The sequence below is a fragment of the Blennius ocellaris genome (assembly GCF_963422515.1).
Source record: "Blennius ocellaris genome assembly, chromosome: 15".
Taxonomy (NCBI): Eukaryota; Metazoa; Chordata; class Actinopteri; order Blenniiformes; family Blenniidae; genus Blennius; species Blennius ocellaris.
In genome coordinates, this window is record NC_137664.1 from 19530459 (window position 1) to 19674144 (window position 143686).

A 143686-nucleotide genomic window follows, 5' to 3' on the forward strand; every position below is an offset into this window, starting at 1 on the left:
AATGTTTTGACATAATGACCTCAACAATCCTGCAAAGTGGAGAACCTATGATGAAAAGAGTTTGTGTTGATCTCAGTAGTTCTATTCAATCTTTGTGCACCCTTGTGGTACATCTGTATTCTGTTGTATTTGTGCAGCACAGTAGTTTGCCGTATTTGAAGAGATGGATGAGGTCATGTGATCACAGACGGCCTGGAGTTTTGTTTGTTCTCTTAACATTGCGTCTCTGTCGTCATCAAATCTACTGCAGTCCAGCTTATTTAAGACCTGCAGTGTAAATGTGACTTTAGTAACAAACACAACTATCCTTAGCAGGCACCTAATAGCATGATGTAGTAACGTGTCAATAATGTGATAGAATAGTAAAAGGAAATATCCCTATACTTGGCATGTTTACTCAGTGAATGAATATGGAGACTATTTCATCCACTCAACATGTTTTTTGATGAGAAAACTGAACAAATACTCCCCTTAAAATATTTTATCTCCAGGAAACGCCATTTTTATATATATTGTTTCAAATTAACAAAAAAATACTTTGTAATATTTGATTATAATATTTATACAGTCAAGTCTTTCCACAGCTTAAACATTTGTGAATCATGTATCTTCAGTAATAATACAAAATGTATAATTGCACAGTGACAGGATTTCCCCAACAGTTATTATACTTTCAAATACATCTCAATGCTACTTGTATAATGTATTAAATTATTGAGAAATTATATTAGAATACTGATTGAAATATTCCTCCACATTATTGGCAAATCATTTCATCAGTGCTTCATCATTGTAGAGATTCTTTTTGTTCACAAACTATGTATTTCCTTTTTTTTAAACGTATTGAGGAGCAGAGTTCAGGACTGACATTTACTGTAGTGAATGTCGCCCATTTAGAACTGAATGAACAACGATGCCACAGTCGAATGACCGATACTGTACAGTATGGCTCCTGTTCTCTCAACTTCTACTTTTAAAATCGAATCCTCTCAACTCGCACATCACCGATGATGCTTTTTGTTTTTATTGAATCCCAACAACATAAATAGTCACCAGCCCTGCTCTAACAGACAGGGAGATCGCTATCACACATCCAGGTATGAATAATTTATCTGAAATATTGGATGTGTTGACCAGGCATGGATTACACAGCAAATAGCTCCGTGCATATAATGCATTACATTGGGATGACCTTCTTTTGTATTACAGGCATGTTTCCTATTTGTTATATCGGGAGTGTGTTTAGGTATTTACTTGCATAAACACTGACGCGAGAGGCCAAACATTTTCTAACATGTAATTGCATATTTAGTGCAAATAATCCAATTTATGTTTCAACAATGTTGTGTAGAAATCATTTTACACTACTGCAATGAGAAAAGGATGTAATTTGCAGAATCAAATAAGTCAGTTTAACACTAAAAAGTGATGAAATATCAGATCGGTATTCACATGTGGACAGTATGTAGAAAAAGCTTAAAGCTCTGTCATTGAATAAAAGAGGGAAGCAGGTGGACTTACTGTACAGAGCCGTCCTGTCCCGTCCTGGCCTCCACGCAGACTGACACTGTCTGACTGCAGCCTCCATCTGCATCCGGAACAGGAGGAGGAAGTGGTGGGCTGAGGCCGTGTATAAATCAGGCTTTATGAGTTGACATAGTGGTGTTTGTGCATTAGGCCTGCGCTGGCTCTACAACAATTCAAAGAATGGTCTGTTGGTCTGCGCCTTGTTGGCACAAAGCAGCTCTTTCAGTCCGGGTCTGAGCGTAGGAAGACTTGTTCGGGGCCCCATTTTTCTCAATTCAAGCCATTTTCACACAAAAAATAAAAACCCTGATGTTTTCAGACAAAAAGTGGAATGAATGTAAGTGATTATGAATACAAGACCTTACTGGGTGTTTTATAGTTGTTGTTTTTTTTATCTACTCCACTCACCTCGCTCAGACAAGATTGTTACATCATCATCATCATCATCATCATCATCATCATCATCATCATCATCATCGTCATCATCATCATCATTGTCATCATCATCATCATCATACCAATATTTAAACCTGCAGTGTGTAATTTTTGGACAATCCTTCAGTTCGTCTATCAACCTGAACTCCAAAGTGAGACTGTAGTCATTGTTTGGTTTTGTCAAAATATAGTTATTTTCTATCATATATACGCTGCACCACAACAAATAAAATCATTAAAGTTTAAGGTTATTATAGTGCTGTGTTAACGGTCTGATGAAATAGGGTTGTAGTAAGGAGATATTTGTAGCTGCAGCTCCTCAATCGGCCACTAGATGGCTCTGTTGCACTGTTGTCCGTGTGCGTACAGCACAGGCCTGTTTGATGGAAGAGAGGGGGTCAGTAAAGGTCACCAAAGTTGAATATTTCAACAGCTGGAGCTGGTTTAAATGAAGGACTTAACATTTTCATTAAGAGGAATCAGTGCAAGCAGTTTGTTGGAGTGAGAGAAAGAAATTAAGCGTACAGATGAAATTCAATGGAGAATGAGGGTTTGTGTTTGGACAACCCCCCCCCTCCCCCCACCCCCCAAGGAGACACCAGGGACATCCTCCTCTCAACCCAGCAGCTGCTGGATCCGCAGACTCCAAGTCCCTCCGACCGAAGGCTTCAGAGTTGATCCCGGACCATGAGTGTGATCCGACTGCTGCAGCTGAGCGCCCTGCTGGCGGGACTGTGCCGGGCCCACCGGGCGCCTCCGTCCACGTCGCAGGAGTCGGGCGAGGTCCCCGCGTCCCACCTGAGGGTCCTGTCGCTGGGGCTGGGCCGCCTGCTGCAGGGGGTGCGGGACAACGTGGCCCTGCTGGAGAAGGAAGGGGAGATGGTGTCTGCTCAGGTCAGCCAGCGGGCAAAGACCGTGGAGAGGCTGCAGAAGCAGAGTTTGCAGAGCGGGCGGGCCCACAGGCAGGTGAGGAGCAGCCAGAACGTCACACATTTACCGTTTATGTCGTCTTTCTTCACTTTTCTACTGTCATCAAGGTGTCTTTGAAGACTTTTGAGCGCCGCCTGATGCATCTAAGAGCTTGATCCAGAGCATCAACTTCAAATTTGCTCAGTCTTTTTTAACTAAAAAAAAACATGCTTGAACAAGTAAGATCGTTTTGTTGGTTTTATTACTGATCGCAGGATCATTTCCTCTGTCTTCACCGGAAATGATCGCAGTGGCATGTTGTTCATTTTATAATCAAAGCTGAGTGCAGGTCTGTTTTCAAGACAAAGAGTTTTAGTGTATGAAAATAAATCTGATGTTAAAAAATAGGCTACTTAACTACTTAACACTGTTTAATTGGAACACAAATTGTTTTGTTTCACTCATAAGGAGGTGACCTTCATTGGTAAATCAAGTCATGAGAAAATTTATTTTATCTGAAGAGTGGCGACTTGAGGGCCAGAAAACAAAACAACCCTCACACGACCTGAAACCAGAGCTTGTTGAGCAGAATGGTTGAGATCAGGGGTCTGAGACCTGCGGCTCTGCAGCCACATGAGGCTCTCCGGCCCTTTTGTAGCGGCTCCCTGAAGCTTTCATTCAATCATACTGAGATCAATATTTTATCTTATTGTTATTTACACAACAGGGTCATTTTTTTTAAAAAAAGGCGAAAATGACACAAATTTCTAAAAGAGAAAAAAATGAGAATAAAACCAAAGCTTAGAAAATATATAAAATTGTTAAAATGGCTAAAATGTCCTTGGCCGTGACTCTATAACTTCGCTTTTTAAATAGTGGTTTCTGGTGTTTTAGTTAATGTCATTCTTTCTGTGCTCATATTAGCCACCATTAATCCTTGTACATATTAATATTTAGAATGACTTAATCCTCTCTTATTTGATATTCAACTTTCTATTAATCCTGTGTGGAGCAACGCTTCAATACATTTGTGCCTGGGGTTAATAAAGTATTTCTATTCCTACTTTATCTTCAGTGGGCAGGATCAATAAAATAATGTGATAATAACCTTCAAATATAAACATCAAAGTTTTTCTTTGTTTAAGTGATGGAATTGTGTATATTTTCACAAAACCAAACAATTACTACTGAAAATGGCTACAATCCCAACATAAAGCCAATATTAATGACACGTTCTGTTGCTAAATACAGTGAAACGCTTGAATCCCACAGCTGACATGTGCCCAACCCTTGAGCATGACCCTTGACCCCCGTCGGTTCCCTGCACCGCCGCACCCTAGAAGAAAAAGTGCGGAGAAATGCAGAACAAAAAAAAGGGAATTTCACTTGTGTTTTCAGTCGCCCCATGTACACCGACGCCCAAACTGTAACAAAGGTTTTGCTTTTTTTTTTTTATGAAAACGTCGTCTTGTTTAACGGGGCTTTGTTGTCGAATGCTGCGTCGTTCCAGGTGAGGAAGGAGCTGCAGGTCATGGCCGCCAGGCGGGACGGGCTGTGGCGAGCTGTCCGAGACCTGCGGGAGGAGATGGAGGCGCTCGGGGCCGAGCAGCGGGCCATGCAGCAGCGGATGGTCCGCATCCTGCGCAGCGGAAAGAGCCTGGCCAAGCCGAGGTCGGGGGGCCGGGCCGAGATGGACGCCGGCGCCATGAAGGTGAGAAGAAAGAAGTTAGAATAGAGGTGAGGAGTCTGTCGCCTCTCAGCTTCCACGTTCTTTGACGTCTCGTAGGTCCTGGTGGATAAACAGGCCCGGCGGCTCGCCGGCCTGACCGCCGAGGTTTCGGCCCGAGACAGAGTCATCAACAGGCGTCTGCAGAGCATCGAGCGTCTGGAGAAACAGCTTGCTTCAAGTCAGGACCTTCGTTTCTATCAGTGCATTACACCCGTCGGTGATAAATCCAGATGGCAGCTCTGCTTTCTTGCCGAGATGTTTAGTCCAGAACGAGGATGAACGTTAAATACTGAATCTTTGTCATGAGGCCGTGTGTTTTCACCCTGTACGCTCACAGACTTTTCTTCTTCCCCGGTTGTGTTTATTTCAGGTGTTTGAGAGCCTCCCAGCAGCGCAGAGGGCAAAACTCTCACCCTGAATCGCAGCTGCATCAACACATCCGCTCAAAGGCTGCAGCAGGAATCAGATTACAAAGCAGCAACCTGAACCTTTTACATAGTTTGTTGGGTTTTTTTAATGTACTTCATTCATAGTTTCACAGTAGATTGTTTGAAATCGAAGCAGTCCCCTGTTCCTTGTGAGATTTAAGAGACTTTCTACCAGGTTTTTTTTTTTTTTCTATTATTGACCGGAGCAGAGACAAAAAAAAATGTAATGCTGTCTGCATCCTTCAGATAAATTATATGACAGAGGGGTGATCTTTTGTGGTGAATGAGAAAGTTTTGAGACAATGATGCCCCGAGTCCAGATGTAGATGATGCAGTAGTGAAATCCAGCCACCTTATTGCTAGAAAAATAGCATTATAATGAAGTGTGTGACAATATGCATGAAATTTGCAGGGGAAAAAACAACAACAATTCGGTAGGTTGAACTTCAGTTCATCACAGCATTTCATGTTACAATAAAGAAAATAATAAAGAAAATGAAAGTGTACTTAATGTGCAATCGATTTTCAGGATTTTTTTATTTTTAATTTTTTTGTCCAAAATTTACAAAACTCCCAAGTGGGTGTTGGTTCATGTCAAATGTTGCTGTAAAACTTCTGGTCTGCCCAGTTAAGATCAACTTGTGATGAACTCAAATGAGCTCCATGTCTGATCTTCCCAACCAGATATCTGTATTGTGACTCTTTGTAGATCTACGATCAACTAGACTGCATTACTGCAGTGATCAACTGCCATTAATACTCAACAACCAGAGGGAACAGAGGCCTCCACTAATGCTCGCTACACACTGTGATTTAATAAATCTTCTGAGTCCACAGCGAGCCACATTGTACGACACGAATCTATCAGGCTTTGGGGACGACGTGAAGTTTGCAGTGTGAAGATTGAACTATGAAAACTGAACCTGAATCGCAACCTTACGCTGTACGTGAGTCGACACGGCATCATTAGTGTCTGCCATCGAGTAGTGGAAAAGAAACGAGCGAAATGAACGGAGACCTCGGGCTTTGGGAATTTTTGTTTTTGGAGATAAATCCCAAAGAAGCATTTGTTTAAATCACACGTACATTGCTGACGCCTTCTGTGATTGTAGCTGCAATGCATCTATTTGGGTTCAACGCCAGTCTCCCTTTGGTCAATACGTCATTCCATTCTACATTCCTATTGGTTACTTAGCTGCTGCAGGTCGTAGCACCAGCCAACATGACACCACATATCTGATACTGTCAGAATTTATCACATGTTGTCTTTGGGCACAATTGGAGCAACGCACTTTTTAAAAAATGTAAACAAGCCAGGAAGACAGATGACTTTTTTTTTTTTTTACTTCTGGGGCGTCGTTCCAGGCATGGGGACACGTATCACTGTTGGAAAACCATTTCATAGTATGACCCCTTAATTAAAGCCCTGGGAGTACAGAGACTGGGGTTGATTCTCCAGCAGGTTTCTCAAACTACAACCCAAATAAAATGTGACGCTCACTCCTTTTTATTCAGGTGGAGTCAGTGGAGGCTTTTCTGTGGGTGAGCTCATCGCAAACACTCACAGCGACAACAACCACCTCGCTACATTCGCTGATGATACGACTGTGTTTGGTTTGACCAGAAACCGCAATGGGTGCACATACAGGATGGAGGCGGAGCCAATCTGACCTCAGCCTCAGCCCAGACGAGACAAAAGAGATGGTGAGTGGTGTGGGTGAGCTGTGGAGACGGTTCAGTGGAGGGAGGTCTCCCCGAGTTCACCTGAAAAACTACACACCAGCAAAACTGTGGCTCCACTTCACAAGATCTTTGGATATTTCTTCCAATACCGCAGCAACAACGTCCTGTGAGGTGAAATATGTGAGAATACTGTTTCAGAGCTGATAAACACTCGATTAAATGTTTAAAAAATAATAAATTTCCTGTTCTCGAGGTGTTTCTGCTGTGATTTACACGATGTTGTGGTGAAACACCTTGTGAAAACATACACACACACACACACACACGCGCACACACATGCACACACACACACACAAACCCTCAGCAGCTCCATCTCCTGACATAAAACAACAAAGGTGCAAACTAAATGACAGTTTATCAGGCTCTATTTGCGTTAATGATTCGTACAAGTTGATGAAATGCAACATATTTGAGTTCAATTACAGTAAAATCCAGGATTATATATGGTTTTTAACGCTTAGTGTTAACATTGAAGTGTACGTACTGTGACATAACATAACGTGGCATTAACGTTGTGTAATCTTGACATTTCTGGACCTGTTTTTCTTAATTTATCCTCGTGGTTCAGGAGGTCTAAACCTCCGGCTCAGAGCTTCTCGTTGGATAATGTCAAACACTGCAGGAAAGAAAGCTGTTTCTAAAGGTAACTCATTCAAACATTGACCTTTGACAGTGTGTTTTCTAACAGAATGTGGAGTCAAGTGATGGTTTTCTTCATTTATGTAACACGTCTCAGACAGAAGATGCAGCTCAAGGTGCTTCAAAACTGATAAAAGAAGTAAAAAAAAATTCATACAATTTTAAAAACATTAGTTCAATATTAAGAGATGGGAAGCTTTGAAAGTAGACCAAAGAAAGGAATATATAAAATGGGAAAATAAATGAGAAAAAAACAACTAAACAAACGATATCTGAGGAGTTTTCACCACTGGAGTATTCATATGATATATGATAAAGAAATAAGTGCTGAAAGCTGTAATCTGATGTTTTCACAAAGCGAAGCTGCTCATCTGAGAAGGACACTTTGCATGATTTTCATGAAGTTCAGAATTTTTAATTTTTAATCACTGAATGGAAAAAAAAATCTACTTTTTAGTTGTAATAATGCCCAGATTTTACAAAAATATTTTAGTTCAGAGGTCACGTACATCCCAATTTCATCTGGAGTGTGCTGGATGGTAAAATGGAGTCGTAACAACCTTTAGATTTAAGCTTTTAAGGTTTTCTTTGCTGTGGCTGTGATGAAATATATATATATATATATATGTATATATATATATATATATATATATATATGCAAACATACATACAAACGTTTCTCCCTCGTCTGGATTCTGATCAGTGCTGTGTAACTTCCCGAATCTGTGAGTATTTACAGCATTTGGTTGCTTCTTTAACTTTATAACTTACTGCTAATAAAAACTGAATAGTCAGTTTCGATCCGGCTTAATAATGTGTACACAGCTGTAGTATTGTAATAATATGAGCACATTAATGGCATGAAGTTCAGCAGAATTTCCTCCAGTTAGTGGGAGGACTCCCATTACATGAGTTCAAACGAACAAACTAATGTAAAATCTGACCTACAAAAAAGGACAAACTGAGGATCATGTCTGACAGATGAGCGAAATAACACTATCGATTCAGCACTGACCTTCATGAATAGAAATATCAGACACGTAAAACCACATCATGCAAAGCACTGCATGGAGTTCATGCTAATAGAATCATTTACTACACACACAGGATTGACCACATTTGAAAACATTTGCATTGTATATAATTGCCGCTGTCATTCTGGTGAAAGAGTGTCGTCATCTGGCTCTCCACCACTTTTATCTGTGGACTGAGGTACATCTCTTGTTCTACCTCTTCTTGGAGCAGTGCTGTTTCCAGCTGTTGTTGTAATGGAACCAGGGCCTAATGCATGGAAAACTCTCATTTGAACATAAAATCACTCAGTATAATGTATTATTCTTGGTTGAGCAGCTGAGAAGCACATGCAGATCAAAAGATAATCTGCTTGTGTGAGAATAGATAAAGTCCCTGCGAATAATGTTCAGACAATCTTAGTTGTCACACCAGGAAATGCAATCATGGTGAAGTCCCATAATTTAGAAAATGTCTATGATATATTGAAGATCTTTCATTCTGGGGCTGTCAAACAGAGAGGGGCCACATTCATACCAGTAATATAGAGACAGAATCACCTTTAAATTTAAACTTGACATTTTTTTTCTTTGTTTTGGTGGAAATTATACATGAAAATGTCAATATTTTCACAAAAAACAAAAAAGTACTGACCAAAAATGACTGTAATGTCAACATAAAGCCAAAAAAAACCCAACCTTCTCCTACAGCGGTTGCATTATGAGTGTTTTTACCAAGTCACCCTGACTGCATGGCTTTGAGGCTCGTGCTCGTTTGCTATCCTTCATGGCAGCGTCACAGATGTCTCAGCTTGTGTCTCAGTGGTGTGTTGTGTCCACTACCCTTAAGTAATCTGTCAAACAAACAACCAAACAAACTATGTTTTCTTAGAGTTTCTTTCAATTATCTCGGTGGTTTGGTGGCCGGATTTGAGTCTCCTGTGGGCCGGTTTATGTTTTGACACCCATTATCAACAAATGCAGGACAAAAAAATTCATGTTTAGTGCTTTTGATGTTGATTTGCACTCTAGTAACTCATTGTATTTCATATTGAGGTTAATTCTCTCATAGGAATCCACCAGTTCATCCACCTTCTTCACTAACTTGTTTACACTTGCTATTTTTAACCACCGCCTCCCTGAAAACATGCTTCTTTCTGATTGGCTGACTTCCAGGAAATCGTTCTCACTGCAACACGCTGCTTTGAGAGTTTGTAATTTGACGTCAGCCTCATACTAATCCAAGCATCTATTGTGAATAAATAGATCACCACAGAAGGAAATCTCTTACTATCTTTGAAACAAGTGTTGTCAAAAGTGAAATATACGCAGTTTGATTGTAGTTGTACGTATGTCCTTTTTTTGATGTACAAGGAGATTATTTGTTGTGTTGATCAACTGACTCAGATATGAATTTTGGTACCACTCGCTCCATCATTGACTTTTGATTCATGTCATCTCTCCTCATTGGCCGTCTGATGCTCGAGTCAGTGCTGCTGAAACAAAACGTTATATAAGGTCAGGCCTTCTGTTTTCCCCCACGCGGCTGCAATGCAATACTCACGACTCCAGCTCAGAGTGAGTCATGTAGGTGCTGGGGAATCATACAACAGGTAGGCGGAGAGAGAGAGAGAGAGAGAGAGAGAGAGAGAGAGAGAGAGAGAGAGAGAGAGAGAGAGAGAGAGAGGGAGAGCGAGAGCGAGAGAGAGAGAGAGAGAGAGGAAGTGGTGAGGATGCTCAACAGTCATTGCAGCTCTTTGCTCATCATTTCATAACAGTCATCGTGTTAAGATTACCTCCACGTGTCCCTGAGCAGCACCATCTCCACACCACCATGCTTGTCGAGGTAAGAATCATCTTCTCCCGCTGTCCGGCTTCTCCAAACTGTCTGATATGGTGTCTTCATGTGGCCCCCCTGAGCTGGCTGTCGGTGTTACATCTCCTGCTGAGACAGAACAGAGCGATGAGCAGATATCTGGAGAGGAAATCGGCGCCACTTCCCTTCAGTCAGAGAGAGAGAGAGAGAGACAGAGAGAGACAGAGAGAGAAAGTTGAAAAAAAAAAAAGGTCTGCAGCTCCAAGCTGCAGGGTGCTTCAGGTCGTTTACATGCATGCAAAAGAGGTGCAGCTGCTGTGAGAGCCGGTGAAGGGAGCACAGGTTTGAATATCCACCCGCCTGAGGAGTACAGGTACAGACTGTGTCTATTGAGGGGATTTACTGGAGGGATGCTTAGCTTTTCTGCAGTTCTGTGAGAGCGCTGTTAAATGTGTCTTTAATTTGTCTTGTCACATCTCATCCAGACTGATTCACTGACAGATTGGTTGGATTGGAATAGTATTTCACAATGAATAACACTAAGTAAAAATGATATTAAGGTAGTGACACTTTTAACACTAAGTAAAAATGATATTAAGGAAGTGACCTTAATATCATTTTTACTTAGTGTTATTCATTGTGAAATACTATTCTAATCCAACCAATCTGTCAGTGACTCAGTCAAATGTATAGATAACCACTCATGCATGAAAACATTGTAGCAGAGAGTGTTTTAGATCAGATCTCAGTGTTTCATACAGTGACATTGTTTATCGATGTCGAAAAGACCTTTTTTAAGTGCTGAGTACAAAGAACATGGTGTGTTTAGTAAATAGGAAGAAAAAGAGACCTCAAAGGATGGAAAAGAAATGAACCATAATCAATATTTGAATTGTAACTTTAGAGTTTTTCTTTGTTGTGGCACAAAGTACAACTGTACTGAGGTAGATCTCTTTAATGATGATATCTCAGCTCAGGTCTCAAGAAATGTGGTTTAAAGATTATTTCTGAGAAATTGCTTTATCTTTGTATTAATATTTGCTTAAATGTAATTGATAAAGCTCCATTTGTTTCTAAGCATTCCACCCATCTTTATCTGTGTCCCTCCACAATCGGTCAGACTGTCCTCTCCTTATCCTCTCACCCCAACCGGAATATCACAAAGCCGCCACCTCTGAGTTTGGTTCTACAAAGGTTTCTTCCTGTTCGAGGGCGTTTTTGCTTTCCACCGCTGCGTATACTTGCTCATGTGGATTTGATTTGATATGTTGGGGTTCTCTCTGTTTAAAAGCACCAAGAAATGACTGTGTTGTATTTGGCGCTCTATTAATAAAGTTGTTGGTGTTTATTGTTCTCTGTGGGCACATGTGGATTCGTTACGAAAACAACCAACGGCGCCAACTCCTGGATGCTAACGACATTGTTGTCAGCGTTTCTGCCGTCTTCCATTTCAAAACGTTGTGGTGTAAAAGCAAAACTTATCTGAAATGAAAACGTTAAAAACGAGGCGTTTTCACTTGGTGGTGCAGTCGGGGTTTAAAGTCGTGTGGTGTTATAATCTCTCTTTGAGCACACGAGAGTCCAGGTTTTACTTAATATTGCATCTTAACATCAGGTAGAGGATGAATCGCGTGAATTTGAAAACTTTCTTGTCGTAACACAACGAGAACGATATTAGTGGTCGGAGTGAATTGTCTCAGCTTTAACGCTGTCATGAAATCTAACCAAAGATTTCATAAGATCAATTGTACTTATTTGTCAATCGTGTGTGTCCTATTTTTCTGTTGTAAACTGCATTTCATCAGCGTCCATGTGAGACTTCTTAAGCTAACAACTGGTTCCGTATCTTGTTTGGCCAAGAAATGTACTTATCCTTAAATGTGCCATGACGTGGCTGCCACTTTTGAACAAATTATGGATCCACCAATATCACTTTACTAAAGGATGAGTGCAAGTATGAGTACTGACTTTTAGCTACAGAGTAAAGATACAACTACTTATTAAATGTCATGAAGCCTAATTTATACTCTTTATGACAAACAATGTTTGAAGGCTACCTCTGCTGGTCCAAATGTTTCTGGTGAATAAATTGCCTTTGTGGTACAAACTGTCTTTGGCTTCCTCTTGATATTTTGGGAGAACATCATTTGTAGTCTGTCTTACCTTTGTCATTCACATTAATAATAGAGAATCTCCAACTGTTTACATTTTTTTTGCCAAAAAATTAGGTCAGAGCTCTGGAACCTTTCCCTCAATCGAATAAAAAGTGTTTTCACTTTCAATATTTCAGTGCAGCTATGCTCTTATAGCAAAACTGTTTTATAGATCAAATCAAATAACTACAATGAGCCACATGTGGCTTCAAAGTAATTTGCAGACCACTGGCCTAAGCCAAAAGATGCTAATCACTCCCTGTGTTCTCTAAAACGTGCGGTTTATAGACCTCAGTGGGATTTAAGTATGTAACACAGAAAACCTGAAATGGCCCGCCAAAGACTTTTTGTACATACTGTACGTTAAATCGCATTTCTGGCTCTAATCCTGACGTCACAGCACCTTCCTTCATCTCCTCGGACTCACGTATGCACAACAACCCTGAGAACAGCTGAGCAAGAGCCTCGAAAAACAGCCGGCTCTCAGCATGACCCCTCATGAAACAGTCCCACCACAACACCACATCCCCGAGCAGCATTTACAGCAAACGGCGGCTCATCCGTGCAGATAAGAGTCTGCAAACTTCTGAGTGTCGAAAGATATGTCAATGTTCACACTCATGGAGGAAGTAGACGAACATACAAAATGTTTCAGGGAACTCAGCTGAGCATCAGTACGAATGGCTGGATGGATTGTTTTTTTTTCTTTTATAGCATCAAACATCAATGTCATGAATTAGTGCAAATTTTCTCATCTTCCCAAACTTCATTATTCTGATGAACCTTTGTGTGTGTGGGGGGGGGTTGTTCACCATTTCATTCAAAGGTCCCAAGTTATACAGTTGTTTTTTTTTGGTTTGTTTTTTTAACAATTTCACATACATTTCCACAGACATTGTATTCAAAGTGTATTTCCCCTAATCCAGTCTTGGTCCTGAATTTCAGCCAGTCTAAAAGTTCCTCTTGTGAGAACAGGCTGATTCTGTGTCTGTGCAATGAGCTTATTACAAAATAGTTAACGCTCGCTCCTCACTGTGATGGTAACTGTTGTGGGTTTTCATATGATAGTGAAATTATTCAGTATTTCAATAACGTTTCTTCTACCTGAGGGAGAGTCAGAGTATCCACTACCAGAGGGAGTGGTTATTTCACCCATTCGATGTCATGAAAGGAAAGATCTCAAAATCACCCATATCAAAATACATTCATAAAATATTAGTGAGTGAGGAAGATGAGAGGCATTTTCTTCACTTCTCGTGTCTTGTAAAAAGCTATGGGGACATATATTACTATTGGAAAACTATTATTTTGCATAATATGGAACCTTTGTATATTGTATTGTTCGTATAATATGAAGAGGGTTACATGATGCATATCTTGTCATCTCATTTTAAAATGTTTCCTGTATACAAATAGATTTCTGTGGAAGTAGATCTTAAAATATGATAGAAAACCACCTTCAAACTTCCATAAAAGTTTCTCAGTATCATTTAAGCACCTTCAACAGAGAGACCCTTGTAAGTGTTTGCAGTTGACTCATCATGCTTTCTGCTTTGATAATAGTTCAGCCCTGTTTGGAAAGTTGAGGGTCACAAATGAGTGCCAAAGCCCAGCTCACTGTTATAAAACGGGGGGATTTTGGTATGTAGTGGTTTTCAAATCCTTCTTAATTGGGATCAAGGGTCATTTGAGAAAGGAAAGGAATCTGGAGTTAAAGACTCACAGAAACACCAAATCAGAACGAAGCAGTGCCTCACACGGAGAGGTGCGTCGAGCCTCGAGCTGCTACGTACCGCAGTCGCTCTTGCTTTGCATTGGCATTCATGCAAATTCACCCAGTTGAGTAACTCTACTTCTCTCTGCTGAACCTACAGGAGCGCCATACCTGGGAAATGCAGTTTTGTGAAGCCCGTTGAAGTTCAGCCGCTCCATTCACAGTTGAGGGGAAAAAAGGAAGTCATTGGCCTCCGATTGGGAAGAAGGTCAGCCGAGCTTCCCGCTAATCGAGTTCTCTCTGCCCAAAAGATGTCAACAAACACCGCCGGCAGTATGGGAAGAGGAACCAAAACCTCCAGAGTGTCAAAGGATCATAAAAAGGTAAGCAAGTGTCGTTATTCACCACCACATTGTTCTCACACCAGGAAAGACCTGAAACATCCTCTGATTGGAAACTAGATACAGCAGCTTTTACAGAACTGGTCATCAGTTGTCAAAACAGACCATGTGGTAGTTTATCAAATTCAAGTTCAACAATCTCAATACTGTGTGCTTACCAACTTATTTCCGCAACTCAACAACCTTATATTGTACTTTAGGATAAAAATAGACTACAGTTGTTTTTACTTCCCGGTAAGCTGTATGATGTAAAAGAGATTGTTCAACTGATAAAAAAAAAATGTGATTAGACAGATCATGTTAATCCATCCAGTAAGTGTTGAATAGTTGTTAATTGTAATTGACCAGGAGAGAAAAGCATGAATGAAGACATGAATGGTTGTGTTTGGCAGCCCACAGCGGCCGCCCTGAAAGGAGCCATCCAGCTGGGAATCGGTTACGCTGTGGGAAACCTCAGCTCCAAACCTGACAGAGATGTTCTCATGCAGGACTTCTCTGTGGTGGAGAGCGTCTTCCTGCCCAGGTACATCCTCTCCCACACACCTTTACCTTCCACTGAGTTTTTATGCTGATATTGAGCCGATGCACATGTACAGTGAATTCTTGCTACCAATTTAAGAATCTTATGCTTAAAACATCAAACACTGATCTCGGTATTGATGCATACTATTTGCGTCTTTATTTACTTTATGATGGACCGGCAGCTCTCGGAGTCAAATCGGTTTCAATGGCTTTCAATAAATTACATGTGAATAAAAACATGCATCCAATTTTTTATTTTATTTTATTGAGATATCTGTCTCTTATAAAAAAGGTAACCTAATATATATAAAATAGCTTACCTAAGCATCCAAACGTGTGTTAAATAAAAGAATGAATGGTCACGGTTGCAGAATCTCGATGTAGGAGAGTGTCGGAAAACTAAAAACCGATAAGATAGGATGGAATTTTTATAATCTGCACCAACCAGTTTCTCACTGTGATCTTTCATGTTTTCTATACGTGGTGAAGAAAGTGAAAACATCTGCTTTTTGTCAAAAGCTAACAGTCATTTTGTGTGTTCTAGTGAGGGAAGCAACCTCACTCCAGCTCATCACTACCCAGACTTCCGGTTGAAAACATACGCTCCGCTGGCGTTCCGATACTTCCGTGAGCTCTTTGGCATCAAACCAGATGACTACCTGGTGAGCGTGAAGACTCAGAAAAAGTTTAACTTCTTTGAACGATATACTTCAGGTTTTCACTGACACTTCTGCATTATTGCTGGTTTCAGTACTCCATGTGTAACGAGCCACTGATAGAGCTGACCAACCCCGGCGCCAGCAGCTCCTGGTTCTACCTCACCAGCGATGACGAGTTCATCATCAAGACGGTGCAGCATAAAGAAGCCGAGTTCCTCCAGAAGCTGCTTCCTGGTTATTACATGGTGAGTTGCACTGTCGAACAAAGAAAACCTCATAAGGTGAAACCCAAAGACAAACCCATCTTGATACTTGCTGGTTTTAAGAGACAATGCGTAACATCAAAACAAGTTCAAATGTACCATTGGTAACTTTTCTTCTCTGAAATCCTACACATATACATATACTTAATAGGGCCCTTTCACATTTGGATAGTCCGGGACTCAGTTCACTTGTGTCCCACAAACACTGACCAGAAAGGAAGTAAAGAAGAAACGTGGCTCATTGATTGGTTCAGACCGAAAACAGATGTCGCTGCTTTAGCCCGTGGTGGCAAGGCTAGTTAGCTCATGGCTAATTCGTAGCCACAAACGATCGCAATATGTAGTTTTCAGACCAGATATCAATGACCTCAGTACTCCTCATCTGCCCACGAGATATTTTCTAACTTTTTCTTTCTCTGTCTGCTTCTTCTGATTCGCGTGGTTAGGTTTGTTTGTTTACTACCCAGAATGCGTTGCACACAACAGCTCATCCTCTCAACCTCCTCCCCTCGCAAAAAATTGTTTGCATGAAATCCGAGACCTAGCATTTCAAGGGGACCAGACATCGCTTGTTAGATCCGATTCAGATCTCAGGAGGGAATTCAAGTCGCCCAAACAAAACGATTTTTCCCCAAAGAGAACTCTGGTCCGGATCAAACTTGGGAATGTGAATGCGCCCATAGACTATATATCAAAGAGTTCTGGATGGACATGGAAAATGTCACCCTCTCAATTGAACCTTCTCCAAATGCCAGAAGTTCTTGCATCTTTGGGCCAACTTGCAAGTCAGATTAAGCATCTGCTGTACTTTTAGCTCATAAGTCTTGGCTTATTCATCCAACTTTTGTTTGCAACACGTGTCCATCCCTTATCATAAATGTGTGCATCATGTAGACATAAAAGAACTTGTCTTTGTCACTGTAGAATCTCAATCAGAACCCCAGGACACTGCTGCCCAAGTTTTACGGCCTGTACTGCATCAACTGTGGCGGCATCACTGTCCGAGTGGTGGTGATGAACAACGTGCTGCCACGAGCCATGAAGATGCACTACAAGTACGACCTGAAGGGGTCCTCCTATAAGCGCAGAGCCTCACGTAAGGAGCGCGGGAAGTCCTCCCCAACGTTCAAAGACCTGGACTTTCAGGAGATGCATGAAGGTCTGCACTTCGACCCAGACACCTACAACGCTCTGATGAAGACCCTGCAGAGAGACTGTCGGGTATGTTTTGTTTTTAATGAGCAAAATCCACATCTCCTCAAAGATTTCTCACTTGTCCAGGGAGTACATTTGTTCTGGTTGCCCACAGAACTTTGACAGAGGTTTTATGTTCTTCTGAGTTTTAAAACATCAACAGAGCTAATCCTCCTGCTGTTGAGTCAGAGCTGACGCTGATTCAAAAGAGGTGGTTTATACTCTCAGGACCATCAGTCAATCAGATGGTTGTTTTACAATAACTGTAAACTCTTGCTTACATAATTGTTGGTTCATGGAAGCAATATCCAGATGTTCTTTGGAACACACTAGATTTTGTCAAGGTCCAATTGGAAGAAACCACCAGGCCTCGATTATCAAAAAGGTTGTATTGACAAAGTACACTTGAATAAGGACTAGATTCAGGCCCTGTTTACAAGACAACTTCTCAAGTGGAAATGGAACATTCAGGGGTCAGTTTACATGACAAGGGTACTCTCAGCCTCTGGAATTGCGACTTCTTGAAAACAGCTCCCAATGTGGAACTTTGCGAAAACGATCCGACTCCGTCCCCGTGGAAACTGCAGAAAACACAAGTTCTTTGAAATGCTGCCACTGTGTCTGCGCACTAAGGCCTTAGTAAATAGTTCTTCTGCACATGCTTAAGTAGATGGACAATAACAACAATGTGTGACATGACTCTAAGTCCATATCATCCTGGGACTTGGTAGTTTATAGTTGAGGGTCACTGGAATAACAGTCCATGTTATTCCAGTGACATGGACTGGAATAGCATGGACGTCGTCTGGTCGTCTGTCCATATACATGTCTTGTTCTCCCATTGTTAATGTTTATGGTGTGTTGTTCTCTGCGTGCAGGACAAACAACAGCCCCTGCTATTTATGATGTGAAAGGGCTGAATGCGAGAAACTTGTTCGTCGAATAATTCACTGAAATCCAAATATTGGCCAAGCCCCTCACGATATACGCAGTTAGTTGAATTTAACAAACCACCACTGCTCACTTCACCTACTTTGTCAACATTACGCAACCACGGCATGCCAGTGAGCTTTGCCCGATCTCAAAGCTGTTACGATAACCCCATCAGTGCCTGCTTGTTATTTCATTAGTGAGGAACAACAGAGGGTTCCTGATGGAGGATTAACGCCCAGCACATCGAAGCACCTGACTCATGATCAGGCTGAGCAGCTGGACTCTGGGGCACAAAATGGTCCGTCTGGGTGTAATACGCCCTCATCGGGCTGCGGTTGGTGCATTATGTAACACTAGGAACATTAAGGGCCTCTTTGTTTACACAAGTGCCCACATGACATCAGCGTTTTTTTTGTCAGAGGCTTAGGTAGGGTACTTTTCGTTTGCATATCCAGGTTTAACCTCTTTAACCGGGACTTGCTTAGAAGTTTAAAAGATCAATTTCCAGATTTTCAAAAGAACATTTAACTATTGTCAAAGATATTGCAACTTCTCTTTCTAATCTTTCCATGGTGGAATTCTTTAAAACTGACACCTTGGTGAGCGATGGTCGTCCCAAAGGTGCAAATATAATTTTCTATGTGCCATAAGTTAGATTCCACAAAAAAAAAAGTGGTTTAGACAAGGATCAAATAATTCCAAATTGTCTTAGAAATTATTACATTAGAAAATGTAATGTGTTAATGTGGCCTTATCGACGGCTGCATCAGCGAAGTGCTCTAAAAAAGCACAAACAATGATGTTTAGCTCATATGTGACAATCAAATGGTGTTCTAAAAATAGAACACACCCCAGGGATTAAAGCTTTTGAAAGGATTTTTAAATTCTGAACATTCCCTTCTCAAGATTTCACAGTTACAAAGCTGTTTACCAATAACTGGTGGTTAGGCACAAATATGTAAATGTGTGCTAATCATCACATTACACAACGCAACGTTGTTTTGAAAACGATGCAGTTTTCAAAGAAATTGCATTTTCAGTGACGTCGGGTGGTTCAGAGTGGAGTTTGAGGACCTTGTTTGACCGTTCGTTTCAATGGGTGAATGTGACAAACAGTGTGAAGAGTTTCCAGACTGGCGAAGCAGTGAATTGTCAGTTGTCTGAGTGAAATCCATGAAGCACGTGGTCCCTGTGTCCTCAGGTCCTGGAGAGTTTTAAGATCATGGACTACAGCCTCCTGCTGGGGATTCATGTTTTGGACCGGAAGCCTCTGAGCAGAGGGAGCAGATGCGACAGCAGGAAAGGACAGAAAGTCCTCTACTCCACCGCCCTGGAGTCCATCCAGGGGACAGTGAAGGACCCGGAGCCGGTGGCTGACGATGACACGTGAGGACACCTTCCTTAAACATTGTCCTTCTATTTGGACGACTTCCCACGGCAGATATTCTGGAAAGAAAAAGAAAAAAAACCAAAACAAAAGTTCACACTTTTTCTTCGCTTTGAAATCACTTCTGCGGGTTTTTCTCGGAGCATCTTATGCAACAATACTGCCACTTTAATCGAATCCAAATGATAAGAGCTGATAGATGTGATGGCGCTGCTATGACAACCACTTCACACTTTGAAAATGCATAATAATCAGGACGGGTGAAGCAAATTGAATTAACTGTGCATGTTTTAGATTGGGTGGAATTCCTGCCAGACATAAGGATGAGAGCCTGCTCATCTTTCTAGGAATCATCGACATCCTTCAGTCTTACAGGTGAGCTCAGCATTTACTGCTTATATAGCTGTTTTATTGTGGCTGTATTTTGAACTTTGATTATTCATTGTCATTTGTGGAAGAATATTCATCTTTGACACACTTTAGGGGGATTTGTGAATAAATACTTTCAAATGAATACTGATAAAATACATATATATGTATAGTAATTAAAATGTTGAAACATGTCCCTCCTGTTATAATCAATTATTCTGATTCTGAAAAGTATTTTGTGATATCATTTGCAATTTGCTGTTGTATTTAATTGAGTGTAACCTAATGCAATTCAATTCAATTTAATTTAACATGTCGGTATGGTGTGTGCCCTTTTATTTAAAATTTTCATTGTTCACATTTGTTATATTGCATTTCTTACATTTAATATGTAAAATTCTTATTTTAAATATTTTTGTGTGATTATGTGTTTATTTAAATATGTAAATCTTTTAATATTTCTTTGTTTGTTTAGTAAGTGTGTCATTTGCCTAATTCATATATTCTATATTTAACCCTGAAAAAAAATCTAAAGCCACTTGCACAGCCTACTTTGACTTCCAAATTGATTAAAAAAAAAAAGTTCCATGTGATTCATATCATCAAACAGGCTCAGAAAGCTTTGGCTATTCTGTGTTTTCAGGTTTATCAAGAAGGTGGAGCACTCCTGGAAGGCTCTCGTCCATGATGGGGTGTGTAATGTAATGTATCTATATACAAAACATGTGAGTGAATTCCTCTCTGACAGGGTTTTATGTGTTTCAGGACACAGTGTCAGTCCACCGGCCCAGTTTCTACGCAGACAGATTCCTGAAATTTATGGGCTCGACTGTATTTAAGAAGCTCCATCGTAAGTCTGACTGCCTCGCCTTGTCTCCACTACCAACAGTCAGCTTTTAGCTTTTAAAGTCTGCTCTCTTTGTGTGCTCCAGCTTTAAGAGGAGCGTCTTCCAAGAGGAAGAGGAATTCCCTCTATGCCACAAAGTCAGCCTCGCAGGAGTTTCTGTCCCCTCAGAAGGAGAAGAAGGACGAGAAGAAGGCCCAGAGCATGGACAACCTGGATGGAAACTGTAAGTTTAACAAGACATCCCCTCACACAGACCTCTGGAGAGACTTTTGACTCACTGACTGATTCACGGCCTTGTTTGTTGTCACAGTTTACGGCTCGTCCGAACAGCCAGACGTGCTCCCGAGAACCGCCATTTCCTTTGAGTCCACCAATGTAGATGAAGACGACCTGGACAACAGGTACAGCAGAGGCACATCAGGGTATTAGGCAACAATCACTCAACAAAAACAACATAATCGGTCACTGAAATAAAGAAAAAGAACCAAGGATGCCACAGACCCAGGCCTCGATTGTATGTGGTACCAAATGTGATTTGTATCTGATGTCTTTCAATGCGAGGGACAAAGCAGTACGGCCAAAAACCATCACCTCTGTCCTGTTGTCAGTAAAGCTTAATGTTTAAGGCTTAATGTCATCAAGACAATCACGTTCGGTATTTCAAGAGTCAGACTTTTTTAGAGACATAGAAATCTGACTGTCATCTGCATAGCAGTGTACTGAAACATTGTGTTTCCTCAGTGTGAAGCCATGGGGCAACAATAAGTAATGGAGATTCCTTAAAATGATAAAATAGCGTTACAGTTTCAGCATGGTTTTTTTTGTTTTTTTTTTACTGATGAATCCAGCAAACATTCACAGTGATTTTATTTCTATTTTTCCAGTGAAGACAGACGAGACTCGAGTTCAACGCTGGCTCTGGACGATCCTCTGCCGTCCCTCAGCAGAAGCCAATCCGACTCCGAGCTGGACGTCTACTTGGTATGATTGATTTCTTCATACATTTTAATCTTTTGTGCACGCATTTTATTAAATTCCCGATGACCTCGGACGACTGAGGCGACTGGATCTCACCAAAGAACGAGGAAGTTCACACACAAAGTCGTCTGGTTCAGAGGGAAAAGTTGATTCTTTGGTCGAAGCACACACGGGCTTGAAAGCAGTCAGATTTACTTGACATTGCTCGACGTATTTTGCATTGACTTGCCAGGTGTGGGGGAGCAAAATATTGGATTAGGCGAAGCGCAAAGCATACCAAAATATAATCCTCTCAGATCCACATTCTGACATGTAAGCTGACGGTACTGTCACCTGCTCCAAACACCTTAGGACTTTCCTGAACTGTCACGCCGCTGTTTTCCAATTGATCCCATTCAGATTGCCCTCATTCCTTCTGTTCTTTTGTATTTGAGAAGATGTTTGAACTCAGGGGTCACTGGGTGTCTCTACATTTTCAGCATCACACAGTCCCACCCAGACCACCCAGCTGGACTTGATCACGCATCTATGAAGTGTAAGCTGCAGATAAATGCATCTCCTATTGATTTCTATTCATCTGCTTCTTGGTTTGCATGCTTCTTGCTGACAAGTGCCGTCATGTTGGGCCTTCCTGCTTGTTGTGGCATTGCCCCTGAAGGCCCCTTGCCGCGGTCCTGTTTACTTCCCCCTCAGTCCTCACATCTGTCGCAGCCTGAGAAACCTCCACGAATTCCCCGTTTTCCTCCAACACTTCTCTTACATAAGCAACAAATCCTTGCCCGGGCTTAAACGAAGCCGTTCTTCAGCCCACATTAAGCGGTCCTGCTCAGGCTCTGTGGGAAGCCTGCAGACGTCCCACTTAATCTGCTCCCAAAGCCTCTGACAGAACACAGCAGGGCTCGAAAAAACCATCACGTAGCTGGAAAGACAATCCAGGTCCCTCTAGCTTCTTCTTCTGGAGCAAGACGAGGCAGAATGACTGTGTTTGGATCAGACAGACGAGCTCCGTCTTCCCAGCCGCTTGAGCCTTTCTCTCAAAAGTAGCATCAATATAGGATGGTGAGGAGGTGAATTTATCGATCGCTCCATTTTATCCTGTAACTCGCCCGTTTTTGTTTGTGGGTTGTCATTTCGTCGTTTCACTGGGACAGAGGTCTGCCATCTTTACAAAGAAAGGAGTCATTTTTGGCCACTTTCTATCAAACTTATTGACATTTCAAAATGAAGATTACAGTTTCTGAATATCAACGATGAACAGTGATAATCTCGCAGATGGAGAAGTGGATTTGTGATCAGATAGTTGCTGGTATTTATATTATATATTGTAGTGCATATATTAGGCTGCATTTAAGTCATTTTAAAATGACAATTGGGGACTTTTTTTTTGTAGTTTCTGGTGTTTACGCCATTTTTAACAGTTTTTATTTTTGCCATTCTCGTCATTTTAGCCATTTTTGCTGTCTTGATTGCTTAATTGTTTTTAGCAGCTTTAGCTTTAGCCTTTTTAGTCGTTTTGGTCATTAAACTGACTTAAAGATTTAAACAGCAGATTTAAACAGTTGTTATTTTTAGTAAAAAAAAACAACAACAGCTATCTAAGCTAATTGCAGATAGTTTTAAAAACAAAAAAACAATGGCTGTTTTTAATCCTTTTATCTGCTTCAGCAGCTTTTATTACGACGTTAAACATTTTTAGCAATCTAAACCATTTTAAGTTTTTTTTTTTTAGCTGTTCAATTTATTTGCATTGCTTTATTTCATTAACCATTTTAATCATTTTAGTAGGTATAGATATTTTTTGCTGTTTCAGCTGTTTTCGGAGGATTTGAGTCAGTACATTGAGACAGTACATCGCAGGGTTCAGTACTTTGAAAATCAGGTATTTGCTTATTTTTCATTTAAAAAAAAAGACAACAACTCAAAAGATAAACAGGTATTAGTAGTACATGTAACTGAGTCTGCCCTCATTGAACAAAACACTAGTTTGCTTCAAGACTTTTCTTTATTTGTATTCATTCTGTTATCTTTCTCACATTTGGGGTGAGAGGTAATGTTCATGTGATATGGTTTATATTTACAAGTCAGTCCCCTTGAAAGATTTGCAACCCAAATCTTTTTTTAATATTCAAGTTAAAAATGTATATGCACAGGTAAATTCGTGAAATTCCTTACAAAGGAATTGAAGAGCAATATATTTTGCAGCCTTGCATTAAATAATCACCATCCGACCTAGTTGAGGAAGATATTTTTGTGTTGTCTACACTCAGTATCTGCTCATTAATTCTGCAAAACATTCACTTTGATGGACAGCTTAGTCACTTCTGGAAATATTCTCTGTCTGACGGGCAGAATGAAATTCATCCAACAAGAAGAAAAAAAAAAAAAACACTTCAGGGTGTTTCATAAGCTGAAATCTGCATTTGTGAAATAAACAAGCTGATAAAAAAGCCTAGATAGCATAGATGCTTATGTTCAATTATTAGTCAAACATTTTCATTGTATACATTGTATATTTAAAAATAGTTTAATGTTTTTGATAGATTTTATGCTTAAAATGTTTGCGTTATAAGTCTCCAAAGATTGTACAGACTAAGAAATGTTCTATTCTATTCTATTCTGTTCTGTTCTATTCTATTCTATTCTATTCTATTCTATTCTATTCTATTCTATTCTGTTCTGTTCTGTTCTGTTCTGTTCTGTTCTGTTCTGTTCTGCTCTGCTCTGCTCTGCTCTGCTCTGCTCTGTTCTATTCTATTCTATTCTGTTCTGTTCTGTTCTGTTCTGTTCTGTTCTATCATGTCAATTATACTATATTGTATTATTATTACGGAAAATATAAGGAAATTTGAATGGTTCAAGCATAACATTGCTATTTTTTTGCTTTGTTACTCAGTTCACTTTTCTTTTTTCTTTCTTTTTTTTTAAATAGCAATCCCCAGAAACATGAAATGGAGTTCAGTTGAGTTCAGTTAAATGAGCTATTTAGGACATTTTGATGTGATTCTCAGTCTGAAAGATTGCACAAACTTGTCAAAATCATGAATTTAGAGATGCCAAACATGCAGCCCTCGGGCCAAAACACGTCTCCCAGATGGTCCATTCCACCCCACAAGATGACGCAGCAATGTGTAAAAAGAAAAGTGTTATATGTGAGGAACTTAGGTTTGAATCCCATACAGAAACATAATCATCATATGAAATGAACTTCTTGGAGACATTCGGAATTGTCAATAACTTTAACTATTATGCTCAGTTCTTACTGGTCTTGTTCAATTCGGATCAAATGGGGCTGAACCAAAATATGTTTTGTATTCCTACATGAATTGAAAACAGTGGTCCCAGTTCTTCCCCCTGAAGACCCCAAGAAGCCTGCATACAAAAGCAAGAACCTTCAAAAAGTGTCTCAATATTGATTTTCATCAACATATACAAATCCTATTTTTTATAACTTCGGGACAAGAGGGTCTTGGACTTCAGTGTAAAATCCACTGATATGAAAAAACTGACTGAGGCTGCATGTTTTATCACAACCTGACAGATCTAGTTCATGACTATGTGAACTAATCTTGGTGCTAAAAACACATTTCTAGCTTTTTGATGCTGTTGGTAAACAACATTCTTATACTCAACTACTGTTAATGTTTTATCACTATAAAAAAACCCATCATTATTGTCATTATTGTTTCCATTTTATTTATTTCATTGTATTATTTCTATCTGGGCTCATTATTGTCATGTACAAGTCAGTACATTCTGCTTTAGCCTGTATTAAGGCATAGCCTCAATACACCATCTTGTGGTACAGAGTGGTATTACCTAACAGGTAAACATTTTTGTTGTTTCTTGACATTCTGTGTGATTAGAATCTTTGTGTTTTCCAGTGAGGACGGACGAGTGACGTTCCCAGTTCTTCTGACCTTTGACCTCCGGCAGCACGGAGACATCAGGACCTCGGCTGAGCCTCGACGGAACGCCGGCCAGAAGCAGCTTCTGTCCGGCTTTCACTCCACAGTCACACCCGACGTGTTTCTATGCGTTCAAATCACTGCGCCACGGCGTCGATCGAGGGTAAAACACTATGAAGCTGCCTCATCTGCTGCGATTGTACACTTTAGCTATATTTGATTTCTGATTGGTGGTGAGATGCTGAAACGTCCCAGTGGCTGGCTCCCTGAGGAAGTACCAAGAAATTACCTGTCACTTTAAAATCGTGTGTTTGTAGAAAGTTATGTTGAAGATTATGGTTGTATTAAAAGCTGACAGGTGAGCCGTTCGCTTATGTTTGGATGAAAATATTGTATAATTACTTTTGTTTTTTGATGTATGAAATGTTTAAAGCTCAAGTTATCATTTAGTTGATCGCACCACTGTGCCTACAGTCCAAACATGAAGAATCTTTTTTTTTTCCCCTCATCGCAATATTTCTTTCTTGTTAATACTACACTTCATATATTCCACTTACTCAGTACTTTAACTTGTACATATCTCATAATGACAAATTGTTATCATGAAAAACAACGAGGATAATAAGTCCCAAGCAAAGCAAAGGACGGGCTCTCTTGGCGCAGTTGGATGTTTTGGACGCTTGGACTGAAGTCTGCTTCACACTCAGGATGAGACGTGGTGAAACGGTGGTATTGGCAGCAAAATACCAGCTGGTCATCAGGACAGCCAGTCTATTTTTCAAATGTGCTTTGGATACAGATTTCATTTTACCTCGGTTCTATTAAGATAATGGCTGTCTTCAAACGTCTTTCAGGAGACAAATAAACTTTAATTTCATCTTCTTCTTGTCCACATGCCTTACATTGTTAGGCTTATATGTGATTTATAGGTATTCATTTGGGATATAGCAATATTTCATAGTAATATTTGGGTAATAAATGGCTATTTAATGTGCTGGTGTTCCTTTTTTGTGTGTGTGTAAATGTTGTACTGTGTCATTCCAGTGAAAACAGAAAAACACAACTTTTTGAAAATGCTCCAACTTCGTCTCCATGGAAATGGGGTACCACACACTTTTTATGACACTACGCATGCACACTACAGCCGGAGTGTCATGACTCCCAGTCCATGTTCTGCTGGGACTTGGTGGTTTTATAGTTGACAGTCACAGGAATAACAATCCAGCTTCATCGTCTGACCATGCAAACGTCTGTCGTCATTATTTCTCTCTATGCGTGTGTGTGGTTTCATTACAAAATCAAACAACAGCACCCACTAGTGGCCCAACACACTAACTACATCATGTTCAGCATTTCTGTGTAAATGACCATCGTTTTCAATACGTTGCCATGAACCTTTCAGGAAGGACAATGCAAAAATGACACATTTTCACATGAATGGACATTAAAGGTATACAGGAGGATTTTCAGGAATTTTAGGAAAGAACCGCCCTCTCCACCGTTTGAAAAAAATGCGCATGCGCAACGCTGTACCTGCTCCCGAGACGGAACGCCTACTAAAACGCGTGCGAGAGACATGCACGAGCCCAGTTCTCCTCGTGCACGCTCTGTTTACAAGTCACAAGTGGGCATCGCTCACATAAGCTCACTTTACAAGAAGATTTGCACCAGAGGGGGTGAAACTGTGTAAAAATGTCCGAGAATAATGCGTCGGGTCGGCCACCGGCATGATGAGGACCGTGTGGAGTGAGCTGCACGCAGGGACGAGCACGTACGACGGGCTTACGTCATATATCACCACAATGATTGACAATTGGGAGGACCAGTTATTTTGATGATCCACCCGGAAGAAGAAAATCCTCTACTATACCTTTAATGTCTTTTTTATGTTTCACTGAATATACCTTGTACAGTATATACATACTATGTATGTGTGTGTGTGTGTGTGTGTGTGTGTGTGTGTGTGTGCGTGCGTGTGTGCGTGCGTGCGTGTGTGTGTGTCCATGCAGATTTAAATAATTAAATACTTTTAAGTGGGTTTTTTTACACTGGTATCTATGCCTGTACTAAAGTAGAGAAACGGAGTACTTGTACCACCTCTGGCAAATCACTGCATGGGCTCAGGAACGCTTCTGTCAACCGTCGTCCACCAACGCAGTTTATAACTGCAACAATATGAGACAAACCTCAGAAGAAATCCTGAAATCCATTAAAAGCACTGCCGTTCAAAAAGTGGAGGTGGAGCAGGAAAATACAGTGGCACAGAGGGAAGAACGCACAAAGAGAAACCACAGGAAAAACTCCAAATGGGCATTTATATTGTGGCTTTCACTGAAATCATAACCTTGGGAGATTTCCGATGCCGCATTGTTCAGAACGTACAGCATTTAGAGACACATGTACACAGCCTGGGTTATTTTCAGCGAGATGAAACCACAACATCCTCTTCATGTGTCTCAGCAGCGCGACTCCGTCGTAGCGGCGTTTGGGTCTCAAATTGGGCTCCCCGCAGAGCAGACCCGCCACATGCTGAACACATTCAATCCATCATGGAAGAAAAATGACAACCAAAGTCAGCAGACTGCTGAAAACCTGCATAATACAAGGATGGGGGGGAAAGATCTGACTTTGCCAAAACTAACTCTGTCAGACCTCGAACGCCCCCGGAGTGGAGCTAAAACAGGAGCTGGTGCAGCACAGTGGTGAACGCGGAGCTGTCCTCACAGACTGAAGCTCGGCCAAACTCCAACTCTCCTGGAGCCCAGCCAACTGCAAAGCATCCACCGTCTGATCCAAAGATGAAACTATAAGATGAGTTTCCCTGAAATATTTGATTCAGAAAGACAATAATCCATGATTGGACATGAACTAATAGTAATAAAGTGTGCATTCATAGACGCGTAATAAATGATTATTCCGTTATTACAGTTCATCATAGCTGAGATTTGAGTCTAAAGTCACAAAACACTTCAGGTATATAAACTGTGGGCCAATGTCGTGTTGAAGTCTGTTTCTCACTCATAAGCAAGGTGTAGTTTGAGGTCGTCGAAGGCCCACCTTCCAATGAGAAACGCATTTCAAGGGAAGAACTGGCTGACTAAAGATTCGAATAAAAATTAAAAATCAACACTTTCTTCAATATTTGTTTATAAATGTTAATGAAAGATAGGAATCATTTGTCGTCATTTCAAAAACAAACAAATTTAATATTGAAATGATTAATGAACTAAATTTTAACGTACCTCTCACGGCCCTCCATCAGTAACTTAAGATTTGAATGCATTTTCTTGAACATTTCTATATACTGTATATGTATGTATATATGTAAAGATTTACCAGATATTTGATTGCATAAAGCATGTATTTAGAAGAACCTACGATTTGTATTGCCTCTTGATCTAAACATTTGCTAACAACAACAGCAACAAAATACTACGACTACTACTACTACTACTACTACCACTACTACTACTACTACTAATAATAATAATAATAATAATAATAATAGCAATAATAATACAAATACCTGAGAGGACTCATCTGTGCACAGCAAGGAAAAGTTTTAGTATTTGGTGTAAAATTATGGAGTAAAACTTTGAAAACTCAGATAAAGGAATACTCAAATACGAAGCAATGTGAGCCAAAGGTTCTATGATATTTTGTAATCAATGTGGATAAAAAGGGGTTAAAAATAATTTGTTGTTTGGAGCATTGAAGTTGCATAAATGGATCTATTTTCCTTCTGACTTCTGCACTTTTTGCTGCATACTAATCTAAAAACGTCTCACATAGGACATACCGTATGCCAGTCAAAGGTTTTAGAACGTCCCAGTTATTTATTGCAATTGAAGTTGTATACCTGGTATAAAGGTAAGTAATGAGCTGTCAGGGGTAAAAAAATAAATAAATAAGAAAGAAAGAAAAATAAAGTAAGGTTACTCAAAACTGAAAAGAGAATGTACATTTCCAAAAATACAAAAGGGCCATTATCAGGGAACAAGACAAGAAATGGGTGAACAACTTAAAGTTGTTCTGCAGCAATGGAGGTTGATCAAGATTAGAAAGTTGCAGTTAGTAATTCTGACAGGTGTTCGAGCTTCTCTGGATTAAAGCAAGCAAAGACATATTTTATTTCATATTTCAAATAAATGAAGCTCATTCATTTATCCCTTCATATTTCAACAATGTGATTTAACTATGATTTAATGATTTTAACGACTTGCACGTATTGTTGTATCCTGTTTTTGAACAATTTGGAGCCGTAAACAAATCTCCACTACTCCTGTTTCTTAACCATCGCCAACCCCAAACAAGCGGGAAAAGATGAGATCCCTTAATTAAACAACATGATTTGTTCTCTCTCCGCAGGGAGGTCGGTTTCAGTTTGAGAAACTAATTACAGGGTGCTATCAGCTCTTTTTACAATGGTTTTACTGTTTACTCAAAGACTGGCATGTCTGTTCATTCGACACGCTGGAGAGTCTTGACCTGAACCGGCCCAACCAGTCGCACTGGTCACTTTTACACACACACACACACACACACACACACACACACACACACACACACACACACACACACACACACACACACACACACACACACACACACACACACACACACACACACACACACACACACACAGGTGATTAAAGTGACTTTGAATGAAGCGTTTCTTTGAATCCGGACGGCAGCAGCAGCACCCATATACACTCATCTGGAATTCACAGAGAATTGAAAAGCAAAGATTCTAAAAGGATTCGAAATCAAATTAAATTCAATTATATAAAGTTTTTAAACATGATTTTTATGAGCTGAAGATGCTGTCACGCTTTTCCCCGGTCTTGTATAGAAATCATGGCCCAACCAGTCGCACTGGTCACTTTTCAAGGAAGAAAAAGAAAAGAATCAGTCCAAAAGTACACATGTTACCATAAAAAAAACCCAAAAAACAGTCATGTTAAAAAAAACAGTCTTATTTCCATCAGTTTCTTTGAGCTAACAATTGCCATCTCTGCTAACCAAGGTGCTGGACACAACAACAAAAATGCAAAAATGTGACCATTCCAGATGCAATAAAGCCAATAATAGTAGTCAAATGTCCTTTGTTTGAGGATTTTCCAGTGACATTTCTTGAGTTTGTTCCACAGGAAGGGAGTTGTTAAACTTAAAATACTCTTTTCTCACCATGCTCGATCATCACACGTACACTAAAGGTATAACACACACCACAGTGTGAATTTATAGTTTTCAAATCAGATTACAAGGGATTATAACAGATTTATTTTCAGGAGTGTGATTAGACACTGAGTTGATTTCTTTTTATCAAAGCAAAGGCTGAAAATAAGCCAAATCTGCCAGTTGAGTTATATTCCTTTTAAACCTGATATCATCCCACCCCTTCCACATCCCCTCTTGTGCTTTCGTCCTAAATTACACACCGGAGGACCACGAAACTCTTCGGTTAAGTAATTTACTGACGTGTCCTTTAATGGCAGTCTGAGTCATCCTCGCTGACATGTGTCCTTCACCTCTTTGTTCTGTGAGTCAGGGGGATCAACGTCTCCCGACTTTCGACCGCGGCGCGCCCGGAGCGAAATCTCCCGCGAAGCCCCGCGTCGACGGAAGCCGCGCGACACACCTGCAGCGCGTAAGCCCCGCCCACATACCTGCGAGAACCCGGAAGCTTGCCTGTCTTTCGAGGCTTCAAGAGAAAACACCCTGCGATCGTCTCTCCCGTCCTAAACCTGCTCTTTTTACCCGCCTTCCAGCTTGCCCGGGCCCGCTGCGGAGGTTCGAGCCGGCCGAGGGGACTCACGGAGGCGGTTTCACCCGGTAAGACCGCGGTATCGGTCGACATGTTTTCTCACCTTTTCACTGCCATATTAGGACATTGTGGCGCTGCAGCCGTTTCCTCTCGCCTGTTCCCAGTCCGACCGGCGCTAATAAGCGCTTATTTCACCACGATTTGTTGTTTAGTTCTTGTTCACGTAACCTAATCTGAGCTGTGTCGGTGTTCAAGTGAGTGTAAGTAAACAAAAGTTGTTTTTTTTGGTCTTCTGTATATTCCACCTGTCAACAAAAGGCACATTTCAGGCGTATACATGTCACTTTGTAGACTAAAAGTAGCTCAAAACGTATTTGGAAAAGTCAAAATAACTCTTCAACTGATAATAAAGTAAAGTATCTTGAGACTGGTGTTGTATTAAACTTCCATGTCTACATCTTGATAAGACAACGTGGTGGAGTGATGCTAAAAAAACACTATAATCTAGTTTAAAATCCAGCTTAAACAACCTCCTGCTTTCTAAAGGTTGACTTATATATGTTGATATGTTTCAAAACGTGAAGTTTGGGGTGTGTTTCCTCTCCACTATGAGTATGTAGGGTGTGAGACCCTCAGAAGTTATATAATAATGGAAGGTTTGTTTACTGTGTGGTGTGGGGCTGTTCAATAATCACAATATATTGTTATTGCTATATAAAAGTGTATGATACCTGTATTGGAAAGGACTCACTGAACATCGGTCGATCATATCCACCAGCCCAACACTTCTCTTTCGATCATTGAAACTACAACTAGTCAAATATTGTCCCGTTAGTCACTAATTTTTAGTTAATAGTTGTGAGCTGTGTGAACTGTGTTTACAGTGTGAATACAGCAAGAGACATATGTAGTTTATGTCTTTTCTGCAAGGACGGATGTCAACAAAAGAGGTTGGAACTACTTCATTAGAATTCTAACTCCTGAGTAAATTAAGAAAGTACCTTAGTAACACTGCAGGCACTTGGAATGATGCCATGAAAGATTGTTACATGTTATTTTGCTTTGACACTCTTGCTAATTTTGTGTTGGTGATGTTGATCAATTTAAAAGTGCATGTTGTGGTGCATTATGAGTATATAGATGTGTAGATCCTCACTATTGGAAATGACAATGCAAACTTTGTACAGAGGGTCATTTGATATATATACAGATTGTAATATTAATATTTTTAATTTACATTTAGGTGTTTATTTATCACAATTCCTATTAATATTGCAATACTCAAATACATAGTATTGCATGTTTATACATTGTAAAGTCCAATTGCAATATGTTGTACATTCACTGCAACGTCAAACTGAAGTATGAAAGAAGAGTGGGATTAATCTCGATTAATTCAGAACAATTTCCAATCAATAATAAAAAAAAAAAAAAATTGACAGCATTCTTTTTTTTTTCTTTCTTACCAGTTGGCTACAGGACAGAAGATGGGGACAATAATGAAGGAAAATTGGCATTGTTATTTGGATAAACAAATCCAATAAATACAAATATAAACACATTACATTTGGTCTCATGGTTGTCGTTCAGCGCAGCATCACAGATTATACTACCTCATATTTGGCTTCTTTTATTCCCTTCTTCTGAAACTTTCTTGAAATTCTGCAGACATGACGTTTATCGAGCAGCTGGACTTTAGTTAGATTATTTTAAAGGACCGTGTCAGAGAGACGGGCGCGGCAAATAGGATTGTGATTTAGTTTATTATATTATCTCTCTTAACCCCGAAGGCTTATTTCAGGTGTCTCTCTGGACTGGAGCAACTTCTCTGTGGTTTGAGGAACTGATGCATACGTGACCAATTTAGCGTTTGCAATAGTGATCAACTGGGGAAACGTTTATATCTTGCAACATTGGAAATGTGGTCAAATGTTTAAAAAAAATTTAATAAATAAGTCATTTGATTGGAGACAGTAAATTAACCAACCTCTCTGGAAAATACACTTCTTTTACATTATTGACTTCTTTTGTGTGAGAATGCAAAAATGTACCCAAATGTTTCTTGAAACAATGTTGTGTAAACGGCCTAAATCGATTAAAAACTAAACTTTTTTTTTCTTCATTAATATTCTTGTTGCGATAGTTGCAGCTGCTCTTTTCGACAAATGGCAATTGAGGGAAACTTCGATTAGCTAATTGCTTTAACCACAAAATGACCAATTTAATCAATTCTGATTATAATATCTATACACTGAATATTACAAAGACAGCTGCAAATCGGTGCAGTTCACTTTCATTTAACTGGCGTAGCCGTGAAACATCTATTTTTGTAAATTATAACTGTCACTTAGTTAACTTGCATTAGGTCTATTTTGCATCATGTAATGCAAATGAATTAAAGTGTCAAATATATTCTCCAGTGTACATTATCTATTTGATCCATCTATTCACTTTTTTCTCAAGTATATCAAACATTTTATTAATTCTAATAATAGTTTATTAGATATACAAATTGCGTTTCGTGGAGCTGTTCTGATTAGCAGTTAATAAATGTGCTCCTGACCAACATAAGGGCACAGCTATTGTGCTGTTAAGAGTAAATAGGAACTGCCAATTGTGTTGATTTTTTTTTTCCACGAGGAAGAAAGCATGCATTTATGATTTAGTGATTGTTTAGGTTTGTAGTTGACCCTGGAGGTCGCCTCACGCTGGCTGATGATCCAGACCACACCTGTGGAGGGCATGTGCACACTGATCCTCCCTCCCTCTCTCTTCCTCTACCTTTCTTTCTCTCTCTCTGCTCCACCGCTGCAGATTTGTGAGTGGCATGTGTCCCTCCATCTGGCCCGCGCATGCATTGCATATGGACATTGCGTAATGGCCCGGGGCCATGGCAACGCGGCGCCGCAGCGCGACTCCCGACACGTGGGTAAAGTGACAAGGGGCAGAGAAGCAAAGTGCTTATGTAAACGCATTAAGAAGACCAAACCGCTGCGGCCACGTTCGGTCACCCTGTGGAATAAGAAGGGAGAAAGGAAAAAGAAATAGAGAGAGAGAGAGAGATCTTTCTCAGAGTTCATTAAAAAGTGAGAACAAGCGACGGCGCAGGAAGTCGCCGGAAGTACTGAGCCGCACCTCCTTCTCTTTCGTCATTTATTAATCAAGCTTGTCTGAAACGGTAGCAGACATGCATGCTGGCTGCTGTTTTTACACGACCACTGGCTCTTAATATTTGACGCCAACGGTCCCCCCCCCAAAAAACGCGTGGCCAGTTTGAATGTGAACTCCAGATGTTGCTGGCTGCAGCCGCAGAGCCGTGCCGGTCGTTTACTGAAGCCGCGTGGGGAACACCGAGCAGGTTGTTTGGGTTTGCGTTCAGCCTGAGCTCCTCCGGTCTTTATCCCCCGGAGCCAGCCTCCAGTTCCAGATGAGCCGACCGGCGTCTTGTCGTATTTGTGCCTGAGCGCGACCTCTGCTGCCCTTTAAACGGATGAGCGGGTTCGTGTATTAGGTCTGAAAATGCATCACAGGCAGAATAAGCCAGGGATGTTAACATGACGTCTTTTTTTTTTTTTTTTTCTTTCATGAACCAGATGGGACATCAGTGTTTTGATCTGTTTGGTTTAAAACAAGTAATTCGGTGTTAGCACTTTGAAAAAATTTTTTTTACACAAATAGCTGGTTGGTAGGTTGCAGATTCGATGCCCTACATGCCAAAGTGCCCTTGGGCAAGACACTGAACCCCAAACTGCTCCCATTGGACTGACGGCGCCTTGCTTGGCTGCAGCAATGGTGATGAGCCATGTAAAGCACTTTGGGAGCTGCTCACACAGCGGAAAGACACGAGATAAGTGAAGTCCATTTACCATTTACAAGACGGCGCTCAACCGTCAGTATGGACAGATGCAACGAGGTGGTAAAACGTCGGCCCCCTCACTAACCGGGACCCCAAATATTTTGTCACTTTCAAAAAACCATTGATTTTTAAACACATTTCTTGAGAGTAGTGGACACAGCACAGCACTGAGACTCGAAGCTGAAATACCGTGCTGCTGCCATGAAAGCCAGTGACCCCCGTTGCTAATAACGTAGCCGCAAATTGTTAACCGATGCCTTCAAAGGGTTTTTATTACGCACGCTATGCTGACAGGAACAATGTTTGTTTCTCCGACAGGTTGGTTTCTGATATCGCCACTGACGAAACATTCCTGTCACCACTACGAATTATCTAAGCGCTGATGTTCTCTGGAGACGAGATGCGACGGCTCCATCTCCCATATTTGCGCTTCAAGTAGAGAACCGATGCTAGCAGTTGGCTAATAAAGACGATCTCGGTGTGGCTGCACCCAAACATAACACCCTCGCCTATCCAAGCCTTTAAACAACGGCAAGTGAGGCAGCTTGTGTATAATTGCTACTGAAATAGAAACATAATCGGGTTGCCAAGCAACTGGCGAGGATTGTGGGAAATGGAGAACAAAAAGTGGCACGTATCCCGCATTCATCAGGTGTGCACAGGTGTCTGTGTGTGGCGTGCACGCGTGTGCACGTGTCGATCAGTGCGGCTGGAGTGTTTGTGGGATGATTGTTGTTTGTGAGATTACAGTGGAGGTGTTGGATTACGATCACTCTCACTGCGGATGTGGCGTTGCTGCGTGGGGTTTATATACGTGTGTGTATATATATATTTGACAGGCGAGACCACGCTTTAATCTGGGCTTGTTTGGCAGGACAAATCCCTCCCAAAAAAACCAAAGCAATCAAACAAAAACACAGCCTCTCGTCCCTTTCAGTTACCCTTTTGTTTTTCCAAAGAGAGACTTGTTATTTTTGTGTCTCCCGCTGGCTGTGCTCCTGGTGTTCTGGTCCCCCTACTCCTCCCCCCCCCCGCCCCCCACCGTGCCGAGGGATTTCTCCTGTTCAGTGAAATCTGCAGCAGCTCTCATGGCACGGCCATCCAGAGCCGTAATCCAGACGTCCAAGCTGCTCCATTATAAATCCCGTCCAGAGTTCGCGTTGGCTGGCGACTCATCAAGAGCCCGCCAAGATTATTTATTTATTTTGAGCCTCTCAGGACATTGGCAGCCTGCTGTCATCTGGTGACTCGGGAATGACGAGATACAGACATTTAATCTGTGCAGCGGCGTGGTGTGCACACTGGGGGGGTCTGCACGAGATCTGAGAGTTCAGGAATGCACTCGGTCTCAGATGAGTGTTGCAGGAGTTTCTGCTGAACAATTGCAACAACAACAAAAATAACAGTATGTGGATAAGTAATGGAGACGTCACATTGGAGAGGCTCTTTATGAACCTGCACGTCAGGGTGTTGTCTTACCAAAACTCTCGGCTGAAATTCAAACGAAACCTTCCTGTGGCGCAGCCACTCTCCTGTGAGAACACATCGACGAGGCGAGCTAACCGCAGAACCCAAAAAAACGATTTCAGAGCGTTTCAACTGAGCCAGGATTTTAGGATCTGTGTTGCATCTGCATGCAGACGGAATGTGAAGCCAGTCCAACATCATCTTGTCACCGTCCTCCAAACTGTGTTTCTCAACAAAACGGTTGTTTTCAAAAAATACAGTAAAAGAAAAGTCAAATAGAGTAGTGATTTAAAAAAAAAAAAAAACAAACCCCAAAAAACCATGTTAAGAGTGAAAGATGCAAGACATCACTGAGACCCAAACTAAGAACGCGGTTTCGAGCAAACGCAATGTTTTTAGTCAATCATCCACGCGGCGTAACGCTTTAGGAGCATGAAAAATTTTGTTTTGTATTTTTTTTTGCGGAAAACGATGATGCCGTTGCCGATGCTGATGCTGGTCAGTTTAATAAACCAATATGTTATAATATATTGGATTTCTCACTTACAAGGAGGAGCAGGAGTACTCTCTGTATCGCCGACTCCTTTTCTGAGTTCTCCATGCGTTCTGTGTTTTTGGTGTAATTAGTGAGTCACAGCACCACCTAAAGGCCTGGCATAGATAGGATAGAATATTTTTTAAGAATACCGGGAAGAAAAGATATCATTTTGGGTCGTGTGGACTCTTGCCTCAGGTGTTGGTGATGCAAACTAGCAAAAAAAAACATGCTGTCAGGTGAGTTTGTAAAAAAACGTGTATTATGCAGTAGCAACAGAAGTTTTTTAGACATTGGGGACAAAATGCACTGAAATGTCTGAAATAAGATTTCAATAGATTCGGCTTCATGTTGGGATTGTAGTTATTTGCCATATTAATAGTTAGGTTTTGTGAAAATATAAACATTTGCATCAAGTATACTCTGCACCCCAACAAAGAAGAACAATTGAAGTTTCATTTTAAGGTTTATTACAAAACTTTTGATTGTTTGCAGCCCCTGAACCGACACCCTGGTTTGAACCATCATTAGTTCTATGGAAGCGGATCCTGTGAGGTCATCGTCATGGGGAGCTCTGTTATCTTCTCACCCCAGGAGATATACGAACTGAACAAGTGACTGTTTGGAGTCACAAGAAAATCAAGGTATTCACAGAGAGAACATCCAGACTTCACAAAGACGGTCGGCTCAAACCTGAATGTGAGCAGTCGCTGTCTGAGGAAAGTGATAAACCAGTGTGTCTGATGTGTAGTGCAACAGATTGGAGAGCGCTCCCCAACATACTGTGCGCTCAAGTGGTTAAATGAAATGTTTAAAGTGATGTGAAATGTTTTCCACAGAGCGTTTCCAGATATCCAGAATCTTTTAAAAATGTCACTATTTTTACCTGCGTGAGAGAAAAAGCTTTTGTTGTCCAAATATTCAGGTGAAGCTACAGTTTGACATTTACTTACATTCTATGTTTAAAAAAAAAAAAGTAGTTTGACTAACTTCGTTTAGAGTCGAACTCATATCTGTTGGGCTTAGTTTCCTGGGGCGGCCGGTGATCCTGGACCACTTGAGAATAATTGTCTTCACAATAATGAGGTAAAAATATTGAAGAGGATTTGAATGAATTGCCAGGCTCAACTGAAACCATATGCTCCTTTTGAACAGGCCTTCTGGAGGGAGCTCTTGGACGGCGGTGTGATAGCGCCACACAATTCTCCGGCAGAGAACAAAAGAGCCTCAATTTCAAAGGTTTCAGAAATGAATGAGCGGTCGCCCAGTCCTAATTAGTTTGCACAGAATGATCCGTGAAATTAAAACGGTTTAACATGCCGCTCCTCTGCTTTTAAATATATTGAGATAATTGGGGCTGTACCGGGGATATCCGAATATTCTGTCGTTATTGGTGGTGTCCAGATAATACTTTTGAAATCCGAATTTTCAATATCAAATGTCTGTCGTTCTAATACATTGGCCATCTATTGTGTAGGTTGTCCATTTGAATTTTTTTTCCAACGTTTTGAAAATGATGTCTCTGAGAGTTTTCTAGTGGCTCCGAGCACCAAAGTCCAACAAAAGTTTTCCATTTTGGATTGGAAATGTCATGTAAACTGGGTCTCGAACTTCTTCAGTTCAATAGAGTTGCTCATTTTCCTGATTCTTACTCGACTCCGAGGACCAAATGTTCACCTGCCGTCTGACCTTTTGCACCCATGAGAATCACTCATTTCCCTCCTTGAGGTCATAATGTTATGGTCAATTGGTGTATGGCCCCCCCCAAAAAACACGTTTTCCCTTCTGAGCTGGTTGTTTTGAAATATTTTGCTGAGCCCGTGCACTCCAAACATCAAGTGCAGGGATGCACGGCTTAAAGTTGTTTTTTCCATTAATAATCTTCCTTTTTGGGGTTAGCCCCGGTGGAAGGGTGTGTGAGGGTGAAGCGCGAGGGTCCATCCGGGTGTAAATGGCGAGAAGACTAAGCCTGGAGGGGTGGGGGATTATGAGAGAAGGGGGCGGAGAGCATGCATGATCTGTCAGGGCTTAGTACCACAATTATCTGAGCGGCTGCAGCAGCGACAGCAGCAGCAGCAGCAGCCGCGGTCGCGGCAGGATCTGCGTTTTCATTAGTGTAATGTCCAGAGAAGCCGCGGAATTATGTAAGAGTGACGTGCTGTCATCCCCTCTCGGCCAGCCCACCGCCTGGCAGGAACGTGGCCGTTTGTTTTCCTTTTATCCTCTCGCGCTCAAGAGAAGCCAAAAGGACATCTGTCGAGAGGCGGCGGTCGTGGTGCGACGGCGGCACCGGGAGAGATGCTGCCGCTCCCGACGCGCAACAACACAAGTTTGGGAGTCTTGCCGGGGGAAACGAGCGCACGCTCCGAGATCCGGAGTTGGCATCTGGTACTCTTGTTAGAGGAGGGGCGACGGCCGCGGTCACAGTGATGAGCTGCGAGAGGAGAGCTGGAAGATGAAGTTTAAGAAGTTCATCACTATTATGCAGGCAGCCATGGGCATCGTGCCCCTCAACAAACGAGAGCTTTTGCCGCCCGGCAGGAAGCTGTGGAGACCCCCGGGGTGAGTCGCAGTGAGATTTACATGCACTTTGTTCACTTGATGCATGTAAAGGGATTTAAAAAAAAAAAAGCTTCCAGATCGAGGAAGGAAGATCTGTTTACAGGTGGCATGTGTGCACCTGTAATGTTCTCATTTCAATGCTCACATCTGATGGAGTCTGACCGTCAAGGATCCACAAATATTTCCCCGTGGTGACGTCAACATGGGAAACGTGCATCATGTCAAAAGACTGAAATGATGCTTCCCATGCACTGTGCATTCATGCTCTGCAAACTCAAAACAAAGGGCTTTTAACTCTGAAAGGAAAGTGTGATTCATATTATGAATAGATTAAAAAAAAAAAATGCCATTGATCTCCAGCCTGAGCTTGTTCATACCTGGTGGTGGTCACAACATAAAAGCACAAAAATAACTGAGGAATTGCCAGAAACTGTCCTTTTTATGAGACGCTTCTGTTGGAAACGACAGAAAAAGCAACGAAACTCAAAGCAGACAGACACAACACTCGACAAGATTACTGCACGTTCACTTACTATGGGGCAGCCCGGCTGCAGCCCGGCTGCCCCATAGTACATGTTTCTGCAGCAAATTGTCTTTGTTCCAGATTTTGTGGGTAATCCACAGAGGAGTAGAAAGTAGAGAGCTCTCACAGATGTGTCGCAAAACAAGTAAAACCCAAAACTGTCTGAAGAGACCACAGGGAGTGGATCCTTCACCAGCTTTTATTTATTAGCAATTGTGATTTTCAGCCCTTTATAAATGCAAACAAGTGTTTGGATTTTTTCGTAGTAGTTGATCTGCCAGACTGGATATTATCTGTTGATGCTCACTGTGGATCATGTCTACGGCCGTGACTGACAGTCACACATCGTGTGTTTTGTGTAGCTTGTGAAATGGTTCCTTTTTTAAAATTATTATCAAGTTCATGAATTAAATAAAAACGATCTCCTACAGTTTACTAAAGTGTTCATAGCATTAACAGGTTTTGCTGTAGACCACATAAAGTCTTTGATTTGATCCTCAAAGTACCATTTCACTCCTCAATTTTTGCTTTTTGTTTTTGTCGTTCCGTAATGGGAACTTTTTCTCTGTCACATTAGTTTAAACACTTAGCAGTGCTGGGAAACTGCTCACTTTTAATTTAAGGTGTATCGTCCAGTAATTGGCTTGGCTGTATTGTTTAGGCTAATTGGAAAAAGGGTTCACGGCCTTGTGACGAAATCTGGATAAAAATATGACAAATGTGTGATATTAGATTTTTACCTACAAAGATTGCTGTTGAAAAATAATTTTTTAGTGTACTTTATTTTTCATTTCATATTCCTCCTAAGGAGTGCCAACATTGGAGTTGTACAATATATTATAAAGTATCACAACCTGTGCAATATACATGTCACAAAACATGTTTTCCATGGGAAAACTGACATTTTCCATTGTGTTATGAGTGTCTGTTTACATGACAATGCTGTTCTGAGCCAACTTTGTGAAAACTGCTCCCAAAGTGGAACTTTTCCAAAAAAATCTGCCTCCATGGAAACTTTTCTAAACGCTTTTCTAAACGCTTCTACTGCACTTTCACACCTCGGCCGTAGTAAATAGTTCTTCTGTGTATATGTGAGTAGACTGGCAGTAACCACAATGTTCAGAGTGTCCTGACTCCAAGTCCATGTTCTCCTGGGACTTTATAGTTTGCAGTGGCAACAGCAGTTAACATGTGGTTTTTGTGCTGAAGTTGCACTTTAGCCAAGGTTTTAGTCAAACATGCTGTTCTTGTTCTGGTAAGGGGCCGTATAATTGATTCTGTCAATGAACACCACCCAACAAAGGGATTTCAGTGGTGCGAGACGGAAAGAAAAGAGTAAGTCATTGAAAAGAAGTCATGTTTTGAGGCGAGCGAACTGGAAGGAGCCACTTCCTGAAGGGCTTCATTGAGTTGAGTGGATGAATCCAGTGAATGAAAGAGCAGCTCAGTACAATGTGTGATGGAACCTGCTTGGTGGCCGAAGAGGAGCTTCACTGTTTCATCAGCTGAACCCTTTTCAGACTCGTCATTTATTTCAAAGCTTGAGGTTTCCGGAGACATTCAACCAATACAGTCCTGCACATTTCGGAAAGCCACTTTTTTTTTAAATGTTTCCAACTGCTTGAGCATGAACCGGTACTCGTAGATGCAGAATGTCTGCCGTCTACACAGCGATGGAGTTGTAGCGTTTTCAGTTTTCAGTGGCTCCCAGCGCCTTTCTTTTGTTAAGGAGCACCCAAAACGCAACGGCACCTAATCAAACCCGGATTAAGAAACTGCAGGGTGAGAAATTCCCTCAAGTTTTCTTCTGAGTCAAACAAACCCTCCTGTTTGCCGGTTGCCAAGCTGATGCAGTTTGATGTAGGCAAATATGAAGCCACACCAAGGGGTCTTGGTCCGCTTTCAAACACACTTTGAGGAAGTTGGACTGAATACAAACTAGAGACGACAAACACAGGATGTGATCTGTGCCAGAGCCTCGCTGTGTTTGTAGCAGATCCTTATCGGCGCGTAACAAAGGACTTTCTGCTGGATTTGTGCCTCGTTGAGTTCTGGGATGGTGAAAGTGTTCACAGACCACATTGTTGCAGAAGTCGGTCAAGTTTCCACTGTGAAATGTGAATCTTTGTTTCCTGACCGTTCCAGGCCATTAAAATGAAAACGCAAGCTTAATCTAACATCACCTATGAGTGAGTGGCCTTTAAAATCACACGGAGGGAATTCAGTGGTGAGTCAGGAGAAGTGTAGCAGCAGTTTTTTTTTTTTCCCCCACAGAAAGTTCAAGTTCACCAAGCAGCATGTTTAGTCATGCTTTCGCCACTGTCATGTACCGTGATATCTGTCTTTATCCAGTCACACCGTTTCAGTGCTTTTCTGACTCATTGAAAACATGTACGCTACATGTTTGGACACGTTGTTCGCAATCAGGTTTTAGATACTGCTCTTGAAATGAAAATGAAGATCACACTTTGGTTGTTGTACTATTGTGCAAAAATTAGGTTTTACCTGATGCAGTTGAAGCTGATCTTCCTTCACGTACGTTGAGTGATTATCTGCCATCAAGCACCGTTTGTGAAATATAGAAGACTCGTATGAAAAATGCAGGCTGAAAGTACGCAGCGATTACACAACTTCAGCAAGTTGAAACAGCCTGCTAATTAATTTTCATACAGTTTAAAAATAGGCCGTCCCTGCCGTGTGACTGCTTCACACTCCACAGTCTCTGTGAAAAAAAAAACCGTCTCTTTGATGGCATTATGTCTGAGACGAGCCTTTTGAATTGTTGTCGAGCTCTTGGAGAGAATGGGTTTTAAAGGTTCCCATCAAAGGGCTGCTGTGTCCTATATAGAAATCACAGAGTTGCTCATAATAGCAGCGCTTTCTTATCAGGTCTGCTGATATGAGTGTGCGTTCATCTGTGTGTGTGTGTGTGTGTGTTTCTGTTCAGGGACCAGCCAGGCTCTGAGCAGACCAGCACAGACCTTCTCAAGTCCGGCCGCAAGTTCTGCTGGTCGAGAGAAGCCCACTACCTGTACCTTCGCCGCCTCTCTTCACGCAGCTACTCGGCCATCATGATGGTAAGTTCGCTCGTCTTGAATTTGAATGCGTCTTCAGCTGCGTGGTGTCAGTATTGTTTAACTTTGTGTGACTCAAACCAAAGGGAACCAAAGCTGTTTTTTATTTAGAATTCAGGCCTGAAAAGACCTGCAGTGTTCTCATCTCTTCTCCGACACTCGTTTCAGTGAAGAAGTCCAGCTCATTGTCTCCATAGTTAGCACGGCAAGCTTTGATTTACACAATATCTTTGTTTTCAACATCTTGAAATCAAAATCAAAGCTGAGTGGTGTGTAGTAGTGTGAAAAAATGATTGTATAGGTTGATGGTTTTGAGGACAAGAATTCCCACAGGTAAATGGTTAAGTATTCAGCTTACTGGAAACAACTTTCACAGGTTGTTAACACCTGGTTGCTTTAATGATAACTTTAGCCGCTTAATACAAACGTGCCATCGTTGTTGTTCACAACATATCGTGAAACAAAAATGTGGAACAGTGCGTTTTCACTTGAAACATTGTCGCGTAAACGCGACCTTCGTTGTTTTTGTGTGGAGCTCATGATCCAGTTTGTCTCATATTTTCCTCTGGTGGTCTTCCAGACAGTGAACCGAGCTGCAGCTGATAGACGGAGAGGCTTGTGTTAAATTACAGCCAGTCGGTGCACCATGTGAGCTCTTCTGAAAGAAGGAAGTCGACTCTGAATTAGACGCGGCAGTGAATTCTTGCAGATACATAATGAGCTGAAGTTCTACTTGAGCATATCAGTTTTCCCAGCATCAGTTTGCTGATCCTCAGTGTGACGCTGTGATTTTTGAGGTACTGCAGAAGCAACTGAATAATTGCTCTTTGTAGCTAAGGTATTGCGGCAGTTCATCTTCCTATCCAAGAGGTGTTCATTTATTCCACATCTCCATTTTCCTCTTTGTGCAAAGTGTTCTCAAACATTCAGGTTCATCTGAGTAGAACATACATGGCAGCTCTCTCGACATCAGTGCGAGTGTGAGAGTGGGACCTTGTTTGACCTTGTGATCATGTTTCGTATTCATTTTCTTTTATAACATGTAATTGGTTATTTTATGAAGTATCTCAATTATGTATATGTGTGTTTTCATTATTGGGAAACATTTTGACATTCAAGTTTGATATATAATTTACCTGATTTACTATCAGGAAAGTTTTCTTTTGGAAAGTTTCAAATCCATCAACTCTGCATCAGTTACACTTGCATCCATTCAAATCAATCACAAATGTAATATCCACATTTACAGTGTGTCCAGAAGGTATTCAGATCCCCCTATAACTTATTCACTCTTATATTGCAGCCAGTTGCTAAATTCATTTGTCAATTTTCTTCCTCAATGAACATCCCATTTGACAGAATAGATTTATTAAAAACGAAACGCAGAAATATGGCATGGCCATAAGTATTCCGAAGCTTTGCTGTGACACTCTTGCGTTCAACACGAGTGGTGTCTATTTCTTCCGATCATCCTTGACGTGGTTCTAGGTCTTGGCCCATGGGTTTGCCAAAACAAACACAGGAAGGACTCCCAGACTATGACAAATAAGATTCTCTGGTCCAAGATCGAACTTTTTGTCCTCGATTTCAACAGGTATGTGTGGAGAAAGACCAGCCACAGCCCTTCACCTACCTAATACAATCCCAAGAGTGAAGCATGGGGGCGGCAGCATCATGCTGTGGTGGGTGTTTTTCAGCCAGAAGGACAGGACTGATAGATGGAGATATCCTGGATGAAAACCTTTTCCGTAGTGCTCTGAACCTCAGACCGAGTTGAAGGTTCACCTTCCAACAAGATGAACCCGGAGCACACGGCTAAAATAACAAACGACTGGCTTCGGATCAACTCTGTGACTGGTTTTGAGCCGGGGATCTTGCTGGGTCATTCAGGAACAATCTCTGGTGAGATTTGAAAACGAGTGTCCACCAATGTTCACCATCCAACCTGACAGAACTTTAAAGTATCGACAAGGAGGAATGGCAGAGCGGGAAAAAAATGAGCTTCAATAATTTCAGGAAATGGCTCCAATATACTGAAACACTTAAGGACATCTGAATACTTTCTGTTCCCACTGCATCTACATCTATTTTTTTAACTGTCACCATGAATTGTGTTTACTCCGGTGCCCTCTGAAGAGCACATGAATTTATAAATTGACCTCACGTTGAACTTTACAGTGGCTGACTTAACTTTCACGGCAACATAATGCGAAACCTCCTATGAATCATGCTGGAAATGATCTCTTTCAGTCAAAACTGGCCAGGCAGGAATTGCACTTCAACATAAAAAAAATAGAACAAATGTGGAAAATGTTTTTTAGACCACGTACAGATTAGATTTGGTAGAAGTCTAAAAATTGATTCAGTGATGTCACACATTACTAAAGTAGCAAACTAAGGCCCTGTTCACATAACAACATTGAAAACAAGATACATTTGTAGCATTTTGGGTGTTTGTTTACATCACAATGGGGCTCAGTGCCACTGAAAATGTAACTTTTATAATAAACAGCTCTCAAGGTGGAACGTTTTGAAAATGCTCCGACTCCATGAAACGGGTGAAAACCAAACTTTTCTGAAACGTTGCTGCAGCGCATCTAAAATGAATAGTTACCCTGCACATGTGTGATTAGGTGGACAATAACGGACACGAGTGACGTGACTCCGTGTCCATATTCTCCTGGGTCTTGGTAGGTTTATTGTTGACGGTCACCCGTCATAGCAATCCAACTTAGTGGTTTGTCCGTACGTAGTCGCGATATTTGTTTTCTATTTTTCTAATGACATATAGTCATATAGTCAACCTACAAAAGACTTGAGTTTTTCCTTTTTTAATATATTTGTATCCAATGTACATTCGGTGGCAATTTTAACAATACCGAAAAATGTGATTAATGGAGGAAGCTTGGCTGATTTAAAACTCAGAATTGGGCTCCGAGTTGCTCCTGACTGTTGAATGGAGCGTGGTTACCATGGTGACATCCAAAGAGCTGCCTGAGGTCATCAGACAGGAGATTGTAGCGATTTTTATGAGTCCGCTAAATTATTTCAAAAGATCTCAAATTAATTAGAACTCATCCATTCCACTGTCCAGAAAATAGGGGGGGGCATTCAAACCACTGCTAACTTGGCCAAGTCTGGCTCTTCGAGGAAGTTCACCCAGAACGCAAAATGCTAAAACTCTCCACATCCCTAAAATATCCTCGCAAGACTTGGTTACCTCCTCCATGAAGTGTTGGTCAGCAGCAGAAGCTCCTGCAGCGACGGCTTCATTCCACCAAAGTGCACAACAAAGCGTCGCAGGAGATCCTTCATTCCTGTGGCAATAAGACTCTGGAACTCCTCCTTGTAAATAGTGTGTGTCGTGTTGCTTGTTGATCTCATTCTGCTCTGCTACTCCATCACTGCTGAGCTTAACTTTGTGTAACGTATGTTAAGTTGATATTTCTTAATTAACTTTTAGTTGAATTAATATTTCTGTTTTAACTTTACTAAACACATTGAATTCTGTGACTAATCAATTCACTCTGTGTGGTGCTATTTATCCCACAGGGATAAAAAAAGTGATCTGATTCTGATTTCTTCAGCCATGGAGGGAAACTCTCGCTATTAGTGGGTCGGGTGTCCGAACTTTTACTCAGTTAGAATCCACATTTAAAAAAAAAAAAAAAAAAGGTCAATTTTCATTCTTTATCAGCTTTTAAATCAATTTCTTTTCCAGAGGTGACTAAAACAAGATTAGAAATCAATACGAGAACATTTCTTGATAAAGAACTCGGCCACAGTTTGTTGAATTGTTACAAGATGCAGCTTGGTTTGATTCCTTGAACGCAACTGGGTTGGTTCTGTGTTTCTCCGTTGATAAAAATTTGATGAATGTGTCTGTTATGAAACTCCTCCCTAATCCCATCAGTGGATGCTGAGAATGAGTGCAGTGGGTTTTTTTTGTTTCTTTGTTTTTGTTTTATCCAAAAATAGTTAGTGTGCTGCTGACGGGGCAGCTTCTCCTCCGACGTGCTGATGATTCCAAGATGCAAAGTTCTGACTCACTGTGTGCGTCAGGGCCACACTTCCTTCGTCTTTCTCACCTTTCTTGTTTGTCTCTTTATTTTTTTTCCCCCCCTCGTACAACTGCGCCGTAGAGACTTCCCTCCCCCATTCTCCTGCATCCAGGATGATGATTAACCACAGAGAAATGTCGCATCCTGAAAGCTTCATTGTTTTAATGACTTGCTCTCACAAATTATCCAGGCCATTGAAGCCGTTTTGCATTAGAATGTCCTATTTTAAGGCCTTTTCACCATATTTCAGTGCACTTTTTTTTTTTTTTTGACTGGACTGTCCTTAATGTTAGCTGGAATTCCATTATGTCATTCATTAAGCACAGTTACTGAGGAATTTTTTTTTTTTTTTTGCTCGTCTGTTGTGTTGTGTGGGAACTGTGTATCATTTGTTAAAATTGAGAATATCAAAGGGAGTAGAAGATCATGTGCTGTGAGGGATTTGGACATTTTCAGGGTCAGCTGGTGCTCTTATCTGTGATTTGATAAAATACCAGAGGAGGGCCGGCCTGATTGGACAGTGAATCGCACACAAAGAGATTTGCATGTTCATTTTGACCTTTTCGCTCAGCTGCTCATATGTAGGATCTCTATGACTTTTTTTGTGTGTGTGTATTTTGTTTTGTCCGTTGTATTAAATCATACACTCCTCTTCCAGCTCCATGGCAGCAGCGTAAACCCTTTTGTATATTAAAAAGCATAAAGCCCTGGTCATTATCAATTGTTTTTTCTAGTCTGGTGTGGAGATTCTTGTCAGCTCCACAAAAGAAAAATCCCCTGTCTGAAGTCTACAACACTTTTGCGATGAGTTGAAACATAAACAAGCCAGGTTTTATCAGCTCTGATCAGTGTGTAACCTCATTAAGGCTCCAGTGTGTGTGTGTGTGTGTGTGTGTGTGTGTGTGTGTGTGTGTGTGTGTGTGTGTGTGTGTGTGTGTGTGTGTGTGTGTGTGTGTGTGTGTGTGTGTGTGTGTGTGTGTGTGTGTGTGTGTGTGTGTGTGTGTGTGTGTGTGTGTGTGTGTCACGTTCAGGTCTTTGTATTGATTCCTCTTCAAAACTAAACACAAAGTGTTGTTGACTGATTTTCATTGTAATGTGATTTTATTACAAATAATATCACCCGGGCAATTTAGGGTCGCCAATTCACACCCATTTGCATGTTTTTGGACTGTGGGAGGAACCCAATGTGCACACAGCGGGTGTTTGAACCCATGACCTTCTCACTGTGAAGTGAGTGGATTAACCACAGCTCCACCACGCGCACCGTTTTAATGTACGCCATACGTTGTCTTTATTTTGAACATGTACAGTTCTGTATCTGATATTTCAGAAGTTCAAAAGTATTCTCTCTCTCTATGTGTGTGTGTGTGTATAGAAATATTTATTGAAGGCTTCAGATGACGTTTGCTGTATAAACAGTCTATCTTTTCTGATCATGAATATTTGAGCCCATATTTGTGTTTGTATTGGCCTTTTTTGTGGTCGGTCTGTCTGTCCAATTTAGTCAGTTACAATGCAATCGGAACTTCAGATAAAACTCGCATGCTTCTTTAATGTTGCCTGTACCTTCAGTTGTGTGTTTTTGTTGTTGTCTGTCTGGGAGCTTCACAGCACGCTATCTATCCAAAATCAATGGGAATTTTGGACGCATCCACTTCAGGGAACTTGGGCGCAAACATCTCGTACCTCTCCATCTACAGTGTTGATAACGGCTTGTTAGTACGAAGAGCACTATAAAATGTGTTCAAATGCAATATTACCACGGTTTTTTTTACATCATTTTAAGTTACTCTTGTCTGTTTTAGAGTGCTTGTTAAATTTAAATCCCCCCCGAGGCTCTGTTTGGTATAACCCGATCCAAGCTAGGAGTGCTGGGCGCTAATTTTTGGCCTGGATGTTTGATTTTAATGTTTACCGTGAGGCGAGTGGGAGCTCCAGAGTGAACCGCACCTTATATCAGCAGCTTTTAGACTTTGGAAAGCCCTCGTCTCGTCACCCGAGAGACTACAGACCCGGTGGAAGTGGTTTAATTTGGGTCTGAATCCTGCGCGGTGGTCGGGACGGTTCAAAGTGCGTGATGCCAGTGAACGGAGGGGGGCTGCTCTCTCTGAGCAGACACACGAGTCACTATTTCACCGTGAGTGTTTCAAATATCTCCGTTCGATCTGTCAGCGAATGCGCCAAGAAGACTTGAAGTGGCGTGCTTAAAGTATTTCTGTGTGTTTTTTGAGGAGAAGCGGTAAACTTTGGGAGTATCCCTGATTCCCCGGATAAAGCCTGTTGCACCTGCTGCCGGACACGAAAACTGTTTTCTCAGTGGGAAAAACACCCCTGAAGTTATTAGATGTGACCCGAAATGTAGTTTAAACATCTTATCGAATATATGAACGATGCTTAATTACTTTCTTAAGTTATCACGCTGATCAAACGTAGTTTGCGCTTTAGGCTCAAACACGTTTGGTTTCTGATCTGAACTTTTCGGATCTGAAAGAAAAACCTTTTTCTTGAGGAAAAGAGTAAAACGTTTATAAATCCTGTTGTTAAAAGCAACAAAACCAACAAATCTGGTATTTCTACTGCTTTTCTTTGGATTTTTAATGTGGCGTTATTGTGCAATGCTGTAATGTAGAGTTGTCACCAGCAGGGGGCAGACTTGCACAAGGTATATCCCAGCATCTGTACAATAGACCCACAATAAACTAATATTTATCTTTAAAAAGACTTGAATAGACAACATTAACCTTTGAAGTTGATGCAAAAATGTGAAGTATGACCATAGATAAGATAATGATTTATTCCTCCCCCAATAGGGAAATGTTGATTGTCTCCACAGCAATTGGATGTGGCAAAACAATAGGAACCATAATTATAGTAAACATTAAAAACGTTGGTTATGATTGGAATTATACCAGGGATTATTCTTATATCACTGAATACATAAATTAATATTGTATTGAACAGTGTTGGACATTAGGAAGTGCTGTGTGGCAAATTATCCATGTTGTTGGTAATTGTCCTTGATTGTTTGATTACTTTGCAAATGGTGGAAGTTAGTTTTCAAAATTGAGTAAAAGCTTGTAGTCAGATAAAACCTCTGTTTTAGTGTGATCTGATTTTCAAGGTGTCTAACAGTCCAACCCAAAATAAGAAGACAGACATTTCTCAAACAAATTCTGGGAAAATAATTCCAATCTTGTGGAGTTTTGAACATAAAGGCTGTTTTAGCCGGTCGTTTTCTTAAAATCGGGAGGTTTCATAAAGAGCTGAACAGGTAAATGGTATTGTAACGACATTGGATTGTGTCATATTAAAAGGACTAGTCCTCACTGGGGTAGTACAATATGGGAGGAACACGATAACAAGATTACAAAAGATAAAAGAACATAAGTTCATCAGATTACTGTGTTTGTGCTTTGGGATTTATTTCCTGGTTCACAGTTTGTTCTAGTTTTTTGCCTCTGACTTGGGTCCCGTCGCCACCCGTTTTGTAATCTTTTTTTCTAATGGTTTGCTGAAGAATGTATGTGTACTTTTTGTTCATATGAATGTTTTCACCTGACTTTTAAAAGTGTTGTTTGAACTTTACAGCATAGAACAGTAGCGCTTTACAACAGGTAGTCTTGGTGTCGGGTCTCCCACTCCTGTCAATCACATTTTAGTTTGTTTATTTAAATTTTTTTTCTGTTTCATGTTTCATATTGATTAACAGATTTATTGATTGTGCCTGCCTGGTGTGTTCTACACTTGGGAGGTCTTTTTAGAGGCTCTGTGGATGTAAACGCTTCCGTCCGCTGCGTTGACGCTCCAACCTTATCAAGTGAAAAATGGAAAACTTTCTGTTTTTGGGGGCCAATTTCAAGACAATGGTGCTCATTGCCACTGGAAATGCAACTTGTTGAAAACAGCTCCTAAGGTGGAACTTGTTGAAAATGCTCCGTGGGAACAGAAATGTGGAAAACGCTGCCACTGCTGCATGCGCGCCACAGTCGTAGTAAATTGTGTTTTTTTTTTTTTTTTTAAGCGCAAAGACGATGCATGATGTTTGTCACAAGAGTTAGTGCCAATGTTTAGTCTCCTTCCTGCATTTTTACAAACTATTCTAAACTAGAATCCCTCCACAATAATCCCAGGAGCACTTTCAGCTCCACATACAGCATTTAAGTGGAATTTAAGGTGATTCTGTTTCCTAAAACAGCTTCGTACTTGCTGTTGAAACGGTGTGAACACAGGTCGGATGACCAGGAAAGATTTTCTTATCGAACATTGAAATAAATACAAAAAGATGAATGTTCAAATAAATACCATAATAAATGAAAGCGTATATTAATGTGAAGATAAAAATGCATGGAGATGAAGACATTTAAAAAACAAACACTAATGGGCTTTTAGAAATGACCTGTTTTTTTGTTATTTGCCATTTTTCTCTCATTCATAAAGCAAAATCAATCATTTGATCTCACATTAATAGTTGCTCACGTGTTCATATTTTTTAAGTACATTGTTGTGTGTGTGTCGTGTTTCACTTATGACTGAATGATCAAAGTTTAGTTGAGCTGAGAGCTCCAACTGCATATATATATATATAAAACATGTTTTATAAGTCCTCCCACATTATGACCCTGTTTTGTTTTTGTGGTATGTTTTTTTTTTTGTTTTTTTTTACATGAAGTCAATAAGTTCCAGTCGTCTTTGATTCTGGTTTTGAGGGGTTTGTTTACAGTCTGGCCACATTATGGCCGACGTCCTCTGTAAGGAGTGGACTCCGTCTGCAACACCCAGTAATTCATGTCGGCCTCGCTCCTCATTAGTCCAGTTGTGTTTTTTGTTTCGTTACATAATGGACCTCCACTCGGGAGGATTGGACTTCTCCAGCAGGTCTACCTGCGAGCGAACGACGTGGTCGGAGGTTCTGATTTAAACCCGGTCTCCTCCCTCGACGCCGTTTCTCCTGCAGCACTCCTTTTTTTTTTTTTATTTCACTGACTTTAAAAATGTCTGTGCAGATTCACAGTCAACTTCCTCGAAATGACAGGCACCGTTTTAATTTCCTGTGTGGGACGCTGGAGCATGTTTTGCTGCTCTCCGTCCTGCGGGGGGGGGGTCCCCTCGTAGGACTACGATGGGCAGCGCTGCCCCCGTTTTACTGAGCCTGGAGATGTCAGGCGCTCACAGATTTCACTTTCCACTTCAGTTACCGGACAGAAAAAAGAAAAAAAAGTAAAACTACAATTGTGCCGAGTCATGCTTCCACTCTGCAAAAACTTTCATTGGAGGAGGGAGCCCAGTAGAAGTGAGCCGAGGTCCGAGGAGACCCTCGGCCCTCGTTGGCTTCGACTCGTTTTGTGCAGCCGGGTCGTTCCGCCGGCGCGTGCCAGCGCGGGAGTGGGCGCGTCTGCATGTTTACACTTTGTGCAGACGGTGGGATTTGAGCTGAATGTAGGCCAGCAGAATCCCTCTTACGTCAAAGGCGGGCGGGCGGGCGGGCAGATGCAGGGGAGAGAGCTGCTGCTGGTGGTGGTTGTGCAGCTGTGGCCATGCAGGAGGAGGAGGAGGAGGAGGAGGAAGAGGAGGAGGAGGAGGCTGTGGCGCACATCAGTCCGCCAGAGCACCGCTGGCGGTGAACGGGGAGAGACGCAGATAGGAAGAGACGGGGGAGGAGAGTTCACACACGCCCACCCCCCCAAAAAAAGCAAAAAGCCATGAAGACCGTCCTCAGCCTGCACAGGAAATGGGCCCACGCCGTGAAGACCATCCGCATCCTGCAGGGACTCGTGAGTGGACCTTCTGCTTGGCGGGGTTCCGGGGCGCTCCAGCCTCACCGGGGACCACTTTTGTTTTTTAAAATGGGAAGAAAGTGGTACCAAGTAAATGGAAAATCAGTCGGGCTTTTTCAAAGTAGTTTGCGGGGGAAGAAAGGAGTTTTTAATGGTGCAAATGTGTTTTAAACCAACTTATACTTGCTGCGTTCTCGAGTCTGCTCTGGAATGTTCTTGATTGAGTCGCTTCCTCTTCACACTCTCTATCTATCGATTGTTCTGGCACCATGACTTTGATTCATGATTCTGAATAGCTGATCCCAGTGCAGCGCGGCTGAACCCCCCCCCCCCCCCCCCCCCCCCACCCCCGAGTCGTCTGTGTTTGGGTTGTCGTGCATCTTCACCTGTTGATGGCGTCTTGGTGCTCGCTCACAGGAAGCACTTCCAGTTTTGACAGTCAGCTGACCGACGTTCAGGCGTCTCCATCATGTCGTCGCCCCCAGCAGAGGCCCGTCATTGTTCCCGAGGGGAGCTCCTGGTTGTGTAACGACAGCAGAGGCTAATGAACTGGCTTTGTCGTTGCATCACGTAATACATTATTAATCTGTGCAGTGAAATGAAACCACCCACGGTAATCTCTCTCTCTCTCTCTCTCTCTCTCTCTCTCTCTCTCTCCTTCTCTCTCTCTCTCTCTCTCTCTCTCTCTCCACAGAACCCGGTCATGGAGGAGACCGTGTGGGAGCAGTACACTGTGACCCTGCAGAGGGTGAGTCCATCTGCACACACACACACACACACACACACACACACGCAGGTCCTGCCTCGTCTCATTTACAATATTTACATCAGTGGGTCACATAGAGCTGTGCTGAAAGTTATTTACATTCTCAGAGCTATTTATGCTGTTCATTACCTCAGCAGGTAGACTGCATGCACTCAGACTCTAACTTCTATACACTTACAATTAGAGATACACAATATGCCGGCCGTCATTTTAAATGGAAATGGTTATCTGTGTAATAAATGCAGAAAGCAATAGTTGAGACATGAATATAGTCTAGAAATGGCTCAGTTGACATTCATAAATGTAAATTGTACAAAAAAGATGTTTTGGACTGACATATTGGAAGGGTCCACAGAAGCAGATTATTCAAGACGTTTTTTTTTTTTTTCTATGTTTGTATCTCAGTTATTGGCCATACCAGCAATATGAATATCGGTGTCGGCCACTTTTTTTTTCTTTTGGTGCATCTCTATTTACTATTGTGAGACAAGCAAGAAATTGAGGGTGAATGTGTTATTTGTTGACGTTTTCAACTTCTCTATTTATTGCTTTGATAAAACACAAAAGCCTTTTACAGTTAAGAAATCAGAAGAGTGTTGAGATTATTGCAGCATATATAGAGAAAATACTCTGGTTAAAGTTTTCAGGAAATCCAAAAATCAGAAGAGAAGTTTGAAGGAAAAACTTTAAATGAGCTTAAGAAGCATAGTGAAGTTTTAACAAGTGTCGTGGGGTGTTTTTAATAGGAATGACAGGGGTCACATTGCATTGTTTGAAATTCCAATCTTCAACCACTTTCTACAATTTGTTGTGTAAATTAACTTTTTCCTTTTTGTAGCAAAAGTAATCTTTTCTTTAAACCAGAGCAGTGACGGTACCTGTAGCTGATAAAGATCAACAGTGAATATTAATATAGTCAAATAATTGACAAGGTAAAGGTTGAACTAGATGCCCAGGCGGTCTGTTTCCTCCCTCTTGTTTAGAAAATTGATCCGATATGGAAATGAAAGGTAAAGTTGGTCTGAACTATGAGTCATGTGATCCATTAAGCTCCTCGTACTCGACTCGGAGAAAAAGTTCCAGCTGAGATCAGGAAGTCCTTCGTGGATTGTTTGATCAGTGTTTTTAGTGTGGGCCCACCCCGGGAGGATTTAGAATCGAGACACATGTTTAATAATGCTTCACTCTGCAATGTTTGATGAGGTGCACAGAGATACTGAACTACATTTCTCATCTGGTGAGTCTTGATGTGGTTGATGTTTGCAAGTAAAACATCATTTGAATTAAATCATATAGAATGGCTTTCTTTACTAACTTCAAAGGATCAGAACAGTGTAAAAAAGGTGTTTATCCATCTGTATGACCTGAAGGTCGAGTATTTCAATAAGTTCCCAGTAAAGGATTAAAGGCCTAATGGCTAATAAACATAAGCCAGTAGGTTTTATGATTTAAAGGGGAAAAAAACCCAAAAAAACTACAAGATAGATTTTGTCAGCTTCCATGTTTGCCACCAGCATAAAGACCGGTTGGTTCCTTTCTGGGGTTTGTAGCCATGAAGCACATGTGCGGCTGTGTGAGCGGAGCGGTTTATCTTAGATGACCTCCATGACGAGCTCATTGTCCCGCGCCGAGGTCCAGAAAGGTCCTCCGCTGCAGGTGTGTGACCTCGGTGTCGCACGGCAGCTGTCTCACTTTTCACCCTCCACTGCTGTTTGTTAGCGTCTCGCAGCTCCGGTCATATTCCTCACGCTGCAACTCGGGGAACTGCTGGTTTGGATACTTCCTCTCAGTCCCATGTGATTAATCCAGTCCAGCGTGTCGCACTTGTTTAACTTCAGGGGCCGCGTGCAGCATGATGACCTCAGTATATAATAGCATTATAGTGTATCAGTAACTAGAGCAGGAGATCTTAGTTTTAGTTCAACCAAGTGTTAATATGTAGTTGAGAAGTTCACGTTTAATCAACTATTCTTTATCAAAACATGACAAATTTGAACCCCTGATTTCTGATTCGCTCAGTGGAAAACTTTTTTTTTTTTTTATAGTTGAAACAAGCCAGGGAGACAAATGACACTTTCTTCACTCTGGAGTGTCATTTCTAATATGACCTCTTTAATGCAGACACTTTCCCACACAGGGACGCTCCAATCCACGTTCTTTCCAGTTCCGATCAATATGATTTGATGCCGATTCTGAGACGTATGGATATTGTTGTTGGTGTACTGTGTCATTTTACATGAGGCTGTAGAAAACCACTCAGCTCCTCTTATTAAAAATCCAAACATTAGGAAAGAAATTAATGCATTCAATTTTGAATTAAATATGTGAAATTGAAGTGCAAGAATTGTAGATGGAAAAACAAACACTATCCAGAAAAGCAAGTATAAATGATATACAATAGTACTTACCCTGAATTGCAGAACTTAAAATACCTGTATTTAAAAACCTGTTGACAGAAATACACATCAACATTATGAAATTGTTATCAACATTATTATTGTACGAGTCGACAGGCTCCGCCTTTTTCCCCACTCCCCATTGATTGTCTATGTGAAACGTACCGCGATGTGTGTTGGGTGCATTGCGTTGCATGCTGGAGCGGCCGGCAGCTCATTCGCATAAAGTTGAATTCTGCCAACTTTGTGCAAAGTGAGACACGGGGAGACTTTGGTAAAAAGTCAAAACTAGCGGTAGTGGAACCCAATATAACAGAATAAGCAACTGCGCAGCTTCTTTCTTGCCTCAGATGTTTTCAGAAATATGTCTTGCTGAACTATTTAGTAATAAAATGGAAAATTTGACTGGGAGGAAGATGCAGCTGTGACCTCCATGAACGAACTCACCAATTGAAGTGACATATTGATAAGTGCCCCACTGGCCCCGAAGCCAAATTGATGCTTTGCAGCTGCAATGGCAAAATGCATTAAAATAAAAAAAAACAACTATGTGGGATGTAAAGAAAAACTAGTTGGGGATTTGTCTCCAAACGCATAAAGGGCGAGTTCTCTGTTCAGGTTTCACGAGTTTCTTTTTCTTGACTGGATGGCGCGTGGTTACGCCTTATTCTTCTTCGTCGCAGGCTGTGATTGAGCTTGTTTCCATCATGCAATCTGCACACGGCAGGCTTCATGTCACACCCACAGTTATTAGATCCATGTCGTACAGGGTGGCTCGCTGTGAACTTGTTGTAATCACAGTGTGTAGCGGGCTTCACGTGTGCTGCATCACATCAGGAGAGCGTGCACTCATGCGGGTTTAGTATTACTATAACAACGTCTTATGACAAACTACTGAATAGAATATATCGAGATTTTTGTGATTTATTCTCACAAATAAATAATGCTCTTTCTCTGTCAGTCCATTTTTTTTAATTGAGTTTTTTGTTCCTCAACTCTTATTTTGAATTTTCAGAGCATTGATGAATGTGTATAATGATAAATATTTGACGTATTGTGCAGCCCTACATGTAACATAAAACCCTCAGTATCGATGTGACGGAAGAAAAGCCCACATCAGTTTCAACATTTAGGTTTTAAACAGTAGCTGCAGCTGTACCATCCAGCTGTTTGGTAATTCTTTGATTTTTCTTGGTCTCCATGGAGTGAAGACGTAGATTATTACCTCGGTTTTTCAGAAGGGTTTGGAACGGGAGCAGACCCAGCGGTCAGATCTCTGCCTGCCTCCCTCCCTCCGGGCCAAACTCACTCGGCCATCTGCTAAAGACAGAGGGAAGTGGTGTATGTGTGTGTGTGTGTGTTTACGTGCAGATGGAATGGAGCGGATAAAGAGACGAGGTCATCAAATCTCTGACCTAATCTCTTGTGCACAAACTGGAGCAATACCAGGTAGAAAGCTTCCCTAAAACGTCCCACAAGAATTCCGGAGCCTGATAAACATCAGGAGCTTTTTTTTTTTTTTTTTTATGAGAAATGTTTCGGAAAACAAAATACACAGGCACGCACTCTTAAGCGTGGGAGGTCAAAATGAATCCGAGAAGCCAGCTTTGTGTTTTGAGTAGTCAAACACAATACGTGGCGTTCAGATCCACGCCGAGAGACGCATCTGTAATCGCAGTCGGAGGCAAAATCCCTGTAATCACGCTGTACAATACCCACCGGAGCACGGCGGTACAGTGTGAGCCGCACGGATTACACAGCGCTGCTTCTGCACACGCTCTCGTTCCTTTCCCCCCCCCCTCAGGATCCAAAAATGGGCTTCGGCATCGCGGTGTCGGGCGGACGGGACAACCCCAACGACGAGAGCGGCGAGACGTCCATCGTGGTGTCGGACGTCCTGCAGGGAGGACCCGGCGACGGGCTGCTGTTGTGTGTACACCCCCACCCCCCCCGCCGTCTGTAGAGCTCGCGGCACGTGCAGCCGCCCCCGGTGTCACGGTTTGAACTCAAAAGTTGAATGCGTGTTTTCCAGCGAGAATGACCGGGTCATCCAGGTGAACGCCATCCCCATGGAGGGCGCCCTCCACTCCTTCGCTGTCAACACCCTCCGGAAGTGTGGGAAAGTGGCAAAGATCGTAAGTCGAGCCGTCGCTTTGTTTTGGGGTCACGGGCTTTCAGCGGCGTCGGGTGCGAGGGATGGGTTTTCCACTTGAAACGTAGTCGTGAAAACGAAATGTCTTTTGTGGTTTCTTTTCAAGAATGTTTCACGTTTACACGGCAACAGTTTGAAAACGGTGTCTGTTCACACACTGGGTTTTCCAATAATATCACGCTCGTTTGCTTCTCACTGGGATTAATCACCCCGACAATGTCTGACCTGCTCCAGAGCAGGTTGTGATCTTGATAAGCGGTCAGAGCTCCGCCTCCTGGCCGATCAGAGGATGAGTTTATGGTGGATCGTTGTACACGCCTCAGGACAACATGGACTTGGAGTCATGACACTCTGCAGGCAAACATTGTTGTTATCGTCCATCTGCTCGCTCAAGTGCCGAGGAATCATTTTGCCACGGCTGTGGGGAGCATGCGATGCAGAAACGTTGCCAGTGTTAAGCTGCGAGTCATAATATTCCACCTGGGAAGCCGTTTTCTAAAAGTTGTGTTTTCACCGTCACCTAACGGACAACCAAAACACTGCGGAAGTTTAGCGTTTAACTGTTTACACTGTTTACACTACGTTGTCGTGTCAACAGCCTGTTTCAGTCTAGATATATTTGGTTTGCTCAAAACAAACTGAGAGTGATCTTTATGTCAGACACCAATTCCAACTTCTAAATGATCAGATGTGGTTTGATTAAGTTGTTTTCACACCTCAATGTGTAGTTTGGTGCTTCGGTGAGACGAGATGTTGCTTGACCTGTGAGGAGCCTCACTTTTCCATGACTGAATATTACTGAATGTTACCGACTATGACAACAGAAAGGAAATTACCTTTATGCATCACTGGTATACGATTTATTAAATATAAGTACTTACAGACGTCATCTCTGCTCAAACTTGTGGCTATTTGATCTGCAGCTCACTGAGCCCACTGTGGATTCATGCCAGCTGTAGCTTTTGTGTGGATTTCACAGACAGAACGGACTCCGACAAAACAATCATGAATGTATTGTAATGTGAAAAATTGTTGTTTTTATTGTTTAAAATAATGTAATCCTGGGATGATTTACAGGTTTTGTTTAAAGGTGCAAAATGTGTGTCAAACACAGAGTTGGTGTGCTTTTATTCCATTTTTCTGTCTTGCTTCCGACCTGAAGCTGCTCCTTGGTCATTGTAGCCCGTACAACGTCAGGACTTGTTGTTTTCAGTTGTGATCTCTTGTTTTTGTGTAAACCTGCAGACGGTGAAAAGGCCCCGGAAGGTCCCGTTCAACATGATGAACCGCCCCCCGTCCCCCGACGACCGAGTCTTCAACAACGACTACAATGAGGACTACAACTACGACCAGGACCGCCGCAGCGTGTACAGCGGCAGGAGCGGCGGTGGGCGCGACCCCAGTCTGGAGCGGGAGCGCGGCAGCGGCTACATGGATTCCGGCTACCACACGCGGGAGCGCGAGTACGAGCGCGACTACGACCGGCAGGAGCGCGGCGGCAGGAGCGCGGAGCGGGAGCTGAGCCCCGACCGGCAGTACAGGAGGGACGGCAGCCGGGGCCGCACCTTGGACCGGGAGCGCAGCAGCCCCGACCGCCGCTACAAGAGCGACCACGGGCTGGACCGCGACCACAGCCTGGACAGAAGGTACCGCGACCACAGCCCCGAGCGGCGCTACCGCAGCGAGCGGGCCCTGGACCGGGACTACAGCCCGGAGAGACGCCACCGCAACGACCGGCCGCTGGACCGCGCCAACAGCCCCGACCTGCGCTACGGCCGCGGCAGCCCCGGGCGGGGCGCCGGCCCGCGGGACCACAGCTTCGAGCGGGGCCGCGAGCGCGCCCCCAGCGATCCCCGGCGGCACGACGAGCCCGTGAAGCGCAGCGGCAGCAGGGACCGTCTGGACCGCTCGCCGTCGCCCGCCGCTCCGCCCATCCCCCTCCCCCGCCCGGCCCGAGACCTGGAGCCGCTGGAGAAGCCCGTCAACGTCGTGCTGCTGAAGAACCGGCCCAACGAAGGTGAGGAGATCAACGACCTTCTTACTGGTTAACGTCTGGACCTCATTCAGAGACGAACCGGTTCAGTTGTACACACTTAGCTGCTGGTCAGCTGTCAGGGTGACTTTGTCAAAACACCCATAATGCAACAGCTATAGGAGAAGTTTTTTGGACGTTTCACTACAATTTTACACTGCAAGTTTTCTTTAACATGTTGAGATTGTAGTCATTGTTTTTGTGAAACTATCAACATTTTCCTCATGTATATTCTGTGTCACAACAAAGGATTTCAATTTAAAGGTTATCATGGCACCGTGTAACCGGTCCGGCCCACTCCAAATGAAATTGGACTGTATGTGGATCCTGAACTAAATCAGATCCAGACAATTGTCAAAAGGTCAAAATGTATTCTGACCACCATTCATTTTTTTTAACGCTTGGGGAGTTCGGGAGATGAAATAAAACCTAACCTCACACAAAGGTTTTGCCAGAGAATTCTCTGATGTAACCAGTTGGACTTGCAGCAATTGTTTAAATATATATATGTAATTTGTGATATTCTGATTTTAGACTGTTGTTTCTCTGAGTTACATAATTACAATACAAGAGGACTGATGAGTCGACCACTCTTTATTTTTAAATACAAGACATGGTGGGATCAATAACAAACGTAGAGGAAGGCATCTCCAGCCTCTCTTGCCCCAGTTCAGCCTCCTCCTCCTCCCCCCCCACCCCACCCCCCCGACCCCCCCCTCCTCCTCCCAGGGCGTCTGATCCCCGCCACCAGCCAGAGAATTTGAGATGCACCATTTTAACACTTCTGAGCATTTTCTCCACAAGCAGTTTCTTTCAGAATCATTGAAATGCAGTTATTTTGACCAACTCAATATTCAATTAAAAAAGGTAGGTATTTTAGATAAACATGCATATATTGTATTCAGAATAAATGGAAAATGTTGATTTCAGGCCAACATTTTCCTCTAAAATGTTGTTGTGAGACTCGATTGATCACAAACAAACCAACCGGATGCATTTTGGCGACTGAATATGCTGGTTGAGCTCGTCTGTCTTCTAGCGATGTGCTGACGTTGGTTTGTTGTGTGTTTTCCAGAGTACGGCCTCCGGCTGGGCAGCCAGCTCTTCATTAAAGAGATGACCAGCACCGGCCTGGCCTTCAGGGACGGGAACCTGCAGGAAGGAGACATCATCCTGAAGGTGGCGCTAGTCGATTCCGAGTTTGTTTGTTTTTTTTCTTTTGGACCGTGTGCAGTGAGAAGCAGCAATTTCCTCATGTCCTCTCTCGCCCTCAGATTAACGGCACGGTGACGGAGAACCTCTCTCTCAGCGACGCCGGGAAGCTGATCGAGAAGTCACGCGGGAAGCTGCAGCTGGTGGTGCAGAGAGACAAGCGCCAGGTGCTGATCCGAGTCCCGCCCATGGTCGACAGCGACTCGGAGCTCGATGGTGAGAGACAATCGACACTGAAAAGCAGCAGGTCCTACCCAGTGTAGAGGCACAGCTGGCGACCCCATCTTCATCACCACCTCCACCATCATCATCATTCTATAGAGAGAAAAAAAAAAAAAAAATCCACTGCGTCTGAAAGTCATTTAAATCGACTGTGGAAACTGTTGATGTTGCTGTATCTGTCAACCAATCATAAAATAAAGCTTTTAATCACTTTTCAGTCGTATTTAAACGTTCTTTCATGTGCGAGCTTCTACTAACACACGGAGCCGGACCACCCGCTCGCCAAACAATCACCATAATCCCTCCACCCTCATTGTGATTACTCATTCTTTTATACCTGTTTTTAATGTCACATGACCAAACGCTGGGCCCGGATTGGTCCCCGCCAATCTGGATGAGTGGTGTGAGTGGATTGTTCACTGACCAAATGTTTGCAGGGGGGAGGGGGGGGTGAAAATCGCCCAAAGACTTGTGACCCACTTTGTCTGGTTTTGGGCGTGTGTGTGTGCGTGTATGTGTATGTGCGCATGTGTGAAAGTGCTCACTCGCCTCCAGTAGGGTGATCTAATCCCCGATCATAATCCTGCTATTGGATATGACAGAATTTCATTACACTCAGGTTTTGCAGCAGCAGCAACCTTCTGGAGTTCAGCCGTCCAGCGTCCCTGTTTGCAAAGATCCCTGGGAACAATAGAGGCTCACCACAAAAGTGTGTGTGTGTGTGTCTGTGTGTGGACATTGAGGGTAAATGAGGATTTTTCACAAAATCACCTCGAGTGCATCCATTTAATCTCGCTCTGATGGATATTGCTCTGCTGCACTGTGAAAGTGCACTTCAGGCCTGTTAGAGTTCAACCACGTTTTCTTTTTTTTCTTTTTTTTTTTTGTCCCGATTGAGATCTCCAGAGCTGTGAATGCGTGTAAATGTTGAGCACGCTCAGCTGACCTTCATTCACCTGCGCTGGCTCGTCTCCGCCGCCTTCACCGCCTGCGGGCCACCCGAGCTCTGCGAAGGCGCAGTGATGTGATCTGTGAATCTCAAGTCGCCGCCGTGCATCAGAGAGGTGGTGATGTTTTACCGTCTTTGTCGTTGGCAGATATCTCAGAGATCGAGTCGTACCGCTCCTACTCTCCACAGGACGACCGGCGGGGGCACCACTCCGACCTCTCGTCCCACTCCTCCAACGAGAGACTTCGAGACAAACCCAGGTACTTGCCAACACGGGAGTCCCAACTGAGCTTCGGCTAAGCCCCGCCCCCCCCCCACGAGACATTGCCTTAGTTTATAGTAAATGTTGACGTTGTTGTTTCTAGCTGTGGTGTTGAGTTTGTGTGGTGTGGCACGGCTTAATCTACCGGAGACATTTGCTCATGTTTGGTTTGTGTTTGGGAAGTGAGATTAAGTTAAGATTCTTTCACGATACCTCATATCGCTGTTGCACAGCCCCAGGCACATCGACTTGAAATGGCTCATAAAACAATTGCTTCTCTATGGAGGTGAGTGAGTTTGTCCAAGTCCAAGACAGTTGGTAGTTGAACACAAACAAATTATTTAAGGGTGGAGCCAAAAGGTCAATTCCTGCTTTCACTCGTGTGCTTAAAAAAAGATGATTCATTCCGGAAGCTTGACTGTGAGGATTGTCCTCTTCCAGTCCGACTGCTGCATGTGTTTCCTTTTTAAAATAACCCCAAAAAACAAACGCATATTACAAAAAAATAACTCTCAAGCAAAGAAACATATTTTCATATTCGTCCTTTCCTGGCAGAACTTGCAGCACAGGATCCCAGAGCTTATCAAACTCTTCTCCCGTGTTGTTATCATAGAATATCTCAAATATTTTGTACTATGGGTACTGTATCCAGTTTCCACCTTGGCACCGTTAACGTCTTTGCAACCACAATCCCAAACTGCTTTTTTCTCTTGCTTTGTTATAAGAAACAAGCAAGATTGTTACATCAAGAGGATCAGGATTCTAACGCCTCCTGAAGGCTGCAGAAAAACAATGAAAGATGCTTTTTCCGGTCTGTATGAAGTTCCACACGTGAGCAGAGAGCGCGTTGGATAATGAACGTTGGAAACATCAGGGTATAAAAGCTGTGAAGTCTTTCTCTGGAGTAGTAGAGGCCATGTATTGTCTTCCCTGCCTGAAATTAACCAAGTATTCTTGGTTTACAAGTTTATGTCAATCTGTCAAAGCTCCATTAAACATCTGTTGACCTCAGTTTGAGCGCGATCGAAGACACAAAATGAGAAATCTGCACTGCTTTTATTATTCATGTGTTGATAAAGACGGCAGGAAAAATCAAAACAATCAGGATAATACAGGATTATGTTTATTCATGCTCCACAAAGCTTCACCGTCATCCCATCTATTATTAGAACGAGTGTGAGGAAGGTTCCAGTTGTATCCGCTCATCTTGGATGGTAGTGGGAGAAGCGACGTGTAATTCCAACGTTGGTCTTTGCGTCCTCACCAGAGACGATCCACCAAACAGGCTGGTGAAGATGGGAGCCATGCCGACCCCATTCAGAGGCGCGGACCGAGGCGTTGAGGACACGCCCCCTCTGCAGGCAGAGAGGGAGGAGCCCCGATCAGAGACGCCACCCGGTAAAACAAACGCACCCCCCCCTCCCCTGAAGACACAAACTGGGTGGATCAAGTTTCAAAGTGTACTGCTTGTGTCCGTGCAGCACCAGCAGTCACCGCGGCCCCGAAGGCCCACGCTCCTCCAAAGGTCCCTCTGAAGCCGAGCCCGGACGACCAGGAAGTATACGGGTCAGTGTTTCACCAAGGAACTTCCTCACAGTAGCGAATCGGCCACTCCCTTCCTGCAACCGTGTGTTGAACTGTGCGCCGCAGGCCCAACACGGTGATGGTGCGATTCCAGAAGGGCGACAGCGTGGGCCTGAGGCTGGCGGGAGGAAACGACGTGGGCATCTTCATCGCCGGCGTCCAGGAGGACAGCGCCGCCGAGCAGGAGGGGCTCCGCACCGGAGATCAGATCGTGAAGGTTGTTGAATCATACTTTTTCAAACCCTGCAGGTTCACACGAGTCCTTCAGTTTAACGCCACTCGTCCCCCTCACACACCTCACTTTAACCAAACACGCCCATCGGTGCACAAAAGACTATTTACAAATAGTGGTCTCAACTTTTTTCCTTTGTGATTCTGTCACGTCATCCTGTTTCGTTCTGCATTTTCTGTCACTTCAGGTGAATAACATGGACTTCAGAGGGATGGTACGTGAAGACGCGGTCCTCTACCTCCTGGAAGTCCCCAAAGGAGAAGACGTGACCATTCTGGCACAGAGTAAACCTGAAGGTAATTGAACTGACCAAACGGCAACCAATAGAGAACATTCTTTAAAAAAAAAAAAAAAAAAAATTCTAAGTGTGAGTGAATTATTTCACTCACGTTTCTGCAGAAATCATTCAAGTGGCTGTTATGACAGAATTGCAATGACACCAAAGTTATGTGAGAAACAGACAAATTTAGCTAATTAGTCTTCAGTGCAAATCTTCAAATGGTGAAGCGGCATCAGTAGAACTCGACGAGCCTCAGTGTAAAGATGGTACGAGCTCCGTTTCCTCTCCTTTCAGTGTACGAAGACATCTTGGAGTCGGGCCGAGGCGACTCGTTCTTCATCAGAACCCACTTTGAGTACGAGAAGGAGGCGCCGCAGAGCCTGCCGTTCTCCCGCGGCGAGATCTTCAAGGTGACGGACACGCTGTACGACGGTAAGCTGGGCAGCTGGCTGGCGATCCGCACCGACAAAGAGAACCAGCTGCTGGAGAAAGGCATCATCCCGGCCAAGAGCAGGTGAGCGACGCACCTTCAGAACCGTGACCGTTGGGCTCCTCGACGCTCAGAAGAGAATCACGCAATGCGTCTCGCCTCGTGTCCGGCAGAGCCGAGCAGATGGCCAACGCTCAGAACGCCGCCCGGGCCGCGTCCGGCAACGACCGGGGAGACTTCTGGCGGCTGCGGGGTCAGAGAGCCGCCAAGAAGAAAGACCTGCGCAAGAGCCGAGAGGACCTGAGCGCCGCTCCGGTCAGCACGCGGTTCCCGGCCTACGAGAGAGTGGTGCTCCGGGAAGGTGCTTCAGAAAACACTCCACGCCGCGGTGACCGGTCGACTCACGTTTCTGTCTCCACGTGTGAAATAACCTCCCCCCTCCGGGTTTCCTTCAGCTGGTTTCAGGAGACCGGTCGTGATTTTCGGTCCCATTTCTGACGCCGTCAACGACAAACTGGCCAACGACCTTCTCAATGAGTTTGTCGTCGCCAGTAAGTGCCTTTTTATAGTTTAATGGCGTATTCGGTAACGTTAGTGGAGATTTTGTTCTCACCGCTCGCCTCTCTCTTTCAGGAACGGAGCCCAAAGATGCAGGAACTGAGAAGTCGTCCGGAGTGGTGCGACTGAACACCATCCGACAAATCATCGAGCAGGTACGCGGCGGTGGAGGAGGCAAATGCTGTCACATAACATCACATTCACCCTCCTCCTCTTCCTCCTCCTCCTCTTCCTCGTTCTGCTCCCACAGGACCTTCACGCTCTTCTGGACGTAACCCCCAAAGCCGTGGACACCCTGAACTACACCCAGTGGTATCCCATCGTCATCTTCCTCAACCCCGACAGCAAGCAGGGCGTCAAAACCATGAGGAACCGCCTCCTGCCCGGGTCCAACCGCAGCTCCCGCAAGCTGTACGAGCAGGCGGTCAAGCTGAGGAAGACCTGCTCTCATCTCTTCACCGGTACGGCCTGAGGGAGACTCCAGGATGTATCGTACCAATAATGTTATATATTTATATTGTGAATCCAGTGCTCATGGAAGAGAAGCACTGTTCTCGACGTATTTAAAAAGAACAAAGTTGTCGGAGTTCATTGGGAAGACGGGTACTGCAGTTTTTCAACGTAGCTACAACTAGTCCAGTTTATTGGTTATATGATCGTATGTCGGTGAGCAAAACAATCAACAATGATTTTTTTTTTTTTCTGTCTCTACTGAGACGGAGAGCTCTAATGGAATGTTCACACCCTAACGTTTTCTAAGAGATGGCAGCAACATTCTGTGGCATCGGGAGTAATTGGGGAAAAACATCTTTTGGAGTTCACATTTTTCAAAATGCAAAATATAAATGGGGAAATCAGACTTTTGTGAAAACCTGCTGAGTGCACATGTGCAGTCTGGTTGCGGTTAGGAGTGCATCAATACCGATGACCGTTCATCAGGTCTGATACTGCACTTTCACTCGTATTTGTAAAACATCCCCGACACACCAGTGATGCAACATGTAACAGCATAATGGAAAGCTGGAGAAGTATAAATGGCTTTAATAAGTACTTGTATCGTTTAAAAACGTTGCATCGGTGCATCCCTAGTTGCAGTCTACTTTTTATGAGCATGTCTAAATATGGGTTCAGGTTGTTTGTGCTGCTCTCGCTTCACATAACGGCTTCGATGTTCGATGCCAAGCCCGTTTGTTTAGACGCGTTTTTAACCAAACTTACCTCAAACTTCCACAAATAGAATAAAGTGAGATGCAGCCGCAGCGTCCCGAGTTAAAATATTTAACAATGATGGTCGTGTTTTAAAAATATCATTCCCCTCAAGATCCCAGCTGCATGCTGGGTAGCGCAGACGCCGGCTTTGACGGGGAAGAAGGAAATGAAGAATGAATGCAGTTTGCTGCTCATCGTACAGTCTTTTAATGGAGCATTTAAAGTGTTTTTGTCGGTTTAAAACACTGAAACGATCCATAAAAGGCAACATTTCACTTCATTAACCCTCCAGGTTGTCGTCAATCGTCGGTGCCGCTCGTGCAGGATTTTCTCACGTGTTGTGTTTCTGTCCTCCCAGCGACCATCAACCTGAACTCGGCGAACGACGGCTGGTACGGCAGCGTGAAGGATTCCATCCGGGAGCAGCAGAGCCGCGCCGTGTGGGTGTGCGAGGGCAAGGTGAGCCTCGTCGTCTCTACCCGCTCGCGCTCACCCGTCCCCGCAGAAATCAGCGCTGATGTGTCTCTCTCCCTCTCCAGCTGGACGGCTCGGAGGAGGACCTGGATCTCCACGACGACCGCATGTCCTACCTGTCGGCGATGAGCGCCGACTACCTGAGCATGGACAGCCGCCTGACCAGCGACTACGAGGACACGGCGGACGAGGGCGGCGCCTACACCGACAACGAGCTGGACGAGGTGCTGGACGAGCCGCATCCCGTGTCGGCCATCAGCCGCTCGTCGGAGCCGGTGCTGCCGGACGAGGTGGGCGTGGCCTCCCGCCGACACCTGTGCCAAATCGGCCGTGACCACCGAACGTCCAGACCTGACCTGACCCTGTCCGCCGTCCCCGTCCCCGTGTCTGTGTCTGTCTGTGTCTGTGTAGAAGCTTCACCCTGAACCCCGGGCTCGTATGAGGAGGGCAGGTAGCAGAGAGGTGCTGCACAGAGAGCCCAGTCCCCCCCCTTCCTTTGTCCCCGAACCCCCCAAGGTGAGAATCCCCCACCCCCCCTCCTCCTCCTCCTCCTATAGTCAATTGTCTGTCTGTGTGTGTGTGTGTGTGTGTGGTTTCATCACAAAACCAAGCAGCGCCCACTCGCGGCCCAACAGGAGAGTAGAGAGCTTTATTCCTCCCCAGGGGGAAACACAAACTCACAACAGCTCAAGGTAAAAGGTGCAGAACCTATAAAGTTAAGGAATTCAAATCTGTAAACATATGTGAATATCTAAACGAGAGCAAAAAGAGCGCAAAAAATAGAATATGTAAAAATAAAAATAAAAAATAAAACAATCCAGTAATAAGAAAAAAGATTATGCTTAAACTGTAAAAAGTGTTAATTAATAACAAGCAAAAACTAAACAAATAATAGATAATTGATGTATTTTAAGCAAAAATAAATAATAAATAATTATAATAATAATAAATTAGGCTAAATGACCTTGTCTTATTAATATTGTCAATGTGAGCACAATTTATTATTATTTTTTATTATTATTATTGTTTGCTTTTTCTGTGCAACTTTTTATTTATTTATTTTTATTTTATTTATTTTTTGTTTTATTGTGTTGGTGTTGCTGTTGCTGTTTTGTTCTTTCTTTGTGTTTACTGTCAAGAAAAAAAACGGAAAAATGAAAACAAAGAGTTAAAAAAAAAAAAAGAAGAAAAAATCCTCTAAAGAAAAGAGTAAATTGCCAGGATTGCTATACACATTGTTACACATTGTTTTCAGCATTTCTGCCTTTTCCATGTAAAGTTGCACCGTTTTCACTACGAAACAACTGAAGTCTCCTTCTGAAGCAGCAAAAACAAACTGAGATCAAAAACATGATGAGAAAAATGAGCTGAAGTAGAATAGGAGAAGAGTGTTAGTGTTAGAGAGAGCGGAGGCCTTGTTTAAAGGAAAGGAGAAACGGCGACTAAAACAAATCCCTGAATCCGACTGCAATCGGGAGGAAAAGTTAGTTCTGTGAGTTCATCTTGTGTTCCAGACCTTCGTACAACGCGGCTCGTGGAGAAATACGTTTAATAATCGCTGCTATGAACGTTGAATCGCCCCCCCCCCCCCCCCCCCGTCAGGGTTAGGTTAGGGTCCCTGGCAGGAATTAAGGAGGAGGTCCAGCCTGAATCCGAGTCAAACCGTCCTCCGCGTCTCCTCCCCCCGTCCCCCGCAGGTGCGCACCCAGACCCGCACCGACTCCACCCGGAGCTACGAGTCGCACTCCAGCAGCACCATCAGCAGCGACGCGGTGGGCGGAGGCAAACCGCTGCCGCCGCCCGTCGCCCTGAAGCCCTCGATCGGCCGGCTGAACCAGTCGTCCGGGGAGCAGAGCCCGGCCAGGGAGGACGAGGCCGACCCCGCCAGCAAGTCCTTCCTGGGGAAGGTGAGAGTCCTCCGCCCAGACGCTCACGTTTCCTCCTTTGCAAGCTCCGCCCACTTTGACACGCCCCCCGCTGACTTATTAAACAATGTTTGTTGCTCTTTCTTCCTGCTCCTCTTTTCTCTGCCTCTAATATGACATAGAAAATGGGTGATCAGGTAACTGCAACCTTTGCTTTCCCGTGGTGTGGTCACAGCTCATCTCATTCGGTGTCTCATCACGGCTCCTTTCATGTCCTCGTGCGCTCCCACCTCATTTCCTCTCCCTCGCGACTTAATGACCTTCCCGTTCCCGCTCTCGCTCAGATCAAGGCGTTTGAGAAGATGGACCATCTGGCTCGAGCTCAGAGGCTTCTGGAGCTGCAGGAGGCGGAAAACGCTCGGGTCAGTAGAACCTTGGTGATGCAGGAAAGCAAACTTAAAAAATGTGAAGGTTTCCTGCATCCAAACACACTAAAGCTTCTTTGTTCGATCAGAGCTACACACACACACACACGTACAGTTACTGCTGGTCACCAGTTCACCGAGTGCAGCTTGTTTCTTCCTCTCTGTAAATGTCTCCGTCACACAGATCACATGGTGACTGATTAGTTCTGAGGTTTGAACCTTTTGTCCCCTCGGCTCTCCAGCAGACCAGGAGTTGAGCCGCTGTGGCCTTTCAGGCGAGGGGAAAACGACAGACGACTTAAACTAACATTAACGTTCCACGTTTGGAAAGAGAATGCAGTGAAATAGTGACTTGTGTCTCCAACAGTTGTTCGTTTGAAGGTCGCCTGACATTTTGTGTTTGTGACCCTTCATCCAGCTTGAAATCGCCCAGAAGCATCCGGACATCTACGCCGTCCCCGTGAAGCTGCCAAAGCCCAACCTCAACCGTCCTCAGCCAATCGGGTGAGAGCGTCGGCCTCCTCTCTGACCTTTCCACCGCCTGATGCCAGGCTAACTCCTCTCTCTCTCTCTCTCTCTCTCTCTCTCTCTGTGTGTGTGTGTCTGTGTGTCTGTGTCTGTGTGTCTGTGTCTGTGTGTGTGTGTGTGTGTGTGTGTGTGTCTGTGTGTCTGTGTGTCTGTGTGTCTGTGTGTCTGTGTGTCTGTGTGTGTGTGTGTGTGTGTGTGTGTGTGTGTGTGTTCAGTTCTAGCTCCCACGCCGAGCCGCAGGCGTCCTCCCGGCCGTCGTACTCGGAGGACGACGAGGCCGAGTACCGCCGGCAGCTGGCCGACCAGAACAAGAGAGGCTACTACAACCCGCAGAAGTACAAGGACACGGAGCTGTAGGCCCAGCAGGGGGCGACGGCACACAAGTGGACCACCCGTTTACCATGGCAACGGCTTTTTGTAGCTTCACGACAAAAAGAACTCTCTGAACTCTTTTCATTCATAGCCCAATTTCGTTTTTTTTTGTTTTTTTTATGTTGTACAGGACATGTTGGCACACCTTCGTCATGAAACGTTTCTGTCACTTTGATTTCCCTCTGCCTGCCTCTCCTTTAAAGTCGAGCATCTTTTGATTTTATTCTGGAAGAAATTAAGCTGAAACGTTTTGGGGTATTTTTTTTGCCACACGGAAACAAAAAGCTTGTGAGCTGGACGTTCTGGGTGTTTGTGGATTTTCTCCTTGGTTCTGACTGTGAGTGATTCCTTTTTGACCACTAGGTGGCAGCACTGAGTTACTTCAGTATTTGCCAAATAGAGTGGCTCTACACCATCTTGTGGTATGAAGTGGTATTGCATCAGATATTTGACACTAATAATTCTTTGAAATGATGTCAGAACTGTTTCTGTAGTTTTTGAAGACTTGAAACAGTTTAAAGCAGAAACTTCTTTTTTTTACACTAATAATGAAAAATTGCGGCAAACCAGTGACGTTGATGTTTAGGTATATTTTTTGACTAAAAGATATTTAACCTGACTCATTGTTTTTTTATGAAACATGTTAACACTTTAACAAATGCAATAAAATATTTAGCTATATGCTGAGTTTTATGCCTACTATTGATCAGAAGTCATAAAAACAGAAGAATTTGACCTGAAATGATCATTTTAGCAGATATTTAACAATCGTTAGCGGACAGACGTCAGGTCGTTTTATCTCGTAATACTAGTTCATGCCACCAGGTGGTGTTGTGAGTCGGGTGTTTGATCTGTACGAAGCAGCAGAGGACCTAAAGATGCTGCAGTAACTTAAACGTGGCGTAACGGGAATCTCATACACTGGATCTTTAACTACGACACGAGAGGCAGAAACAAATAGTTATTTTTTTGGTTGTCGTTCCAGCTGTGAATCTTCATAAGTGCCTTTCAGCTCTTCTTCCAGCCTCAGATATCCAACATCTGCAGACTGTTTACTCAAATATTAACCTTTTCATCGTCGTCCTCTTCCGAACCCAGAACCAAAACACAGATTTAAAGTGGAAACGTGTTACTTTTACAGCAGCTGCACACAAACCGAGACAATCGTTTTTATGGTTTTTATACTGATTATTCACCAGCTCACAGATGTGGTGACAATCATGTCGGTTTATCTTCTGAATCCCTGTTAGTCTGTGATTTTTTTTTTTTTTTTTTAGTTTGTGATCTCCTGAGTGTTGTGCAACAAACTCTTGGGAAATTCTAATAAATGATTCTCTTTTTTTTTTTTTTAACCTTGTCTCTGAGTCTACTTTAGTTTTGAGAGTATCAACCAATATTATGATCGCTGTGGGAGTTTTAAATGGAATGAAGCCTAAAATAACAACCAGTGTAAGAAATAATCCAGGATGCATCTTCAATGAATGAATGTTTGTTTCTGATCAGCAAACTGCACAAAAACTGCAAATCTCTTTTATTTCCACTGAATGCTGCCTTGTTTCCGTTACCGGCTACAGCTGCTACATAATCCAGACTTATTCAAACCGGTTTAATTATACAAATTAATGCTATTGCATTTAAAATGGATGCATTTATTGCGAGGCACACGCACACATGGAGTTAAGTGGGGCTACACGATACCGGGTGGGATTAACACTTAAGTAGATTATATTAATGTATTTATGCTCTGAGATTTATTCATCAAATCGCACCACTTTTTCTCTCCGGTGATCACATTTGCACGTATTTTGAAAATTAAAAGCACTTTTATTTATGATTTATATAGTTAATGTAAATTTTCAGAGCTTCAATGATCTGATGAAAATATTGTCTGCACTTTAAGTCACAGCTTTAAAAAAACAACAAAATGGAATAAAAAAAAGTATAAGCATTTATTTTTCATACCAAGAGATTTAAATTACAGTAGGATGAATTGGAGATACGTCATCCAATCAGCACTGCTGGGGTTGATAGGAAGTGAAAACATACACGTTACTGACTAGTTTCCACTGTCTTAATCAGATCATTTATAGTTTAAGTTCTTATAAAGACACAATATGATGTTAAAACGGATCCTGTTTGTTTTTACATTAGTTCGACTTAAAGTCAGTGACAACAGGCTAAAACTAAGTTTTCAGTCTAGATCTGCTTTAATTTCTTCATTTCTGGATCTGATTCTTTCAGAATCTTCTTTTTTCTTCGGTGACGGACACATTTCCTCACTGCTGGATGCTTCAGCCAAACACTTTCTGTCACATCTGATGTAGATGTTTCATTTTTATGCTTCAGAATGAATCATTTCAGTTTAATTTCCTTTTCTTTTTGCTCTGTCAGTCAAATACAAGCAGTCGGACAGGTTTGTCCTTGGTCCTGGAGCAGCTTTCTGTTCATACAGTGACATCTGGTGGCCACAGGTGGTATATACTGGTATATTCCTCTTTCCTAATGATCCCAACAACCTTTGAGAATAAGAAATGATGTGAAAAAATAGGAATCAGACATGGATTTTCACTTAAGTTGAGATTTAAGCATTTCTCAGTTGCAGGATTAGATGTTAATATTAAATCAACCCAGTCATTTGTGTTCAATCATCAGGTTTTCTGAAGAAATGAAGCAGCAGTCTGATCTCTGTCTCTTCTTTTCCTTTATTCAGTAGAATTGTACATGCGTTCCTGTTCCAGCTTCTAGTTTGACTCGTTCCTCCGAGAATCTCTAGGTCCAACATGGTTTAAGAGTACATTCAGAAATGACAGCTACTGCACCCAAAACAAAAGCAAATAGCACAGAGTTCTGCTTTCCACCTAAATAGTCACGATAAGATCCACGATTATTCTTCTTTGGTTGAACGGAAAAACACTAACAACACTTGGCCCGCTGTGATAATCTGCCTCTGCTGCCACGCTGCACTGTACAGATTAAGGCAAGTCATATCTGTGTGTGTGTGTGTGTGTGTGTGTGTGTGTGTGTGTGTGTGTGTGTGTGTGTGTGTGTGTGTGTGTGTGTGTGTGTGTGTGTGTGTGTGTGTGTGTGTGTGTGTGTGTGTGTGTGTGTGTGTGTGTGTGTGTGTGTTCAGATGTAGACGGGCTGCTCCTGCGCGGTCAGCAGACGGTACATGGCTGCAGGCATCGTCTTCATGTGGATCTGCAGCAGAGAGAAATCACAGTTGAACAACGTTACAAGGTCACAGATTAATAATCCCAACAGGCAACATGAGGGACGGTTTTGTCCCTTTTTCCCATCACCTTGATTCAGATTAAAGAAGTTTCAGTGAGAAAATCTGTCATGACCAACTTTGTAATTCACATTTTGTAATTCACACTTTGTAATTCACATTTTAATTTGTCTCACTTACAAACTGGTAAGTTTCTTTTTGTTAAAACGCAAGACGTCAGAGTCGAAATCAGAGATGTAAAGTTAGTTTTCAGCGGCTCTGAGCACTTTATGTAAACCGATTACAAAAGTTTTTACTTTTCATTTGAAAACATGTTTTGAGATGGGTAATTGTTAAATAAAAGAGGCCTGAGGATGGAGCCTTGAGGAACACCACAACTGATTTAGAAGAGGATATTGTTGTTTTGTAATGTCTTAGGGTTAGTAATACTTAATAATGCATCAAAGTCAATAGTTTAGTTGATCTAGTACATATTAAAAGTGGCTCTTGAAAACACACACACACACACACACACACACACACACACACACACACACACACGATATTGATATATCTTGATATTTATCTGAAAAATTATTTAAAGAAAATATAAAATATAATTAAATATCAATTATTACAATTAAAAGGACACTTTGAGTTAAATTCCAGATTAGAATGAAATATTTTGTCGTTATGATCAGAGCTGGTTTGGTGGCTCTTGTAGTCATTTTTTCCAGGATTTATTTCTCACTATTCAGCATTAACAATAAGTGTGATGGCTAAGTTTGTAGAAGCATGCATATTTAACGCTTCACAGATCACATGAATCCTAAAAAAAAATAATAATAAAAAAAGATTTCTGCAGGTTTGGACCAGCAAAAAAAGAACTGAACATGAATTCTTTTGTTGCATTTGTAGTTCCAAGACACTAAAAGGAGATACCGCATTTGGACGCTTTTCTGTATTTTGCATCATTAAAACAGAACGATATTGAAATTTGACTTTTCTTTTCCTAAAATTTGAACCTTTCGGGTTTTGTAAGAAAATATTCAATTAAATTCTTGAAAAAAAGGGGAAATATTCAGAATCATGGTTAGTCTTCTGTTATTTATGGATTATTCCCACTGTGGGGATGAAACCGGGACTTCCGTGTGTCGGACCCTCCGTACCTCCCCCATGGCGTTGGACAGGATCTGGACGATCTTCTCGTGAGGCGTGGCCACCACGCTCTGACTGTTGATCTCGATGATGCGGTGGCCCACCCGGACGCCCCCCCGCTCAGCGATGCCCCCCCGCATCAGGCTGCAGATCTGCACAGAGAAGAAGAAGAAGAAGAAGAAGAAGAAGAAGAAGAAGAAGAAGAAGAAGAAATTAATATGGAATTATAAATAAATTATATATTATTATATATTATAAATAAAGTCTGCATGTCGAGACTCACGATGCCGTTCTGGACGCTGAAGCCGAGCTGGTATCTGAGGTCCGGCCTGCGGATCAGCACCATGGTGACGGGGGGGCAGCGCACGATGTTCATCTTGATCCTGGACTGAGACTTCAGACCCTGAACAAACACAAGAACATTTTAAGTCCCGATCGTCCTCAGAAATAGTAGATCCGTGGGAAAAAATAATGTGTAAATCCTCTTTTATTCAAACTTCTTCAGTTCTTCTTAGAGGTTTTATTTGTCTGGTTCCTAACTGACTTTAATGATCTGAAATCTTCACCCAACACTGAAACAAACATACAAGTAAACATCAAGAATGTGTGTCCTTGTAGATTAGAATAAATTGTTCCAAATTGCCGCTTCTTTTTCTGTTTTTGAAGAAAACTCTAAATAGAGTCCAAATATGAACATTCAAAATGTATTTGTGCAAAAAAAAAATTTTTAAGTGAAAATGTGCCTTTTGTTCTATAAAAGTTTATTTTTCTACATTTTGACCCATGTTGCAACAAACCTTTAGTTTTCCCTGCATGAGGTCCTGATAAAATAAAAACACACACAATCTATAAGAAATACCTTGATGATGCTCTGGCAGGTGCTGAGCGGTAAGCCCACCAGGCTCGTCCCGTTCACCGTCATGATCTGATCCCCGATGTTGAGGCGGCCGGACTTCTCGGCGGGGCCGGCGTGCATCATGCTGGCGATGATGACGGTGGGCAGGATGGAGCCCCAGCCGGACTCCACCACCACCACGCCCAGCATCTCGCCTTTCTGCTTCTCGATGTAAACCTGAGGCACACGGAACGGCGGCCATACAAATGAATCCCGGGTTGTTGTTGGGGGGGGGGGTTTTTGTTGTTGTTTTTTTCTGTTTCCTGCTGCAGCTGCGACTCTAAAAGCAGCCGCTCATGTGAAAGCGCTGTGGGAGGAAAACTGACGGAGCGGAAAAACTCCGCCGAGGGCCGAGCTGCTAAAAAAACGTGAATATTCAAAGAGGGATGTTCTGACTTGCTGCCCCCTGCTGCCCCCTGCTGCCCCCTGCTGCCCTCTGCTGCCCCCTGCTGCCCCCTGCTGCCCTCTGCTGCCCTCTGCTGCCCCCTCACTCACGTCTCTGCAGTTCTCGGACTTGGAGAAGTGGATGAGGTCGTCGTTGTACATGTCCTGAGTGTTGAGCAGGTCGCTGTACTCCCTCTGGCTCAGGTCCTCCGGGTCGATGCCGTTGGCCCGCAGGAACTCCTGGTAGGCCACGCTGAAGGACTGCCCGATGGACTGAGCAATGAGCTGCGCCTGGAACCCACACAGCAGAGCCCGTCACCCAAACGGAAACCGGAAATACACCAGAGCCAACGGAATCGGTCGCCAATGGAACTGGTTTGGACTAACAGGAGGAGCAGTCCGAACCAACAGAACTAATCAAGGGGGAGAATCGGTCAGAACCAACAGGATTGGTCAGAATCAACAGGACCAGTCAGAACCAAGAGGATTGGTCAGGGGGAGAACTGGTCAGAGCTTGGAGTCAGACTGTATGTTGTGTTTATGAAGAATGTGGCCAAAGGGGGGGGGGTCATAAAGAAGAAGGGACCAACACAGAGCCCTGGGGGACTACCGGTAGTTAAGGGACGTGTTAGTTAGACAACAAATTCTAAGGTAACTCGAAAACCTTTCGAGAACTAAGGGGATAGCCGGGAACACGTGAGAGGTGAGACTCACGTCCTCGGATTCGAAGACGTGGCAGATCATCCTGTACAGCCTCCGGTCGTCGTGGTTCAGGGTGGTCTGCTCCGCCGTGTGGTCCAGGTTCTCCTGAGCGCTGCGGGAGCGTACCATCTTCCCCCGCGCCATCAGGACCACCATGTTCCCGATGTCGGCGATGTAGGAGATGGTCCTCAGCGGTAGGTCCATTAAGGACTCCTGGAAGAGACGGACCCGGGTTCAGCGGCATCGTACCGACTCCTACTGGACTGTAGCATGGCTCAGGCTCTTTCTGGAGGACTCCGTCAATACGAACTCAGATTCAGCTTCAATTCACTGCTGAACACCTTCAATTCAGTTTTATCTTCATTTATTGATAACTTCTGAATTCTGGGGTCACATTTCGAAGTATCTTTGACCTGGTCTATTCCTTTTCTGTCTGATCTGCTGGTGGACTCGTGTTCGGTTTTGTTCTTCTGACGACACCCTGCTGAGTTTCACTCACCTGAGTGTCGGCGTTGAGAACTTTGATCCTCTGAGTGGACATGAAGAGATCCACCTCAGCCGTGGAGGGAGGCTCCCCATCAGGACTCTGCGGAGGAGGAAGAGGAGGAAGAGGAGGAAGAGAAGGAAGTAAGCGTAGGAGGCCACCGGCAGCAGATCCAACAAAACCATCCAAATAATACTGCTTGAACTGAAAAGTCACGAGTTACGAGAAATTATTCAAGGAGAGGTCGTGAAGCCTTTGATTTTAAACGGTATCATGTGGTACGAAACTGTATTTCATAAGTGTTATAAGGTTCCTTTGTTTGGTTTTGTCCTTTAAAGAAACAACAGCTTATATTCTCTCGTAACTTTATTATTTGTCAAAAAATGTCAACTCACCTTCTTCCTGTTCTTGGCCTGTTTCTGAGCAGCCTGCAGAGACGAGAGGACACAGAGGATGAAGGACAGAGTACCACCGGTCGGGTGTTTGTGTGTGTGTGTGTGTGTGTGTGTGTGTGTGTGTGTGTGTGTGTGTGTGTGTGTGTGTGTGTGTGTGTGTGTGTGTGTGTGTGTGTGTGTGTGTGTGTGTGTGTGTGGTTACAAGCATCCAGCATCATCAGACGAGCTCGGCTTCATCACAGTGACAGTGAGCGGTCAGTGTGTCGTCTCAGAGCTGATTAAAGAGGATTTAACTGCTGGAAGTGAAACAGCTTTTACTTGAATTAACAGCAGCAGCATGAAGCTGCAGTGGCGCCATCAGATTTAGTCAAATCTCAAACAATCTGGAGCCTTTGGGATTTTTGTGGTTTGTGGAGAAGAAGTGGAATTACAAAGAGACGTGAATGCACAAATATGTTTTCACTAGAAAACATTCTTGAGTCAATTATTATACTTTGCATACAGCCCAAACCCTATCTTGTCTTTGTTTTGGTAGGAAGACGTCTCACTTTGGTCTAAAAACAACAAATTCTAAAAAATTTTAAAGAGGTGTTAAAAAAAAACTCAATAAAAATATAAAAACATCTGATCCCATGAAATATTGTAACATTCCTGGGTATTTCTCTCATTAAATATGAAATAAAATATGCATCACCATTTCACCATTTAAATTTGTAATAATTCCACACAAAAAAAAAGTATTAAATTCAATACAGTCACATTTTAACTTCACTGAATGTCATCGTCAAAATGATCTGATTTACTTCACCTGCATAACGCCTCTGGACTCAAAGTGTTTTTCTAAAAGCAACAGAAGTAGATAAACATGGAGTGAATGAGTGTGAGTTTAAGGCTCGGGAGTCGTAGCATTTTCAATAAAGTTGCTTATGCATGCAACAAGGCCTGAAACTCTTTTAGCAAGTTGGGGGAAGTGTGACATTTGCATTTGAAATCTAAAAATCTAAATCAAAATATTCATTTAATATAAGTAGGGGGGAAAAATTTTGAATTCTAACTATCATTATCACTTAATTGTGTTAAGTATTTATGATGGATTTTTTTTCATATCCTCTGAGCTGATTATTGAAGATAAAACTGTCAAATTCTAAGTTAATCAGTTCTAAGTTGATAACAGTAACTCCTAACCTTTCTAATAAAACAAGCATGATGTGAATAATTGGAAATCAGGACTGTGACAGTGAGAATTTTACCTTATTTAGATATTTTCTTTGTGATCAAATGTGATTTTCATCACTTTAACGCTTCCAAATATCATTTCATGACATATAATTAACACAGAGTTTGTTTTTAAGAGACTGAAAATGAATAATAATACTTTAATATCTAGAACCGTGTTGAAAACAGATGATCCACGATGTTTCGGTGTTGTTTGTCTCTGAGCGGCAGACCCACCAGGATTTCAAATCTGCATCCTATAAATGAGAATGAGTGAATCCAATGTGACACGAACATATCGCTGTGCTTCACACTGTGACAGGAAGAGCAAAAAATCCCTGAGGCGACTCGAGTGGCGAGGACAAAACACATCTGTGTGTCAAGAGCATCATCATCATTCTCTTCTTCATCCTCATCAGCATCCTCAAATCTCTAACTTTTAATTCACCTTTAAATGTCTTTAACAATAGTTTTGCAATAAATCATTAAATATGTCATAAATAAAACATCTATTTATCCATGCTGCTTGAATAATCTTTATCGTTTTGCTCATTATCTTTAACTGTGTATTTCATCACACTGCTATGATTATTTTCAAAATGACGGTATGGATATATGGAATTGATCAGTTAATGTTAATCAATGGTGAGCAGCAGTGCCATCTAGCGGCTGAAGAAGGGAATCACACATTTATGTCATGAATGGTTTTCTGTTTTTTGAGTCACAGGAAACATTGAAAATATGCATGTCTGCATGAATTGTTTACAATCGGACACAAAAAACGTGCACTGTCTTAATGTTTTGGTTAAACACATTTACGATATGTTTATAAATTATATTTTGGGGAAATCTTTATGCACAAACCAAGATAAGTTATCAGTTTATTTGATTAAACTATGAATTTGTTGTTGCTGTACTTGATTTAAAAAAGTCACTTTTTCATGGACTTAATTAGTTTATATCAATATAATCTCAGTGTTTGAAAGAAGAAGCAACATTTTTATAATTTAAACAGATTCTGACTGACGACATAAAGAAACATTAATTGTGTTAATATGATGCTAGTTAGCATTAGCTTGGTTCTCAGTGATAATGGCTACAAACTGAGCATTAACCCCACCTGCTGTCTCTGTTTCATGCTAATAAATGTGAATATCTTCTGTTATTTAACGACTTCCCACATTCAGGAAGTGAAAGGAACCTTCAGGAACACTGACTGAATGTTGGAGTGGAAAAATAAAGCAACGATACACGTGATGCACCAACACCATTTGTTTTTTTAAAAGTCGAGTGCTAACGTCTAGCAACCTTCAGATACGAGTACGATACCAGTACTTATTAGATGCCGGTACCAGACACAGGTGTTGGTACCGCTCTAGTATATTTAGAATGTTACGCTGCTTATATGATTAGCTGAGACGAGTTTGTTACAGTCAGTTGTCTTTGTTTCAATCATTTATGAAGCTGAAAGTGAGGAGCACGTCCAGGTTTTTCTCTGCCTCCTTCTTTCACCGTCTCCTCCCTCCTCTCTCCCCCTCTCTCCTCCCTCTCTCCTCCTCTCTCTGGATTCACTCATCAGAGGACATCTCGGCCTGAAAGCTGAGCTCTCGTTCTCTCGCTGATGCTGGGAGAGATTCGCACGTCGTCCTTCACACACACACACACACACACACTCGCAGCCTCTCAGCTTCCACGGATTCTTCCACGAGTCCCATCCACTGTACTCTTGGCATGTTTGACTCCACACAGCGAGAGTGGGAGGGGAGGCGAGAGGCGCTGGCAGCCCAGCGCCACACTTTACATAACATGCAGTGGAGTATCGGAGAGAAGCGGCTCGGAGGCGGTGATCTGTGAATGATGCGGCCTTTTCACCCACGGCGGGACGGGGAGGGAGCGGAACACTAGAGCGAGCCTCTGTGCAGCTCATCACAGCGTCTCCCACCAGGGAAGAGACGTGGAGGCAACATCAGAGCTGAACTTTCGACAGTCCAAAACATTAAAAAAAAATTAAGTTCTCAAATACAAAGCTCTCGCGCTCTCTGGTGCCACCACAGTAACTGCAGCTCTGCTCTCGACACGTTCATCGATCCCTTTGGGGGAAATTCACTCTCATTTACATTAACCTTTAAATTCCGCGAGATTACGACATGGAAGCAGCTTGCTTCTCTCTGCACCGCTTGCTTTCGATTCCTCCTGGAAATAACGCGCCGTGCGCAGCAGTACTTTACGCCAGGATTTTAATTCAGTAGAGTCAAAGTGGGTTTAATCACAGGCCACACACAGCGTGTTTCGGTTTAACCAACCTCCAACAGCTCCAGATCTTTCAATCGCTTTGTTTTCATCCTTCTACAAGTAAACTGCTCTTTTTTTTTTTTTAATTCATCAATTGAATCGATCTTTGGATGTTCCATAGACTTATATTCTACTTTCATTCATTTATTATCATGCTTCCTTCACAATATGGTAAAGAGGGCATGAAGGGATAAAACACCCCAATTCAAACACATGAAACCCTCCTTGTCTGAGTTAAGACACCAAATCAATGCTTTTTATCAAAAAAAAAAAAAAAAAAAGAAAGATCAAAAATACATGAATTTTGACACCATACGTAACAAAATACACATTAAACTCATGCAAATGATTGTTGGTCAATTTCTGTCACCTGTCCAGTTCATTTAAAGAGGAACATTCAGGCTACTTTTACTATAAAAAGGAGATAATATTGAGGCACAGTCATGCTCAATAGTGAGTATAGTGTGACAGATTCACTGTTAAATTTATAATGTAAATCCTGTCAGGAACAAGTTATATTTTCGAACATTTCAAAGCTAATAATGAAGCAATTTTGGTCAGTCCACTACATACCTTGTGAAGTGGTAAAGATCCCATTTAAGATAAATATAGTCTTATTTATAACTATGTTAATATCATGAGATGTAGACATGGGTGCTGTTTAAACCTCGTTTTAATCTGGATTGTTTTAGCTGCTGTGAGGGACTTCAGGGATGTTTGCTCTTAAAATAGGAAAGGAAGAATGTTTATTTATTGATTTATGTATTTATTTATTTATTTTGTTTAATCTTAAAATGAGATTAAACAAATGGAAAAGAAAATAACAAAAATAAATAGAAAGCCAATTTCAATATAGTACACATTTGACTCGTTCAAAAGGGGATGGACGAAGCCTCGGCTTGTTCAGTCCTACAACTATATTGATCCTAGTATTCAGGAACTGCCTGATGTTAAATGTAGTAAAAAGATGTAACCGTTAAAACAAAACCGAACGACGTATGATCTCTCATCTGCTCTCACCCGCACTCGGTTCATGGCTTCCTGCGCCTGCTGCATGCGGGCGCTCTTGGTGGGCGTCCTCTCGGACAGCAGGTGGGTGCAGCCCAGGTACGTGGCTGCGAAGATGATGCCGTCGATCAGGTCCTCGGGGTCACACGGTCCGGGGACTGCACGAGACACACCGGCGGGTTAGGCAGGAACAAACACTCATCTACACACACACACACACACACACACACACACACACACACACACACACACACACACACACACACACACACACACACACACAGTCGTGCTTCGACTTTCATTGATTTCCTGCAGACTGATTATCATTTTCCTCGGGTTGAAAATGAACATTTACCAAATCTGAGCTTCATCTCGTCCACAGAGAGACGAGAGATCCCGACAACTTCTTGTGCCTGCCTCTTTAAGAGATTACAATTGCTGCACAACTTTTTAAATCATTTTCTTTTTTACTCTTAATGGTACTTTATTTATAAATTGTTTTATTGATCTTTTATTGATCCCTTTTCCACAATTTCTGGCACTGTATTGATATTCCCTCACTAATACGAGTACTTTTCACTATTACTGTTGATTTTTTGATACTTTTCCATTATTCCAAAGTAGTGGCAGTATGGAGTATTTCTTTAAACTCTGTTAGACTCTGTTAAAAAAAAAAAAAAAGGCCAGATGTGTGTTTGCACTGATAATGTAAAACACTCAACACGGGTGAGTGTTTTACATTATCAGTAAATCTAAAACACTAGCATATGTTGGATGACAGTTGATGAATTCAAGTGTGATCCTCCACATCCTATATGGTGCAATCATCTAATCTGGAGCGTATGATTCACAGTGGATGGACTTTAACATGTGAGGGGTGTGTTTATATCTCCCACAGGATTCATTTAGAATCAATTTGAATCAAGAACATAACTGCAAACTGTCATTTTCATGGCTCATTTCTTTGATAAAGTCGTGTTATTGATCTCTGCTTGCGAGGAAATCAAATGATTGATCATCCAAATGGGACTGAAGGAAAATCCTGCTGGTTCTCACGTAGCTGATTTACTTTTGAATATAAGCGATCTGATCGAATAAAACCGCAGTGAGCAGCTGCAAACATACATTAGGGAAGATATGGTTGCAGTACGGGCAGAAAAACCCACGCACACCCTAAGCGACTGTAAGTTGAAGTATTGATCACATGAAAATAACCGGAGGGCAGGAATCCACTCACCGTCGACGAATGTGGGAAAGGGAGGAAGAGATCTGCGGATCTGAGAAGGAAGCAGAAAAAAAACAAAAAAAACCTCATGGTTATTATTTCCACTCACATAACGCGGCTCGCGGCTCGCTCATTGAAATTCTGCACGTCTTTCACTGCTGTCAGCCTTCTGGCTGCTGACAGATTAACACCTTGTCAAAGAAGCCTCACCTCCAGCAGATTTATCTCTCTGCTCGACTTTCATTTTGACGCAGCTCGACCAGAGATCGCTGAAGATCTAAATATCCACACGTTTCCTGGTGCTCAGCGTAATGAAACTTCTTCTGACTGATAGAATCAAGCACCAGCCAAAAGTGTCGCTACTTAAATAAGATTAGTTCTTATTATAGAGAATGGTTAGGCCTTCCTGTGTCACACCAAAATATACGATTATAAATGTATGAAACGCTCATATACGAGCCTGTACGTGTTCTAAAAGTTGTGCATTGCACCTGAAATGTTGCTGGAGCCCCCAGATATCTTCAATGAGGGCTGCAGACACCTTTTCTCCTATGAGATCAATACTGGTGGTCTCAGAGGTTAAAGACATCCACTGTCGTCAATGTGGAAAAACTGGAGCCCGGCAGGTATATTTTGAAATATTAAGGAAAGATCAATTCTACCTGCTAATAGTGAATAGGTAGCAGTGCTGTATGTGGAAATATAAAGCTCAGGGATTGTGGCCATGTTTACGCGACAACGTGTCAAGTGAAAACGCATCATTTGCGCATTTTTATTTCCGAAAAGTTTCATGTTTACACAGCAACGTTTTGAAAATAATGTCCGTTTACATGGAAACGAGAGAAACACTGACAATAATGTCGTTTTTCATGTCGGGTGCTGTTGATTGGTTTTGTATTGAAACCACAAACGTATGCGGCAGAGAACAATACGCTGTGAACAGTGACAATTGCGAGAACACGGACATTCGTACGGACAGATGATGAAGTAGGATTGTTGTTACAGTGACTGTCAACTATAAAACTATTTAAAAAAAAGTTCCACCTTGGAAGACATTTTCAAAAAGTTGCATTTTCAGTGTCTCTCTGCACTTTTGGATTTTCACTTGAAAACATTGCCATGTAAATGGCGCCTGTCATTTATTTCTTCACAGGCCTTTTTTCCATTTGGTAGAACCAAAGAGCTTTTTGTTTCCTGTGGCTTTGCCCCCATAAGTTCTTTAGGGGTCAGGGGGATTCTTTTTTTTTTTTTTGTCCATTTATTTCTAATCATAGGAAATAATTTGAAGTTAAATTATGAATCATTTCCATTAAAACACGTCTCCTTATTTTGAACTTGTTGAAGGTGTTACATGCAAAAGAGGCCGGTTTTCACTGGAGGTGAGAAGGTGATGGAATCCAAACAACAGCTTAAGAAATTCTCCTGACACAATATTACTTGGTCGTCTGTCCATAAGAATGTCTGTGTACTTCCATCGTTATTGTTTATAGCGTCTTGTTCTCTGCAAATGTGTGTGCAGTACAAAAACAACCAACAAAGAACTACATCATTTTTCAGCGTTTCTGACGTCCCCATGGAAATTGACATCGTTTTCAAAACACTGATCTGCAAATGTGAAACTTTTGCGAAATGAAATGAATCTTTTCATTTCTGAGAACGTGGCCGACACTCGGAGGTTGAGCGTCTCACCTCCTGGACGGTGGGCTTCTGTGGAGGCGACTGTGGCTGAACCGGAGCTCGTGTCTGAGGAGCGGGGGCCTGCGGCTGACGCTGACACTGCTGATGCTGATGAGGCGCCGTGTGCCCGCTGTACGTCTGGGGCTGAGCGTACGTCTGCGGCGGCCTCGCCGCGTCCCTCTGCTGCGGTTGGGGGCCTTGCTGTGGGTGGTGGTGATGGTGGTGTTGGTGGTGATGGTTGTGTTGCGGCTGCTGTTGGTGATAGTGTTGGGGATTTGGCGCCCTGGATGACTCGGCTCTCAGAGGACTCGCGGGAGAATAGCGGGACGGAGACTCGGTGACTGACTGGGAGGGGGAGTGAGGAGAAGACTGAGGAGAGGAAAAAGAAAAGCGGATATTAAAAAACTGCAGATCTTTGAGAACAACTCTTGCAAGCAGCTAATTCAGGGGACGTATGAGTCAAAATTTTGGGCACTAATCCAGGCGTCATTAAATGAATTGACGGCCAAGGCTGAAATTTCTTGTATAACTTCCAGGAAGCAATGACATAATTTAAAAGTGCAGACTACCAGCCAATGTCAGGCAAAGTCTCTATTCAGCCCATATAGTTTGTACTCAAAGACAGATAAAGGAAAACTTCTGAAATGCAACCCAAAAAGTGTCTGACAAGACTAAATAGAGTTTTTCTAAAATGTTCTTCATGTTCAGTATTACGTAAATTTGAACATTGCACCGAAAGCTGGTTTGCAATCTCTGAACATTTTCTTTACTTTGTTGTGATCTGGAGGCTTTAAAAGACGATCATACCAACAATAAACATAACAACAATAAACAAACCAACAGTATACGAGTGCTTTGAGCGAGTAATATCAAAATTGATACTTTTAACAACACTTCAACTTGTCTCTGTCTCAAAAACCATCAACAATCATAGCTTTAGGAAATCTAGTGCTCGCTGAAAGATTCCTACTTAACCTGAAAGAGGTGAGGTGAACTCACTTCTCATGATCTCATCTGCGACGTCAGTAGAGTAAACAGTCATCGGACAAATACTCTATGACGTCGGCTAAATTATGCTAATGATGCCAAAAACGTTCCACTGGTCAATCAGTCTAAACTTTCTAAGGTACAACTGAAGTGTTGCCAACTGTGGTGTGGTTGGTGTGGGGGAGGGGAAAGCACGTTACATACAAACTAGTTTTGTTGTAGTGCGACTCCCAAGTTACTGAATCGAACCCAAAGTTGACTTTGAGAAACCTTGAAATGTCAGAGACTTGTAGCTTAAGTGTGATAAAACTTGTGAACCTGAAGTTTCATGCTGATTCATTCTGATTATATTCTGTAGTTACATTTTTTTTCCTTACTGGCGGAAACTGTATGATGTACAGCATAACTACAATGCCACAGATTCAGCTTTCTATTCAGCTTCTGTTTGATAGATCTTATTTTTAGCCTCCGCCAACACAAAAGAATCCTTGTAACTGCAAGAATCAGGACAGATAGGGTCTGTTACAAGGAAGCTTAGTAAAAGCTCAGTTTTCCATCTCAGTCTTCAAGGATGGACAAAATACCCTTTTACACAAACCCTGCACCGACTTGTCTGCGCAGAACAGAAAACAATAAGGGCTTATGGTGAAGTGACACTCACATGGCCGGTCGTAGTTTGCAGTGGGTATGCCTCCTCTGTGGGGCTCACTTCCTGCCTCATCACCCAAATTGGTTCCACAGGTTGGTCGGGTGTGTATGGTGAGCGTACCATCTTCGTCTTCACCCCTTCAATGGCCTCCTTGATGTCCTTGATAGCCAAGCTGATGGCGTCTCCTGAGCCCTTCGTACCCTCCTCCCCCCGCTCGTCCTGGGCCTCCCCTGAACTGCTCTGCCCGGATGATGAGGTCTTGGCTTGGGTTTCCTGTTTTGATGCATGCCTGTGGCTTTTAGGAAGCGGGCTATGATCATCTCTGTCACTCTCGCCATCAGACTGACCATCGTAGTGGTGCAAGCGGCAGCCGACAGAGCGGTCCGGAGGGGAGTGGCGTAAACCGCGATCCCTCCCTGGCCTCAGGGCATGGTGTGAACTCTCAGTCGGGGAGTTACAGGTCCCTTTTTGTACATTCTCTTGTCTCCAGTTGTTGAGGGTCTCTTGGTGACATGCCTGTGGTGCCGTGTTAAGCTCAGTCCTCCGTCTGCGCGGTTCCTTGTGTAGCTCGGGGTATGAGGTCTTGAGAGGTTCGGGGAAAGAGTTTGGATGAGATTTTGGCTCTGAGTAGGCAGGCTCATGGTAAGTCTTCTGATGAGATTCTGTATAAAACTCTGCATAGGTTTTTGGATAAGAGTCAGAGCAAGAAGTGGAGTGGGACAATGAGCATGATTCAGAACAATCCTCGTCGTCTTCGTCTGGTAGCATATCATTGTCAGGTACGGGGCTCATACTGGTGTCCTCACTGAAGTGGTCCAGCTGGGGAAAAGGTGGAACATCAGGGGACGAAGGAGGAGTTGGTGATTGGAGAGGTGGTGGACTGTGGAGTGGCCCATCCATGCTGAGAGAGGCAGCACTCTCTGTGTCAGAGCAGAGATCTGTGATTTCACTTCCCTGGCCTGCAGGATCCTCTTCTACATTGTCCATCACTTCTTCCTGATCCTCTTCCACCTGCTCGGCACGTTCATTAGCTGTGTCATCAAGGTTGCAGCTTTGCAGATCTGTGGCTGCATGGCAGTCCACCTCTTCTTCTTCTTCTTCTTCTTCTTCTTCAGCAGCAGCACTGTTTTCTTTGACTTCCTCTGATGCTTCTTCACCTCCTGATTTCTGCTCCTGAAGGTCCTCCATCACATCATCAGGCGGAAGAGGTGGTTGAGGGGGAGGTTGGACAGTCTGACTGACAGGATCAGGGGAAAGTGGAGTAGGAGCAACCACAGCAACAGGAGTCTGATGAATGGATGCACTGTCCTGCAATTTGTCTACGACAGCATCAGCTGATGAGCACTGCTGCACCTGTAATTCAGCTGAAACTCTTCGCTCATCTTCACCTGGAGAAGAGTCCTGAATCTCTCTGAATGGCTGCCGCTGTCTGTTATTTCTGAGTCTGGGGTTAGGGTCTCCATGGCGGCGGTAGCGTGTTACAGCTGCTCGGGGATGTTGAACAGGGCGAGGTTCGGTATCGTGACTCTCGCCTCCATCCGACTTTAAAGGAGCCGTCACTGGGGCCAGACCAGGGCTCTGAGCTTGGTTCTGACCCTGCCCTTGCCCCGATGTAGGCCGCCGGCGGTGACGTGGGGGACCCCGACCTGCAGGTGGATGGTGGTGGTGATGAGGGTGATGATGGTGATGTTGATGGTGATGGTGGGGATTGATCTCCCCGTCCTGATTGAGCATCTGGCAGGGCCTCCAGGACCGACGCACAGGAGCTTCTCCAGCGGGCCCATTGGTCTGCCTGCTCCTCAGAGCTGCCCTGTGCTCTTCGCCTGCTTCCTCTTCCAGGTACCTATGGCTCATGGCTGGGTTGTGAGGCAACTCCAAATTTTCAGAACATGCCCCTCTTGTCTCCAATGAAACCCTGATCACAGGAATATCTGGGAAAAACAGAAACAGGAAAAAAGGTGATTGTGATAAAGAAGTCAACAGATAGAACATTTTTCCAACAACTTCTCAAAAACACAGAATACTGGTCCAAGGCATCAGGCTGAAAGCCATTCAAGCTTTTTGAAATTGATTTCAAGGGTACAAAACAGTGGCCTTCAACCAGGATCCTGGTTGCCCCCCCCCCCCCCGGCATGTTTTATATTTTCCCTTGCTTCACCACATCTAAGACTCCGTTTGCACGACAACGTTTTAAATGAAAATGAGTAGTTTTTACATTTGAATTTCAGAAAGATCAGAGTTTACACTGAAAACACTGTAGTTAGCATGGCAGGCCACTAGTTGTTTTTTTGTAATGAAACTGTTGTCATGTAAACAGGCCCCTAAAATACTTTTCCATTTTCACTTTAAAACATTGTTAGGTAAACAGGGTTTGAATCTAAGGATAAACAAAGCCTCTCATTGCAATCAGGTTTATTTCAGTCATGAAAGACAAACAACATGCAAAACACCGTGTCCCAAGGACCATTAGAGACCTCTGGTATAGAGTGATGTAAATAATCACTTTTTATAAAACTCCCTTGTTTGAGTTGCACGGTTCATGCTTGATAACAACAAATATCTATACCAATATGGGCAGATATCCTAAGCTGAATTAGCCATACCTGCTTTTAACATTGAGGATGTAGTTCTATTTTCAACATAGTACATCGTAATGTCTACAACCGACTGTCTACTCTCACCTCCCAGTACACTTCTGTTTCTCTCTGTAGGATTCCAACAAGACTAAATGCCATTAGGACTTTAGTGAACTGCAGTCTTCAGGGTTGACTGGCAGTGCTCAGGTGTACTCTTTCTTTGTTTGACATTTAAGCGTCATCATGCTTTGGGAGCAAGTTATCCAACTCTTATCCCTTGACTTTGTTGCGTGTAACCATAGAGACTCTGCCTTCAGAGACTGTCAGACAATGACTGCTACTATCTATTTTCAGCTTGAAGCATACTGAAGCTGTGACTTGTTTAGCAAGACACAAAAACTGTAAACTAGCGGTTCAACAAACCATTAATTCACTCTTCCAGACGCTAATAGGTTTGTATTAAATGATGCTCAATGAGACACTTTAATACCTGACACTTGATGAATATCTCAATGGTAACACATCCGTGTGCTACAATCCCAAAATGCCCTCAGGAAAGGATGTAATCGTGAGCTCAGCAAATAAACAGACACATGATAACACACAATAAATCCACACAAAAAAAGGGGGATTTCATCAACGTCTCCAACAATCCTTCTTACAAGCAAAAAGGACTAAAACCAGCCCATATCGATCTTGACTGATGCATCCATGTAATTTGCGCCATCTAAATGGCAGCCGGACTGTCTGCGCACGTCAATATTTCAGTCATTCATTCTTCTGGCAGCAAATCCAGTCGATGTACGCCGACACTAACGACAATAACTTGTGTTTCGCTATTCCGGCTTGTATTTTCACGTGTTTCCTTTGGCGCGTTCTCGTGCTACGGGAAAGGAAACACCGAGGCTAAATGTCACATTGGGGGCTCCCTGTCTCTACGCGACTAATAGCGAAAGTCTAAATCCTCTGGGATACAGTGCACTTTAATCTGTCCCGTGTTCATCCATCCACCAGCTGCTGGCAGATGGCACTGGAGGAGGAGGAGGAGGAGGAGGAGGAGGAGGAGGAGGAGGAGGAGGAGGAGGAGGAGGAGGAGGAGGAGGAGGGACCTCTGTCTGGTATCTGATAAGACCTGACAGAGAGGAATGGATCGGGCATCTGAATAATAAATGCCCTCTGTGAACGAAAAGCTCCGGTTTGATATTTATTCAATATGACGAGGCGATCGGGGCATCCATCAGTTATCTACTGTCGCGGGCCACGCCGTGTCCGAGGTCAACAAGCTTGAGAAAGGACACCGGAGCGCGACCCCACGAGACGTTTCAGGAATGATTAAGTGGAAACAGAGAAGGCTGAAAGGACGAGTGCACAGTCACATCCGAGGTAAAGAGAAAGGCTGAAGCTTGTTTATAAAGACCCACATCGAGGCTGTCGGGCATCTCCCGTTACTGCTATCATAAGTTATTCATCTCACGATCGCGGGAATCCATTAATATGTGACAAGGCGCATAATGAATCCTCACTTCAGGTGGAGAAGTTGAGCTCAAGTGCAATTGTTATTACCTTGATATTTTTCATATTGTTTTTCAATGTAACTCCCCTAACCAGGCGAAAGAAAGACTCTCCAACAACAGTGAGCCAAACAATGTGCAGCATGAAAGGGCTTGTAATTTGACACCAGTCTCAATGTGATAATGGCCCTGTATAGGCCACCTAAATCAGTACATATTTTCTGCATTGTCTTCTCTGTAATCTTTGAACTCGACCAATCAGGCTGGATTCGACCCTCCGGCCGGCCATTTCTTTGGCCTGCAGGCCACATATTTGACATTCCTGAAGTCAAGAAATCAAGCCCGCATTAGCTCATTTAAAGTGCACTTTACCAGTGTTCTGCAGCCTGGACTTTGTGCACAGAAAAACTAATGAAACGTGATGTTACGCATGTAATTCATCCGACAACCTCAAACATCGAATGCTTGTTAGCGAATGAAGGTGATAAAAAATGGAGACATACAAACTCTGTCCTTTTTACTTTTTACTGACATTAAGGAAGTAACTTCTGAACACTTTTTTATGTTGATGAAGCAAATAAGTTTTGTACACGTTCCTCATGTTGACATTCAAAGAGGGACAATTTTGAGGAGAAAAGGAAACAAGCCAGAATGACGACTGACATTTTTAACAAATTCTCAAAAAAAATAATGTTAAACTTGTAAAATTTGTCAATAGTTTGTAATGGTTCTACAGGTTTCTCCACTTGTGAGGCTAGTTCTGTAGAAAGTCTCGTCCTCTGAGTCTGGTTCTGCAGGTTTCCTCCTGTTAAAAGGAGTTTTTTCCTTTCCACCGTCTCATCTACTTGTTCATGTAGAATAATTGGGTTTTCATCTTTGGAAGTGCTGTGTTGTAGTTTGCACTACAGAAATAAGCTTGAATTAAATATGTTCAAGTGACCAGTTTCTTTTTTAACCTTGTAAATCAACAACATTTGTGTTCATGGAGAATCAAAGTCTGGTTTTCACTTTTTTTCCATCTTTTCTGGGCTCCCTCGCTTCCTGCAGGAAATACCGGATTCTTAAATTGATACATACTTAAATTCTACACACACACAAACATTAATGTGCAACAGGTTGTAAAGTGTTTCCCTGATAAACAATTAAGTGTTGTGGCCACAAAGGAGTCCCTGTGAGAACACTGTGAAAGGGAAACACGGGTAAACAATAAGCTGAAACTCCAGATTAGCTCACGGCAGAGACAAGAGGAGCCGGGGATTTAGGTGATAATTCGTACAGGTACCACAACAAGTACTTTGTCTCAAGCACACTGTTATCATTGTTTCAGACCACGGTTCCCAAGCGGAGTCCCTCAGGGTGGCACCGGCAATCACATGTCAAGAGATTCCCAAGATTAGATTTAAAGAAACCCCGAAAAAGGTACTTTCTAGAAAATGCAGCAGACCTGAGAAGCTGTTATTTTGAAGGCTCCTGCTTTTCTATGGTGGACGGAGTGTTTGTTTCCACCGTAATGTTTTGTTAATCTGTAGAGTCTACGGGCTTGATGTTGCTTTGTGAGGCAGCAGATGGTTCACACGAGATAGTTTTCATTTTTATACAGGCAGAACTCAATAATTGAATATGCTGGATGGAGATGAGACACGCGGGGTCAAAGGTTAATGCCGACGTTGTAACCTGAGCGCGGCTCACCGCCGCCAGGCTCAAAACGCGACGGGGAAGCGGCAGGAGCGAGGGCGGACTGCCGGGACGGCGAACGTCCCGGACGGAGTTCGAGGCCGAGCGTCGGCAGGCGGACGGGGGGGGGCGGTCTGCGGGGAGCCGGGGTCGCCGGGGTTACAGATGGTCCCGGCAGCTCGGCGCTGAGCCGGACCAAGCCTGCAGAGCCGTGAGCCGAGCCCTGCACATCCATCTGTCAGGCTGCAGTGAAAGCTGCGGGGCGGGGGGGGATTTACCGGCCCATTAACTCGCTGATCTTATACCGACAAACACTTGCTGACAACAACACACGTGGGTGTACCGTGTGGACACGTAAAGTCCTTGAATGATCACATCTATTAACGAGCACTTAGCCGTCACATCAGTGCACCTGCTATTTTCTGCATCATTCAGTCAGTCAGATTATAAATAACTCACATCTCGAGAAAATGTCAATAACACTCTTTATGTTTTATAGCTGCAATTTCACCGGGAGTGTCAAAAACGGCATCATGAAATGTCTGTGAGAGTCCAATCAAAATGTTTTTGTTTTTTATAAAGTAGAGATCAAACAAAAAAACTCTGTTATCAAGCTTTTTCTATCAGTCTGAGAAAATCAAACTGACAGAATCAGAGACTGCTTTTAAAGCCCCGATTACACGTTTTTCAGGTGAAAATGCAAAACTCAGTGATCAGAGACAAGGACAATATTGAAAACGGCTCTCAAGGAGGACGTTTTTGAAAATACTTCGACTACGTCTCAATGGAAACGAGGGAAAGGATGCAACTTTTCAGAGACGTTGCTACTGCACATGTACAACACAGCTGTTGTCATGACTATCAGTCATTTTCTCATGGGACCTGGTAGTGTTGCAGTTGAGAGTCACCTGTTATAGCAATCTAACTTTGTCTGTCAATATGAATGTCTGTGTGCTTTCAATTGTTTCAATTATAACCCACTGTCCCCTGCCTACCTGTGTGTGGTTTCATCCCCCCCCCCCCCAAAAAAAAAAAACCCACAGTGCCAACTTGTGGCTTAGCATGCAATCACTACATTGTTTTTGGTGGTTTTGTCAATTTCCTTGTAAACGGACATCGTTTTCAAAGCATTTCCATGTAAATGCAAAACTTTCCTGAAACGAAAACACAAAAATTGCATTTTCACATTGTCGTGTAATTAGAGCTTAAACCACTTTAAAAATGTATCGACTCTGTTTTATTTCTGATTTTGAGTTTCATCCTGCTTTTCTCATGCGCTTTATTTTTTTAAGTTTTGTCTTTATCTTTGATCTTTGTAAATGTTGTTTTTAAAGGTGCTGTGTAATGAAGATAATATTCTTATAACAACATGAGATTGTTCCTGATCATGTGTTCGGGATAGAAGAGAACCTCTTGTGCTCAATTTCAAGTTAAGCCTCCCTTGTAATTTGACATCAGTCTCATCGTCTTGCCAGCCACTATAAAACTACTCACAACTGGCCCCTCCAAGCAGGGTTGCCAGGTCTGAGACAAAACCATAAACTTCTCATCCTGAAACACATTCTTGTCACGCTAGTAATTTTTTGTGTATTTTTCCACTTTTTTTTCTGTTGGACGTTGCCAGTTGGCTAGCTAGCGAGTTGGTAACATTTGCTCCCATGACTAAGGTTTACAATCTTTTAAAACAATTGATTCATTCAAAATACGGAAAGGGTCACACATTATTGGTTGAACTTGTGATATGCAATGATGCTTTCAAGTATTGGGGTATAGTTCACAACATGAACCATCTGAGATTAAAAACAAACAAACAAACAATAACTATGCAGTGTATTGTGCAGCCCAAGTTCTCTGCCATAGGTATTTTAAATGTCATCTGCTTATGAAACAGGTCGGCGAAGCTAAACTGGCACACAAAAATAAAAAAAACAACCTGCAGCAATACTTCCATGACAACTCAATCTAACAACAATCCACTTTCTTTCCAGGAAAGGAAGGATTCCCCTTCTCTGACCTTTGATTAGTCAAAACATTACAGTTCAGACAAACAGTATTGGACACGCCCACTCTCACCAACACATACAAATAGTGGGAAATTTCCTCTTTCCTTCTGGATCCTAGAAAATTCTCTTATCATGGGTTTCTTTGACAGGTGAAAACCACAGGAAGCCACAAAATGTCTGCTTTAGCCCCTGAGAGGGTCCTCCGACCCCGGGTTGGAAACCACTATTACTGAAATGAACCTGAACAAGCAGTGGACATCATCACTTTACACGTTCATATGAACAATCCATTCTTGTCACCAAAAAGATGGAAAAACAGGACTTTGTCTTTCCTCTATAATCGAAACTTTTCCCACAGTGAGGAACAAATCTGAATAATTTTCTGATTCCTGGCATGAAATGAGGGATGAACCCTCCAGACTGTCAGATGTGATGATTATCATTTGTTCTCACATTATGTAGCAAGAGACATGAAGTCCTCCAAGTGTCTTTAGACCACATCACACTGCGACAGGACGTCTCATGATCGATCTGGATAATTAAATAAAAATAAAAAAATACAAATAAAACATGATTGAAACTGAACATCAGCTGCATCAGCGGGCACATCTGAAGTGTGATTCCTGCTCACACACACTGAGGAAGCATTTGGTCCATGTTGGGATGTATCGCAGTCACATTGCATTGTGCTGTGGAGGAGGAGGAGGATTAGTCCACAAACAAGTGCAGAACTGGCAGGTGCATTTATTCTGAATGCTGAAATCCCCCTCCAGTGGCCTTCAACTGTTTTTACTCCGCTAAAAGGCCAGAGGATTTCCTTATTTTGGCCATAATCGATGACTGGTCAGTGGAATGATCGGACTTATCCTGGATTGCGGTGCGCATTTCCTGTGCGTCTATTTTAAAGGGACATTAACTGTCAGCTGGCTGAAAAGCGCTGCTGTTTTTTTTTTCCCCTTCCAACGATCAGCAGATGCAGCGTGAAGGACATTCAGTCATTTACCTGCATGCCAGCGGAGGACAGGCCCCGGTGCGCATCTCCAGCAGCCTCCGCCGCTCCGCGTCCTGCTCCCCGGTCGCTGCTCCGACTGGCTCGGCTCGGCTCGGCTCGGCTTGTCCCTCCAGACAACTTGCGCGGATTAAATCGGAGAGCTCAGCAGCCCCTCCTCCTCCGCCACCTCCTCCCCCTCTTCCTCCCCCCGCACCGTGACATCAGAGCGGATTAACGACGCACAAAGCGCCTCTATAACGCACGAACAGCGGCGCTTCACGTCCGTGAGTGCTGCGCTCCTCCTCCTCCTCCTCCTCCTCCTCCTCCTCCTGCTGCTGCTGCTCCTCCTCCATCAGCCTCCTTCCTAGTCCACCTCCTTCTCCTCCTCCATCAGCCTCCATCCTCCTCCCCTTCATCCATCAGCCTCCCTCCTCCTCCTCCATCAGCCTCCTTCCTCCTCCTCTTCATCCATCAGCCTCCCTCCTCCTCCTCCTCCATCAGCCTCATTCTTCCTCGTCCTCCTCCATCAGCCTCCTTCGTCATCATCCTCCTCCATCAGTCTCATTCTTCCTCCTCCTCCTCCATCAGCTTCCATCCTTCTCCTGCTTCTCCTGCTCTATCAGGCTCCATCCTCCTCTTCCCCCTCTTCCTCCTCTTCCTCCATCAGCCTCCTTTCTAGTCCTCCTGATTCTCCTGCTCCATTAGCCTCTTTCCTCCTCCTCCTGCATTAGCCTCTTTTCTCCTCCTCCTCATCCATTAGCCTCTCGTCTCCTCCTCCTCCTCCTCCTCCATTAGCCTCTTTTCTCCTCCTCCTCATCCATTAGCCTCTCGTCTCCTCCTCCTCCTCTTCCTCCATTAGCCTCTCTTCTCCTCCTCCTCTTCCTCCATTAGCCTCTCTTCTCCTCCTCCTCTTCCTCCATTAGCCTCTCTTCTCCTCCTCCTCTTCCTCCATTAGCCTCATTTCTCCTTCTCCTCCTCCTCCTCCATTAACCTCTTTCCTCCTCCTCCTCCTCCATCAGCCTCCTTCCTCCTCTTCATCCACCAGCCTTCATCCTCCTCCACCACTTCAACTATAGTTTCAGCAGGGGTTTCAAACAAAAGGTCTGCAGGTTAAAGTCTCCAGTCCAGCCTGAAAAACATCAACCAGATGTTAAAAACGTCAAAGAAATCATTGACTTTTTAAACAAATATCTTCAAGGCCTGATATCAGACAAAATGTACTTTAAGACGGTTTTCTTATGTCTGTCGTCTCCCTCACTTGCTTGCAACAGGCGATTTTGGGACTTTTCTCTTGGTGACACAACCGCTCTCTTTTGTAGTGGAGCTCTGCCTGACTAATATACTTAATAAATTAAGAATGATATGAAAAACACTCCTGATCTAGAGAACTTGTTTGAGGAAATGAGTCATTTAACTCATTTAATGAATTCAGCTCTATTTTAGACTCTGGTTCACAAAATGGGATTTAAGTAGATGTTTAGTGGCTAAAATGACCCAAAGATATGAATTATACAATGGAAATGGAAAACAAGCGAGGATGAACAATGTCAGAAGATTCTTTAATAATAATGGGAATGACAAAGTGACACAGACTGAATTATTTTCTGCCAAAATATTAACAGGAAGTTAAAGCCAGTTGGTACAACACCAGCAACATAACCACCAGAGACACTTGGAGCGCTCGTTACATTAACCGCTCAGTAGATCAAGGAGGATTTTACTGAGCCGTGCTACATGCTACATGCTACATGCTAAAGTGTTTCGTGGGCTCACACACCAGCAATGCTACATGCTCCACATGATTAATGTACATTTCTTTGCCATTTGCTTTCAATTTAAAAAATGAAATGTATTTTAAAAATGTTTTCTATTTCGCATGGTCGCCAGCTGATCTCCTGCTGATCGCTTGCTGATCTCCTGCTGATCTCCTGCTGAGCTCACACAGTAGAATATAGATGTGTGGATTATGAGACTCATGGAAGCTGGTTGCACTGCACAGCATGGGGGCCGTGTTGGGGGGGCTCCATGCACATCTCCATATCCGAGCCTTCTCACCTAAAGTAACAGACACAGGGAGCCCGTTACCGTGACAACATGTGATGAAATGAGGGAAGTGTGTAGTGGTAACTATGGCAGTCAATCTGTTATCGTCATCATCGTAATCATCATCATCATCATCATCATCATCATCATCATCATCATCATCATCATCATCATCATCATCATCATCATCTGCAGCGGGATCAGCCACATTAACGGCCTGCACACTTTTGTAAAATGAGCCTGTGAACTTTTCCGGGAGGATGCAGAGGCGTTTATTATTTTTTACCAGAATCAGAGCCAATGAGAAAGCTGCAAAAAACCGACAGTGCAGGCGCTCAGAACCAGGTCACCCGAGAGTATCTGAGGTAACGTTACCGCTGGGCTGCCAGCTTCAACGCATGTCACACAGCCTATGTTTCCTCCTCTGAGTCCAGGTCAGAGTCGAGCTATTTCCAGAAAACACATCAATTATTTGTGTTTTTTTTTCTCTCCTCACACACACCACACCCACACACTATTTCTCTGCATGCATACATAAGTGAAGATATACTGTCCATGTACAGGCGGCCCATCAGTGGAATTAACACACATCAATGTTTCAGCACTGACGTGTCTCTCATCAAGCAGAAAACCAGCGAACCCAGCGTGCTCACCAGTGTTTGGCTGCCTGGAGGGTTGGGGTGGTGGTGGGGGGGGGGGGGGGGGGGGGGTTCAGTGGAGCTTCATTCCTCAATACAAACACGATATTGTCATATTTACACAAGTTTGGGTCTCACATTGAAGCCATTGTTGGTGTTTAGGCACAGAGATGATGTAACACAGCCCTCCTCCACATTCAGCCATAACATTGACAACCTGCCTCATACTGTGACAAGGTAGGAGATTTAATTTAGGTCTAGTATGACATTTTATTGTCCTTCTGTCCCTCAAAATACATTTCATTCATCATCGTGTGTAAGTGAATGTGAAACAAAAATCACTGAAAGTGTTCCTGGGAGAGAATAATCTGGCATATTTAATCTGGCGTATTAACATGACCTCAATACGACTATTGTTGTGCTTTATGTAAATTCTTTGGGGTCTGATATTCAGAAGGCCCACCTATCCATCTATCCGCTAAGATAAATTGTATCTTGTTGGAATAATAAAACAAGGCATAAATTAATAAACATTTTATCTCATAAAGTATAGTTTTAAACTTTTAAGTGGATGTATAGAACAAAACCATAAACCCCTGTAGGAAGGGAGAACTGCCGGTTAAATGCACATTATCTGTTGTATTTGTTGTTAGTTTTCTCTATAATGCTGCATTTTCCATCCATCTCCTATACTGCTTAATCCTGTGCAGTCGATCACAGCTTTCTATGGGCCAGGGCAGTGAACACCGTGCGTGCGTGTGTGTGTGTGTGTGTGTGTGTGTGTGTGTGTGTGTGTGTGTGTGTGTGTGTGTGTGTGTGTGTGTGTGTGTGTGTGTGTGTGTGTGTGTGTGTGTGTGTGTGTGTGTGTGTGTGTGTGTGTGTGTGTGTGTGTGTGTGGTATGCCTCTGCAGACCTGATTTAAACTGATGGATTCACGGTTGGACGAATGGACTGTTTCATTTCCTTCCTATGGTTAAACAGCTAATATTACACAAATATATCTCTTTATACCTAAAGTTTTTTGTTTTTGTTTTTTTTAAAGTGGTGATTATTTCCTCCCCTCAGGTATGTGGCGGTGACATAATGATCACCTGACCACAGAGGGTTACATTTTTCCAGAAGTGAGATTCAGTTGCCGTGTTCATGGTGTAAAATCATGAATTAGTATGTGAGCAAGACATTTCACCTCTTGGTGACAACCAAACAAGCAGATCTGAATAATTCCATTCATAATATTCCTGAAACATTGAGCTTGTGATAATTAATGAAGTCAGATTCACATTTGACCCTAAAGTTCTTTCTGTTGGTGAGATCACTTCTGACCTTCAGGGTCAGCGATGTCCTCTCTTTATTTTATCTCTATCTCTATCTTAAGATTGGCAACAGCAGACAATCAGCAATTTGTTGTTGGTCAAATTCACACGGCTATAATCAAAAATCCAACCTCATCCATTCATCTTCTTTACAGCTTTGAGGAGTCCCAGGAAGCTGGAGCCAGTCTCCCTCCTGGACGGTTCACCTCTCAGTGAGCAGTGGAGAAGCTTTAATTCTAATAGAGCATCTCTGCCTATTATCGGAACAAACCAGGGTTTGAATCCCTCCCAACACTCTGTCTGTCCTCTCTTTTTTCTCTTCTTCCACCGTCAATCCCCAAGCAGAGCAGCAGGAAGTCTCCACCTCGGAGTCTGGTTATGCAGGTTCTGGGTTTTTGCTCATGTGGCATTGTTTCTTTTTTCTCTCTCGAAAAGTGCCTCGAAACGGCTGTGTTGAGCTTTTGAGTCATCAAAATTTCACACGCAGGTTTTGGGCTGTAGGATGAAACCGGCGTAGCCAGAGGAAACACATGTATGTACAGGGAGAACACGGCCCAGGTTGACTCTAACAACTGGTCACCGTGAGGAGGAAGGGCTCATATTTTCATATTATATTCATGAATTATTGTGAAATGATGTTTGTTTGTTTTTTGTTTTTGTTTTTTTTTACCACAAAACCAATAAACTATATAAAAACCAAATCTGCTTCTGAGTCATTGGTGTAAGTCGAACATGGTGAATCTGATGGAGAAACAGATGAAGATGTAGCTGTACAGACCGCACCACACCACCTGTGCTTTCAGGACACGACTATTACAATAACAATTTTTCTTGGTTTGAACTCTGAGCACAGGCGGTGGCCCTTTCAGCAGAAGGGTGGAGGGTCCGGGTGGGGCCTGACTCTGGCAGTGAATCACATACTGAGGAGAACATGTAATATCTGTATCAACATGCAAGCAATCCCCTCTGCGTGTGCTGCACATGGCCAATCCTGGCAACGGTTGTGTTTGTGCGCCTTCTGTCTTGTTCCGTGCGCAGACCACCAGGAAATGAAACAGATGACCGGTGGATGAAGACAGACAGAAATGTAAGCGCAGGGAAAAAGGACATTTGAACGCATGAGGTCCTTCTCAAAAGTCCAAAACTTCTGATGAAAGGAGGAGGAATCGCCCCTCTGAACACTCGGAAGAGAATTCACCTCTGCTCATGACCACATGAGAAAAGAAGGCAGAGTGTAAAAGAGTATCATGTAACAGTGGGGAAGGAGAAGGAACCAGGCTGAGAAAGTGTGTCGCGCAGATGGAAAACAAATGTGAACTTTAAAAGTAAAATCTTCACATCAACCATGCTCCTAATTTATTATCTTATCACTCTAAACGCCATTCCATTTCTGCAAGGCTGCGGTCCTGAGGTGTTTCAGAGTTTAGAAGCTGCATTTTTATTTTTTTGCATATGGAACAAACATGGTCCTTTTAACTTTTTTTTTTAATCTCAAGATTCAGCGGCTTTCCCCATGTTGGTAGATGTCCATTTCTTCTGTTCTCTTCATCCACGTCGGATCCTCACTGATGTCTTTCTTAAAAGAACATTAAGCATTTGCATAATGGTCACATTCTGTCAGCACTCCCGGTGTCTCCTCGTCTTGTGTATGTGCTCGTAACATTGTCTGTGTGTCTGAGGCCACGTTCACACGTACCCAGTTTAAAAAAAACACTTGTTTGAGGTAGGTTGCACTAGTAAAGGCCACTTGATGTCACTGTGTTTTGAAAGTGCAAGGAGAGCAAATTGGCCTCCTCACAGGATGTTGGCCTCTGTTTGCCTTTATTTTCAAAGGTAATTGCATTTTTTTTTTTTTTTTTTACATAACCATGCCTAAAGACTTACTGAACATAACTGTGTAACTTGAACTATAAAATGAAATACTAATAAATAAATATGAAACTTCTTAGCATCAATTAAGGTTCATATGATACATTTTGATATAATATGTGGCTACATGACTATATAAAATATATGACTGATGAGTTCAATTGGGTTTTTTCCCCCCATACTAATAGTAATGAAGCTCGGACAATACATTTAAAGCTTTTGTGAAATGAAGACACCATTACCTTTGATTTAATTTTAGAAAAGTTTTGTGTTTACAGAAAGAAAAGAAAAAAATCATTTAAGACTGATTTACAAGACGACGAAAAGATCTGCAGCTTTCTGCAGAGATTTGAACTGAACAGATTCTTTTTTTTTAAGCTGCTGTCAACACAAGATAGTCTTTCTAGCGGTCTGATGGGATCACGTAAAACAAGCTACTAGAATGACCGGCCTGTGGCTGAATGTTTCTCCGGCCCTCAGTGGACCAATCAGACCCATCATAATAGGGCGTGCCGAGCGTTTTATTGTCAGGGTTGCTGCTATATTACATTTGACCTTTGACCTCTGAAATTTGACCTTAGACTCCACCTGAACATTTTCGTGTCAAGAAAGTGCTGAAGGCTTTGACAAAGACCTAAACCTTTCCTCTTTGGCTTTTCCTTGCCTTAAGATAGAAAAAAAAAAGAAGCTCTTTCATATATGCATAAGTGGGCTCATCATGTGTGCAGAAGGTTTTGTTCATGAGTACCTTCACCCTGTGGACGATGTCGGTGTTTAAACAGAAGAACTAAGTTAATTTGATCCAATTTCAGAGACTTATTTGTACATACTGTATTGTGTTCTTGCTTTAATTCCTCTGAATCTTTTGTGAATCAGTCTTATTAATGGCAGCTCCATGTATTGAAATGTGGTTTTAATTGCCTCTACACAATGAGAAATCGGTCTCCGGGGGTGGATTGGACCGGTAGAAGTTCCGTGATGTTCAACATCTGCAACTCGCAACTCAGGCCAAATTCAGACCATCCCTCCACTCTGCAACAAGTTTTATGAGTTTATACAAACGTCTTCTAACAGAAAACTGCCTCATCGCTGCTGCAGGTGATTTATATGGAAATCTAGGGTTTGGCTGTTTGGATTCTGAGTGTAAATCTGGAGGTTCGGCCTCATGAAGAGACGTTTGACCATGAACAGGGGCTTTAAAGAAAAGTTTTGAACAGGCTGGGGTAGGTTTTCCTGTTTGATTTCAGTTCATTCCTCTTCTTCTCTACTCACTCTCTCACTGAATCGCTGTCAGCTCATCACTCACCTTCTTTCTCCTCCTCCTCCTCCTTCTCCTCCTCCCTCCTCCTCCTCCTCCTCCTTCCTCCTCCTCCTCGGGGGAAGAGTTTCAGTGTGCTGCCAGTCTGCGAGCTGGAGAGACACTCAAGACGACACACGCAAGAAAAGTCTTCAGAAAACTTAACTTTGCTGCAAACTTTTTGCATTCCGGTCTCAGTGGATTTAAGACCTGCTTCTGCTTTTCTTCCTGCAAGAGTTAAAGTTTTTTCAGTTGTTGTTTTGTCCTCACAAAAAGCTGCAATGCTTGTCTTCTACCTCCTGACTCTTGCTGGTGAGGACTTGGTGCCATTGCTGGTGCATGAGGGCATGTTTTTGTCGATGCCAGTCCGATGATTCATTCTCACCATCCGCTCTCGTCTAATGATGCCTCTCTCCTCTCTTTTCCTCTTTCTTCCTCTGTTTATTTCTCTCTTTCTCTCCACTTGAAGCCACCATCCAGGCTCACAGCCAGCTGCTGCCGGGCTCATGCAGCTTCGAGTCCAACACCTGCGGATACACGTCAGACGCAGACTTCCACAGCTGGATTCTGCACAGCGATGGTGCGTGAGAGGATGCCACACTGCATCCCGGGTGCTCTGCAGCAAGTGCTGCATGCATGGCAGCTCAGGTTTGGTGTGGCAACGTCGAAAACAAGCCCATCTGGTCTGCATTGGCTGCAGTGTATCCCAACATCTGGAGCCAGTGAGCGCACATTTTTAGGCATCTGCGCTGGTTTGGTGCTCCAGCTGATATGAATGAGTGCTGTTCACACCCACATCCAAGATCTGTGTATTTGTGTAGTGCGCACAAAGCCAATTGGAGATTATATGGTTTGTATTCTTGCAGAAACACTGTGGCTTGTTGGAAACATGCAGTTTGAACTCTTTAGCATGCAGTTCAACACAGATGAATTATTGTTTGAAATAATTCAGTTTTATCACACAGTCATGACTGCAGTGGAAGGTCTGGTGTGAATACTTAAAGTCCATTCTGTAGATTGTGACTCATTGAGTTCTGCTGTACTTTAATGACAAAGGTAAAGTAAGTATAACAGCAAAATGCAGAAATATTTTAAATGACTAAAACATCTATAATAGCTAAAATCGGTTAGGAATTGTTCAAATAAAGTCAAACAGTTGGTTTAACTGTCCAGGATTAGCTTGAGCAGTCTGATACTCTGTTTACACGACAACTTCTCAAGTGAAAACGCATAGTTTTTGTGTTTTTGTTTCAGAAAAGTTTCGCATGAACACAGCAACGATGCCTCCTTACATCTGAACTGCAGAAATGCTGGAAACGATGTAGTTAGCATGTAGGACCACCAGTGGGTGCTGTTGGTTGTTTTTGTATTGAAACCACACACACATGTGCAAAGAGAACAAGACGTAATGAACACTAATAACGGGGAGTACACAGACACTTGTATGGACAGATGACCAAGTTGGATTGTGATTATGTGACTCAACTATAAAACTACCAAGTACCAGGAGACTATGGACTGGGGGTATCTGTGGAGGAAATATTGTTGCTACTGGTCATCTACTTGCTCATGTGCAGAAGAACTGTTTGCTATGGCCATGTTGTGCATGTGCAATCACAGTGTTTCCACAGAGATGGAGTCTGAGACTTTTCTGAAACGAAAACCCAAAAGCGACGCCTTTTTATTTGAAACATTTTCTTAGTTACTCCTACTTCTCTTTATTGCACATGTCATAATTTCAAAATCCTCTAAATGGCACCATTTAGCCCTTCTATTGGGATAGAGGACATTACAGTCTCATACATTCAATGAACCCTTGGTTTAAAGGTATTATTGCAGCTTTTGATACGTTGGTGCGACCATGTTTCCAGTGGTTACATGACCCAAATCCAAAACGACCAGCTTTTAAAATCGTTCTATGTTATATAACATGATGAAGGACTTAAAACACGACAGACAAGAGCAGGGAAGCAGAGCCAGCTGCTATAGGTCATATGTGCTCTCACCACTTCACCATCAACCGCTGCCAGTTTGTGGTTTTGGAGGGAAATTATGTAGTGTAACTGTTTCATTAGCTGGCTGCAGTCCTCTCGTGCCATTGTTGTCAAGGTGAGGTTGCTGGGAAGTAAACCACAAACAGTCCACACAACTGGTGGGCGCATGAGTAAAATGTTCCAGTGCGCAACTGCTTTTTTTTTTTTCTTTTACAGCTTGTGTTTTCCGTGTTGCTGGGAGCTGACGTTTCGTTCACTTTGAATGGCCCATAGCTAGCTGGGTTTACCTGCTCCCTGACTTTAGGGTTTGCGAGGCTATCTGCAACGATGCTCGCGAGGTATTCCTACCTGCTATTGGACTTTATGATAGGCTATGCTAGATACATGTGTTTCAAGAACTCAACTGCCTGCTGAGAAAAAAAAGATAAAAGGAGCATTTTCAAAACTATTTTGTAAAAAAAAAATACTTTTTTTTAGGTTGCAGACAGGAAGTAGCTATTCCTATCAGCTATTTGCATGCGGGCTAAGCTAGGCTATTTGCAGCTATTTTTGATAGTTGCCTCCAAAATCAATATAGGCTAATTTCTACAAATTTGCTTTTGTCTTAAAATATGTATTTTATTTTTCTGGTTGCTGCATTTCTATTGAATTTGAATGGCTCTAGCTTGTCGCTTCGCTCAGCTGCTAGTCTTTATGCTAAGCTACACTACGTACATGTGTTCTTAATCCTCAACTGCCTGATAAGATGACAAAGGAGCGTTTTCACAACTATTTTGTTTGAAAATAGTTGTTTTTAATGTTGCACACAGGTGTAGCTGTTCCTATCAGCTACTAGCCTCCATGCTAAGCTAGGCTATCAGCTGTTATTCCTGATGATTAATTGCCTCCTAAATCAACACAGGCTAATTGCTTCACATTTGTTGTTTTTGCCTTAAAAGACGTATCCTAAGATCTGTAGGTTTCGCTGTGCTATCTGCATTTATGTTTGTAATCAGTAAACAGTAAAAAGCTTTGGTCGAGTCTTTTCCACCACAGCTCTCTCCTCTGCTGTTCCCGCCTGTCTCGTCTTCTCTCTCCAGGATACGTCAACTACTTTCTCTTTTCCTGTTTCCATTGTCCATTGCCGCCGGCTTCTTCTTTTTTTCCCCCCATTTTTTTCAAAAGGTCAGAGTGGCTGGCACGTTAATGGAGCACTCAGTGCTTGCTCATTTTTTTCCCTGTCCCCGTTCTGAGCAGCAGGCACAAGAAGAGTGGAGTCAAATACATAGAAGCTCTTTTCATGTTCCCCCCCCTTTTTTTTTTCCACTTCTGAAGCTAAAGAAGGAAATTGACTTGCTCATGAAGTCATTTTGTGTGGAAGTGATCATCAGATGATTGAATCATCCATGTCAATACAAACATTTGTAATGTTTTTATTCTTGTCAAGGAGAAGAAGAAACCTGGTGGTATGTCCATGTATGGGGTAAAAAAATGAGCTCGGTGCTGGTCAGGATGTAGCAGCCCCGGGGAAGGAGGGCATTCCAGGGATGGATAATAAATGACAGATCAACGAGAAGAGCTCAGAAGCCTCCGCTGCAGGAAAAGAAGCTCTGAGCCGCAGAAATGAACTTCATGTTACACGGAGTCAGAAAAGACTGAGGACATGCGTCCTGATGTTAAACATCCTGTTCTGTAAACCTTTGCTGCAGCTCGGTCCAGATAAACATACAAATCCATTTAATTGATGATGCATTCACTGACCACATTATTTCTCATCAATATGCGCTAACACACAGAGCTGAGGACGTTACTGCATTCACAATTTAAGAGTTTAATGATTCAAAAATGACAAATTTTTAATCACAATCTTGGATGTGAAGTTATGTCATGAACATAACCTTTTGGGGGAGATTCATGTAGTTAGATTATCTTGTTAGTTTGTGCCCTCTCGTGGCCAACGAGATTGTGTAGAAAACACATATCTTGCTCAAATTCAACCCATTTTTGAACGTTTCACTGTATTTTACACTAAATGTATTTGTTAGAATAGAAAAATAAAGTGGACGTTTGACATATTTGCCATCAATTAAAACTTATTCAGGTTTTGTGAAAAGATATTGACTGAAATGTAGGAATTCCTACCTTTTGTTAGCTTCACTTTCTGCAGCAGCAATCAACCATTGTGTTGTTGTTGTTGCTGTTGTTTTGTTTTAATGATCATCAACACTGATATATAACATGAAAATACAAGAGCAGTGTTGCGGTTGAAACATGTTTCAGCCACTGTAACTGAGCCAGATCCCAATAGAAATGTTTTCTTCTTCTCCACACCTTCTTGTGCAGGTCGCTTCGTGGCCGTGGACGCAGACGACCCGTCGGAGAAACCCCCGGAGGGCCCCACAGCCGCCTCCAGAGTCGGCGGGGAGAAGCTGGGGGTCCTGCTGAGCCCGGCCCTGGAGCACTCGGACAGGAGCTGCCTCCGCCTGGTGTACCAGGTCACGGGCTCGGGCAGCCTGGAGGTGCTGCAGCGCTCCAGAGGGAGGAGCTTCGACCGGCCGCTGTGGAGCAGCCGGACCCCCTCCGACAGCTGGGTCATCGCCAGCATGGACCTGCAGAGCGACGCCGAGCCCACCAGGGTGACCCACCGCCTGTCTCTGTTCCTATTCTTAGAGAGATGGAAACTTTCTCCTGTTTTATACTTCACCAAGCTCCACATCCTCATTAGAATACAGCACAAACACTTCCAGTGAATATTACTAAAACCTCTTCTATCAAAAAAAAACTTGACATCAATCAGAACATTCAAAACATAATAAGAAATGAAGTACCATTTCAACTTTCCAACATGATAAGAGTTGTAATTTTACATCCTCATATCATTAACTGAAGAAAATAATATTAGAAATGAAAACAAACAATCTCAACTTAGTTTTAAAAGACTTGAATTTGTATAAAGAAAAACGAATAGACCAGCAAAAATTAGTTGAACGTATTAAAATCACTGCTGGATGTTAAGATTGATCAGACCTCTGTTGAACAAAAGAGACATTTTTAACAGTTTTTAATTGTAACTTTTGCAGGATTTCTAGAATTATAAAGAAATGCAAAAATGGTTTTTCATGGCATTAACACATTAAAAAATGTTTTGCATCATTTAGAACATACTTAAATAACTTTCCCTGTGCACAACACACTGGTGCATGTTGTCGATTTGGAAACTTAATCCATCCAAAACCTCATAATTAGACCATTTCTTTTGCAGATAATAAATAATACAATCTGACCCCAAGCACTCAGTAAAGTACCGCAGTGGGAAAAAAAAAGAAAGCTTAACCTTTTCCAGATCAGATAAGAGTTGAAATATGTGCCGTCAAGAGATGACAGAACTGGGTTGAGGTGACACACGCCGGCTCGAATGGAGGCCAATCAGCGTCATTATGTAAACTCAGTGGGAATAGTGCAGCTCGTGTTTATGTTACATGCAGAGGCAGAGCGGCTCTGACAGGGTCCCGACCTCCGGGATGGCAGGCCAGACCCGGCTGATGTGTGGGCCCCTCATCGCATAAACATTTCTCAGCACAGACCCGCGAGGCACAGACAGACTTCACACCCGCCGCCGCCGCTTTGTTCTCAATGAGCTTCCCACAAAAAATAACTTTCAACACAAACACGAAGCAACTTTTCAAATCTCTGGATGGTTAAGACAGACGGATTGTGAGATTAGGCCGCGGTTCCCACTGAATATGTCCTGTTCAAGAAATATCCAGAAATCAACACTGTGATTTATACTGAATGTTTGTTCAGATATTATTTTGTTTTTTAAACAAACAATATATCTTGATAACAGTTACAAAATGCATCGAGATTCTGAGAATAGCACATCTTTTTTTTTTTTTTTACAGAAAAAGAAGCTTTCATTGCATCAAGGGAGAAATGTCTCACAGATTATTTTTTAAAGTATCAGTGAAATGATTTTTGATATTTTAGAATATATAAAAAGCATTTATGGACCCTTATGTATAGCAACTTTAAGATATTTCTAGATTAATGAGAAGAATTAGAAGATAATAGCACCAACAGAAGAACACGCTTAAAGGCATTGTAACAAGTGATTTAAAACAAGTCTGATCTCAATATGATAAACATAAGGTTTACAGATATTTTGAGGTATTTCCAATCTGGCTCTGTGTTTTAACATTTACTTATTAGCTTCCACCGTGATAGTTTTGCAGCGTTGTGATGCGTTTGGCTCATCATTTCTATGAACACACTAATGAACCAAACAGTCACATTATGACCGAGTTGTGTTCAATCAAATTATTCAAACTTGTAGGGGAATCAAAGACAGATTTTCATGGTTAATGATCTCAATGAATTCACAGCTTGGAAACTGGGCTTATTGTTCAGACAGACTGAACTTCTGGGTAGTTTAGCTTGTCACTTACCAACTGTTTATTCAAATACAGCAATTTGTCTAAAATAGGTTTATAGGTTCTACATTTCCTTCAACTGATTGTTTCAACCTTTTGTTCTTGATAATAATTTCAAAATCTCTTGAGTTTTGGACAAAGGAAGAAAGGTCTTTGTTGTGTCACCAGCAAACACTGGTTGACATTTTGTACTACTTTAAAGACTAAATGGGTAATTATTCACATCATTTTATTCTATTTCTTTTCATTCATAATCCAACGGACATCCAGATTGTTTCTGAACATTGCGCAAACATACAATAGAAATGCAAATTTATTGTCAAACAAGTAATGTGTGACGTTTTAGCTCTAGAGCTACGGCGAACTAAACGTGACCTTGTCTTTTTTTTTTCATCTGTGAGTCATTTCCCATTCTAAATCATATGTGTGCTCTCCATTCCACCACCTGTGACGTGGTCCTTATCTCGGGGCGCGGAGGTTCTTACCCAACATGTGTTGTCCATTAGATCATCATCGAGGGTCGACCCGGCCCCGCCGCCGACAGCAGTGTGGCCATATTTGAGATCGACATCAGCCCCGGTTACTGCCTGGGTCGGTAACGTCACACCTCATTTCATGTTTCATACGAGAACAATCCCATGTGGACGAAGGCCGCCTGTTTCCTCGTGAACCTATTTGATGCATAGCGAAGGAACCGCGGCATGAAAACCATGTGGCGCTGATTTCTTGCTTGTCCGATCTTAGAGTGCGACTTTGAGGAGTCTCACCTGTGTGGGTACAGTAACCAGTGGAACGCCAATGTCAACTGGTACGTGGGGGGAGGAGGCGGCCAGCTCTTCCACAATGACATGCAACACGACCACACGTTCAACAACAGGACAGGTGAGACAGAAATCTTCCCATCCGGCCATTTTTTTTTTACTTTACACAAATATTGACTACTGACCTGGTGGGAGAAAAATCCACCATGCAAACTCCACATGGACAAGTCTGGCTCGGACTTGAACCCACAACCCTCTTGCTACATGGCGACACAACTGGGTTGGTTCATTTTTACATAGTGTGAGTCATTGAGTGCATTTCATTCATTGAAGCACCACTTTTACGTGGAAATGGAAAATGCTTACTGGGATTTGGAGGTGATGGGGGAATGCATGTGTGTGTGTGTGTGTGTGTGTGTGTGTGTGTGTGTGTGTGTGTGTGTGTGTGTGTGTGTGTGTGTGTGTGTGTGTGTGTGTGTGTGTGTGTGTGTGTGTGTGTGTGTGTGTGTGTGTGTGTGTGTGTGTGTGTGTGTTTTAATTACAAAAACAACAAACAGCACTAATTGGTGGCCTGGCCTGTTTTCAGCTTTTCTGCCATTTCCATGTAAGCTGATGTTTTCAAAACATTCCTGTTTAATCACAAAATGTTTCTGAAAAGAAAATGCAAAGGAAAAGCTAACAAAAGCTAACAACATTGGTCGATTGCTGCATGATTGTTTGTTTCTTCAATAAATTCTGAAAAGAAAACCCAAAAGGTTTCCCAATAAAATAAATTTGTTTTCACCATGAAATTACTAAACCAATGAATTGTAGTGAATTTCAGCAGCTCTTCTGCAGACTGACATGTGTAAGTGTGATTTCTACTACTTCTACAACAGGTATATTTACAGACTTAAAACCAAAACTCTTTGTACTTTATGAAAAAAAGCAAATGAAATCCAACCGATCTCTGCTGAAGTGTAAAATCATATCTGATGTTCTCTATCATTTTCTCAACATTAAAGTACAATTCAAGTAACGATACACTGGTTTCCACTCGTCCCTATAAATGCTCTCGTCCTCTGAAAATGGGCTGACAACCCACTCTTGTGTTGCTACCAGCCGTTGACAATCACTGGCAAAAGAACAAAAACAACAGTCACAATGACGTCTTGCAAATAAATGTTGCGGCAATTTTGGCCAATATTCACACCTGAGCCCAGGCGAACTATCGAACTGAAGCATTGATTGTATTGCAATACCATTTTGAACCATGAGGTGGTGTCGTGAGTCACTCTATGGGAAAGGAAGCGGGAGTGCCGACATTTGCGTCAATAAAATAAAGGAAGCATGAGTGATAATGATGAACTAAGCTTTGAACAGAATGTAAATCGGACTTGGAACCAGTGAACTTCCACTAATAAGCTGGTTTTTCGTTCCCGTCTCTCAGGTCACTTCATGTACGTGGACTCCATCTACGCCAAGACCTTCATAGAAGTGGCCAAGGTGGTGTCTCCGATGACCACCGTCCCGATGTCGGGCTGCCTCAGCTTCCAGTACCAGAGAAGCGACGGGCGGGGAAACCTGTTCTCTGTGTACACCCGAGACCGCCTGGGCCAGTACCAGGAGCTGTGGAGGGCCGGGCCGGAGAGCCGGAGCGAGTGGAGCGACACAGTGGGAGAGTGGATACCTGTGCAGGTGGACCTGAGGGCGCCGTACTCCATACAGGTAACCACACCTCTATCGAACAATGAGTGTTGAATCAACAAGCAGAAGAAGATCTGAGCGAGTTTGACAAAGGTACTGAGGTTGGAGAACTCGGTCAGAGTTACAAAACAACTGACAGTGCCAACTAGTGGCCCGATATGAAAAGTACATAGTTTTCAGCATTTTCAAACTGCTGCCATGTAAATGCAAAACCTTTGTGAAAAGGAAACACAACAACAAGTGACCTCAAAGTAAGCCACTCATTGATTGAATTACCACCATGAAGGTTCAACCTTGTAATTTCTCCGACTGGAAGGATCTGTGGCCAAAGTCTCGGCGTCAAATACCAAAGCACACGTCGAGTCGATGGATCAAAACATGTACATCTGCTCTTTTATACTGGATATGGAGGATATGGCGGTGCGTACATTCTGCCTCGCACAAGCTGACATTGCTTTGTGTTCTTTACACAGATTCTTTCCCTGACAGTATTTACTGTACATGATGAAATCCTCGACTTGTGTTGAAGTTCACATTGAGAAACACTACTCGTGAGTTATTGCACAGCTCCTCTGATCTTTCCCTCTGAGAGCTCCTCTGTGCTGCTCTTACTGATCTGCTGCCAGTTCACCATTAAATGGCCCTGAGACGTTGCAACAGCTTTCTTTTGTCCATCTAATTCAAAATAGCTACGTATCCCTGAAATCTGTTAGAAACCTTGGTTTACACATGTAGGTTTTAAAAAAATATGAACACGCCTCCCATGCAGTTTTTAAGCTTGCCTCAATTAGTTGTTTCAAGTGAAAACGCATAGTTTCAGAAAAGTTTTGCATTTACATGGTGACGCTTTGAAAATTATGTCTGTTTAGAGAGATACAGAAGAAATGCTAAATAATAGGTTGAGTGCTGTTGTTTTTTGGTTATTTTTTTAAATAATGAAACAGCACACACATGCAGGCAGAGAGCAATACGCTAGAAACACTAACAATGGCGAGATTGTTATTGGGAGTAACTGTCAAATATCAAACTACCAACTCCCAGGAGAATATGGACTGGGAGTCGTCGTTGTTTATAGTTGTTTTTTTCAGTGGCTCCGAGCTCCATTTTAGGTTTTAGATTTTCTCTTGATAACATTGTAAACAGACTATATGACTCCCAACAACTGTAAACAATGCTAATTAAAAGTGTTAATATATGTGTGTATTTGCACTCTGTAGATATTTAAGTGGAAATACCGTACACAAGTGACTTTTTGGGAATGAGTGAATATTTGTATTAAAATTTATTTTTCGACCATTATTAGCTGATATTCTGACTGAACATGATGTTAAATGAAAGGTTTTTATCTTCCTTTGAATGATTCTGTGCTACTGACTTCCAGCCTTTTGATGCGTTCCACTTGACTCTGATACTTCAATTCCCATCTTTTGTTATAAAGCAGGAGTCACGAAACATCCGCGTCCTTGCATTCAATGTCCTGATAATAAAGTTCGAGCTGTATTTTCAACTGTTTGACCTGATGTTTTCATTGCATTAATGTGTTCTTGGGCTGTTCTCCAGTCCGAGTCGTGTTTATCAGGTTACAACATTTTCATGAATTAAATATATTGTGTGACGTAAGGACAATTGTTCAGTTGTATTATACAACTGAAAAGCCTCCACAGCCTCCCTGTGCAGATAATGGCTGGCAGCCTTGTTTACCGGAGTTTGTCTCCCATGTGTCCCTCTCCGCCCTCAGGTGGTCTTTGAAGTGGCGTTTAACAGTCCGAGAGGAGGACGAGTTGCACTTGATGACATTTCCTTTTCTCCAGAGTTCTGCAGTAAAGACACCGGTGAGCGTCAGATACAATAACTATCCGTCTTTTAAAAGAGCCCAAAGCTCCACAACAAGGCAGTAAAATCAGGTGCCGCTTTCATCCTACAGAGCCGACCTTTGACCCCTCCATCGCCAACTGTGACTTTGAGTCCGGTTTGTGCCGCTACACCCAGGACCAGGTGACGGGGTCATCGTGGAGGAGGGTGTCTGTGAATCCCAACATCTTCAGGAATGGAGACCACACCACCGGAGCAGGTGGGAACTCACCTCCCAGAAGGTTTGAAGAAATGAAACCGATGAAAATCTGTCAGTCAATAAATTCAGCATGTTGAATCTAAAGTTATTATGGAGTTAAAAGACTGAACAGATGCAGGACATGTTAAAGTCATCATTCTGTGGCTCCTCCTACTTCATTTTTTGATTTTTTTTTTACCACTTTTTCCTTGTTGAACGTTTTAGTCGTTGCCTGGTTTAGTAAATGTTTCCACCATCTGCCGACGACCAAACGCAGCGGAGCTTCAGCAGGAGACTCAACAAAGTCAAGAAGCTTGTTTAACTCCACTGCACATTTTTTTGTTTAGGAGCCAAATGCAGCTCAATTTCAACTGCAGTAAAGACAGTCCGTTTTACTAGGTCTGTGCCAGTCCGCAGATGGACTGGTAAAATAGAGCCAATATATAAATCAAACTTAGTCTTTGTTGTGGTGCAGAGCGTACAAAAATTCTTTATTTTAAGGTTCAGGGCGACGATGCCAACATCCCTCGAAAATTAAGCACATTACCATAATAAGAGACCAGGCATGTCTTCAGGGGGCTGTCTTGGCTCTGTCAAACTAAAATAAAAATATACCTTTTAACTCATTAACATTATTGTTTAGCATGCATGCTAATTATGTCATTTAATATTCTTATCGCAGCGTCTGCTGTTTCTGTCACATCAGATTCTATACAGTCAATTTTGCTTGTCTATGTCTCGCTCTACAATACAATTTTCTCTTTATACATTCTTTGTTTTAATGGTTTGAAATAATGTTGACGCCTCTGCACTTTAACATGAATGAATTTAGTCTTAATAAATAATTTCGTTTTTTTTTCAATTTAAAAATAGGACACTCCTGGGATAAATCTACCCGTCACAAACACACTGTAGGAGCCAAATCCATGCCTATCCCTTAGACAAACACTCATTCACACGGGGGAGGGGGTTGGTGGTCTGCTCATCGTCGTCACTGTCTGCTCAATTGGTTGTCAGATTCTATGCTGAGTGAGTAGATGATAAAAGGTTGTCGCACTTTGTAGAAGGTTTTCAAGGAACCCTGAAGGGAGAATCTGATCCGCTCAAGCTTGATGCAATTTGAGATTTCATGTATCCATTAATTATGTGTAGGAGGGAGTGGATGAATCCATTTGAGCCTCCTGGCGTGTAAGGTCGTGAAGGCTAAAACCTGTTTCGACACATTAAGCAGGTCACTGTTTCGCGGGACGTGAGGGGGGGGTCGGGATCGACCGTGCCAAGACGTTCCCAAGTGTGTTAAATATCTCATGCCAGAACACAGACAGGTTAGGGCATGACCAGAACATATGTACACGTGTGGTCTGCCGTATTGGGTGCAGTGGCTCTGGTTGCAGGATCTTACACTGGAGTAAGCAGTGTCTTGCACGTATAGATGATGTGTGTACCAGAGCCATGGCAGAATTCCACTGATCATCAGGAAGAGCAGTGGCGCGGTGCTGGCGCCACACGGCTCGCAGGGTGTCGAGTCAGCTTCACTGTGGAGATCTTATCATATGTGATAGGGATTCATTTCTTTTAGTCTGTCTTTAGAAAGAAGTAGAGTTTGCTGGTTGGTTAGGAAATTGAAGGTACTGTTTTTGAACAAAACACCTGGGTTTTAATTCGACACGAGTACCGCCCCCTCATGGCCATCGATCAGAGCATTCAGCTTTAAAAAAGTAGTGCAAACATTTAAGTGCAAAACAAGTCGAAGGACATCTACTTTGTGACTATAAAAAAAAAAGTGAGTGTTGTTTGGGAAAACTGGTGGCGAGCAAATTGAGAGGAAGTGACGCCGTCTCCTCCTTCCAGGATCTTTCCTGTTGGCCCATTCCCGGCTGGGCCCACGCTCCGGCTACGTTAGCCGCCTGATGGGTCCGGTCCTGCCCGGCAACATGAAGTACTGCCTGAGGTTTTACTTCTCCCTGAGGGGTGAGTGGCAGCAACCGGGTCGATAGAAATCCAACCGGCTCTGAGTGCACAGAGCCTCAGCTGGAACCTGTTTGACAGAGATAACTGTGCAGGGTTCAACCAGACGGACCAGGCGCTGACGGTTTATCTGCTGCAGCAGCAGAACGGCGAGCGCCAGGAGAAGATCTGGACTCAAGGCGAGAAGTCCAGGGGAATCTGGATTGCAGCGGAAACCACCTTCCAGACAACACAGCCGGCCAAGGTCAGAGGACAGGAAGTGGAAATAATGCAAGAAGGGTTTAGAAGGCCGCGTCTACATGACAGCTTTTCAAGTTAAAAACGCATCCATTTTGCATTTTTGTTTTGTTCCAAATGTAACGGAGGTTTTGTTTTGTCACTTCAAATTGTTGTCGTGTTAGCAGGGCCAAAATCAAGCCACAAATTCTGAGGGGAAGTTTCCCCATCTGTTTATTGTTCCGTTGTGTACAAGTCAGATCATCTGCTGCACAGCAGGATCATCGTCAGAAAGGAAACAAATTCATTCACATTTCCTCACAACGCTCTCTTGTTCCTCGCTTCACACACTGAGTCCTATTGAAACGCTGAGGATCTCTTTTCATCCTGCTATAAGATTTAAAGGAGTTTTCATCGTCTCGTTCTGTTCATCTGGGGACGATTACCGGTTGTACCAAAATTCCAGAGTCGCGCTGAGGAGCTCCTCTCTTGTGTTCAGGTGGTTTTCGTCAGCACGTGCAAGAGCTTCTGGGACTGCGGCTCCGTGGCTCTGGACGACTTCTCCATGAGTCTGGGAGACTGTGAGCTGACTGAAGGTGAACCCTGCAGCATTTAAGGCGTCAACGATGATCACGTGTATCTCATGATGTTACGAAAGATACTACTGTGGTCTGGTTTGCCGATCATGTTAATATTTCACCTTTATGAGAATTGTAGCTGATCATTCATTAAAAACTCGTTCTTAAAAATGATGGATTAATGTTGATCATAGAAAGCATTTAAAAATCGGCTGTAACACGTGGAACTCAGGCATCACGATATCGCAGCTTTCCGACTCTTTGCTGGGTCGACCCCTCACAGTGCTTCCATGCGCAAAACTAATATGTGATATACCGACGTGTGTAGTTTGAGTCGTCTGCTTGTTTCTGGTTCCAGGCACGTCGTCGTCTCCTCTCCCGGGACACTGTGACTTTGAAGCGGGGCTGTGCGGTTACTCTCAGGACAAACATAGCGACGCCGCAGACTGGGAGTGGAGGCGAGGGCCCACCCCGACCTCCTACACGGGGCCCAGAGGGGATCACACCACGGGGCTGGGTGAGCGCCACCTCCACCTCATCAGCTCATCGGTGCTCTAAAACACCTCACCCCTCTCTCTCTCTCTCTCTCTCTCTCTCTCTCTCTCTCTCTCTCTCTCTCCCTCTCTCTCCCTCTCCAGGATACTACCTGTACCTGGAGGCATCCCCGCTGCTGCCCGGCCAGAACAGCCGGCTCCGGTCCCGCCCCGTCAGGGGAACCAGGGGCCCTCAGTGCCTGCGCTTCTTCTACCACATGTACGGCTCGGGCACGGGCCGGCTGCTCGTGCACGTGGACAAGGACGGGGAGGACGAGGTGGTGTGGCAGCGGGGGGGCGAGCAGAGCGTGGCCTGGCTCCGGGCCCAAGTGGAGTACCAGTGTGACAGCCAGCATCAGGCAAGAGAGCTGCGATGCCTCGTACACACTGCGGTTCTGAAAGAGACAAGCTGGATTATTATTCTGGTTGAATTATTATTCATGCGTTCCAGACATGTCAAAACATACCCATCCATACATCCATACATGAACACGCAGCCAATGTATATAGACCCCTTGTAAAGAAATCTGTATCCTATGTAAACACACACCTATCTACCCATACAAACACACATATATCCAGTTTCACATGTCTGAAACGGGGGAGGATCAGCTCCTTGGGTGATTTCCATGTGGCCAGCAGCATGGATCCTCGCTTCCCACACTCCATGTACCAATTGGAAGAGGAAGCTGATGAATAAACAGTATTTGCCAAATGAATTGACTTTTGAAAGGATAGAACACACACAATAAACCAGAAACCAGCATGTGCGGACAGACTCTGTGGGTTTAGTTTGGATTAATGAGGAGGAGGAGGAGGAGGAGGAAGAGGAGGAGGAACACCTCCAACTCAGCTGCTGCTGTTTAGTTTTCATGGGGTAAAACCTGGAACTCCAGCAGGAGGACGTCTCCTCACACTTCACCAGAGAGACACTTCACACAGCAACGAGGTCAGCTGGTTCCTCTCTCTAAGCTCCGACAGGAGACTCGTCTCACACACGTATTTAAAAGGATTGGAAATCCCGTGAACGGAGCGAAGCCTGGTCTCTTTCCAGGTGACTTACTGGGAGATCAAGAGGAGACGATGGGAGGTAGAAGAGACTTTAAATCATCCAATCAGTGACTGACCTGACCTGGGTTTCTATGCTCCAAATAGCCTGCAATTTTTAACTTTAGCACGAGCAAGGAGTTTTAACATTAAATTGCTGGAAGGAAAATATTGTTCTTTCCTCCTGAAAATCTGAATTTCTAAGAGGTATAATAACAAATTATGTGGAAGTCAATCTTCAGTTTACATTAAGTATGGTGACAAGGAAAATTCAAACCTTTTAATTAATGTGATGCATTTTTGTAACTAGAAGGGTTTATTTTTTTTATTTCTACAATATACCAAGTTAACCTAATGTACGGGTGTCCAACGTGAAGCACAGGAACTAAATCAGGCCTACCAGAGGCTCTGAGCCAACCTGCAGGATGATTTCTAAAGAGGAAAATAGTGAAAGAGATTGACAGGATTTCGTTTATGAATGTTCCTAATTTATTGACTGAGGATTGCAGGGTCGCAGATTTATCACTAAAGCATTAGCATCAAAGCAGTACAGAGATTAGATTCGTAAAAACATGTTGAAAACTGTAAATACAGTTTACAACTGTAAATATTTTCCATTGTGTTTTGCACAAGAGGGCTTTTTAAAAAAGAAAATTAATTGAATGAAAAGCATTTATGGAAATAATTAACAACTATTTTTCTTCGCTCAAGTCTTCATTCGTTGACTTCACGTTTCCTCCAGCTGCTTTTAAAACGTATCTAACTGGCCGTGTTTGTGTTGCAGATCGTGTTTGAAGCGATCCGAGGTTCTTCAGTGAGGAGTGACATCGCCATCGATGACATCATCGTGGAAGGTGGACCGTGCCCAGGTAATCAAAAATCAGTCACGTGGCACGGAGTGTTAAAGAGAAGGGAAAAAAGACAAATGCTTAAAAGATTTATCTCCGCCTGCAGAAATGGAGATCCAGGCCACGGTGGGACCCTCCAACGAGATCGAGTAGAACGAGGGACTGAAACAGCAGCGTAGGATGCATGACCCCCCCCCCCCCCCAAAAAAAAGTTGTTTTGCACATCGTAGACGACTCAAAAACGTTGTCGACTCCCGACGTGTGTCTGAACACGTGGACAAAGGAAGCGTCGAGTCGTTGTACAGAGCTGAACATATCGGTGGCGTCACGGCGGGCTCTTCTGGCTGCACTGTAGCAGACCACGAGCTGCTCAGCTGTGCTTCTCTTCACATTCATATGCATTAGATTAATGCTCACTGCTCAAATAAAAGCAAGAATGTCCTTCAACACCACTGCCTGACTTTATTTCCACTCAGTATTTGACGATATACCTGCTGGGTACGCAGCAAATCAAGGTTATTTTTGATCTTTGAAAAGGCTAAAAATCCGGAGAAATTGCAGCCAACAACAAAGACAATATATTCAACTTTATTTCAAACACTTACATACGCTGTACATTTAAATGAAAAAGAAGAAGAAAGAAAACAAAAAAAAAAAACGGATCGTTACAAATGTTGATTTGGTCCCGCTGCAGAGCGTCACATGATGCACGTCCCGTCGTTCAGGTATTTCATAGACTCCATCTGCTGCGTCATGGCCAGGACTTCGTGGAAGCCGGTGCTGAGTCCCGACATGTGCTGGAAGTACGCCTCCTTCTCCACCTGCACCGACAAGTTGTTCACCCCCGCGTCTTTCAGGATGGCCGTCACCTGCGACGTGAGCAGAAATACGGAAATTGTTTCTTTTTTTTTTTTAAAGAGTCGGGATCAAGTCAAAGAATCAAAGAACATTTGAGGTGAAAATGTGTTTTTCCAGTGATGGAAGCCACTGATCAGTGTTAGTGTGTCCATAGGAATGTTTACAGTGTATTGTGTGTGGTTTCAATACAAACACAACCAAACATCACCCACTAGTGGCCCTATATACTAACTACGTCTTTTTCAGTGTTTCTGCCATTTCAGTATAAACGAGGTCCGAGTCGCCCTACAAATAAATCTCATTGTTTGGAGTCTGCCGTGAGCCCCGGAGCCGACCTGCTGTATGATCCTCTGCTCCACCACGTCGGACATGATCTGCAGGTGGATGGTCCCGGCGATCATGTTGGCTGAATGCCTCCAGAAATGAGGATCCCTGTACGACAAAACGCCTTCGATCTTCTCGATCTGAAATAAAGCAAAGTTTGGAAAATTTGTAAAGATTATGTTGAGGCAACTGTCTGTCCATTAAGACAATAAGTACAGTTTATACAGCTTTATTTTAGAACCATTATCAGTGACTCCAAAGAACAAAACACTTCCTTTTTTCCAGACCACAATATAGGTTCAATACACCATGTGGTGGTAAGAAGTTGCGTTACAAGACAAGCCGTAAGTATTATACAGTATAATAACCATCACTAATGTTAAATTGTAAACATCAGGATATACAGCTATTTTATTTAGTCTACAATTAGTTTATTTTCAGAAGAACAATTAATAATAAGTAAGAATTCAATTTCCCTTATTAAACAGACCTATTGCACCATCTGGTGGACAAAAGTGGTATTACAAGACTGGCCATCTGTAGATATATCTAAAAAATTATTCTATCCTGTTTATCAGTTTTCTCACATTTTGATGCTCAAACCGTTTCATATTAATTAGAAATGCTTTGAAACTAAAAGTTGTACAGACATATTTCTTAAAAGACTGTGACTATATTAAAAATCATAACTTTTAGACATGTTTATCACACCTGAACTGAAGTAATTAAAGCTTTTTTGCGATATTGTTTAAAATTTCAGCTTTCAGACATCCAAAAATAGATTAATACATTTTTGTTTAAAGTTTTTTTTTTCTTTTGTTTTCCAAAATGTTTAAAATGCTCGAAATCTCATTTAATATTCTGAAAGATATGACTGATGAAGCAATCTAGTTTTCTGTGCACCCTGGCCGTGCCGCTAAACCGCGTCAGGACTGAAGTGCCCTCGCGTGTCGAGCTCTCACCTTCTCCAGCGCAATGTTCAGGTCCTTCTCGTGTTCTGGGGGAGTCCGCAGGAGGAGGACCTCGCACGCATCCTTCAGCAGGGGGATGACGCTCAGGAAGATGAGCGTGGCGATGAAGAGCGAGCAGATGGGGTCAGCGATGAGCCAGCCGAACTGACGGATGAGGATGGTGGAGATGATGACGCCCACGCTGCCCAGAGTGTCTGCGAGGACGTGGAGGAAAACTCCTGCGGGAGAAGAAGGACGCCCGGTGGGAACGTTGTCCTACGGGCGTCGTCAAGCGCACTGAGGGAGACGCTCACCTCTCATGTTGGCGTTCATGCCTCCGCCTCCTGAGCCGTGGGAGTGTCCGTGGCCGCCGTGTCCGTGAGATCCGTGAGATCCGTGAGATCCGTGAGATCCGTGAGATCCGTGAGATCCGTGAGATCCGTGAGAGTGTCCGTGACCTCCGTGGCCGTGGCCGTGCTCGCTGTGGGAGTGTCCGTGGTGCGAGTGGCCGTGGTCCTGCGGCGAGCAGCTTTTGCCTCCGTGGGAGTGAGCGTGACTGAACGCGCAGATTCCCACCAGGTTGACCAGCAGACCGCCGACGGACACCGGCTGGAGAGCAACGAGAGCCCAAGGTCAGACCTTTTAATGTAACGTGGCGTTGGAAGTAGTTCACAGCCATAACACTAGGGGGCGTGAAGGATCGGTGGAAACCACAGAAAACTGTTTGCTAGTGTATATTTCCCAGGTCTAAAAATTAATTGTCATGAAGATTAGCAGTGAGGTTGCAGATTATACCTTCGGGTGGAAGCCAGCGGACTGTAGGGACTCAAATACTTCTTTCAAGTTCTTCTGGCCGGGAACAATCCCTCAGGTTATCAAAATGAATTCCTAAGTATCGAACTGCTTTGACTCAAATTGATTTTCCTGTCAGTCGTGTTTTAACCGTGTGACTCTTCAGTTCATCGCATCTGATCCTGGTTTAGTTCACCTTGTTCTGCTCTGTGTTTCATGTATCCCACGTTTGACTCTTCACCTTTTGCTGCACAGACTCAGAATAAAAGCCAAGTTCCCAAGCGACCACATGTGCGCGGCAGATGTTTGTAACCGGAGCGAACGCCGCCTGCATCACATTTTTATGTCAATCTGTACGAAGCAAATCCAAAGATTTGTCTGTGAAAACATTAAATGCATTGAATTTTCAAGTGGCGCACCGAGGGCGGCAAACATACGGCCTGCGGGCCCAAATCGGCTGAACAGAGGGTCGAACTGGTCCATTCAAACAAATAAAATGAATAAAATAGACATTCATTGTGATAGCTACATAAACATAAGGGTTATTCCATTGGGCTGCATTGTTTCAGTAAGATTTGTGGATAAAGACCCAACAAAGAGACTTAAAAACTCAAAGAAAATATGTTGCAGGAAGGTGTTTCAGTCAAAGTTACTTAGTTTTTGCGCAATAAATTAATTTAGTATCAAATCCATTCTATTAGGATAAGAAAGTAAAACAACACAGCCTGTAAAGTGCCCGGTTTTTAAAAGAATTCACATCGTTCATAAAAGTTTGAGTGAAAAATGTACCTTTTTTGTTTAGAATGCGCTAAATAAAAGGCAAACTTTTTGACGCTGTCATTTTACTGGTTGGTCTAATGAGAGGAAAACTCCTGATATCAGTCAATAAACCACTTCCTGTATAAACCTTTCAGTGGATCTTATTTGCTTTCTGTAGGTTAGAAATGAAACAAATAAAATGAATGAAATAACCAATTAAGGAAGAAGGTTTTGTGTTTCCTGATGAAACACATGACAAGTTAATGGAAATTGCGTTTTCACTTCTTCTGAATGTCACAGTTGAAAGCGAGGACAGCTAAGTTTTCATTACATACAGAGGGAAAATATAAGACTAAAATCAAAATATAAGAAGTGCAGAAATGTGTCGATCTGATTGAATTCATTACCTTGAAGGTACACAGAGGTGTGAAATCTAAAAACTTGAGAAACGTCACAATGTCCCTCTTCCAACATTTTTAAATGGAGCTCGGCGTGAAGTCAACTTTAGTTTAAAGAAGACGTTCAACCTGCGATGAGAGCGGTTTACTCACCGTCAGCATGTCTGTGTTGATGTTTGGAGGATCCAACAAGCGAGTGACCGACTCCATGAAGACAAAGAAAGCGATGACCATCAGGAACAGGCCGTTGATGAATCCAGAGAGGATTTCAACCCGTCCGTACCTGCAGCAGACCAGGATGTTTTGTTGTTGTTGTTTTCTTTAATCAGCATCAGTCTGGATCTGGAGTCTTACCCATAGGAGAAGATCCGGGTGGCTTTCCAGCGGGTCATGAGGGCAGCGAACAGGCCGAGGACCAGAGCGGAGCAGTCGAACAACATGTGGAAGCCGTCAGAGATCAGACCCAGGCTGTTGGTCCAAACGCCATAAAACAGCTCCACGAAGGTGAAGGCCTGAAAGAAAAACACACAGAGCAAGAAACTCAACGTGAGCCAAGGCCACGCAGCTCAACTTTGACATACTGGAATTATTAGAACAGGAGCTACAAAAACAATGGTTCAGTTCAGTTTCACTCCTTTGAACAGTGAGACGGCAACATGCAAACTCAATAATATTTACAATAAAGAACTAGTAATAGCAAATGATTGCGATGGGAAGTACGGCTCTTTTCAGAGAGTCGGTTCTTTAGACTCACTAAAAAGTAGATTTTCTTTTCTGATACTAATTATTAATTTGTTTACCAAAAATACTGTAAAAGGTTTGTGTAAAAATGATTTCCTAATGCACATATTGTGTATTATACTGCGTTTATTTTCATGTGGGTTGCCATACCCAACGTGGTTGAGAGAACTACTCCAGTACAAAGTATTTGTAGATTTTTAACCGGCAGCTCAGCTGTTTGGTAGAAACACTGGAGTTCTATTATTTACAGTGATGAACTTTGATGAAGTTTAATTTCACTCAAACTCACTGAATCATTTCCACTGGCCAGCTGGGACGTCTGACACAATGTTTTAGTTGTGTCAACCAAACCAGTTTTCAAACTGTTTGTGAGGCATTTTTAATAATATCCTTTTTAAATTCAGCATATATTTAGCAGAATATTTGTTAATCAAGTTTCTTTCTTATCGTGGATTAAACAAACAAGTAATAGAGGTTGATAATGTTTTAACATAGTTTTTTTTTCATGCTTATAAACGGGAACTAATATTTTGCTCCATGTAAACATGAAAAGCTGAAAATTACATTTCATATAAAAGTGTTGATATTTTGCTGTGACACATTATTCAGTTCATAGGGTGAAATGTTGAGTAGGAACAAGCTCAAATAGACCCAATCAGAGATTGGGTCTGAAATATTTTTGAACTGACGAGTATTTACCGTGATTCAATCCAGCCACTAGTGGGTGCTTGGTGCCATTTAAAATAAATTAATAAACCCCAAAATGTAATAGCAGGTCAGTCACATAACAATATTTAGCAAGAATTTAAATGTGATGTTAATATATTATACATTATTTTGGACTGATGATTGGAGAACTAGATTACAGATTGTAGAGAACAGAGCACAGCAATCATATATGAATACCATACGCTGTATATTTATATACGTATGAACAAATAGTTCTTTTAGAACTCATCCCTTCAGTTATATTCAAATTGAAGCAGTTCCAGTTTGAAACAATAAATCACTGACTCACTTTTTGATGTAATAAATGTATTACAATATTAAGGGGAAATTATTTTACCTGCCCCATAATGTAATTTTAAAAGTTGGTCGGTTTTGGGTTCAGAGTTTTGTTACGTTATTGATCAGTTATTACATTTTGGGTTTTAGTACATTATATTTTACAACAATTTGTGTCGTCATTACATATGGGGCTCTAATGGGGCCTAAGAGAGGTTTCATTTGTTTCTGACACGTCAATACAAAATAACCAATTATATAGAAGAAGTGTGATAAACAGTCATGACGACGTCTGAGGTACGACAAGCGTTTTGCTGCTCGCTCATGTGCAATTCCACCTTGTGCCACAAGGTGGTGTACCGAGTGTGTTCTGGCTCAGTTTCAGCAGGACGTCCCGTTACCCACCAGGTTGAGACAGAGGAAGTAGAAGATCTGCCGGGAGTCGTACTCCTCCAGGATCTGCTTCAGGGAGTCTTTGATGAAGCGGGGGAGGGACTGGGAGGTGTGCTGCAGGGCGTCGCCCATGAAGTTGTAGAGAGGCGTCCCTTCGGGGGAGTAGCCCACCAGCGTGCCCTTCTGGCCTTTTCGTGACGGAGACGAGAGGATGCTGGATGCTGATGGGGGGATACATGGTCATGTTTCTGGATTTAAAGAAAAGTATGTCGGGAATCCACGGCGACTCACACATGATGAAGAAGACGGCGCTGACGAGGACTCCGCCGGAGAGCACGTGCTCCGTGCTGAGCTGCTGCGGCGGTTTGCTCATGGAGCGCAGCTGGTCGGTCAGCGGGTGAGTCCAGAAGTTGGCGAGCAGCAGGCCGCTGAGGAAGAGGGAGATGGCGCCGTAGCGGGCGCACCGCGGCATCTCCATCTTTGCGCTGCAGACGGCCTCCACGTAGAACTCCAGGATCATGACGGAGAAGATGATCATCGCGAACGGCAGGATGAGGGAGGACCACGACTCCACTTTGCTCTGCGGGTCAGAGGAGGGAAGATAATGGGCGTGAAAGATTTCTGATCTTTTTTTTTTTTTTTCTGAAGGCGATGTGTGAACTCACTTCTGTGCTGACGGAGAGCACGACGACCCAGGGCAGCAGCACCACGGCCGAGACCAGGCTATCCAGGGCGTAGAGACGCTTGGCTCCTCCGATCTCCACCGATAACTTCCTGGAGACGGTGTGGAAGCCCACCTTCAGACACAGAGAGGCCACCAGCAGAACTACGCCGCCCTGACGGAAACAGAACCAACAAGTTGAAGCGGCCAAATGAACACAGCAGAAGAGTTAGAACACGCGTCTGCAACATTTAGATACAAAAGACACATTTACAGGATTTCCCACCAAATAACGTTTTTTTCCGGAGCCACAAAAAAATGTGAAAACATTAAATGAAGGAAAAACAACCAACCAAAAAAAAAAGCCATACATACATAAAGTGAAGTGACATAGGTACAAATTTCACATCTTTTTAGCTTTTGTCTACAACTTTTTCTTTTTTTATGGATTTTCCATCTTTAACTATTTTATGCATCATGGATATTTTAGCCCTTTCACTGTGTGTTTATGATTAGAGCAGTTTTATGTATACAAGCCCCTCTTTTTCCTTTTTCATATTTTTTCCTTTCTTCTCTCCCTACTTTTTCCCATTTGGATCTTTTTTCCCTATTTAGTTTTTTTTTTTTTCCGATTATTTTTCTTTTTCTTCAAATAAAACAATCTATACCAGCAAATTTAATTGATTTTTTTTAAAAAGCATAAAAAAAAAGTCATTTGACTTATTTTATAATTTTTTAGTAATTCCATCTATTCTGGTTGTTTTGGCTGCTTTATCTAATTTAGCTGTTTTTAACTGAGAGATTACACCATTTTTGACAATCAGTGAGGTATCCAAATAGAATGAAAGCATCACAGAGCTTCTGCAGAGGGGCCATGGATCCACGTGTGACTCCAGACCTGCGGGTTACAGATTCCAGGGTCAAAAGCTCGTGATGGACTTACTTTGTGGTCCGCCACTCCAAGGAACGAAATGGCGGTGTAGAGGAAATGTGTGAGCGCGCTGTCGTGATGTCCTTCAGCTGAGTTCGAGCTGAGTCAAGGCAAACAGATAAATGCCGAAGCCACAGAGCCGCTAACAAACACACTAACACACACACAGAGCAGATGTAACAGCAGATGTAGCTCGCAGCGCCTCCGGAGGCTGGAAGGATACGGTGCTCGGCCATCTTTGCCATGAGATCATCGTTGTCAAACAGGAGGAGGCAGATGACGGCGATGATGAAGAACGCGGCGCCTCTTGTCTGCGGACGAGCAGAAAAGGTTACACACAACATCGATCCCAGGAAACACTTCATCCAATACAAATTCATTTCAAACTGAACACGTATCGATGAGGACATTAAATCTTCACAAGCACCTGAAGCAACAATTCTTCTATTTACGAAGCCTTGGAGGGGATTTAATTAAAATTTGAATTCTAATTTTATAGTTTGCATTTATTAACTTGACCTGATCCTATTAACTGTACCTTTTTTTAAATTACCCTTACTGATATTGTAAATCTCCTCATTATTAATTGGAACGTGTTCAGCGTGTGTGTGCAGACAGGCGTACTCACTATAATCCACCATACGTCTGACAGGGTTTCAGCTGAATTTTCTAAAGTATTCCATGTCTTTTGTTGGTCATTTAAAAGAATTAAACAATCCCAACCAAGTGTGTAAAATGTGGAATCCTACCTTGGCCGGCCCGCCTCCTGAATTAGTGAACAGGACTCCGAGGAGAGCGAGGACGACCACGTCACTGTGCTCGAAAAGCAACAAAGTCCTGTGAAAGACACCGTTTGGAATTAAAACCTGACACACACTGATATAAAGTGTCGCAGCATTTAACTGATAAATCCATAGACGTTTTACCTCAGAGGTCCACACAGAGTGAGACCAAAAAAGCCGAGTAGGGAAATGATGCAGCTGAAAACGGCGTGCTTTAGTAACTTTATCCACTGCAAAGAAACAAAGAAAATAGAAAATGTTCATTATTGCTAAAAACAACAAAAAAAAAAAAAAACAATTGAAAACTGAAATGCACAGAAAGGTCCCGTATTTGATCGTTTCTTGAGCTTGCATCCTTACAAAGTGTGGCCTGAAGCCAGAGGTTTCCAACACGCTTTAGTTCAGAGGCCACAAGCAGCCCAGTTTCATCTCGACTGAGCTGCACTAGTAGAATATTGTCAAAATAACCTGAAATTTAAACTTGTCTATATTTGAGTTACATGTGAAAGCAGCATCACTAATATCTCAGCTCGGGTCTCAGTCTTGTGTTCTCTCTGCAATTCTCTTCATAAATTTGTTTAACTTTTTTTTAATTAATTTTAAATCAATGTTTTCTTGAAAATGTTTACATTTTGCTGGGTGGTTTTGGCGTGCTGGATTGGATCAGAGCCTCTTTCAGGCCGGTTGTGACCCACATATGATCACATTTATGACACTACCTGCATATTTTCAGTTGAGCTTCTGACTGGATGTTGCATCATCGGACCGGGTGTTTCACTGTTGTTAAAGTGAGCTGTCCCTGACCATCTCTCCTAATCAAGGAGAGTTTGGAGGTTCACTCAATTTCACTGACACGTCAGGTTGGAAGTTGGGTCGAGCCGACAGGAAACTGAGGAAGGCTATGCCGCTCATTTCCAAAAATAATTAGATGGATATCGACAGTGATGTGTGTATTCATCTGTATGTTTGCTGACAGTGATTTAACTCCCGTTAACCCTGTCTAGAGATGAAATTCTTGGATTTACCTCTGGACTTTGATGTTTTCCATTCAGGGACTGTTTCTAATTGGCGTGCTAATATTGGATGTGTAGTTTTCCTTGGATTTCTGGGAAAATACAGCTGAGAAAACACAACACTGTGACCTCGTAACTGAAGGGAAAACACCCAACTAAACAGTACTGAGCACAATTCTGACTGGTGTAATATAGCTGAATTTATTAAAGAGGTACAAGGACACATGGAAGTGATGATGAAGCCCCTACAGAGCTCTGATCCTAATATTCAAGTCCGTGAGGACTAACATGATGAGACCGGCGGATCTCAACCAGACGACAAACACACAAGACCTGATCTCAGCATTATGTTATAAAATTAAACTAGAATTAAACCCGACTAACACATAATTTTCCAAAAGCACTCGTCACTCTTCCTTCACATATTTGCAAAGCGTTGTGCTCTGTTCTCTGCCTTTGTGCTCCATAAAACACAGTCGAATTTCCTCATGAATGCCAAGATGTCGTCATCCTCTGCATCACATCAGTTCTTGATAAAGTCAATCAGAATTTTGGGATTGTAATGCTGATCGCACTGCCAGGCTGGATCCATCATGCTGCCTTTCAAGCATCTAAACCTGCTTTATTGCTTCAGAAAACCTAGGAAACTCCCGCAACAACAGCCCTTTAGGGAAATCTGCTGAAACATCAGATCAGAAATCACTGTAACAAACCTGTCTCTTAGAGATGGCTTTTCCAGATGAAAAGGGTTTTTGAAAGAATAGCAGGATAACAGCACTCCTACGGAACAAAAAGATCAGCACATCAACTGGACATGTCATTGGACAAAGATGCAGGATGAGGGGTCTGAAAACATTACATTCACACAATGACGTGAGGTGTGCTTACCCTAATTTTAAAATAAAGATAAACTGAACTATATGGACAGCTTTGAGGATGTCGTATGACTCAAAGATCCCGAGAGCCTTCAGGACCTTCGAGACAAGCAGTAACACGATGTACCTGGTTAACCTGGAAAGACACAAAGCAAGTGTTTCACTTACAGGCAACAATTCCTGACTAATAGCATGCAGTTTCTAGTATCCAGAGAATATATAGCAAAACCTGCATTGATGTTATTGGGAAACGACTTGTGATGAATAAACACCCTGAAGGTGATGTTGATGTATTTATGTTTTGGGGATATGGGACTTCTAATTAACTGTGATCTTTCTCTTCTAAGACCCAGTTTATTGCAGATCAGCCAGTGCTTTGCAGTGTAAAATGAGTCTCTACATCATGACAATGAATAGTGCAACCGTGAACGTGTATCCGATATCTCCTAGTGTGATTTAATTGGTTTAACAACAGGAGGAACATCCCACAGACTCACCTTGAATCTGGCACCTCCACCATGCCCAGCCTGCCTCCTGACAGCACATTGCTGCTGTATTTCTCCTCCATTTCTCCTCAGCGAGCTCTTTCACCGGCATAGAGTTACAACCTGCTGCTCCTGCCTCATCTCCATCCCCACTTATAGCGTTTCTGCCGTGTAAACTGTAAACTTCAAACTACACACAAACAATAATCTGAAGTCATCTCCTCCTGCCTGTTAGCCTGTTAGCTTAGCCACCTCACCAGCCGCTAAATCTGCTTCAAATGAGCTCAAACTCACGAGCTGCGTCCCATTTTTCTCCACGTACAGTGTCCGATAAGCAGCAACAACACTTCTCTACATTGAGTGCCACAGAATTAAAGTAATAAAGTGGAATAAAAGGTGAGTTGCCGGTTTCTGATACTAAAGCCACGACACTTCCGGACACGGTAAACATAACACGTCACCGCGCTGCGCATGCGCAGTGCGCACTGCATTCGTGAGTTGCCAGGTCGGCTGTCCTCGTCTCTGCGTGACGTACAGGGGAGTTGCCAGATCGGACGCGGATTGTTTCCCAGAGGGAAGTTTTAGTTGAGCAGGTTAAAAATACTACACGGTGGTTTGTAAAAAAGTACACGAATAAACATTTTTAGGAAATATTTCAGAGAAATCCTTTTTTGTTGTTTTTAATTCCAGTATAGTATATGGAAAAAAGAAAAAAATGCTGTATGCCACTCATTAATACCTTCAGATACCTAATCATGACCTAATCAAGTATCTCTTCATTACGTTTTTAAGATGAAGTAAAAAAATGATGCATTGTATACGTTAAATATTACATTTATTGAGAAGTGAATATAGTTTGAGGTTTTGAGGGCTCTGAAGGTTGCCCACAAAATAGAATTGGTATTGATGACAAAATAGGAACAAATTTGCAGTTTCAGGGACATAAAATACCACAAAAAAGGCAGGGACGTTACCACAAATCTAAAATAACTCCAACCAGATATCGACCTACATTGACGCAAAGATCATCCCTACAAATACATGAAATGACACCAGAAAGTGCGAAACAACAAAACTAGTTTATTACAATTTAGTGAACCACCCTCATGATGCATCACATTACAGCTTCACCACCAAGGAGGGGTTTAATTTCCATTTGCTGAAGGAAATTCATCCAGTTTAAACATTACGTTTTCAAATCCAGGTTGAGAGGACTTACCGACACTCCAGAACAGACAATATGCAACCATTTTGTCACCGTTAACGGTCTAGCATGAGTCAGGAAATACGTCATTAGCTGAATGCATTTCACATCTTGGTCATCCTGATTTTAACATTTCCATATTATAGTTTTTAAAACTCAATGTGATAAACTGTTGAGTGATCTTGAATAAATTACCTTGGTTTTGCTGCTGTGGAGACACTAATCCATGAACTGATAATCTGATCTCTACACTCACGATGCCTCTGAATGTGGGTTACCAATGCAATCATCTCTTGCATATAGTGGGTCTGTGATATCCTTTAACATTTCTCATGTCCCGTTTGTAGTCTCTTGACCACCTAAAGCAACCTTTTCTGAACCATTGAGGAGTTTCATGCCTGACAATTGTTTTCTTTGACAAGTGGAATTCATTTAATTACCCAAAATTTTTAAAAAATTATCTAACTTTGTCTTTTAATGAAGTTTGATCTCAACAAGTAGTTTTGAGAGTTTCATAGCCAACCAGTCACCACATCATACAGAATGGGTATATTGTATGTACATAACCTGGTTGAATATGACTTATGCAAGACTGTCAGCATTATATTTGAAATCCAACTTATTGAAATCAATGTTGTGTTTGTATAAGCCATCTATGGGCTGGACTGACAATTTGGCACATAAGGGAGCCATAATTACATGAAAGGATAGAGCACTTTAGAATTCCCCAGATTTCAGCACCATGTGCTTTATGAAAAAAAAGTCAGATGCTTCAGTTCTAGTTTCTCAGATAACAGTTTTATTTTAGACCAACACCAGTCCTGATTTTTCTGGATTCAAGAGATTACATGGATTCTGGATGTGTGAGCTTTCCTCCATGTCCACAACCTCAGTGAGGTCCACACAGTCCCAGCAGGACTGCCTGGTAGTGTCCTTTGGTGTCGTTCTGTAAAACACAAACTGGGGTCAAACACAGCTGCCTCAGTCACAGAAAGACAAAATGAGACTATTCCACATGGATCCCCACCAGTATGTCCTCCTGGAGGGATCGGTCGTACATGCTCCTGTATTCCTCCACGATCTTCTTCAGGTCGATCTCGGAGCGGCTCACCAGGATCCTGATCAGAGTGTCCTCACATGTGCCATGACCCTGAGAGCACAGTGGAGTCATCGGTCCCTCAGACTATAAACCGGCCATTTACAAGCAGACACCGTTAGGCTGAACTTCTTAGACAATAGGATTAACATTTTGAGAGAAAAACATGACATTTTCTTTTCAATATTGCTTTGTTTGATGCTTTCCGAATTTTTTTGTTCAACTTGGTACAGGTTCTTGTCATTTCACCCATCTAACAAGTTTTACAAATTTTTTCAGCTTTTTCAATAATTCGTATCATTTTGATGACCTGTGGTAAAGAGCTGCCAGTTTATACGATTCATTTTAACCAGAACAAGTCACACAGAGTCAGAATGGATCCCGAGGCTGCTTCATACTGCAGCAGACACTTTCCTCTCGTGGATAGTTCTGGAAATGCACTCTGCACAGGAGCCAACCAATAAAACTCTTGTCTGCTCCCGACCCTTTATCACAGACATTGTGGACTTCTGTCTGGAGAAAAAGAAAAGTAGTAATTCTGACAATCGGGATTTCCTGTTGATTGCTTAGCCCAATATGTTTTTATTTGGTTTCATATTCTGAATATCCAACCTGTTTTTGCTGTGCATATTTAGATAATAAAATAAAACCTATGCAATCAAAAAACCTCCTCTGTGGGATTTAAAGTTTCTACAGGTTTTGTTTTCCCCTGCAAAAAATTCCCTGCCCTCATACTTTAATACTCACCTTCATGGCCTTGTGAAGCTTCTCAGCAAAGAAAGCAGGCTTGTTCCAGGCACATTTCACTGGACATCAAAAAGAAAGAAATATACAGACACGGTAAGCTCACCATCACAGGACTCCATGAGGACTGCAGATGCTCCGCTTTAAACTGGGATCATCAAAAAAAAAAAAGGCGTGCAGAAAAAGAATGAAGCGCTTTTCTTTATTTGCAGTTACTCCAGTGAGCTGAATCTGTGTGGCTCTTTAATGGCTTCGTCTGCACGCCACATGTTGGAACTGCAAACGGTACCATCTTGTTCCGTCCAGTGTTTACTGGAAGGTCATGTACCGAAACTCATGTGTCAAAGCAAACTGTGGTTCCTGAACGCAACACTGCTCATCAGGTGGCTCAACTAATGGAAAATGAATCTGCAGAGATTGATTTTCCTCATGTTTGTACAGTGTAACCATTTGTTTTGCACATTTAAGCAGCAAGTCAACTCAAGTGAATAAATTCAGATTAACGATCTTGAATAGGAATCAAGAGTCCCACTAATGGGGAAAAACAAACATCTGGCACACTGAACAACTTGAGCTGCAAAATGCATCATGGCCAATTCATTGAGATATTGACATGTACAAAATAAATACCGGGCGCTGAAGGTGAGAGATCACACAGCAGAAATAATACAACTATGAGCAAATACTTTTTGGGGGGGGGGGGGGGGTATCCTTTTAGAAGAGGGCAAAAGAATTGAGCATACCCAACTCCACCAGATATGACTGGGAATTACACCAGTTTTCAAAAGAAATGAATGCCATTGCAAAAAAGCTTTGAAACTAACATGTACGCTGCTCTCACAAAATATTAAGTATTAAAGTTTTAATGCGCTAGATCGTTTAAAACTACTGCCACCACTCAGATTTTATTGGATGGAAGAACCTGCAAAAAAAATCTAGACTGGTGCAATGATGCAGAAGGTTCAGATCTAACCCTCATCAGTTAACCGAGGTATGCAATTTCACTCACTTTAGACTTTTGACAAACTGCAGCACATTTTTTTTGAGGACTTCCACTCACCCAGAGCAAGGAAACAGTCCTGAATGTCTCCGCGCAGCTCCTTCTGCATGAGTTTGGGTAACGAGATGTCCCCCAGGTTGTCTTTGTAAAGCTGGAGAGCTGCAGAACAGAGAAGACAGACATTTATTTTTGGACCTGGAAACAAACGGAAATGGCTCATTGGAGAGCGATTAGGAGTTGCAGCTTTTCATCATTTTGATTTGGCCATATGGTGTGAAGTCGTTGGCACTTTTGCTGAAATGAGCAGAATTTCAGTCCAGGTTTGGAGGCCTTTCTCCTAGTCGTTTACATGTTCCACCTGTGCAAGTATTTGTTTTTCCATTCATGCAATAGAATCCAGTCTCGCGCACAAGGACAAATGTTCCACCCATGGCGGAAAACCAGCAAAGTCCACCACTGTGTGTGTGTGTGTGTGTGTGAGACTGCAAACAGGCTTATCAAGCGGATGAAGGCCAGACAGGATGGCTGAAGACTGAGGTCACTTTCACGCCGTCCTAGTCAGTGGCAGACACAGTAAACTGGCTTCCCGCAGGCCACATTTAGTCAACAGCTGCTTTTGTTACAATTTGTGATAATTTCCGAAAATGAAGGCCAATTCACAAAAAACAATTGGAATTATGCCTGAAAAGTATCCAATGTATACATTTTCATTCATATAAATACAGCCAGTGAGGAAAGTTTTTCTTGAATTAGAACCTTAGAGTCATTATTAAATCGGTTACAATTTGCCCCGTGGTGGAGAGGATTTCATTTTTGTGAGTGCTACGGCAGTCTAGGCTGCCCACCTGATTTATTACCCTTTCTATTATTCCCCTCCCCATACTGGATTCATTCACCACAACCAAAAACAAACAATCTGAGCAGACTGTTGTTCCCACACTGCTGGGTGTGTCCTGCAGGACGAGTGCGGTTCCACCAGTTTGTTCAGAGGCGTGTCCCCTCTGAATCTGATGAGTCAAACCTAACGGCAGAGGCCCGGCTGTGTTTCCAGCACTCACTGCGACGCAGCTGAGGGCCGCTGCGTTGGGTCAGAATCTCGATGAACGTGGCCTCGCAGATGTCTCCAGCTTCCTCGCCTTTTTCAAAGAGAGTCTGCAGGAAAAAAAGAAAAAGAATTTGAAGTTAACTGAGGACTTTGAAAAATGCCCGAGGGAGTCCGACTCATCAAGCCCAGCGATGGACTGAGATATAGCAATAATCAATGGAGATTTTCTTCAGAGATCTTAAGTTGGTCAAAATCCTATCGCAGTGAATGGATTGATGCTTGATAAAAGATTGAATAAGATCATTCATATTTACTGCGTCACCTCCCAAACACGTCAGAAGCAAAGTTATTTGAAAGCGATTACACAATAGATTAATTTCTTCCATGAGGTTCCAGTTTTGGTTGATATGACAGCATTCGAAATTTGACTTCACCTGTGCGTCTTTTCTGGCACGGTCCATGTCCACTTCAGTGTTCTCCTCTTTGTTTGCCTTCAGCAGAGCCAAAAGAGCATCGTGAAAGTCTCCTTCAGTCTCGTCGGCAATGACCTGCTCCAAGTCTGGCCCGTACACTGGAGGGAAGACAAGCGTTAAGTCCAGTCCTCTTTCAGGTGTGGAATCTAATAAAAGAAAAAAGATCAAGAAAAAGCAGAGCAACCAACCTTCTCTGTAGACCCTCTTTATGTCCTGAATCTCTTGGTTTGTTCTGCTCACCAGAATCTCCACCAGGATCTCCTCGTCTGTGCCGAGACGCTGGTGCAACAGAGGAAATATCAGAGGAGAACCTCAAACAAGGATCTTCTTTCTTTTAAGGGATTTGATTAAAAACCAACCTTGGAAAACTAAATAATCATCCTCTAAAACCAGGGGTGCCAAACTAATTTGACATCAGGAGCCACATCACAATTTCATCTTGAGCGAGCCGGACCAGTAAAACAGTGCCTTAACTTTAAGGGTTGTTACTTCAAGCCAATTTCATCAATGTCTACTGGTGCAAAAAAAACCAAAAAACAGTGAAATGTCCACAGAACTTTTCCTATACCTGTTACATTATGTGCATTTTTAGAAACTCCTTGACAGCGTGGCTTTCAAGCAAGTTTGAGAGCAACAAGGTCTCCATTTTTCACTGAAGCATCGCTGATATTCAAGCTCGGGTCTCACCGTTGTTTGCTACTCTGAAGAATTTTTGTAAAAATAAAGTTTTCTTGGAACTTTTTCTTATACGTTTGGTGGTTTGGCGGCTAGATTGGAGCCTCATACGAGCCAGTTTTGGACCACGGGCTTCATGTTTGACACCCCTCTTCTAAACAGGAGATTCGTGCAAAAATAGACTCAAAACATGTGACAAACACATAATCGTGCATATGTGGAATTTTAAATAGTTAAAGTGGACAACAGCCTCACTGGTGATTTAGTAATGGGCCCCACTACCATCCAACAATCGCAATTTCTGCCATTTGGGTTCTAGAATGGTAAAACTGCATTTCCCGCCCACACTTTAACTCAGCTCTCCAAAACCATTGTGAAGGTGGTTCATTCAGGCTGATCAGAAGACAGACACCTTTGTTGCCTTCCTGATCAGGTAAGAGTCGAAAAGAGCCGGCGTCATGAGCAGAGCCAGAGTGACATTCTCCAAATCAGAGCGGAGAGCCCCCTTCAGGTCCGTCTCCAGGTGCTGCAACACACAATGATCAACATGAAACATTTCACACAATTCAAACATAATTTTGTCTTTCAATATGTGGGGTGAGGTTGTGGAACGGATCAGAGGTGGCGCTCAGGCAGTGTCCAACCATGACCCAAAACAAACCGGTTTTCACAAAATACAGGAAGGATGAAAAAAAAAAATCCTTTACAATGTACTTTTACATATTTCTAATCGATACTTTCATATCTCTAGTATATGTCCATATATGTTTAGTATGGTAGTACAAGACTGTTTCTCATGAAGAATGGTCTTCCTTGCAAGCATGACTGCGACGCCAGTCCCTACCACACCCGAACTTCGGCACTGCACATTCCAGCTCACTAAAGACTGCAGTCATAGATTACATCATGTTTAGCATGAAACATGACTTCTGTATGAGCCCCACAGCTCGTTAACATGTCGGAGGGCGGACTTGCGTGATGCACCTGAACACGTCACGCAAAGCTGTCACCTAAGAAGAGCCTTTTAACTTTTGAACTGCACAGCTTATTTGTTTTCGTAAATATATTTCTGAAGACCGCATCTGAGCCGGTCGAGTATACACTTTGGGCAGCTGCACACTTCGCCCATAGCAAAAACCAGCCACCGCTTATGTTTTGGGGTTAAATATACCAAATAATCCTTCCAAATGTGTCAAATCCAATCCCTCAAATCAATAATGCTGAAAATAAGACAAGTCGTCCATTCATCCTTTTCAGTGGCTCCGAGTACCTTTTCTCATGTAAACAGACCCACAATGCAATAAAGTTTAGCATGGTCATATAGTTGCCATGTAAACAGGCCTTGAATGAACTGCAGCTGCCTCGACGTTCACCTCATTTGTCTTGCAAATCTGTGCAGAGTCGCATCTGAATGGCGATAACTAAAAAGTACTACAGCTTTCATTTTGTTAATTTCTTGTCACAGTACACATTTGGCTACATGAGAAATGTCTCAGTGCAAATCACTCACATGTCCGGTGGACGCTTCATAAACTGCTTTAATCTTCTGCCGCTGCTCGTTGTTTCTCTTCACCAGCACTGAAATGATCACATCTTCATCCACGTCTGCAGGGCAGAAGTTTGAAGTTAGCTTTCAAGACACAATCAGGTTATTTTGAAGATGTGCATGTACTGAATTTGATCCATGATAATTAAAGCAGAAAACTAAGGTTTTACTCTGTCCAACTGAACTCTATGTTCATAATCACACCTCGGCTGCAGGAAAGCGTGCAAAGCACAAAACTTATATTTTGAATTAATAGCTTATGTATTTAATGAGAATTTGTACCCATTACAAATCACATTATACAATTAAGAAACTGCACCAAGTACTACAAAACTGTACCAAAAGTGTCACGTAAAATCTAAGATTTGTACCTCATAGGAGTCACCACGATGGATGCAAAATAGTCCTACAAATGAAGAAGTTGAAGACACTGATTGCTTGTAAACAACCAAAACACACCGTGAAGACTATAGTAATTTGTTCAAGGGACCAGAAATACCAACCCTGCAAAGCCTGACCCATGAAATCACTACTAGAAATATGTTTGACAAATATTGATTTGCATTCCAAGATCTTACAAAACACAGCAGACAAGCACAAGAGTTGACAGCATGGGTGTGAAACTAATTTTAATCTCAGGGGCCACATTCAGCCCAATTTCATCTTGAAAAGGGGGCAAGACCAGTAAAACAGTGCCATCACAACATTTAAATTTAAACTTGGGTTTAAATATGAAATTTGATACAGTTTGCTCAAGAAAGGATGGACCTTGCATTACTCACATGGGGTAAAATGACTGCCGACAGTGCTTACATCTTTGTTTGGTTTCCAAGTATCAAACGTAAATGGCTTGGTTGCATTGGGGAAGTGGGAAGTAAACTGGAGCGTTTGAGGCAGTCATCACAGAGGGGGTTATTAGGAACGCATAGCCTTCAAATTGTTTGAGTAAGAAGTATGAAATCTGCTTTATGGCATTTAATTAATACTTGTACTCTGTATTGGCAAGTAGCCAATAGTACCCAGTCTTTACAAACAAGTATGAGTTTGTCCTTAATTTAGTGATCAATTGAAAGATTCAGAGGCTTTAAGTTTACTGAACAAACTAATAAATATGAGCGAGTACAAACCTTTGCTTTTGATGGCACTCTGGAGGACTGAAGAGTCACTGCTGGCATTGAAGTTTGGGTACGGGATGACTGTCCCATAGTACTTCGGTTTGACTTTTCCCTTCACCTAATGGAAAGACACCAGAGACCTTTATCCTGTGGGACTTCAAATCTTCAGAAATCAAAGTGGTTTTATCCAAAGCATTTCTCATTAGAACCAAGTTGATATGCAAATGTGGCTGATTGGATTCTCACTTTGATCGTGTCATCTTCGTCTCTGTCCGGTTTTAGTTTATCCAAGAATCTCCTGAACATCTTCAACTGGTAGATGCGGAGAGCTCAGCCTGGTTAGAGACCAGAGTGCACAAGCACAACAGGCTTGGAGCAGATTTTCATACCTCTGTTGCATTTGAATGTCGAACGAACGCTCACCTGTTCCAAAGACCGTCCTCACACCCGTCTGGAGTTGTCAGACAGCACCTGCAGTGTGGAGCTCACCCGTCAGCCGTCTCCGCCCTGCACAGTCTTTTCAGATCACATTATCTTCAACCAGTACAGGATCAGCCAATCGCCTGCCTCCTCTCAAAGACTGCATTCACACTAGGTGGTAGTCTGCAGAACAGACGTCTGCGACCGGTTTTACAACTCTTCTGTTCAAACGTGTGTCGTTTCTCCATTTACTCAAACACCACATTATTCGACACACACACACACACACTTAAAAACAGTGATAAATGAGGACTCCAGTGCATACATTTAGAGAAAGAAAATACAGACCATGAAGAAAAGCACACTTTTTTTGGCACCGCTGCTCAACAGAACCTGATTAGCCACATTTTTCTCTTCAGGTGACGTTAAAAGCGGCACGGCGCCAATGTTGCGTATCAAAAAGGTTCTTTTTTTTCCAGCAGACAATTTTACTTCACTCAGACCTAAATTATATCAATATTGTAGCCATCATCTGGGTTTTGAGTCAGCCAGCTGTGCTCAAGCCACCTTTTACATGACATTTCCCAAAGTGCTGCGATTACAAGGCTATATCTTGAAACAGTGTCGGCTTACATGGGCAGAATTACGCAAAACTGTCATTTTCCTGTTTGGCTCAAGGTTGGTGCAGTTTGTTTTTATAATGAAAAGCAGACACATGCAAACTGACAATACAAATCCCAGGAGAATATGGACTGGGTGTCATGACACTCAGGAGGAAAACCTTGAGTGCACCCAAATAGTTCTTGCGTCTCCTTTCCCTTAACCCTAGGAAGTGTTTAAAGTGGCGGCCATGATAAGGAATATTTGAATTCTCAATAAGCCAAGGAAAGGAGGCTCAATGCTTCCTTTATAACCTCCTTTAGCTGAGGAAACACTGAGGCTTCCTTTATCAAAAGGAGACCAGATCATGCTGTCCCACATTTCCTTGTGGCGACAACATTTAAAGAGACCGGCTCATCCGATCATTCAGGGAAACTCATGATAACTCAATGCAGATCATCTCAAGTTACCGATGGAATAATATGCCTTGAACAACTAAATCTAAAACCCGTATCTCAACTATGAATGTTTTGCGGATGTTGTGAAACGAACACAGCAAACTTTTTTTCCCAGCCTATTCTCAGTTTGATTGGTTATTTAATCACCTGGCAGCAGTTTCACTTTAGTTCTTCCTAGCCTGGAGCCTCTTGTCCTTTGATTTTAATTCAAACCTTGTGATACGTTAGATTATATCAGCGGTTGGAGTCACAGGGGGAAAGCGCTTGAAATGCGCTTTTTGTAGTCCATTTTCAGAGATTTGTAGTTTTTTTCTTTATGGCAGATGTCACTAACCTGCGCCGCCTGCCTGGTGGATTATCATTACGCCACCTTGTGAAACTGCGGTCCGACTGGCACAACAACAAGATTGCCTGTCCCAAACTCCTTTAGTAAGCCTCCTAGCGCCTTTCATGAACCCTGTGACATCATGCATGGGGTTAAGGAAAAGTGAATAGGACAGGAGATAAGGAGGGACGATTCAGAAGCACCCCTTGTTCTCGCCATCTAATTACACATGTGTCAAAGAACTATTTACTATTTGCCAAGGTGCGCATGAGTAGCGTTAAGGATGGATGTGGATGTAACGAGTTCAACAAGAACTTTAATGTACCTCGACTACAAGCTCAGAAAGTAACACTATGATCTATATCAATATACAACTGGACAGTTATAGTTGACACATGGATGATATTGAACAACCAGGAAGTCAACACCCAAACAGGTAAAAATCATTTTCTGGGTCCTTTGCTGAAAAAAACTGATTAATAATTCTGATGCTTTGCCCCAAAGGTTACAAGTCAAACTTCTAAAACACCAATTTCATTATCTTTAAATGTCTCAAACAAATAATGTAAAAGACTAATGCTGGGGCCACGCCAAGCTCCACCACAGGCATCACAGCAACAGAGTCACTTTGCTTAAAACTTATACAATAATTTCAATCGACATAAGTTATAAACTGGTACATTTATATTCACGCAAGTCTAAATGGTAGCGGAGCACCACTGTCAGCCTCATCCAGTTATTAGCAATCATCTTTTTAAGACATAAAAGCTTCAAAAACATTTTTTTGAATATTTGAATGGAGGCCGAGTTTGGCCAGAGGCACTGCTGTGCAAGTCTTTTAAAACAGAAACTGACTTTGTAACACGCAGATTCAGGCTTCAAAGCAACGAACACAACCACGAATGAATGCAGGCCGACTGGAAGTCGGCCATTATGGGAGAGAATTTTGTTTCCCTCTCGGAAACATGAAATTCCTCCTGAAGAGACAATACATTCAGAACGACAAGCAAATTGGTGTAAAATAAAACACATGGGGGTTAGTGGGTGGGAAAAAAGACCAAATGAAATTTCAGTCCAATGCTGCTGAGAAGCAACACAAAGACTGTGACCAACTTCAAGAATAACATTTGTGCAGAACTCTGCGCATTAGGAAAATATTGATTTCAACAGAGCCAGCCAGCCACACAACTTTCATATCAGCCCTCTTTAGTCTAAGACGGGTCAAAAATCTTCCATTGGTACAAACAAAACAAGCAGACAGATGCACCAAGGTACACCTGCAACAGGAATTACAGCACCATGATTAAGCGAGCTGCTACTTCATTCAAACTAGCCTCAAAGCCGTGCTTTCAGGGTCAGTCAGTGAAAATTTCCATCATCTAAAAAAGGTATAGAAGACGTTCTTTGGACATTTCACTGCATGTTCAGATTGTAGTCATTTTCAGGAGCAACCGTTTGGTTTTGTGAAGACATTTTTGTCACATATACTCTGTGCCTCGACAAACTAAACCTTTTAAGTTTAAATTGAAAGGTTACTATGGCAATATTCCACCGATTTGACCCACTCAAGGCAAAAATGTGAACCAAAATGTGCCTGACACCACTGCATCAAGGTGAAGCAAAGCATTGACATCCATCAGACAGAGCAACACAGCATAAACAAGCAGAAATAAGTCCTGCCGTCAAACTTACAGAGTGTAAAATGCCAGGGAGCTGCAGGAACTTCAGAGGAGTGAGAGGAAATACACAAACTATAAAGACCGGGGTAACAAGACACAGGTGAGACACATTAGGGCAGGTCAACCAATCAACAACGAGGAAAGGTTGAAAGTGAAGACACACAGGAAACTAAAATATGTTTGACATTTTGACCATGCATGTTTAGCACTCTTGAGGGTTGAACCTCAAAAATTACCAAAAACCATGGGCAGAAAAGGTTGTATGATAAATAAATAAAAGATTCAAACTGTGGACTTTCAGGTGTTATTAAAGGATTTTTTTTTTTACAATTTTATTCTAAAGTCAGTATCAGAGTCATATAATAACTCCCAGATGTGACAACACTCTTGTGAACTTTAAATATATGTTCAAACATAGCGGTAAGAGGAGGCCAAACTCTTGCAGGTTATTTCGCTATTTTCTAGTGAAGGCCAAATGAAGCTTCCTGAAGCATTAAAGCTGGCACTGAAAAAGGGTTCAATACTTTTCAACAAGGTCCTCTCTTGTGGCATCTGGTGGCTAAAAGTACAAAGAGCAGCTTGAAGGAACTGCACCATTATGGTTGCACACTACTGAGTTGACAGTACAGAAGTATTGGAACAACATGTCTTTGTTGTTCACTGAAGGCATTTCAGTTTCAGATGAAATGTTGAGTATGAGACAAGTGATATAGATAGTATATCATATTGCTTCTTAGATTTTATGGCCTACATGTGAAACAAACTTATCTGCGAATGCCACAAAGGTCTTCCTTCCTCGTCACCCCGGATACTCCTGATAATTACCCCACCTGCCAGGTCATTGACACCCCAGGCCAACCTGTTGTTAAGTTGGAGCCCCTTAATCGGCATTGTTTTGAGCTCCAGTTTATGGCGGCGCCATAAACA

At 42.7% G+C, this 143686-nt stretch overlaps 6 protein-coding genes across 10 annotated transcripts; 3 read left to right on the plus strand and 3 right to left on the minus strand.

Moving 5' to 3' along the window:
- Nucleotides 1-14414: 14414 nt before the first annotated feature.
- pip5k1ba (phosphatidylinositol-4-phosphate 5-kinase, type I, beta a) lies at nt 14415-31400 on the plus strand (the record flags this gene model as incomplete). The annotated part of the gene is made up of 16 exons (XM_080509951.1): nt 14415-14486; nt 14897-15027; nt 15571-15688; nt 15778-15930; nt 16873-17169; nt 19277-19461; nt 19757-19837; nt 20475-20523; nt 20597-20681; nt 20764-20901; nt 20989-21079; nt 21563-21659; nt 25590-25724; nt 29930-29933; nt 31113-31211; nt 31333-31400. 16 exons carry the CDS (start codon nt 14415-14417, stop codon nt 31398-31400), a joined length of 1803 nt encoding a protein of 600 aa, XP_080366077.1.
- On the plus strand, nt 31264-72405 carry tjp2a (tight junction protein 2a (zona occludens 2)). Of its 5 annotated transcripts, none has more exons than XM_080510422.1 (25): nt 31264-31396; nt 43219-43348; nt 53875-53928; nt 58147-58271; nt 58375-58477; nt 59740-60511; nt 61602-61705; nt 61801-61954; nt 63058-63169; nt 64439-64569; nt 64653-64737; nt 64822-64972; nt 65175-65283; nt 65562-65781; nt 65871-66058; nt 66153-66248; nt 66331-66410; nt 66506-66716; nt 67823-67923; nt 68004-68228; nt 68350-68454; nt 69636-69845; nt 70148-70225; nt 70647-70732; nt 70972-72405. In XM_080510422.1, exons 2-25 carry the CDS (start codon nt 43343-43345, stop codon nt 71111-71113), a joined length of 3648 nt encoding a protein of 1215 aa, XP_080366548.1. In that variant the 5' UTR covers nt 31264-31396; nt 43219-43342; the 3' UTR covers nt 71114-72405. The 5 variants fall into 5 exon arrangements, with proteins under 5 accessions (XP_080366548.1, XP_080366549.1, XP_080366545.1 ...); XM_080510423.1 differs by lacking the exon at nt 31264-31396 and adding an exon at nt 31492-31588; XM_080510419.1 differs by lacking the exon at nt 31264-31396 and adding an exon at nt 39446-39748.
- A 1451-nt stretch (nt 72406-73856) lies between these two features.
- LOC308140296 (uncharacterized protein) lies at nt 73857-96299 on the minus strand. The gene is made up of 13 exons (XM_080509993.1): nt 96175-96299; nt 87420-89338; nt 85784-86140; nt 84107-84146; nt 82882-83027; nt 78355-78387; nt 77975-78061; nt 77488-77688; nt 76885-77064; nt 76354-76566; nt 75778-75897; nt 75506-75646; nt 73857-74326 (listed from the first exon to the last, which is right to left on the minus strand). Exons 2-13 carry the CDS (start codon nt 89259-89261, stop codon nt 74255-74257), a joined length of 3432 nt encoding a protein of 1143 aa, XP_080366119.1. The 5' UTR covers nt 89262-89338; nt 96175-96299; the 3' UTR covers nt 73857-74254.
- Nucleotides 96300-103421: 7122 nt separating this feature from the next.
- On the plus strand, nt 103422-119861 carry LOC308140299 (MAM domain-containing protein 2-like). The gene is made up of 15 exons (XM_080509996.1): nt 103422-103634; nt 103792-103902; nt 107639-107931; nt 110232-110316; nt 110470-110607; nt 111916-112193; nt 113911-114004; nt 114097-114243; nt 116074-116193; nt 116286-116434; nt 116906-117002; nt 117343-117501; nt 117623-117876; nt 119349-119433; nt 119519-119861. Exons 1-15 carry the CDS (start codon nt 103604-103606, stop codon nt 119563-119565), a joined length of 2088 nt encoding a protein of 695 aa, XP_080366122.1. The 5' UTR covers nt 103422-103603; the 3' UTR covers nt 119566-119861.
- A 123-nt stretch (nt 119862-119984) lies between these two features.
- slc30a5 (solute carrier family 30 member 5) lies at nt 119985-130805 on the minus strand. The gene is made up of 16 exons (XM_080509995.1): nt 130392-130805; nt 129908-130030; nt 129733-129799; nt 128151-128236; nt 127974-128061; nt 127448-127535; nt 127237-127313; nt 126298-126468; nt 125924-126212; nt 125645-125853; nt 123848-124005; nt 123647-123776; nt 121859-122153; nt 121557-121783; nt 120606-120734; nt 119985-120281 (listed from the first exon to the last, which is right to left on the minus strand). The coding sequence occupies exons 1-16, from the start codon at nt 130460-130462 to the stop codon at nt 120111-120113; spliced, it is 2379 nt and encodes a 792-aa protein (XP_080366121.1). The 5' UTR covers nt 130463-130805; the 3' UTR covers nt 119985-120110.
- Nucleotides 130806-132359: 1554 nt separating this feature from the next.
- On the minus strand, nt 132360-139776 carry LOC308140300 (annexin A1-like). Its single transcript, XM_080509997.1, has 12 exons — nt 139701-139776; nt 139524-139612; nt 139290-139395; nt 138127-138221; nt 137029-137142; nt 136130-136220; nt 135903-136039; nt 135482-135575; nt 134484-134582; nt 133427-133485; nt 132611-132733; nt 132360-132529 (listed from the first exon to the last, which is right to left on the minus strand). The coding sequence occupies exons 2-12, from the start codon at nt 139581-139583 to the stop codon at nt 132473-132475; spliced, it is 1035 nt and encodes a 344-aa protein (XP_080366123.1). The 5' UTR covers nt 139584-139612; nt 139701-139776; the 3' UTR covers nt 132360-132472.
- Between the last annotated feature and the right edge of the window lie 3910 nt (nt 139777-143686).

Coding starts and splice junctions, on each gene's coding strand:
- tjp2a (XM_080510419.1), top strand. CDS start 39,642: ATGAAGTTTAAGAAGTTCATCACTATTATGCAGGCAGCCATGGGCATC. Junction 39,749..43,218: donor AAGCTGTGGAGACCCCCGGG/GTGAGTCGCAGT, acceptor GTTTCTGTTCAG/GGACCAGCCAGGCTCTGAGC. Junction 61,706..61,800: donor AAGGAGACATCATCCTGAAG/GTGGCGCTAGTC, acceptor TCTCGCCCTCAG/ATTAACGGCACGGTGACGGA.
- LOC308140296 (XM_080509993.1), bottom strand. CDS start 89,261: ATGAGCCATAGGTACCTGGAAGAGGAAGCAGGCGAAGAGCACAGGGCA. Junction 86,141..87,419: donor TGCAAACTACGACCGGCCAT/GTGAGTGTCACT, acceptor TCCTCTCCTCAG/TCTTCTCCTCACTCCCCCTC. Junction 83,028..84,106: donor CTTTCCCACATTCGTCGACG/GTGAGTGGATTC, acceptor TGTCTCGTGCAG/TCCCCGGACCGTGTGACCCC.
- LOC308140299 (XM_080509996.1), top strand. CDS start 103,604: ATGCTTGTCTTCTACCTCCTGACTCTTGCTG. Junction 112,194..113,910: donor GGGCGCCGTACTCCATACAG/GTAACCACACCT, acceptor CTCCGCCCTCAG/GTGGTCTTTGAAGTGGCGTT. Junction 116,435..116,905: donor AGACAACACAGCCGGCCAAG/GTCAGAGGACAG, acceptor TCTTGTGTTCAG/GTGGTTTTCGTCAGCACGTG.
- slc30a5 (XM_080509995.1), bottom strand. CDS start 130,462: ATGGAGGAGAAATACAGCAGCAATGTGCTGTCAGGAGGCAGGCTGGGC. Junction 127,536..127,973: donor CAGGAGGCGGGCCGGCCAAG/GTAGGATTCCAC, acceptor GCTCGTCCGCAG/ACAAGAGGCGCCGCGTTCTT. Junction 124,006..125,644: donor ACTTCCTCTGTCTCAACCTG/GTGGGTAACGGG, acceptor TTTTTCTTTCAG/GCCTTCACCTTCGTGGAGCT.
- LOC308140300 (XM_080509997.1), bottom strand. CDS start 139,583: ATGTTCAGGAGATTCTTGGATAAACTAAAACCGGACAGAGACGAAGAT. Junction 138,222..139,289: donor GAGTGCCATCAAAAGCAAAG/GTTTGTACTCGC, acceptor TCTGCCCTGCAG/ACGTGGATGAAGATGTGATC. Junction 132,530..132,610: donor CCCTCCAGGAGGACATACTG/GTGGGGATCCAT, acceptor TGTGTTTTACAG/AACGACACCAAAGGACACTA.